Source organism: Pogona vitticeps, chromosome 2 (genome assembly GCF_051106095.1).
Source record: "Pogona vitticeps strain Pit_001003342236 chromosome 2, PviZW2.1, whole genome shotgun sequence".
NCBI lineage: Eukaryota > Metazoa > Chordata > Lepidosauria > Squamata > Agamidae > Pogona > Pogona vitticeps.
In genome coordinates this window covers 292,837,798-292,981,976 of record NC_135784.1, presented here as the reverse complement: position 1 = coordinate 292,981,976, position 144,179 = coordinate 292,837,798, and the positions used below count along the sequence as shown (strand labels likewise).

The window sequence follows — 144,179 nt, the reverse complement described above, 5'->3', positions numbered from 1 at the left end:
TGAAAGCTGGACAATTAAGAAAGCTGACGGAAGGGGGATTGATTCATTTCAAGTGTGGTGCTGGAGGAGAGCTTTCCGGATAGCCTGGACTGCCAGAAAGATGAATAGATAGACCCTAGATTAAATCAATTCTGAACTATCTCTGGAGGCAGAAACATTGAAACTGAGTCTGTCCTACTTTGGGCACACCATGGGAAGGCAGGAATCTCTGGAAAAGACAATAATGCTGAGAAAGTTGGAAGGCAGCAAGAAAAGAGGAAGGTCTAACATGAGATGGAATGACTCCCTAAAAGAACCACAGGCTTGAGTTTGCATGAGCTGAGCAGGGCAGCTGAGAATAGGGCATTTTGGAGATGGCTCATTCATAGGGTTGCTTTAAATCAGAGGCAACTTGATGGCACACATCAACAAACATTTTTTTCAGACTTCAAATGTGATACAGTTGCTTCTTGCACCATTACACACCAATACATGCACACACACACACACCCCTTAATATCTATGACCGGAGTCCCATACAGTCAATTATATCTTATTGTGTGAAGCAGTAATGTAACAATGTACTTCTCATGTGATATTCACTTTATGCTCCAATTTAGTAATTTACATTTTTCTTTAGAAAGTAGCTAAAGGAAAGGACTATAATAATGCCCTATCTGAAGGTTGTGTAGACATATTTTCATGCACACTGTTCTATCTTTGATTAAATGTTCTTGCCGAAAACAATATTATTTGCTCCTGGGTGGATGAAATGCCATAGTCTCTAATATGTAAGATCGTCATTGAATCCCCTCCTTTCCATTTTCAGTATTTTCATCTTAGCAGGGCAGTGTACGTATAGTTAGAAGGAGTGTTCTATCCAGGTGCATATCAGACTTAGATGTGCTTTACTTCAGAAAGGCAGCTGTTATCATGTACCTTCATTGCCCTGGCCTGTAGTTTGATGTAATGCAGAACAAAGAAGCTGTTCCTAACATATTTTTTAAACATTAGAAAACGCAGTCTGACTGGATTTTTCTCCCTTACATCCCGTAAATCCTCCAGAGAGATCATGTCAAGGCCTAGTCCATCAAGGCCAAAGAAGCCTTGATTACATTTTGTTACTCTGAAAGATATTTGAAGATTTGCCAGAAACTTTTGTTGTTCTGCATATGTTATAAAAACCAATTACTTAGCTTTTAGGGTATAATGTGGGCTTCATGAGATGCGTTACGGAGTCCAGAAATCTTAATTTCTACTGGTGCTAGACCTGTATGTCATGCCTGCACATTATATTCTCTCTCACTCAGATAATGACAAACCTAATTACAGTAGTTGCTTGTAGCTTTCTTCATCAGTAAGATCACTGATTCTTAACCTTGGGTTATTCAGGAGTTTTGGGCTGCAACTCCCAGAAGCCTTCACCACCAACTGTGCTGGCTGGGGTTTCTGGGAGTTGCAGTTCAAAAACATCCGAGTAACAAAGGTTAAGAACCTAGGAGTAAGATGATTATTTCTCTTGGTCTTTGGATGGGATGGAGAACCTTTCTTCTGTGTTGTTTTTCTACATATATTTCAATTAAAATGTGTAACTTTGGAATCAACTTCACTTGGTTCAACCTCAGTCCCATCTCACACTAGGCTCTGCGCAGGGGTCAAAGTTATTTCTTCTTGTTGATTTGGGTTTTGCCATGATGAGACATCATGTCAAGGAATATTAAAGCCACAGGGATTCCTTGACTCCAGCCAAGAGTAAAACAAAGAGCTCTCCATCCTTCCCAATCCTCTGAAACGTGTATAAATCATCTCAAGCATTCCTTCCCTGTCCTAAGCAGAAAGATGCAACCATCTAGCCTAGTGTTACCATCCTAAATAGGGCAGCAATCACCCCAGTTTGGGGCAATTTGCACAAAAAAGGCAATTTTGTACAAAAACTAGGTAATCTTGCATTGAATGGGCAGATTGTTGCACAAGACATGTTCTCACTAACACAAGATCTCACTAGAAAACACCAAAGATTTTTTTCACCATTCTTGCTGGTAAAGAGAACATTGCAGAAGAAGTTACAAACCTGATCAGTTCATGGGTATAGTAATACAGAGCAACTAGAAATTTTATCTTTTGGTTGTGATTGGAACATACATTCATTTGGTCGATATGCTGTTGTTGTTTTAACTTGTATATTGTCCATACTGCCAAAGCACTCTCTGGGCAGCTTACAACAGAATAATGCAAACAACATTTCCCACCCCCAATGAGCTGGGTGCTCATTTTACCAACCTTGGAAGGAGGAAAGGCTGAGTTGACCTTGAGCTACCTGAACCTATCAGGATCAAACTCAGGTGGTGAGCAGTTTAACCACTGCGCCATGGGGGCTCATGATAAAGTCATTCGCCTCTTGTTGTGGCCTCTGTGGCTCATGTGAATGGGTTCTGTATCTATTCAGAACAAAGTCTGCTGTTAGCCGCCTAGAGTGGTCTTAACCGACCAGATAGGCGGGATATACAATAAATAAATAAATAAATAAATAAATAAATAAATAAATAAATAAATAAATAAATAAATAAATAAATAAACGCCCCCTTGAGCCATTAAGGAAGCTATCATCGCCCCCCTCCCCGCAGTGGCGGCGGCGGCGCCACAGGGAGGGGGGCATGATAACTTCCTCAATGGCACCAGTGGTGTGACGGCAGCAGTGCTGGTGGCACCACATTGGCTGCCAGCACCAGCTGCCCTGGATCCAGCGGTGTGGCAGGGGCGGCGCCAACAGCATCACATCAGCTGCCAGCACCAGCTGCTCTGGATCTGGTGGTGCAGGGAGGTGGCGATGATAACTTCCTCAATGGTAAGCGCGGCGGCGGTGTAGCAGCTCCATCACCCCCCTTCTGTTCCTTCACCCCCACGACATCCCTTTTCATTCCATCGCCCCCCTGAAAAATGAAATATCCCCCCGGGGGGCAATATTGCCCAGGTTAAGAACCACTGATCTAGATGACCCCACATATTGAGTATGGAACTTTTTAATAAAGTTGCCTGGAAGGTCCTGACTTTAAATCTTCTATCCAGCAAACTGAATTTATTTTCCAAGACCTCTCAGATTACATTTCTCCATGTCTTTAGTGGCAGTGTGTACTATGACCATTGGCTCCATCCCATCACTATCAAGCTATCTAGATGACATGTGGTGGTGCACAACCCACACACCAGGCCAGCATTTTGCCATCTGGTCTCTACACTTATCAGACAGGCAAGCATTTCCTCTTCTAATTATTTGACCTCCCACAACCATAATCCCCCGGAAGTATATCTTCAGTGCAAGAATCTACGTGTTCATTCGCTGTGGGATGGGGCTCTTCTAAGGGATATTTCCCCTCTTCTTCCATCCCTGAGATGCTCATTTTCTGTAGCATCATTCTGGGGTGTGGTACTCTTGTCACAACTCTGGACATCTGGGCAGGGGAGCATCAAAGCAGAACATCTTGGAAGGGGAGGGTTGAGAATTCCCACTTTCCGTAAGTCAGAATTGACTTTCCGTAAGTCAGGCTTTCCGTAAGTCAGAATTGACTGTACAGCATGTGATTATTAGAGTATTTTGAAATGTCATATGTTATTTTAAGATGAATGTCTTTATGTGTTTTAGTTCTGACCTTGGTAATTCCTTCCTTTTGTGGGAGAGAAATAATGCCCCTCCTCTCAAGATCCAAGAGAAGGAAAATCGAAAGATTGAGTTTTGGAAGGAGTGTCTATTTTCCCGTTTGTAGCAGTGTGTACTAAAGAAATACTCTTTTTCTCACAATAGCATTTTGCCATTATTGCATGTCAAATCTTTGTTTATATTTCATAGGTGATGATACCTTAAAAACATGGGACATCAGGCAATTTAAAACACCTCTGAATTCAGTTGGTTCTCTACTTAGCTTCTTCCCCATGTAAGTAGCTTATTAATTCTCACTATATGCTTTACAGGCTGAAGTTGGTGAAAATTAGTACAGTGGAAGCACACGACCTAATCAGTAATGCTGTGAGGGTTCAACTCAAGATCTCTGTAGGTAGTGGCTCACATGAAAAGGCTTGTGCCATTTGGCAAATTGTGATTAAGTTGATTTTGAACGTTCACACCATTGGCTACAAATTAGCACCATGTCAGTAATTAAGTTGCTGGTTTTTGAGCTGTTTGCAATACGGAAAGTGTTCAGAGTTTACCTTCATAAAATGGCATACTAGCCATTTCATCCTAAAAATATGATGGACTAATACTATGTTGACGAAAATTGATAGTGTAAGCCAGATTTTGTCTAGCTATCTCTCTGACATCTCATTTTGTTGATTCTGTCAGTTTAGCTCATTTTAATACAGAGGTCATTTTAGTTGTATGCAGTGAAAAAACTAAGACAGATTTGACATAATACACACATCTGATTTCCAGAATATTCTGTTCTATACACTATTTTAAACAGGACAGACTGCTGTTTCAGCCCAGATGATAAACTACTTGTTACTGGTACTTCTGTTAAGAAAGGACATGGCAATGGAAAACTCCTTTTTTTTGAGCGGGAGACATTTAAGAAGGTGTATGAGATAGATGTCACGGATGCGGTAAGCAAGAGTTGTGTGATCAGTACATAATTTGTTTCTTGTCTCTTATTCATATATGAAAACCTCAATCTGATTGTGCTTCTTGTGTGTCTAATTATGATTGATGCAGCATATGTATATATAATTTAAGGTGTGGTTGATATTCCCAATATGGGAATGTACAGCATCAATACTGGTATTTTGTTGGTATCTTAATCCAGTTCCTATTAGAGTAAACACCCATTGAATAAATAGGATTTATTTATCTGTAGACAGAACATCTGTTCTAGGTGGAAGTACCCAGTTTACTTAGGCCTTTGTCTCTTACATTAAATACAGGACAAGAGACATACTGTATTTGGTTCAGTGCTAGACTGGACATTTTGCAAAAAGAAGGATCCAGTTGTCAGCATTTCCACATAGGGCTGGAAATAACTGTTGTCTGAAACCCAGAGAGCTGCTGGTAGTCAGTACTGACAGTACTAACTAGATAGGCCAAGGATCTGACCTGAGATAAAGCAGCGATCACGCTGGGTCCTTTCTGTTTCTCGTAAGCACTATACAGTGATGCCTCACACAACGATGTTAATTGGTTCCAAAAAAATCAACGTTGTGTGAAACATCGTTCTGTGAAACACCATTTCTCATAGGAATGCACTGAAAACCGGTTAATCTGTTCCAATTGGAACGGATTGTCATCGTTCAGTGAAAATCCCCATAGGAAACATCGTTGAGTGAAACGATGTTTCCTATATTGGAATGTATTGAAGCCGACTCATTACATTTCAATGCCTTTGCGAAGTCCTTTTTCGCTCCTGTAAAAGTGTCTTACAATGTTTGGAAGCTGTTTTAAATGATTGCAATGGTTAGTCCACCTCCTGAAACCTATGCAAACTGATTTTGGTGTTGTTCTGACATTTCGTTAATTTATGATGATTTTTTGAATTTTCTCCATTGGAAACCATTGGATGGTCTGTCTAATGGTTTCCAATGGAAAAAACAAAAAATCATCATAAATTAACGAAGTGTCAGAACAACACCAAAATCAGTTTGCGTAGGTTTCAGGAGGTGGACTAACCATTGCAATAATTTAAAACAGCTTCCAAACATTGTAAGACACTTTTACAGGAGCGAAAAGGAAGATTGTTGTGTGAAAATCCCCCATAGGAAACATCGCTGTGTGAGGCAGCAAATTTAACAGAAAAAGGCATCGTTGTGTGAATTCATCGTTGTGTGAGGCACTCGTTGTGCGAGGCACCACTGTATTTGTCATGGTTGTTCCAATACTGTTTGAGGTAAGGCTAGTCCTTTATAGCCGCAGAGATTCACCCAGCGGTCATATAGACTAATTAATGTGTATTAATTCAAATTTGGAAATATTTAATATTATTTAGCAGAAATACAGTACCTCTCAGAGGCATGGGGCTTTCAGATTCTTTTCAGTGCAGCTCTGAGAATTTTCAAGGGATTCCCCCAGCCAGAATTTTGGTAGCTCTAACAATAAAAAATCCAGTTCCTTAGAGAGGTTTCAGGGCACACACTTCAACCGATCTCTCTCTGCAGCAATGGCCATTAGGCTGAAGAAGCAGGAAATGGGTGGGAATGGCTAAGATCCCTGGGAGCTACAAGAGGTTAGGGGACTGGCTGTCTCTCTGCTCACTAGGCTTTGTACAAGATGCCTGTGTTGGGGGGGGGGGAAGCCTGTGAGATTTATATTTAGATTTATATTGAGAAAGAGAGAGAGAGAGAGAGAGGAATTCTAGATGCAGATTGCGGAATGCAGAATGGTTATTTTAGCCATTTGACATGATTGCTCGTTAAATACAATTTCCATCCTCTTCCTTGCAAATTGGACAGTGACTTAAGAGACTTCCCCTCTTTTCCAACCAATATGTTGCTTGACTCACTTCTTTGAGTAATCCAACATACCTAAACATCTTATACCTTGAACTTCTTGATTTGCGGCTCAGGTTAAAGATTAAAGGATAAAGACAGACAGATAATTAGAGAAGAAATAAAACAGAAACATTTCTTATTGGTGAAACTTTTTTTTGCTAGCCACAAGTAATGAACTTTTGTTAGATGGGATTCTGATATATATTTCACTGCTGAATAGAACAATAAGTTTGCTAGTTGAATTAACAAGCTGTGCTTCACCAAACCTGTTTTTGAGGTCCTGCTTTCTTTTGCCGCTATCATTCCTCAAAGTTAAAATGAAAATCATTGAAAAAAATATTGTTTTTTGCCACGAAATGGGGTACAGGAACTGCGGGTCTCCGACAACCACCCCAGACAAGCAAACAAAAGAATTTCAAAACATAGTAAAATTATAGAAACCCACATAGCCATTTTTCACGTTGTGGAGTCTAGTGCAATCTGTGGTGTATCCTTTATCTGGAAAAATTGATCCCCAAGCTGTCTATCCACTGAATTAAATGATAAACCATTCCTTATGGGTTCAGGGCCTGAAATGCAATGTGAGGGAACATTTGTTTTTGTCAAATTTAAACAGAAAAGGAAATACACTTTTACAGCTGTTTAATTTTATTCTATCAGGCAACAAGGGGAGGAGATTCCAGACAATATAGATAATTTTTAAACGCTTAAGTGCTGTAAACGTAATCTTTAAAACTGCTTGGTAAATAGCCAGGAGATATTTGGCCTATAAATGAACCTGATTTTTAATGGAAACTTAATGGCTACTTTTAAATACTTGAGCAAAATGACATGTAGAATTCCTTTCTGTCATACCAAGCAAGCTTTTGTTCACCTCATGTCTTTTAAATTTTTATGGGAGAGATCATTATTATTCCAGACCTTCTGTTTTTCTGTATGGACTAACGCGAGTGCTTAAAGTCTTCTCCACAAGGCATTTTGCCAGCGCAATCCAGGTTGAACTTCATGGGACATGAATAAGCAGTATATGTTAGACATAGGAGCTTCATATTCGTCTTCCAGGGGAGACGAATAAGAAGCCCACCAGCACAAGTATCCCAGCAGTTCTGTCCTTCCCCACGCTCCAGAAGTAGTCTGGTCCACTTACCAGGCTCCTTGGCGCATGTGCGGCTGGCAGCAGCAACATCTGGTCCACTTACGAGGAGCAAGTGGATCAAACGTTCTGGGGGGCAGAGAAGGACCACCAAGAACACCTGTGCTGGGACACCTTCCCTGGGAGATGAATATGAAACTCCCATATCTAGTATATATTCTTTTGCAGTTCTAGAGACAGTATATTTAGCTATTTTTTAAAAACTAATAGTTTCTGTTGTTCGGAACAGAATATATAATCTGTGGTATGAACTCATAGTGCTTACGAGAAACAGAAAGGACCCAGCGTGATCGCTGCTTTATCTCAGGTCAGATCCTTGGTCTATCTAGTTAGTACTGTCAGTACTGACCAGCAGCAGCTCTCTGGGTTTCAGACAAGAGTTATTTCCAGCCCTATGTGGAAATGCTGACAACTGGGTCCTTCTTTTTGCAAAATGTCCAGTCTAGCACTGAACCAAATACAGTATGTCTCTTGTCCTGTTGTTATGCAAAAGTATTTATTACCAAATTTGATGTACAGTGGTGCCCCGCATAGCGAGGTTAATCCGTTCCGGATTAACCTTCGCTATGGGGAAACATCGTTAAGTGGGACGGGGAAACCCATTGGAACGCATTAAATGCGTTCCAAATGGGCCCAAAACTCACCGGTCTCCGATGTTTCCCCATGTTGCGGTGGCCATTTTGGGTGTCCTGGCGGCCATTTTTAGTGTCCTGGTGGCCATTTTGGGTGTCCCGGCGGCCATTTTGGGTGTCCCAGCGGCCATTTTTAGTGTTCCAGCAGCCATTTTGGAACAGACGAACAGCTGTTCCCCCATCGCAATGCGAGGATGCCCTCGCATTAGCGATGGGGAAATCCGCATCGGTATGCGGATTCTTCGTTAAACGGTGCGCTCGTTATGCGAGGCACCACTGTATTTAATGTAAGAGACAAAGGCCTAAGTAAACTGGGTACTTCCACCTAGAACAGATGTTCTGTCTACAGATAAATAAATCCTATTGAGTTATTTCCAGCCCTATGTGGAAATGCTGACAACTGGGTCTTTCTTTTTGCAAAATGTCCAGTCTAGCACTGAACTAGGATCCTTCCCAAATCATGTGTCTGTCACTGTAATATATTTTAAAGACAATTCTAATATCAGCTCTATTTTTTAAAAAAATCAACATACTGTATTTATATCCCATTTCTCGGGCTAAGTTTCGAAGCAGTTTGCAATATAATAAAAGATGTGCAAAAGATTACTATGAAAACCACAATGAAGACTACAGCGGCAAGAAAAAAAATTGACTGCCAACAAGAACCTAAGGTGTATTTAAAGCCAGAGCTAAATATGCATTTCAGAGATTCCCAGGTCCAAAGCTTCACTAAACAACTGCATCGTAAAGATGTGAACTAGTTAATGTATACAATCAGAAGATGCTGAGGATGTGGACTAGAGAAGGGCAGGGCACAGTTCAAACACCAGAATTGAGAAAGTCCTGTCATAAACCTTACCTTGCCTTCAAACAGAGCACATTGGACATCTTCTCTGGGGAAGATGTTAACTAATCAGGGAGATAGAAGGAATATCGGTGGTCTTTATGCAAAACATACTGATAAGAAGACATTCAAATGTGTAATATTGGATTTGTAATTCCCAGTTTTACATTATGCAGCAAAAATGTTTGTTGTACCAAAATTTGTAATTTGCCTCCATTCATTTTTGGCCGGAACAATAGTGTGTGTATCACATAGTTCTGAAGTCATTTTTCCAGAGAAGCATGTTTCTTCCTAGTCTCTTGAGTGTTTTCAATTTGATGACAGTATGTTCACAGTGTTGTAGATAACTTTTCAGCTCCCAGTTTATTTATTATAGTTGGCTAATTTCATAGGATGAGCTCCAAAGGAGATTCACACTTGAGTTATTTGGTTTGTCTACTTTTAGGCAAAGCTTTAGCATAATATTTTAATGTGCAGACAGACTGTCTGTTCCAGAGGGTAACAATAGACATTCCTACTCATGTTGGTAGGCTAGTTGTGTGCATTTGGGGAATGGAGTGACTGTATATTTTTCCAGACCTTCAAGTACTTTAAGAACAATCCATTTAAAATAAATGATTTTACAATCTTGATATTTTGCATGCCAGTATTGCTTGGAAGAGCCATTTATTTTTTTAAAGATTTTCCGAGCAGGTTTAAGGACAGGAAACAGAAATATTGAAATAATTGTATAAAGTACTTTGAATGTTTTTACAAGTACATTAATTTTTCTTTTTTTAAAACAGTGTATTTATTTGAATTAAACCAATTATCAACTTCAGAATGAGTCCAAATTATTCATTAATGAGAACAAATTCAGGCCCCTTATTTAATATGTAAAAAAATCTTACACAAAAGTCATATGGCTGACTATAGATTTCATCTTGTTCATAATGCTAATGTAAAAGTTGGCTTTCATTGGCCCACATTGCTATGGGTTTGGGTCATAGTACCCAGGCAAAATATAGCCTTCTGGATATTTTAAAATAGGTGCCCTAGGCGCCATAGCCAGTGGTGAAGAATAGTGCAAATTGTAGTCTACTGGTTCCCAATAGAAATCCTGACCAGCACACATAGTGGTGAAGGCTTTTCAGAGTTTTCATCCAAGAACATCTGGGGACCTACGGTTGGGAACTACTGATTTAAAGGACCACAGTTTGGTCACTCCTGATCCAGTTTTTTAAAGATTACAGTTGAGCCCCCATATAAGTGGGGTATTGGTTCCAATCCTTTCCCACTGATGCTGAAAACCGTGAATAATAGCGAATGCTATACATAACATGGTAAAAGAAAGGGGGGAAAACCAGAAAAAAGTATTTTCATGCTGTATTTACCAGAACTGGCCCCTAGAGGGTGCAAGAGACCATGCTATGTATTCGTCAATGACAGGAATACATAGCATAGTCTCTGGTTCCCTCTAGGCGCCAGTTCTGTTAAAAACAATGTGAAAATACTTTTTTCTTGCTTTTATTCTTTTAATATTTTTAATATTTTCAGACTGTGGAAAAGTGAAATTGGATACTGATCCTACAGATACTGGTATCCTACTGTATCGTTTCATTATCCACATCTGATCTAGGGATTTAGTATATCTGCTGACTGCATCAAACTGAGCCAATGTTAAAGTGTTGGGCTAGGTTTCAAGAAACCTTAGTTCAAATCTGCGTTCATCTATGAAACTCAGTGGCTATGAAACTTGGGCTGCTCACACAGTCTCAGCCTGACCTACCTTACAGGTTAGTTTAGAGCAGGGGTCTCAAACATGCGGCCCGGGGGCCATTTGCGGCCCCCCAGATGATAGTTTGTGGCCCTCGCCTTGCCTGCCCCCCCAAAGCGCCCACACATCCTCTGCTGTCAAGAGTAAAAAAAAAGCCTTGCCTCGCTCGCCGGCTCTCTCCCAAGACAGCACCTCTTGCACCCTCCATCCAGAACTGCAGCCTGCCAGCCAGCCCACCTGTCTGCTGGCTAAGGAAACTCCTGGGTGGCTTCCTCGGGCTCTTGCTCCGCTTGGCGGAAAATCTGATGCGGCCCAGCCTCACCCTGACTCTGTCTCTAGTGGCCCCCAGGTAATCTGAGTTTAAAACCCCTGGTTTAGAGGATAAAATGGAGAGAGAACATGTTGAACTCATAGGAGGAAAAGTTAGACATAAATATGATAAATACCATTGCATAGATGTCTCCCAAGGTTCTTAGAAGCAGGGCTTCCCTGTTCTGTTTTCTAGGGAAGGGAGCCACACTGATTTCACAAAAAAATTGCTGGTGGAACCCTCTTATTCTGTATTAGAAAAATATTGATTATGTAATTACAGGTGGCAGTTGCCTTTCTGCCTTTGTAATAGCTGCTAGGAGTGCATCATAATAAGAATCTGGCTGGATACCTCACTTTGCAGGACTCAGAATATGTGGTTGTGTAAACTACTACACGGTTAAGTAAAAAGAAGAGGAGATTATGTTTAGATATTCAAATCATAGAATCATAAGGTCACAGATCAATTGAGTTGGAAGGGGCCCATAAGACCATCAAGTCCAAACCCCTGCTCAGTTCAGGAATCCCAAGTCAAAGCAGGTCTGATGGAGGGTTGTCCAATTTTCTCTTGAATGCCTTCCAGTGTTCGAGCACTCACTACCTGCCAAGGTAATTGGTTCTGTTGTCGTATTGCTCTAACAGTTAAAACATTTTTCTTCATATTTAGCCTAAATCTGGTTTCCTATCGTTTGAGCCCATATTACGTATATCAGAGGAATGTGAGAACATTTGGTTTGGGTAGGAAAATCCACGTTACTCACTACTATCATCTTGGAGTTGTAGCAAAATCTCAGAGATTTTCTTGCTTCACTATGTGAAATTTATTCATATTCGTGCTTTCCTTCTGAAGGGTACAGAGGTATTTAAATGGGCATATCTTGTTTGAACCTTATCATAATTTTGTGATTTAGAGCAGTCAGAGACCAATGATTGAGTCTACCTAAAGATATTGGAGCTTTCATTTTTCTGTTCCTCAGCCAAACTTCTTAGTTAGTACATTGCATTAGCTCAAGGTCTATGCCATTGCCAGCACCCCATTAAAAATTTATCTCTGCTTAGGCATGCACTTTCTAGGTGCAATGTTTTATTTCTTGAGTTTCGTTTGTTAACTTGCCGAGTCCAGAACCATTCAGAATTCAACCTTTGTAACCTTGGTGCATCATACTGTTACAAATAAGTGCTGAACAGATGTGTTCTGTTGTAAAACTACTATAAAATTGCAGTGTCTTTTATTTTTAATGAAAGAAATAAAAATATTTTTCTTAGACCACCACTGCTGTGTTAAATGGTGGCAAATTGGCCGGGTTTTGAGATGCCTCAGTTTCTCTCAGCAGCATGAAATTCTGTGGCTAGTATAGACAAAGGATGTGCACAATGTTCATAAGTAATTTTCAATCCTTCCATTCCCAGTTGGTGCTCCTTGCTCTTCCTGGAAGCTTTGTGTCAAAGGTTTGGCAGTTCTCTCAAGTGCAAGGAGCTGCAAGAGCAGACAAATCAGTATTCAATGCAGTAGAAGGAGATACAGTGTGCAAGAACTCATCAACTTCTTGTGCCTGAGATATTTATACACCTATATCCACACAGAGAAATAATTCTTTTGGCTTTCTGCCTCTATAGACCAGTTACAGTACAGAAGTAATGGCCATTCTCCTGGTCAACCCAAAGGCGATCAACATGTGGGTAGCTCTTCCTATTTCTTTTCTTCTCTCCCCTGCGAAGTCAGATGTCAATACAGAGTTTGATTATCCCTTTCAAAATGACCTCCTTGCCCGTTCAGAGTTCTTGGCGTTGACAGGCTGCTTATCTCACTGCACGGGCAGCCAACCATGCTCTTCAAACAGATCCGACCCCGCAGAGCTTCGCCGCCGCTGAGGCAGAAAGCAAAATTGGCTCTGGCAGAGCAAGCATGTAAAGCCAAAATGTTTTCTTAAGAACAGGGCTTGCTGACAGTTTTATGTCTTTCCAATCCATGTCAGAGTCCTAAATGAGGCCTTTTAAACCATCAGACTGATGCTAGATAAGCTGTGATGCTAATGGTTTGTTGTAGGGCTATTTGTTTGTTTGTTTTAGTGCTAGGCCTATCAAAGGTGGGAGGCCACAGCTTATTTGACCTAGACGGTTCAGTCAAATGAAACAAAATTCTGTACTCTTAACCTTTTTTAAAAGCCTATGAAATTTAGACCCAAAGAGTTCAGGGTAGGCCTTAGGTCAAAGGTCAACTGCATATCCCGGCTGCTGCCACCCTTTGGTATGGTTCCATCTGTTTGTATTTGGCCAGTGGTGACAGCTTGAATGCTAGTCTCTCAGGCAGTGGAAGGCCTGAAAGTGAACTGGTGTGCTTTTTTTCTGTCTGTTTCACAGATCTTTCCACAGTGTTGCCAGTTTTGTACTACAGCATCCGCTCCGCATGTTTCCTCTGCGCTTGAAATGCAGTTTAGGCCTCCCAGTTCTCATGCTGATTTCTGATTCTTCATTCCCTGACTTTTAAGTGCCCCATATGGGGAAGTTTTGTGGAAGGACTTAATAGCCCTTCAGGTAGCTCTGTGTATTATTTATTCCCACATCAGCACAAAGACATGGCAAGGAATGGGTTTTCCCTTGTGCTTTTCCCTCTATAGGCGGGTTCACATCTTCTGCTATTTGTCAAACACACTTGGATGCATTTCTTATGTGCTATAATAATTCCTCAACATGTAGAGGAGAACAGCAAGTAAGCGCAGCTTGTTTCTTGCATGTTCCACCCTGGAATTTTGAAACTGCCCATTTCAAAATATGCTCTTGTGTACAATCCCAAAAGCATAATTGTCTGTATTACAGTGTAACAAACCTATATGTGAGTGGGCAACTGTTACTGTCTTTCCAACTATTATTGTCAGTGTTGGAGCCCAAAATATCCAACAATTGCTGAATTTGTAAAATCTGAAAATGCAGACAAGGAAGGTTGAGGTTCTCCACTCCAAATCCAATTTTCCATCTCCACCAGGAGTAACGGACTGTGGCCACTGACCACAGTTCTCACAATGCCTTCTCATGGCCCAGGTTGGATGGGAGTAATGAGGACCATAAGACAGAACATCTGGAGAGCTAGAGATTCCTCACCCCAGCTGCACACTAGTTTTTGTACATTCCCCAGCCACCCACCCCACATTTATTCTTAAGTCATAATGCAGGTGAAAATAATAAAATGATGGAGAATATGAAATTGCTTTTAATTAGATTCTGTTTTTTGAACATGTGATGAGTATGTTATAAGGCCTAACAGCTCATGAAACGGTCAGTCACTTTCGTAAAAAAAATTATAATCTAGGCAAATCTGACATCTTTTGACTAATTGGTTTGTTTATCAGCAAGCTAGAGAGTTGAACTTGTGCTGTATTAAACGGTACTGACCAATAGCACAAAACAAAACCTTTTAGTTCAGCTTATTTTAATTAGCAGAAGCAAATTGTAAAGCTTCAGCATTCTTCAAAGGAGTGGAACTGTGTATTTTGCTCTAATCTAAGAAACTCAGCTCTTAGGCAGTGTACCAGACCTTGACAAGGGCAAAATGTAACTCCTTCAGAATGTGAGAGAGGATTAGTCTTAAAATCTGCTGTCTATAAACAGGGAGGTCTGGTAGATCTGCACCCAGTACTTAAGGAACAATGTGCACAAACTGTGGATTATGCAGTATCTGAACCAGGGCACGACCACAAGGTATTACACAGATGACCTAATGTATTAATTGAAACAACTGGCTTCCATAGAATACAATTCCTTTCGTACAATCTTCCATAATATACAGTGGGGTCTCTACTTAAGAACGTCTCTACTTAAGAACAATCCAACTTAAGAACAGCTCCATTTGCTAAATTTTGCTTCTACTTGAGAACAGAAATCCAAGATAAGAACAGGAAAAAAAAACCTTTCCTGCTCTTTTTTTAACCTTAGGTCATCTTAGGTTAAAAAAATTTTTCCCCCTAGTGGTAGAGTACGTATTAACCAGCTTTGCATTAGTTCCTATGGGAACTAACGCTTCAATGTACGAACACACCTCTACATAACAAAAAAAACAGCCAGAACGGATTAATTGGTTTTCAGTCCATTCCTATGGGAAATTCTGCTTCAACTTAAGAACGTTTCAACTTAAGAACACCATTCCAAAATGGATTAAGTTCTTAAGTAGAGGTTCCACTGTAGTTTCTATGGACGGAAAAGAGCAGATATGGATTAAATGGTTTTCAATGCATTCCTATGGGAAATGCAGATTCAACATAAGAACTTTTCAACTTGAGAACCACCTTCCAATACGGATTAAGTTTTTAAGTAGAGACCCCACTGTACACATTTTTGTCTCCAGTTCTCCTTAATACTCTTATTTTTGATCAGACACTTCAAAATTGGGAGTGGTGCAGAAACTGAAGAATTATTTTGTTCATGTATCCATTTCGGAAGTGAGATTTAGGTAGCTTCAATTAAAACAAGAATCAGAGGAACTTCTCAACCATCTCTAGTGTGTTGTCTACTCTCACAGTGGAAATCTTACAATCTCAGATGCAGAGGGGTCCTTCCCATCACCTGCTCCCTTCAGCCAGATATGCTACAGCCCAGATCTGAAACCTTCTACAGTATAGGTGCAGCTACCATTACTGAACTATGGTTTCCAACTCCCATTGGTCTGAGAGAAAGCAACATGGTCCCTCTGCAAACATGGCTGAATATAGAATACAATATCAATTTGTGTTTCAAATGGAGGGCATGAAGACTCACGAAATACTTATAATTATTCTGAAGAGATTTATGTGCATCTGGGAAGGGCTCAATGTGGTCTTAGACATTCCTTTTTCAGACCAGGGGCTGTTGCTGCTGGTTGGCAGTTTTGTCCACGTCTTAATGTATTAACCTTATTACATATACAGTATATAGGCTTTCACAAAGTTAGTACATTCAAAGTGTTGTAGCCTTTTCATTTTCTTACTGACAAAGCTTACCAGCCATCCCTGTTTCAAAGTTTTCCTCATCATCCCTGCTGTCCTCTCTTTGGCTTTGTTATCTTTCATCACGGGAACGTTTGAGCAAACACTGACAGGAGGATGGAAGAGTGAGCAAATTTCATAATCCCTTTCCATCAAATTGAGATTTTAAGGCCATCTGTAACGGAAAAGAGTCAAGTAGAACAAACACGCTTTCTCCAAAACGTGAACTACTGCGGCTGAGAAAAGCCTCAGGCTTTTGCTTCTTGGCTCATATCCTGTGGCAAGCGTGGCTGTCATATGACATCACCAGTATTGTTAGAAGAGGGTTTTTTTTTCGTGTTTAGGACTAATTTTATCCATATGTGAGAAGACACATTTTAAAAACATTAATCAGTTTAAAAGCCGGACAATCCTTTAAAATGTCTTTAAGCAGTTGACAATTCCAGGTTTTACATGTAAGGCCATAATGAATGGTGGAGGGTTTTTTTAAAAAAATTTCAGTGAGTTCTCAACTTCCATGTCATTGTTGGGATTCAGCAGATGAAATTCTTCCAAATTCTAGCTATATACTGTATTATTATCATTTAATGAGTTGTCAAATACACATTTTGTGTTTTGAGAAATGTTTCCTTTTTGGAGTAGGATTTGTCACTGGTTTTACCCAGACTGAAAAGGGAAAAAGAAAAAGAAAAAACACACAACTCAGCCTGATCTACCAGTGCACCTTATGCAGAGAAGAAGCAGCTTGTGGTTTTCTAAAGACGGGACTGATAAGGAGGGAGCTTTAGGTTTCATGACTGTGAGATGGAACACAGGCATGGGACACAGGAAGTTGTACCAAGTCAGAGGCTGTTCTTGAACTCACTCATTCCAGTCTACTTTGACTGCTTCAGCTCTCCAGGTTATCAGGAAGACATGCATAAGTGCTACAAGGGGTTCGGAGGTCTTTGTTCCTTCAGAAAAACCAGTGCAAGGACTGTACCCATTCAACTTGTAGGTGAGGACTCAGTTGATTGTGTGCTGTTCCACACCCACCACCACATAGATGAAAAGGTGGGTGGAAGATTGTGAGCCCTGTCGTTCCTTTTGAGAAGAAGGAGATTTTGAAAAGGCGTCTGTCATAAGGTTCTATGGATACATACAAGCAGAGGTGCTCTTCGACAGATTTTATTGGCTTTAGTAACTGTCCTAGGCTTGGTAGCCCCTGATGGAGGTTGGCACTCACAGGGGCTTCTTCTACGGCCTGAGCTAGCTGCTTGAGATGCAGCCTCAGCATCAATGCCGAGTGGGTTGGGTCCAAGTGGGTGAGTTTCCTCTAGTCCTTGAGTTCAGCTTCCTTGACTCTCCTCAGGAGTAAAGATGGGTGGGCCTCCTGCAAGTTCCGAGCCCTTCTCAAAGCTCACCCACTCTCCAGTCCTTGGGACTCTTGGCCTCACCTCCATTGAGATGCAAAATACAGACAGCAACTCTTCCCTAGCCTCTGCCCAGATCTCCAGCTAATCCTTCCTTCCTTGATGCCTCTTCTCACCACCCCACCTTTTATTCTGGCCTCCCCTCTTTCCTTCCCATCTGTGCCCTCATCTTGCTCCAGATTCTTCTCCTTCTTACTCTCATACAGGTGTTCTTTTACCCCACCTTCATTCCCTGCTAGCTTTGTGGTCAGAGAAGAATCAGTCCCAGTTCATTTCAGGGCCTTGGCCCAGTGACTCCAGGGCAGCTCCTGCTCTTGAGCTGGCCCATCACCGTGTCCTGAAGATGGGACGAGCAGCCCACAAGGGACGCTGAGAGCCTTCTCTCACAAAGCTTCTGCTGAAACGTTTTTCCTTAGCATGCAAAGAATTTTGGAAGAGAACCATTTAAACATACCAACCTCAGTCTGAACCGGCACTGTTCCAGCACAAGGCTTACCTTGTCCTTCGCTGACTTTGAGAACAAGGCCTGTGTTAATTAAGTTAACAGAAAGTTAAACCTTGCTAACAGGACTCAAATTACAGAAATTCTTTTGGAAGCAAAGCAGTTAATAAGTGAAATATTCCTTTTGGAGTGACCATAGTGAAGTGTGGAAGTGCCACTATTTCCAAGCCAAATAGTCTAACGAAACATATGATCAAACTTGTTCTATAAGCATATCCTTCTGTGGAAGCAACCCATTAGGATCCTTTTTACACAATGAAAAGATCCAAAGTTCAGTATTTTAACAGAGCAACCTTAGCATTCAAATGATCTTCCTCTCATTATTGAGGCAGAATGAAAAAGCAATTATAGTGAGACTGTGTAAAGAGAGTTGATTGCAGGATGGGTACAAAAGATGGAAGGTTTGCTGTTTTGCTTTTTAACCCTTCCAGTAGCCATTTTTTTCAAGTAATGCAGTGCTTCTCCAAAGCATCTTCTAACCTTTGAATAGGTTTTTGGAGGAATTAAGTGTTTTGCTGTTGGGTATAGAATGTGTAGTCCTTTAGATCAGCCATTCTCAATTTTTTTTTTTTTTTTTTTTTTTTTTTTTTTTTTTTGCCCATGGCCATAAACACAATATGAAAGAAACCGGTAAGCCCACATAATCACCACCCTCTGTGAATTTGTACTTTCACACATTTCAACTTTGACAACATAACTTACCTCCAGATCAACAGACCCGCAGTGGGCACATGGGCGCACACATGGCCCCGTGTGAGGCCCCCAAGATGGAGGCAATGATAGGAGTGCCGTCGCTCCCGAAGAATACCCATCACACCCAGACATCCCCCCACCATCCCCACCGCGTCGGGAAGAGAAAGGTGTGGAGACCCCTGATTGGGGGAAGGAGAGCACCGGACCCCTTACCCTGAACAAAGGGGTAGACACCCAAGATTTGGAGGCGGTCCTGAAGGAGTTAACCATTACCCGGGAACCGGGGAGGGTTCTGGCGGGAAACCAAGGGGTGGAGATTGAGGCTGGGGTAGGGGATAGAAGAGAAAAGTCGAGGGATATACCAGGAGGTTGGGAGTGGATATGGATGGAGGATCCCTGGACCCATAAATGGGAGCAGGTCCGGGTTCCTCGTGAAGAGGCGGAGAAGTGTCGTCAGTTGGGACTGAAACCCTGGCCTTCGTATTGGGGGGAAACGGAGGCCAAGGAGTGGAGGAGGAAGCTCCGCGAGGAACGGGAGGCAGTGGCCCGTGAGTTAGAGAGAAAGAGGCAATGGCATATCGCCGAACTGAGGAAGCTGGGGGGTTACCCGGTCCCTGGGGGGCAGAAGGAGGAGATGGGTCATCCTGGGATGGCTGGAGTGGAGATGAAGAGACACTACTGTTAATTTCGTTGGAAGAAGCATTGGACCCTGGGCTGGGATCTGTGCCGCCTATAACAGATCCCTGGAACCCAGAGACGACAAACCCATTTGTAAATAGTTTTTGGACACCGTTAAAACCAAGCCATGTTTTGCAAGAGTCTTTAAACCCCTTTGTGGGGGGAAATCCTGTTGGTGTTAATGTGGCAATAAATACAGGACCTTTTGATGTACCTCCACCGCCTCGTCCGTTTGGGGAACAGACAGCCTTACCAAACGAACCTTCACACCCCGCAATAAGCAAACATTTTTATGGCTGACCTAGAACAACACTTTCTTAACTGCTGCACCCAAAAACCACTCCTCTAATTGAGGTACATTGATGACTTTTTTCTAATATGGGCCCATGGAAAGGCATTCCTAGAAAAATTCCACAAAGGTTTCAATAACTTTTACCCAAACATCAGTCTCACCCTGGAACAATCTACTCAACAAGTGCATTTTCGAGACACCACTGTAAAGCTACAACATGAACATCTCATCAACACACTGTACCGGAAACCCATTGATTAATACACCTACTTGCATTCTTCCATCTTGAATACACAACAGAATCCATTATTTACAGTCAAGCCCTCAGATACAATTGCATCTGCTCAGATCCACAAGATACACAGTCCAAACACAAGGATTTGTAAAATGCATTCCTCAGACTACTATACCCACCCAATAAAATTAAGGAACAAATTAATAAAGTAAGAGGATACCAAGAAGCAGTCCACTACAGGATAAGGAAAACAATCAAACACCACTAGTTGCCACTTTCAGTCCACAGCTGAGACCACTCACACAACGTAAGTGATCTCCAACTCATCCTCAATAAGAACACTTCACTCTCCCAAGACCTTGGTGGCAGACCCATACTGGCTTATAGACATACCACCAACCTCAAACAACTACTAACACACAGTGGGCTTTGCAGCACTGACACAGAGATGGAAACAAAACTCTGCTACAAATCCAGATACCAGCTCTGCCCCCACATTTATTCGGGCAACACCATTACTGGACCGATCAATGTCACACACAATAAAAAAAGCACTTTTACCTGTTCCTCTAACCAATGTTATTTATGACATCTTTTGCCAACAATACCATCTTCACTCTACATAGGACAACAGGACAATCTGTATGCGAACGAGTCAATGGACATAAATCAGACATCAGGAATGACAACAGACAGAAACCCATTTCACATCATTTAATTTACCAGGACATTCCACATACAATTTGAAAGTGGCCATGCTAGAAAAAAGAAACTACCAGAATTAATATAAGCCAAGGCTTTTGGGGGCTCTACCGGATATAAACACTACAAATATTGTACTGTACTGCATCTCCCAGATATGTTCCTGCCCTTAACAGATCCACCTTAGAAATTTCTAAAGTAAAACAGATTCTACTCTGCTCCGGAGTTCATATGTTGTCTGGGTTAATTAACATACTTTACAACTGACTACAAAGAAAAGCTTATAGGGCAAAGGTTCATTGATAATTTTAAATAGCCCATCTGATTAACATCATAGTTACTCTATCATCATTATCTTACATTGTTATTTTACCATTGTTAATCTATGACAGAGGTTCTGACATTCTTTACAGCACTAATTTCTACTTAAAGCCTGTATATCAAATACACTATAACCACCCACTGATTCTGTTACCAACCAGCTACAACTTTGAGGTCATGTAGAAAAATATATGCCACGTTATATCTCCTTCTGTTATGTCTGATGAAGTGGACTTGTCCACAGAAACTCGCATTAAAAATACAGTATAAAAGTTTTTCTTTAAAGTGCCATCATGTTTTTGCCTCTTCCCCCCCCCCTTTATAAATTTTGTTTTCGCCTATAATGACTCAAAGTGGTGAAAGTGTGTAATGATTAGGACGAATCATTAGGAAATGATTTTTATAGAATATTAATATCTTTCATTTTCAATGTTAAATCCACAAGAAAACTTTTTTTAAAAATAATACATTTCAGAAACAAAACAGTAAATCACCACAGTACAATAAAAGAGCAGAAAAAACATCGTAGCACAGGATAACACAGCAATCAAACCCAGTGAAGCCCACTCTTATGTTGGCCTTAAAAGGCCTAAATTGCTTTAACATCTATAAAAATTTCAGGAAAACCTCACTGGAAAGGACGGTCTGCAAATCAGATGCCACCACACAAGAGACACCCTTCTTACTTAACCCAGCTTTACCTTGGAAGCTGGATGCATGCAGAGAAGTTTATGTATCGATCAATACCCTCATATCCACTGGGGATTTGTTCCAAGGTTCCTGCAGATACTAAAAAAATATGGATAATAGTGAACACTATATGTATATTGCATGGTGAAAGAGGAAAAAAACTAGAAAAATTATTTTCACATTCATTACCAGAACTGGCTACTAGAGAGCGCCAGAGACCATGATATATATTCTTATGATTAAAGAATACACTGCATGATCTCTGGCTCCATCTACTGGCTAGTTCTGGTAATATGTGCTGAAAATACCCTTTTCTGCTCCCCCCCCCTTTTACCATGCTGTGTATAACATTCACTATTAGTCATGGTTTTCAGCATCCATGGAAAGGCTTGGAAAGAATCTCTCACAGATATGGGGGCCCTACTGTAATCTTTAAAAACTGGATCAGCAAACCATGTTCCTCTAGATCAATGAAAATACCTTTTCTGGATTTTTTTCTTTTAATATTTTTAATATTTTCAGACTGTAGATAAGTGAAACTATGGATACAGGTCCTACTGTTTATGGGCACATCTGTACGGGAGCAGCAGTACTAACCATTATTTGTTGTTGTGTGCCTTCAAACTGGAATCAACTTATAGTGACAATAAGAGGGCTTTCAAGATCACTGAGAGGAGTGGTTTTACCAGTTCCACATCCCCAGTGCAACTCATTTGTCTCCTGGGTGCAGTTGAAATCTAAGCATCAGCTGCATCATTTGTAGTATTATCGCAAAATTGAAAAGATAAAAGGAAATAAAGCTGATGAAGAGTTATAAATTCTTCATAACACAGTCATAAACTTTAATGGGATCTACAGTCAAGCAAGATTATGGCAATCTGGAATCTTGAACACAGAGAGGTATAGGGTCTTTCTAATTGCCCCTGTTAAATTCTGTTGGTATGAGAGTCAACAGTATACATCAAACTGCATGAATAAATGGATGGTGAGAGCACTGATTTGCTCTCGAATAGGTGTCTGAGTGATAAGTTTAATTGGAAGAAAGTACAGTGGTGCCCTGCTTGATGACGAACCCCTTAGATGACGCAATCGCTTCACGATAACTTTTTTGCAATCTCTATAGCGATCACAAAACAATGTTTCTATGGGGTTTTTTTGCTTTATGTCGTTTCGGTCCCTGCTTTGGGAACCGCTTTTTCACTGGACGACGATTAAAAACAGCTGATCGGCAGTTCTCAAAATGGCTCCTCACTGTTTTCCGGACCTATTTTTGCAATACAGGGATCGTAAAATGGCCGCCCTATGGAGGATCTTTGCTGGACTATCAGGTATTTCCCCCACTGGAACGCATTAACCAGTTTTCAATGCATTTCAATGGGTTTTTTCCCCCGCTTGACGATTTTGCTTAACAGCGATTTTCCTGGAATGGATTATCGTCAAGCTGGGCACCACTGTAATAGAGCTTAAAGCAGAGGGAAAAGCAGTGATTGCCAGAGTTCTTATTCCTAATTAACCCTATGCAGCCAGTCTGATTCCTTGTGCTAGCTGTCTTAATTTCTTGAAGCTCAGTGGGAAGGTCTCTTATCTATGAACACTTCCAATGTGATTGAGAACACAAGAAAACTAGGGTCGGAGTTCTCAGTCAATATTAACTAAATAGACAGTTACCATTTCATTCTTTTGTTAATATTGGTTTTACTATTTGCCTGTTAGAGCTTTTACATCCCACCCTTTTATTCAGGAAGTTCTGCAAACTTGAAATCAAGTGTAGAGTTGAAATACCTCAGAAATACAGCAAGGTTCCCAGAACAGTCCCCTGTCTATGTCCAAAACATGGTAGAGATGGGGGGAAAAAAGCAAAAGCACATACAGGAGATGTTATTGTTGTTGAGGACAAAGCCACATGAGCGTGTTCCTACAGTTCATGTGCATAGTGGACATCCCGCAAAATAACAAAAACAGATCACAACTAAAAGTCTTGTGGCATCTTTAAGATGAACAATGTACATGTATTATGTCAGTTTTCATGGATTGCAATCCTTTTCTTCAAACAGAGGATTCTAATCCATAATGGGCTATGATCCACAATTGCTTACATTGAAATAAATTTCCTAATCTTAAGGTTGCCACAATACTTTCTTCTTGTTGTTGTTGTTGCTCAAAGGCTAACATGACTCCCTCTTCAAAAACCAATAAAAACAATGTTTCTAGGTGGCATCCCTTTTAGAATAATAAACAGGTCTTCTTGCTGAACAGGATATCACAGAGTGCCTTTAAAAGCAAAAAATAGGATCATGGAATCGGAAAAACCTAGTGGTTTGTTCACAAGAACTCTTTACCTGAACTGATAATTCATGTACTGAAGCATTCCCAGAATATTCTTGTGCGATTGTCCAAGTGTAAAAACAGATTGTAATCGTATCACTCCCATTTTGAAGAAATCTTTGATTAGGGTAGTAAAGCTTTTCTCCCTTTTCTTCTTCCCCCTTTTAAATCATGCTTTAGAAGGACCTGGTTTTGCACATAATACTTGGCAGGAGCTTGTTAATAGGTAGCTAGTTCCCTAATTGTCCATATGCTCTGACTTAATTTACTTTACAGCGGGTGCTGCCAAATGAACCATATTTAATATTCAAAGAGAGGAGAAATGTGTTCAAGACTGGTGAAAGGTAGGGTGTTTGGCTAAATCATCCAGAAACTGGTCATATGATACGCCTACAGAGCCCTTTTGGTCTACAAAGTAGGACTTTGAGAATGCAGTATTTTAAGTCTCTGAAGTCATATAAAAGTTAAATTAGGCTCCCTTGTTGCAATAAAATTGTAAGCAGTATTTCTTTTTTTAAGGTATATTGTGTAGTTTTTATGTGAATGAAATGCATTCGCCCAGCTGGCATAAGAACATGGTTGGTAATGCAAGCTCTATTTCCAAATGACATTCTGGCTTCTTATTGATGCTGTCTAAGGTTGTTAACTTGCAGGGAAACAGTAGGGTCCCAGAGAGGGCAACGGTGGTGGTTTTTCTTTCCTTTTAATCACTGTCTGATTAGCAGCTGTCAAAGAAATATTTTAAGTTGTAGCATCTTGAAATAAACACTTGCTTATATTTGTCTAATGGTTCAGATCTGTGCTGCCCAAGCGACAATTCTTTACTCTTTTTTTTCAGGGGGGAAATAAGGGAATAGGCTTATTACCAAATCAGTTATTAATAATAATTATGTGTTATTGAGTCATTTGTGACTTATGGAAACCATTTTCAGGGTTTTCCAGGTACTCAGGCTGACTCTATTCACAGGAGACACAGTGGGGAATTGAACTCCCAAGTGGTTTATGGACCAAGTGGGGAGGGTACCTCATGAACATTTCAGGGGAAGCTCCTCTTGCTGTGCTCATAAGTCATCAGAATTTGCCACAGCTAAATGATGAGATCCTGTACACATCTGGGTGCATGACTAGGCATATGACAAACATGCAATCACCATCACATCAATTAACCATAGTGGCTTCTGTGCATTTGCTTCTGTGTGCAGTAAAAAGCACTTTGTTCCTGTCTCATATATTTATATATTACAGTGGTGCCCCGCATAGCGACGTTAATCCGTTCCAGGATTAACGTCGCTATACGGAAACATCGTTAAACGGAACTAAAAAGCCCATAGAAACGCATTAAAATACGATTAATGCGTTCTTATGGGCTTAAAACTCACCGTTGAGTGAAGATCCTCCATAGGGGCAGCCATTTTCGGTGCCTCTTAAGCGAGGAATCCGTCCAGAAAACAGCCACAGCCATTTTGAAACCGCCGATCAGCTGGCTTCCCCCTACCCAGTTCCCACCCACCCCAGTCCCCGATGCTGGGAGGCGCGCACAGCCGGGGCTTGCTATCTCTCCCGGCTTGCCCCCACCCCCCTCGCCGATGCCGGGAAGAGAGTGCAGCCAGGGCTTGCTATCTTTCCCGGCTTGCCCCCACCCCCCTCGCCGATACTGGGAGGCGTGCACAGCCGGGGCTTGGTCTTCCTCCCGGTTCCCACCCACCCCCCTCGCCGATGCCGGGAAGAGAGCGCAGCGAAGGCTTGCTCTCTCTCCTGGCTTGCCCCATCCCCCTCGCCGATGCTGGGAGGCGTGCACAGCCGGGGCTTGCTCTCCCTCCCTCCTTCCCCCCACCTCAGTCCCCGATGCCTGGAGGAGAGCGCGCCCGGGGCTTGCTCTACCTCCCTCCTTCCCCCCACCTCAGTCCCCGATGCCTGGAGGAGAGCGCACCCGGGGCTTGCTCTACCTCCCTCCTTCCCCCCACCTCAGTCCCCGATGCCTGGAGGAGAGCGCACCCGGGGCTTGCTCTACCTCCCTCCTTCCCCCCACCTCAGTCCCCGATGCCTGGAGGAGAGCGCGCCCGGGGCTTGCTCTACCTCCCTCCTTCCCCCCACCTCAGTCCCCGATGCCTGGAGGAGAGCGCACCCGGGGCTTGCTCTACCTCCCTCCTTCCCCCCACCTCAGTCCCCGATGCCTGGAGGAGAGCGCGCCCGGGGCTTGCTCTCCCTCCCTCCTTCCCCCCACCTCAGTCCCCGATGCCTGGAGGAGAGCGCGCCCGGGGCTTGCTCTACCTCCCTCCTTCCCCCCACCTCAGTCCCCGATGCCTGGAGGAGAGCGCACCCGGGGCTTGCTCTACCTCCCTCCTTCCCCCCACCTCAGTCCCCGATGCCTGGAGGAGAGCGCGCCCGGGGCTTGCTCTACCTCCCTCCTTCCCCCCCACCTCAGTCCCCGATGCCTGGAGGAGCGCGCGTCCGGGGCTTGCTATCCCTCCCTCCTTCCCCCCACCTCAGTCACCGATGCCCGGAGGAGAGCGCGCCCGGGGCTTGCTCTACCTCCCTCCTTCCCCCCACCTCAGTCCCCGATGCCTGGAGGAGAGCACGCCCGGGGCTTGCTCTCTCTCCCAGCTTGCCCCCACCCCCTCGCCGATGCCGGGAAGAGAGCGCAACCAAGGCTTGCTTTCTCTCCCGACTTGCCCCCACCCCACTCGCCGATGCTGGGAGGCGTGCACAGCCGGGGCTTGCTCTCCCTCCCTCCTTCCCCCCACCCCAGATCCCGATGCCCAGAGGAGAGCGCGCCCGGGGCTTGCTCTACCTCCCTTCTTCCCCTCCACCTCAGTCCCCGATCCTGGGAATGGAGCTCAGCTGGGGCTTGCTCTCCCTCCCGGCTTCCCCCCACCCCAGTCGTCACCGCCGGTAAGCTGGGGGAAGGTATGGGGAAAAATCGCAAAGCGATTTTTCCCCATAGAGAACATCGCAATACGATCGCAAAAGCGATCACAAAAACTTCTTCGGTACGCGGATTCGTCGTTAAACGAGGCACCCGTTAAGCGAGGCACCACTGTATATGGCAGCAATCCCCAACCTCTTTAGGCCCACGGAACCGCTGGGGAAGGCAGGGCACCTCCCTGTGCTTGTGTCCATGCGCGAATGAGTGCTCTCTTGCTCTCTCACGGGCGCATGCGCAAAGGGCAGCACAGTGATCGTGTGGGTGGGTGTGCACTTGCGTGCAGGCGCAAATGGGCTGTGCGGAGGGGAGTGTATGTGGGGGCGGGGGGAGGTCTCTCTCCCCAGTTTGGCTCCGGCCATGGATCAGCACCGGGCCACGGACCAGGGGATGGGGACCTCTGTTATATGGCATATGTCAACTGCTAAGCAGCCATCAAGGGATCTGTTGAGTTGGAGGATTGCCCTGATTGCAAAATGAAAAATCACTAACCAAAAGCTAATATTACATTTCAGAGTGTTGTCCGTTGTCTCTGGCATCCAAAGTTGAACCAAATCATGGTTGGTACTGGAAATGGATTGGCCAAAGTATACTATGATCCTTTAAAGAGTCAAAGGTAATTAATGCATGGTGCTTGAATCTTATTTCTTAACGTGTAAATGGTAATTAAAATAATCAGATATTTCTTTGAATTTTGTCTACATTTACGGTTTCATTTTAAAATGATAGTAATTTGTGGCTACTTTCCCCCAAAAAACACCCACCCTTTACCATTAAAACTGAGTATGCAATGTATTGACATGTTTTGAATTTTACATCTAAAATGTTGCATAAGTCACAGATTCCATCAATATAATGATTAGGAAACAACCAACATGTCTGCTATTTTGGCCTCTCTGAATGTACACAACCTACTGTATCTCAGTGTATTAAACTGGGAGTAAATAGAATACTTGTGTGTTCCCAACCAACTCCTACCATCTTACACAGGCTCTTGAGTGCTTGTATCATGGTTATTTTTAGCCAGAGTATCCAGTTATGTCCTGTCATGTAGTTTAATCTTGAAATTAAGATTAAACTTAATTTAAACTTAAATTTAAATTAAGATTGAAATAATGAAATTAGGACATGTTACAGTTTGAGGTCCTGGGTTAAACCACAGTTTTCAGTTTTAGTTTTCAATTTCCCATGTAATAGGAAACTCACTCATAGTAACTGCTAGACAAGCAACGAAGCCAACATACAATGCTAGCAAAGAAACATTTGCTCATGGTTTAATGAACCACGATTTATTAAATTGATCATTACATCCTCTCTTAATTCTTGTGGGCTGTTAAAGAACTGCAGGGCATACAGTGGATTTAATTTGTTATTAAGTTATTGGGTTATTAAAGAACAGCAGGGCATGCAATACATTTAATTAGTGTTAGATAAGTTATAAAGCATAATTTATCTAATTTTTCTCCTGATATTTAATTAACATGAGCAAGTTTAATGTACTCAGGATCAAATTCTTAACCATTTTTGTAATCTTTTTTTATCTTTTAAAAATCCTTAGGGGAGCAAAATTATGTGTCGTTAAGACAAAAAGAAAAGAGAGACAAGCAGAGACACTTACGCAGGATTATATTATCACACGTAAGTAGCTTTTAAATGTTCATTATGTATGGAATGCTATCTCTATACAGTGGTGCCTCACTTAACGACGATAATCCGCTCCAGGAAAATCACTGTTAAGCGAAAACATCGTAAAGCGAAATTAAAAAACCCATTGAAACGCATTGAAAACCGTTCATTGCATTCCAATGGGCTAAAACCTCACCGTCCAGCGAAGATCCTCCATATGGCGGCCATTTTCGGTGCCTGTATAGCGAAGAATCCGTCCCTAAGTACATCGGGGAGCCATTTTAAGCACCTGGTGGCCATTTTGAAAACCCGACGATCAGTTGTTTTTGATCATTGTAAAGCCAAAATTAGTTCCTGAAGCAGGGAACTGATCATCACTAAGTGAAATTCCCCCATTTAGACCATTGTTTTGCGATCGTAATTGCAATCACAAAAACATCGTTGTAAAGCGAATTCATCGTAATGCGGAGTAATTGTTAAGCGGGGCACAACTGTATTGGACTCTTGAAATCTGGTAGAGAACTCATGGCTCCAAAAAATTTCAGGCCTCTATTCTTTCCAGGATGCTTTGTCACAGCATTCTGGAAAGAATGATCCTTAAGTGTCTGACCGATGGTAGTGGAACCACTCCTCATCCCACAAAAAATTGGCTTTAAATATGGAAAGACCTGTGCTGTCCAAACCCTACATTTCATGCTTCCTCTTAGAGCTTTGAAATGTTGGAGATCACAGGAGTAGCTCATTTTGACTTTTTGCCACCTGTGGCTTTTCATCTTCAACTGGAAAAATTCTGTAGTCTATCCAATCATCTGGCTTGGCAACAAAATACTTAAACCACTGAGTTATCCAGTCAGTTAAATCAGTTATCACTTCCTTGTAATTGTAGACTTTTTTGCCACCTGTGGCTTTTCATCTTCAACTGGAAAAATTCTGTAGTCTAACCAAGTATCTTAAGCCAACTAAAGTAACAGCAACCCTTTAACAAAATCATTGATTTTTTAAATTAACTTTTGAGGACAACACCGCTGATAGAGGATGCAAGGGAATTGTTTATCCTAGGGCAGTGTACTGGTTTCTACTTCCTTTAATATCTATATCAATGATCAACCCTCATGGTGCCAAAACCTTCATTTATGCTGACAGTCTCATACTCAATGCTCAGCTGGACAGTTTTCAGACAGTAGAATGTCTTTTTACAGATGTAGTAGAAGACCTTGACACGGGTTATGATAGAAACCCAACCTGAGAAAAAAGTAGATTTGTTTTGTTGTTGTTTCTGTGAATCACACACATGGGTGTTTCTGCACCTGCATAACATTTGAGAGCTCAAAGCAAGAAGGCTATTAGTTCAGCCCCCCTCCAATCCACATGTTCCTACCCATTCTTCTGTACAATCCCCATATATGCCAAACTCATATGACCCAAGCTTAACCACTAGCAAATCCTTGAGCACCTAAATTGTTAATTATAGCCCTGGGCGAAAATCGCAGCACACTTTTGCCCTTTCACACAAGTAACATGTCTTCATTTTTTCCAATAATATCTAACGGCTAATAGTGTTTAGTAGCCATATTCTAAGTGGGACTTGAAACAACCTTTTTGCTTCTCAACCAAGCTAAGCCAAAATGAGATCTTGGGTTTACATCCTCTGACTGCAGCTTTAAAATGGAATATTTCCACTTGAGCAGATTAAGTGTTATTTTTAAAAATGAGATCTATTACTTAGATGGATGTGCCTTCAAGAATATTTGCATCCACATAATGGAGTGGTGTGGGTTTTTTTAAAAGATGCCTTAGTTGTTCTATGGAAAGTCCTATAGTATGCTACTTGCCAACAAAAGTTTGGCTCTTCATGCTTCACATAATGCAGATGTACAAAATATTCATAAAGTTCTAAAGCCATCTTAACCTAGAAAGTATTTTGATTAATGATGATAAATTACACAGACACTAAATGGTAGCTTAAGCTGGATCTATATTGCAGAACTTCTGTTTTAGCTGTGCGACAACATGTAGCTGCACAGATCATAGCTTCAAGCCAAAGACTGTGTATGTCCTGTGGGTGCTCAGTTTCAGGAGTAACGTAGATAGTGGACTATCTGTTAGCAGGCTGAGTTACTTTATGGCGGAAATTCTGCCGATGTAGCTGCACCTTTGGAAAGCTGAAGATGTCACCAGCAGGAGGAGATTTTTGATAATGAAAGACTTCCTCCTCCTCTTCCATGGCTCCCACAGCTTTCACACAATGAAAAGGATGATTTCACAGTTAGGAAAGCCGTGGGAGAAAAGGAAGAATTCTTTTATTGCCAATAATCTCCTCTTGCTGGTGATGTCATCACTCTTGCTGGTGATGTCATCAGCTCATGTATCTTGTTATCGATCTTCTTACAGGAGAATGCCAAGAAAATTAAGCATAGCTGAGATGTCACTTTCTAAACGATGAGTTGGGGTGTGATGAATATCTTTTGGTCCAGTGTCTCAAGGGCCACATTTCAGTATTGGGCAATGTTAAGGGCACAAGGATAGGCCAAAGCAAACTGGACAACATCCAGTGCAATTCATACCAACATGGATATTTCCATCCCAGTATACAAAGCAAAGCTCCGCTCTATGCATAACTCTTTGGGCTGAAAATCAGAGCTATGCAACAGCTTACTGGGCTTTAAGTAGTTTCTTACCTCTGATCATTAATCAGCAAAAATAAGCCTGCAGATTGGATGATGGACCTGAACATGCTAGCATTTGCAAAATTATGTGCTCTATGTTCCCTTCTTTTGCTCTTTAATTTTCCCCTGGGTCTCACATGGTATTGTGGCACAATTGATTTTATATATGATCACTGTTATGTTATGTGCTGTCAAGTCCAAACAGACTTATAGTGACTCTAATAGGATTTTCAAGGTAAATGATATATTTAATGAGTTGCTTTACCAGTCCCACCCTGTCCTTTATGAGTTTTCATGGCCAAGTGGGTATTCGATTCCAAGTCTGCTGAGTCTTGGTCCATCACTCTATCCACACTGCTGGGTATCTGATCTTATTAATGCTAGCTGGGAGCTTTCTTTCCGAGCAAGAAGCTTGGATGGAACTAGGCTTACCCAAGCCTCAAAGCCTTCCAGTTTACGCCTTCCTCCCAGGTGCATCACATTCAGGTGCTTTTAACATGTCTCTAAAGTAAATAGAACTCCCATCATGGAGAATTATGGAAAATCTGAAAATTCCATCCCTGATAATAACATTGTTAAAGGATAGAATTCTGCATTTTGGCTTATTATCTTCTTCCCAGCCATAGATGTGCAGAGGAAGATGAAGATTATCCTAACCTATTTCCTCAGATTCATAATTTAGAGTTGGATGCAGGGAAGGGGTGGTTTGTCTGTGCTGTTGCTGATATTGTAATATTTTAAGTCTAGAACACCTTCTCAAAATATCTGCGCAGCCCAGTAAGTTCCCTTACCAAGCCATGCAAAAGTGTGGATGCAAGTATGGGACTACTGTAGATTCTAAGCCCTTTGTTGTTCTTATTGTTGTTTCACAGCACATGCACTTCCAATGTTTCGTGAACCACGCCAGCGAAGTACAAGGAAACAGCTGGAAAAGGATAGATTGGATCCTGTGAAATCCCACAAACCAGAACCTCCAGTAGCAGGACCAGGTAACCGGGTTTATTTAAAAAAAAAACTCCAGTAAACAGAAGATTGCTAAGTTTGCTATCTTATTTTGACAACCCTCAACTCAAACAAACCCTATAAAACCAAACATAAACTATACATTTAAAGTTTTAAGATGCTAGTTTAATGGGACAGTAGCTTGGTTCTTGTTGGTGTGGAAGTTTTCTTTTTTGACCTGTGTCTCTTCTTCTTGCTCTCACCACTCTGCACATCTGTTCGTTCTCTCCTGCATTAGGTCGCGGTGGTCGTGTTGGAACTCATGGTGGCACGCTGTCTTCGTACATAGTCAAGAATATTGCACTGGATAAGACTGACGATAGCAACCCTCGAGAGGCCATTTTACGGCACGCAAAGGAAGCGGAGGAGAATCCATACTGGGTTGCTCCAGCATATTCTAAGTAAGGAAACTTTCTTAAGAGGAAGTTATTGTGGCCTGGGAGGTTCCATATAAGTAGGAGACATATTTAACAACACCATACTGTGCGGTTTTTGGATAGTTGCCACTAATGTAAAAAACTGATTGTCAGTATTTTTTAATTTTTTTTAAGGAAATCAAGTTTGCCACACAAAAGAATGACACCTGAAGAAAATAGAATTAGACCTTGGAGTGGGGAGAGGCTTTCTTGGATAAAGAAAAAGGCCTAGTGCTATTGTATAAAATGCCTTTAAAGAATTTTATTTGCTTCCTACATTACTGGCAGTTATCAGGAGGATAGGGGATGGGCTGTAGATGTTCGCCTGTTCTTTTTTTTACCTCTTTAAAATAACTATACTGTACTGTCCAAACCAGGTCACAGACCTAGAGATGCTTCTTTTCTAGCAGCATGAACGAACAGTGGCACAGATTTGCGTCTTGTAAATAATTTTATGCCTGTATAAAAAGTCCAATAGTATCTTTGTCAAAACAAAGTTTTATACATTGTCAGCTTTCAGCCAGGATTTGTTTTGCTTGCTTGTGTATACTGCAGGGTGCATTGATAGTTCTGTATAAATAAATGATAGATATGAATGTTTGTTCCAAAATGTCTCCAGCTGTGGAGCCCCTTTAGGCTTTACTGCAGCTGTGACAGAATCACTTTTTCTTAGGTTCATCTCCCGGCACCGCTTTAATATTTAAATGCCCAGCACCGTAGGGCCTAAGCCAGCATCTCCAACCTGGTGCCCTCCAGATGTGCTGGACTGTAACCCCATGATTTCCTTGTGCTGGCTGGGGATTTTAGGACCTGTATTAAATAATATGTATCTGTTCAGGTATCAGCTTGAGGAACGTTAGTGGAGTAAATGACGAGATAGGCGGGGTATAAATACAATAAATAAAAAAATAAAATAAAATAAAATAATCAAATGGGCCTTACCATGTATTCTTTACACAGTTTAAATGGGAAAACTGCTGAGCAACAGGAATGCATGCACCTATCCTCACCAAAATGCAGTGAGCCTTTAAGCTGTAAAGCAGTGCCTCAGAGTCTTTCCATAATTTATTAAGGGCAGGTATGAAAAGCTGGTAAATTAGAGTTTCTCTGAAGTACCAAAAGACTTGTTGTTGTTTAGTCGTTAAGTCGTGTCCGACTCTTCATGACCCCATGAACCAGAGCACACCAGGCCACACCAAACCTTCCTGTCTTCACCAATACTTAAGTCCTACATAGAAATAGGCCACCGGGCCATACAGCTCTTCCCGCTTCATTTTCTTTGCATACTGCCCAAACGTTCCCACAAACCTATCCTAAATTATTCTCTGTCTCTCCCTAGCAGGGGGGAGGGACAAATGGGCTATTGAGCCTTTAGAGTTTTTTAATAAGAGGAAATCTCTCTTCTATTGAACCTTAAAGCTTTACTCAGTTGTTTCAAAAGCATGTGATGAGTGCACGCCATGTGAGGGGAGCATACTGGCCTATCCCCACTCTGTCATTGCTAGTATCACCTGAATCAAAAATCTGAAGAGGGTAAAGCTTTTGTATCCAAATAGACGCCAGAACCCCAGTTTCCTTCTGTTCTGGCTCACAGCAGCTTCAAATGGGTTTCCCTCTTCAGGCTGTTGCCTTCACATTTTGAAAGTGCTGATGGATCAGGCAGGGGTGGCATGCTCCCTTCATCACATGTGCTCTCCACTCATTTTCAGAATGCCTGAATAGAGTTTAATGGGCCAGAACCCATGTTCTCCTTTGCATTTGGCCCCTTAGCTTATATACCAAGCCACTCTATCATTTACTTACTCCTTCAAGATCATCATGCCTCAGGACTAGAGTGAGAAATAACTTCGACCGAAATCCTCTGCCCACTTGTCTGGAAGTAAAGCCCCTCTGAATTTATTGGAGCTTACTTCTGAGTAGGTATGTGTAAGATTACACATTGTCAGTCAAGAAGACACTGACTAGTGTCACTTATGTTTCCATCATCTGTTTTTCTGAGATGCTGTTATATTTCGAGGAATGTTTCTGAAAAGTTAGTGACCATAATCGAATTGTGGCTACTTATCCACTGGAGGAGATAAATTGGGCTCATGGCTTATTTTTCTTCTCATTAAGAAGGTAACTTCCTCTCCCCCCCCTTTCTTAAAAGCCAGCACTCCATTTCATTCCATCTCACTAATAGGGATCACTGGTGTGTATTTGACCTGGTAGCTCATTGACTGGATATTAAGTTTCATCCTTGACACCTGAGGTGTAATGAACATGGAAGTTTTAAAATGCAGTAGTAATTCAAGAGGCTCATTGTGTCCAGTGGGCAGTTCACATTACAGTTTCTTGTTAAACATGTGCCTGGATGAGAAGTCGGCAGGAGATTAGTCTATTTGTGTATACATTAGCCAACAATGTTTAGGAGGGAGAGACTGGAGCAGTAACTAGAAGCATCTAGATGGTAGCTTTGTGGCAAAGAATTCACTGTCATTGTGATTGCAATTGTCATCATCAAAGACTTTCCAGCAACAAATGTTAATACACATCTACGCTTGGGTTGCTTATAACCTACCTATAGGTTTTAATGATACTTAATAATCACCATTCAAATCTGTGCTTGTCACTTCGGAATGATTATACAGGACCTTTAATGGTCACTACAACACCACAGATAAGATAAGGCAAAGTTAGTTCTTCGTTGTTGCTTAAATTCAGTTACAATTTTTTTCTAACTATTAAGGATAGTCTCCACCCCAGATGATAGTGGTAAGTTCAGTCAACAAACGTGTCAAATTCAGCCATGACATAGCATTTTGGACTTTCCTCTAGAGCAAAGCTATGAGCCTGCTTCCCAGACAATTGCATTTTACTTTTGCATGTCCATTCAGATTTATGGTGCACAACTTCTGTTTGCATGGTCCCACTTCTTACATGGAGTAAGATATTAGTCACTGTGAATGAACCATGGTTCAGGTCTCTGGCTGTGGAGCCAGAGGTTGGGAGTTTGATTCCTTGACAGGGGCTGGACTCGATGATCTATAGCAGTGACGGCGAACCTTTTTGGGCCCGAGTGCCCAAACTGAAATGAAAAGAAAAAAACAGTGAGTGGTGGGCCATGGTGGTGGAACCGGAAGTTGCATTGGAAGGGGGACTCCCAGGCACGGAGGTGCCTCAAGACCCCATTCTGGATCTGCCACCAGCACCAGCTGCTCCAAATCCTGTCGAAGCGCCAGCACCCTGGCTGTAACCTCCTCCTGAGGTTTGGCTGCAGGGGAAGGAGTAGCGATCCGGCAACTTATGGCTCATGTGCCCACAGAAAGGGCTGTGCGTGCCAGCTGTGGCACATGTGCCATAGGTTCGCCATCGTTGATCTGTAGGATCCCTTCCAGCTCTGCAGTTCTAAGATTATTATTATTAGTAGTAGTAATAGTAGTAGTAGTAGTAGTAGTAGTAGTAGTAGTAGTAGTAGGAGGAGGAGGAGGAGGAGGAGGAGGAGGAGGAGGAGGAGGAGGAGGAGGAGGAGGAGGAGGAGGAGGAGGAGGAGGAGGAGGAGGAGGAGGAGGAGGAGGAGGAGGAGAAGAAGAAGAAGAAGAAGAAGAAGAAGAAGAAGAAGAAGAAGAAGAAGAAGAAGAAGAAGAAATTTTAGGAAGTAATTTGATGTCGTTGAAGTCATTGTCAAACCCACGTCTTTGCATTGGTATGTTCTTTGATTGTGTCCCCTGGCTGAGTGTGATGGAGCACTGCCAACACCTTCCATCTATAGCAAGGCATCATTCCTGCTGGTGGAGAAGCCCATCCAGTTTGGGCAAAAAAGTAGCTGCAACAACTAACTATTCAGGGTTGCAAATAGACCTGTAACTCAGGTTGGATGACAGGGATTTGACTCAGGGCTCAGTTGCAAAAAGCCTGTTGCTGGAAGACACAAAAACCAACCACTGTTTTTTTTTTTTTAAGCTGGAGGATGTGAACCCCCTCAATCCAAGCCTGTATATCACTTGAAGAAAGTACACTGGAAAAATCACTGATTCTAGCAAAAGTTGAAGGCAGCATGTGAGGGTTCGATATCAGGGGCCTCGGTCACACTCAATAAGGATGAGACGGTTTAAAGTCAACAACATTGTCTTCATTTATTAGCTTTTCAACATTAACTGTAACTTCCTTTTGAACAGGATTTATAGTCTCTTGCCGTCTCAACCTCGACTGCAAGGGAGTCCAAACATTACTAACAAAAGGGTTTAGTTTGTCAAAGTTCCACGGTCCAGATAAAACCTTCTCTGTAACCGGTGGTTCACCTTCTTCTTTCTCGTCTGCTAATAGCGGAAGGGTTTCTTTATCTCCACTCCAACCCCAGAATGGGGACCCCTCCACGGTCCAGGAAGACTCCCATCTTCTGGAGCTCCGCGAGATGCCATGTTTTCTTCGCCTCAAGCTCCCTCACTACTGCCTCTCGCTCCTCCCTCAGACGACGCCTCCACTCCTTTGCCTCCGTCTCTCCCCAGTAAGACAGATGCGGTTGCTGCCCTTGGCGTCTCTGGCATTCAGCCTCCTCATGAGGAACCTTGACCTGTTCCCATTTCCCGGTCCATGGATCTTGGACCCACACCATCATCCCAACCACCCCGGATGTCATCCCACCTTTCCCTTATATCTCCTGTCCCCGCCTCTATCGATCCTCCTCCCTTTCCCGCCAAATCCTCACCAGTTTGTACTGACACATTTAACCCCTTCATTTCCCGTATTAGATCCCAGGTATCCACCCCCTGATGTCTCTGACCCTTTCTTCCTCTTAGTTCCTCCAATTCTTTAGTGTCCACCTCCTTGCTCTAGGTGAAGAAGGTGGAGGGGAGGTCTGTGTTTCCTTAGATTGTGAAGGGAGTGACGGCACTCCTACATATGCCTCCTGGCCCTGTCCTGGGGTCTCACACAGCAGAAAAAGAGAAAGCTCAAATAAGAGGTGGCTCGATTCAATAAAGGAAGTTTGCTAGAGCTGAGCAATGTTGTTAATGGCAAGATCTTTTGGAGGTCACTAATTCATATGGTTGCCATGAGTTGACGGTGCAGAACAGTGACAGGCAATGCAAAACAGGCAACTCAGTGTGGAACCAATGTGGCCATCACATATTCAGAGCCAGGTGTTCCTCCTCTGTCCTCTCCTTGTTTCTGCCAATCTTACACGACCCAAGTTGAAAAAAACAGAGCTGTGAAACCTCAGGTACCAAAAGTGCTAGTTACAGTAGAAACAATCCAGCAAGAATCAAACACTCTCAGCCTTCAGTGATAGTTGTAAAAGTTTACGTTTGCACAGTTAGAATTGTGTGTGTTCAGACGGCATCATGCAGACTAACATGCACAGAGAAGGCTGCTTTCATGCCTAGTCTCCTTTTTGTATCCAGACAGAAAATGTTTATACAATGGGCTTAGAATGTGAAGCATTTCCAGTGTTTTTCCCCCTTTTTAGTGACAGGACTTAGAAGCTCGCCTCCTTGAAAGCCAGAGCTGGCAAATTCAGGTTGCAGGCCTTATCAAATTTGTATTACAAAACAATCCTTAGCAGAAGATAAAAGTGTAGTCTATTGTTTTTATAGAGATAATAGAATCTGCCAAAAGTAACTATAATCCTACATAGTACTTCATGTCCTTCTTGTGTTGCAAAACTATATCTATTCATGAGCCAAAATTATGTTGACTTGTGTTTTATAAATTATACCCGGGTTGTTGCTCAACAGTGATGCAGTTTTATAGTAGCCATTCTCTGATTTCATCAGCACTGCTTGAAATGTTTTGACTACCATTTTCTTTTGGATGAAAATTAACTAAGCATTGATTAAAAATGGAAAATGTCTCTGGAACTGAGCACAGAATTAGTTTGGTGAAGATTTTGACTTATTAGAGATAGATAGGTAGGTAGGTAGGTAGATAGGTAGATAGGTAGATAGGTAGATAGAGGGAAGGATGGAGGGAAAGATGGAGGGATGGATGGATGGGAAGGAAAGGAAAGGAAAGGAAAGGAAAGGAAAGGAAAGGAAAGGAAAGGAAGGAAGGAAGGAAGGAAGGAAGGAAGGAAGGAAGGAAGGAAGGAAGGAAGGAAGGAAGGAAGGAAGGAAGGAAGGAAGGAAGGAAGGAAGGAAGGAAGGAAGGAAGGAAGGAAGGAAGGAAGGAAGGAATGGGAATTCCATACTTGGTGTAAGGATCTGTTATATTATAGGAAGGTGATATTTTGGTCAGAGTTCCAGTGAGTGGAACTTATCTTCTTGATCCAGTGTGTGTACATATGCGAACAATTATTAGAATAATGTGCTGTTCTGTTTTTCAAAAGAAATACTTCTTCATGCATTGGCTCAACAATAGGCCATGCTTTGTTTGTTTTCATGTTCTAGCAACTGCCAAAATGCAGTGTACTAGAAGTTTACTAACCAAAGCCATGAGATGTGTGCATTTTTAAAATATGCATTTCCATCTGTCATCTTAATTATCTTCCGGCTAAAAAGGAAGCAAAGTTCAGCAGGTGAGAAGTGGTAATCTCTTGTGCAATCAGTAGTGTAGCTAGGTGAGCTGAGGGAATACTTGCTTATCTTGAGCACAACCTAGATAGGGAAGGTTTTGTGTTCTTGGTGGTGGTGATGATGTTGATAGACAGTCTTACATGAAATAGTAAAAAGTTGAAGAAAGACCAGGGGTAGCAGTGGAATTAAATAATTTGAAGAGATACAAAATTTAAAACATAGAGCCTGAACACAATGGGCCAAAGTCACAAGAACTTTGCTGGCTGCTCGTTCATTTCCAGGTTCAATTCAAGATGCTAGTGTTGGACTTTAAATCCCTAAGATGGTTGGTACTGACTATCTGAAAGCCTGGCTTCTTCCACATTTGTATTCATTCATTCAGAATAAGAAGAATTCTAACTTCTTTTTCAGGTAGATTCTAAAAGTCATGAAGATACAGTTACCTTAAAAAAGCAGTGGTTAAGGATTCTTCTGACAGTGGGAAACTTTTTAAATAGGCCTCCCACTCCTGCAAAAGTTAAGAGCTCCTTCTGTTCTAAAGCCCACAAAGCAATGGTATCACAAAGGGACCACAGTGTCCACCACTCACAGATCTTCCTCCTTCACTGAAGAACAATGGCCAAATAGCAAATTGAGAGTATGTTCTATTGGCCAAAATCCTGTTCTATAAATTAAACCTCATGTGTAATCAATCTCAGCATATGATAGCCCTGCAACCCTGGGACCAAAGCAGGAATTCTTTAATTATCAAGAATCTCCCCTGCCAGTGGTGTGGTCATATTTATGCAAGCCTAATTTATGGAACAGTACTTATTGGCCATAATCTGCTGGATGGGTGGTGGGTGGGAAGATATTTGGGACATACCACGTAGGTTATGAAGTTCAAAGTTTGTGGGCAGAATATTGGTTCTGGTAGCCTCTGTGTTATAAAAATGTGATGCAAAGGTTGTGTCATGGAGTGAGGGGCATTGCCTCTCCATTCTCCTCATGGAAGCCCCAGTGAAATCAAAGTAGCTTCTACCAGTTTGGCACAGCTTGGTGTACTGTTCATCAGCAGTTCTGATAAATCAGGAATCTACCTAGAATCCAGAATCAACAGGTATGGCACTGTGGTCAACTCTCAATTGTATTTTGTGTTACAGTTTTTCTTTATGTTTGGTCTAGATCAGTGGCCCCCAACCTTTGGTTCCCAGACGCTCTTGGACTACAATTCCCAGAAATCCTGGTCAGCACGGGTAGTGGTGAAGGCTTCTGGGAGTTTTAGTCCAAGAAGGTCTGAGGATACAAGGTTGGGAATCACTGATCTAGATGATCCTTAAGGTTTCATCCGACTCTACAGTTATGCGATTTAACTGATAAATGAAAATAACTATTCTTCTTTCTTTCTCTATTTTAATGGCAAATATGAATGTGATCACTCTTGTTTAACCATTCTTCTTCTTCAATACCTTCTTAGGACCCAGCCAAAAACAGTTTTTGCAGAAGTTGAGTCAGATGAAGATGAAACAGACGACAAGCCAGAGTGGAAAAAAAGGAAAATTTAAAGAACTTAAATTGATGGAGGCTCACAAGGGGTTTGAGAAAGTTGAACTCACGTTCTTCCTGCAAGAGAAATAAAATTCCTGCAAGCAAAATTGTTGTCCTATACAGAGCTGTTTTCACCTGTTGGAAAGAGTAGGACTGATGTAAGGTGAAGCAGAAGTATTTGTCATTCAGCCTGCATTTTGTAAAGAACAAAACTTTCTTTAAAAAACACTATTTTAAGCTGATTTTAACTGTGCTTTAAAAAAATAATTACTTAACTAGATTGGCCAAAGTCCTGTTGCAAAATATGGCACGGGCAAGGGCCGTTGATCAAGTGGCCGTTGCATTTTGCTGGGTGTCATCACATACTCAGGGGCACAATCAGTTGCACAAGGGACTTCATTGCCTAGGTATGTCTGAGAGCACAACAGGCAGCCAGCTGAATCATGCACACTGCTTGTGTGATTGCCACTTTACATTTTGTAGCTCCAACATGGTTCTGTCCATTAGGTTTGACAAAACAAAATGGTTGCAATAATTTTTTTTCTTATAGCAGTGCAGCTTCTCCGATGTAGTGAAGACATTAAAGAGATAGGATACTGGGGAATGTTGATAGCACCAGTTGGAATCATTCAAAATCCATATTGTTTTCGAATTCTTATTTCCCGCCTACTTTTACTTAACTGGCCATTTGCTAACATTTGTAATGTGCATTCTTGCTTGTACAAAACTGTGTGTCATTAGCAAATATGTTTATTTTTCTGTATCTATGACAGAAGTGACTATTTCTGAGTGTTTTCTGCTTATTTCAAAGAAAAGTGTGGTTTCTTTTTTTTTCCTAACTAGGTATAACAGATGTTTCTTCAGGCCAATTAAATTGTTACTCTGTGCCATAAGGCAGTAACATCTTGCTGTCTATGCATTTGTTAATCAGTAGGCACATGTCTTTGCCCCTGACTTTGTATATATTTGCAGATAAAATTAAGCTCTGGAGCGTGGTAGCAAGTTACTTTATGTAATGCAAAAAAAAATATATCCATTTGAACACGAGGCTTATTGTCTACAAAAAGCTAGAGATGGGGAGAGAGGCAGAAAGTTCTGAGAGTCTACTGTTTACCTCTTACTCCACGGAAGAAAGTGGATGACTCTTTGCCATGATTTTCCTGGTCAAATAGCCTGCTTTCCCCACTGCCCTGTTGTGTGGCTATGAAATCCCCTACTTCCATCCCATCAGACTCCCCCCCCCCCTGCATCCTTTCTTTTGATCAACTTCTCTTCCACTTCAGTTGCTAGTCTGGAGAATATGCAAGGTAGATGAGAGAAAAGAAAACTAGTGTTATACTGGATGGTTTGGCAAAGTAAAGAGCTGTTGGTTCTTTTTCCGTTTTAACAGTCTTGCTGTGCTTGGTAAACCTGTTTTCCGAAAGAGCATCTTTGTGATGCAAGAATTGTTAGTCTTGAACTTTGAGATACTTCCCCCCCCCTCCCCATCACAATAGTTCTGATTCAGCAAAAGCACCTGGAGGTCATTCAAAGACTAGAGTTGACATGAAAGAGTGTAATTTAAGGTCCCTAACCAGGATTCGGTTTCTTAGAACATTGATTCTCAATTCAGTTGCCACAATTAGTGTCTCCTCAATTGTACTTTACCTTCACTTCTAGATTTAGGATGGTGTTGTCTTTCCCCACAGACTACCTTCCCAGCTGGAAGGGTCTTTGATTTAAAAGGCTATATCGCTTAACCCAGCTTCTTTGTTGATCTTTGGCAAGCAGTGCTCCTTAAAACCCAGAAAACAGATTCCCTACAGCTAAAAGGACCTGGAAGATGGGTTCACAAAAAGTTCAGGTTTTCTTTTTACTTATTGATAAGATCAACTAGAGTGCGAGTGAAAAGTTGGTGCCAGCCACACTACTTCACATGCTGCCTCAGCTATCAAGTCTTTCACTTTCGAAGACCAAAGTCATTTTCAGCTATTACAGGGCATGTGTATAGCAGGGAAATAACTGCCCCTTGTCCCTCTCTGTAAGTACATTATTGACACATCTGGAATGCATGCTTGTATACACTTTCACACTTGTTTGTGTGATCGGGAACCTAGATATACAGTTTTACAATGGCATCTATTTATGTTTAAATGTACCATCATCATCACTCCTGTTGCAGAGGAGTCTCACTCCTACAGGTAGTGCTGTGCCTCAGGATACTATCTATGTTGTTGTCTTGAATCAGGATGCTGGAGTGAAAATAATAAGATGTAGAAAAATATACGAACTGTAAAATATACGGCCACTTATTAACTGAACAAAAGGGAACATCAGGGTAATGTAAAAGGTGTTGCCCAGCTTGACACTTTGTCATCATCACAGTCTCACTTCCCAGGTTGTTAAAACTGCTGAATAATGAAATTAGCAGATGAAAATTAAGCGCTGTTTTTGCCATTATGATAGGAGGAGACAGGAAATGATGTCTCTGTTATAAATATTGAGCAAGTAAATTGCTGAAAAACAGTGTAACACATACGCTCATTTCCCCTAATCTGAGGATTAGCTTTCTCAATTCAACTTCATTGGTAGACAACATTTGTTTTTCAACCATGAAGGCTTGTACACTGAAGTCATCCTACATCAGTTCTACTTTTAGTTACTGTTTTGTTACAAAATAATTTTTTGTCTCTTCTGTAGCTCAGTATACATAACATTTGTGGCACAGGAGCTTCATTAGAATAGTTTGTTCCTATACCACATTAGAATTCAGTTATTTAATATATTTACATCCTGCCTTTCCTCCATTGAACTTAAGGCAACATACATGACTCCTCCTCCTCCACATTTGACCCTCACAAGAGACCTAAGAGGTAGGTCAGGGCATGAGAATATGAGTGGTCCATGTTTACCAGTGAGCACCAAAGCTCTGTTAACAGTGAGTAATACCATCCCCAGCCACAAGGCAAAACACAGTAATTTCATAGCTTAAATGACAGCTTGTGAATATTGAGTATCTTTTTTTCAATATTTTCACAACCAGACACAGAATCCCTTTGCAAGCGAAAATCCCTGTTTGGCCAAGAAGGAGTTAAAAATTCAATTGGGTCCTCATTGACAGGTTCAAAATTTTGATTGCCCCACACCTGGAGTTGATTTCCTCTCTGAAAAATTGTGTAAGGAACCCAGTCTCAGAAATCCTGAGAGAACCTTTACTGAAAGTACTCAGGACTGAGAAAAACAATTGCTCTGTGCTCTCATAATGCAGAAACACTTTGAATGTGTCTTTTAAAATTTTGTGCTAATTCCCTGAAGAATGGCAAAATGTCCCTCTTTCTAGAGGACTGTCACTCCATTTCTTTAAAGCAAGCTTTCCCCCCTCTCTAAAGGAAATCTGTCTTTTGATTCTTTTTCTTTGACTTTTAATTGCCCTAAGCTCTTCAGCTATATTCCTTCCTTACCCATGAAATTAGAACAACACATGTATTTTGTAAAGCTCTTAATGGCAAGTTTTTGCCATGAGTGAAGAAATCAGTTTCTCCATTTTGAAAGACCTTTTTTGAGGATCAGTATTTCAGCCCTTACAGCCTGGAATCTTTCCAGATAAAAAAAGTATGTGGGGCCATTCATTCTCTTTCAAGATAAACAAGATTGGTCTTTTCACTATATATAAGCTATCTTAAATCTTGGGATTTTCTGAATCAAGTGGTAAAACAGTTCTACTTTGAAAAAAATCATAACTTGGTAACCCTTTGCCCAAGCTTTCCCAAGTATGTCACAGAGAAAGAGCAGACAACTGCTACAAGTATGCCAAATTTGGTGCTGATCTGAAGTCCAGTTTCAAATTCTTTTGTTTTGGCTGCCCCGTTTTTGGAATTGCCTAATAGAATGTTGATTTGCTCTGCCAGCACAACATCATTGCTGCACACTCGTTCTACAATCTTATACTAAAGAGGTAGTTTGATCTGGCAGTACTTGGTGAGCAAGGGAGCCCATTAACTTGCTCACGTTCTTTGCCTTCTCTTTTTTCAAAGTCATTCATCTAATCTATCCTAAAACAGGCCTGCACAAACTTCTTGCTGCCCCACCCATGCATAAACCTGTATCCTCATTTCTAGGTCAGAGCTTTTCACAATACTATACATGTGCATGTACATGTGTTATCTATTGTGGAACTTCCTATGAATGTTTTTGAAGTGTGTTTTTTTCACAGTTGGAAATGCAATATATAAACAATTTCACGGATGTTTCAAACTAAAAAATATACAGTCATTTTAAGAGATTGGTCAGATCCTTGGCTTGCCAAGGATAGTAAAACTGCAATTTTATGGGAAAATACATTTTTACACAAACAATCCAGGACTTGCAGTTTTGATTGGCTGCTTCTGATCTATGAATATTGATACTATTTGCATTGTGGGATTTATTTTTTCATTGATTCAGAACATAAAATTAGATAAATCAGGCATCTTGGTTTTTGAACACAGGAGTTTTCAAATGCAGGATCAAAGTGGTCTTTCATTGAATAATTATTCTGAATGTTCTATCCATTACACATTGATAAATATTGGCTTAGATCAAAGATAACCTTTTCAGTTCACAAAAATCTATCTTACATAGGCAACTGCTGGGTTGAAATTGAACACTCTGCAGAACAGCTCCTGTGCCTTGTGGTCTCTGCCCACCCATGCCATAATCTAATTATAGAGGTTGTGGGCAACTTTTCAGAATATATTTTGGGGGACATGTTAGGGTGCAGAGGGAGAGAGGAAGTTAATTTGTGTGATGCTGAATATGACTCAATAACATTTTAATATTTCAGTCAGAGTACTCTTTTTCTCTTGGGTCAGTATTAGAAATGGGCACGAATCAAAAAAGGTGGTTCATTTTGATTCATCAAGGTCAACGAAATACAAGTTTATGATTTTTTTAATGAATCAGTTCATCAATTTGTTTTTTACTTTAAAACCCTATGAAATGTCCCCCAAGCACCTAGAGGCACCAACTTCACAGGGAAGTTTCCCCTGATGCTCCTCTACAAACCCTGCAAGCTTGGTGAAGACTGGGTTTCAGACGTCCAATCTTCACCAATCTAACCATAAAGTGGATCTCTCCAGGAAAGTGCCCTTTGGCAGCTGGCTTCAGGAAACCAATCTTCACCAAACTTGAAGGGATCATAGAGTTAGTAGAAGTCTCTCTGTGGTTTTGGTGTCTCCAGGTGCCTGAGGGGAACTTTCTTGGGGGGCCCTCTTTGTGGGTATATAACTTGGACATCTGTGGAGGGATTGTAGAGAGGTGTCAGAGGAGGCTTCCCTGCAATTTCGGTGCATTCTCTAGGTGCATTGGGGGCCATTTTATAGCCAAACCAATGGATGAATTAAAATTGCTACAAATTTGTTGGTTTGTATTTGTACAAATTGATTCATATGAATACAGATCAACAAATTAGCAATTTCCGAACAACTGTGGTGATTCATTTTTAAATTTATTACAGTCTCTAGTCAGTATACTAAAAACCAGCATCATCTATTTGGCTCTTGTTATGCTGTGTCACATGCTAGCCATAAAAGCAGGATACAGTATCTTCAGTACATTTTGTGTTAAGAAACATAATACCTCAAATATATTGATGATATGAGGATCTTTTCTGGTTATGGTTTTGTTATGCAGTACATATACATCTCTAACTCATTCGTTTCATTTCATATCCTTTTCTAAATTAAAATTTTGTCAGTACTAAGGAACTAAATATGACAGCCCATGTACCTAAAGTGCTGATAATTATACAAGGAACCTCAGCTCAATTCCCAATTCTGTCCTAAAATGAAGTAAAGTAATCAAGTGGCCTTGAGTCTTCATAGCCCAGCTTTAGTTTCCTTGTGTATAAAATGGCAATACTGTAGTAGTGATCTATCTCACAGGACTGTTGTGAAGTTCATTGGTACTGCAGTTGGAAATATAGTTTTTCAGGTCACCGTAAGGTATCCTTTTTCCATGTTACCCCAGTGTCAGTTATCTCTGATTTAGAGTGTCAAATAATCCTTTAGGTGTTCTGATCTCTCTGTGGTTATGACTTTATATACTGCCATGAACTTTGCATCCCATGTGATGCTCTTGTTCCTGGTACTCAAGGGTTCTCTGGAATACTGTCTCCCTTCTCCTCAGGAATCAGTTTACAACTCTCTTGATCAGATTTGCTACAGTTCCTGAAAAAAGCATTTTTCAAGTCTCTGTAAGGTGTAGCCCATCCCTTGGTAGAAGTTGTCCCTCATTGAAACAAACCACAATCCGACAAGACAAGTCTTTTCCAATTACAACATTTGCCCAGCCAGCTGTTCCAGGCTGATACTCTCTCTTTATGGGATATGCCTTTAATCAGGAAGAAGTGATGAAACCACCATCTGCACATCAAGGTTGATCACCTTCCTCCCCAGAGCTTCAAAAGTCACTCAAAATATGGTGAATATGTACTATGTCTGGTAGATTAGTTCGTTTCCATATGGATCAGAAGGAAGTGCTAAAAGGTCAGTGTACCTGATGAGCCTTGATGACCTTCCTGTCATTTTCTGTATCTTTGCCCTAGAGGGACAGCACAGCACCCAATACACCTGTCAGTTCTCTGTCCACCTCAGCAGGAAGTAATCTGCCACCATCTACTGCAAATCTCTCCCTTCTCTGGGAAGTGGCAGAAATACGTCCATCCAAATGCATTCCATGAATCCTACATGGATACTTCTATGATCTGTGAAACCTATGACTATTGTCCCTGATCCAGTGCCAAGGAACTACCATGTGTGGGAAGGTCATGGAATTGGTGCAAAGATACAGCGTGCTTCCTTACTGTCCTGCTTCTTATAATCAACTGGATGGCTGTAAACACAAAGGATCCTTCCTGGTTGACCTGCTTCTGTGTATCTCACCCACCTTGCCTTCTTCATTTGGTGGTCTCCCTCCCTTCTAGAGCTATCCCCCCCCCTCTGTTCCTCTTCTACAAAAGTCTCTCTTGTTCTATACAAAAAAAAATTCATCTGTTATGTGCCAAACTGTGGGTTAGGCAGACTTCAAGTTATTGTCTCTTCCAGTGGAGCTGTCAAATTTCACTTACTGCAGGTGTAACTTCCCGGGTCCTCAGGCAATGAAAGACATAGCACAAATGCCGCAGGATGCTGCAGCATATACCCCACATTCCATGTGTTTGTTTTGTGTAGGCAATAGCACAGCAGTCCTGGCCCCCACAAACTCCACCTCTAAACACCCTGCAGATTCCTGCAGTCCACTCGTGTCAGCTCAGAAGCACACAGTCATTATCAGGGTAATACTTGAGCTGAGTAACTGCTACCCCTGACCCCGATGAAGTCTGACTCATTTCAATACCACTGTTAGTCCCCCCCGAACCATGTGATAAGACATGGCTGCAGTCAAACAAATAGCCAAATGCGCACGCACACGTGTGTGTGCACACACATGCACAATCATCTCAAAATTCACAAGCTCACTGGCTGATCTGTTCTGCTATTCCACATGTAATGTCCCAGAGACTTCTGTTTGCTTGCAGTCTGTTCACAAGCTTGCAATGACTGAGGGCAGCTATACAGCTGAGGTATTGCTGGTCCTTCTGCCCCCACCCTCAAGCCAATGAGTGCCTTCCTCAAACAGCAGTAGCTCTCCCCCCACCCCAGAACCTTGTGCCAGAACCAGAATACATGGCTTCAGTCAAACAGACAGCCTCAAAAAACTACTTTCATAAACGGATCTACAAACAGCACAAAAACACAGTCATCCCCAAAGCCACAACTTCACTCTGTCTTGTCTCTTCCCCCAGGCCCAAACACACACCAACACACAAAATATTTGTGATGCCTCCTTTTCAGTCATGCTCTGCTCACCCATTTGCAACAAAAACAACAACTTCTAAGGTTGTGTGTATAGCTCAGCCATGAATGCATGTTATGAGAAAATAAGTACCACAACTTTACAGTCACTGTATCTTTATTGTTCATATGTCAAGATGATGCACAAGTAAATTTGTACTGGATGGTGGCCACAGACAGACACATATGTCTATAATACTTCTCCCACTTCCTCTATTTTGTCTAAAAGATATGTTCAGAAAAGTATTATTAGCTGAAAGTCAAATTTAGTCTCCCACAACCGATGGAGATAGTCTGTGACTGAAAAGAGAAGGACAGCTTTTCCTGACCTTTGTGTTTAGAAAGGGCCAGGCAAAAAACCCTGTTGCTGACACACAAATGAAAATAGAGTAACGTTCCAATGGATAAACAAATAATTAGTGAACTACACTTGGTTTGTAATACTTCAGTCTATTGTATGATAACCTCTCAGAGCCTAAAATTAGTGGGTTACATAAAGGGTCTATGTTGTTCATTTGAGGAGTGGCAGTATTGAGTTGCTGATGTCACCGCTCAACACTGAGCTCTTCTTTATTGTCGGGCTTAGTCAGGGAACGGGACAGATTGAGGCGTCATGAAATCATAGCCAAATTAAGCATTGGGAAACCAAACCGAAGTCTGAGGCAGGACAGGAGTGAGTGGACAAGTGGCAAGACCATACGGGTGAGTCAGAGGTCTCCCAGCCTGCATGTTCCTGGAAGTGCTTCTCTGCCAATGTATTTTAATTTCATATTCGATATAAAGTTCAATTGGCATTGTGGACTTAATTTTTTTTAAAAAATTGATTTGCTAGCTGCAGATGATGGGAGTTGTAGTCTCACAACTGGAGGGCACCCAGTTGAGAAAGAGTATCTTAGATCCACTTCCTTTTTAAAAGGCATGGATGCCAGCCCATGAGCCATTTTTTATAGTGGAAGTGAATTGTTTTAATGGATTCATATGACCTTCATATTTCATACGCAGCATGTACATTATGTGTACTGTGGGTATTCACAGCTGACTATTAAAATGTCATAAGAAAGGGTTTTTAAGAAAGGCAACTGTAACATTATTCTGAGTGTAGAAGGGAGGGGGGGCACATCTATGGTACCAAGTAATGAACTGGGAATTAAAAATAAATAAGTCAGTTCTCCATTTCCTCTGGAATGACATTTGACAGTTTTAAAGGACCCAGCAATAAAACACATGATTGAATGAGCACCAGAGAGTGGACTTCGCCATAAAACAACACATTAGTAGTGTGTGAGTTAAACCCCAGAAGCACTCCGGGACTTATGCTAGGGGAGGAGGTGAATAAACCTAAAATGATCCCATGGGATATGGTGGGGAACTACATTTACTTTCAAGGCAGGTGTTAGTATACACACTGCATAAAAATATTGATGTGCAGTTTTCACGTTCGCCTTGGGGTTCAGCATTAAGATATCTGTAGAAACACAAGGAAAACGTCTTAAAGTTCATCTAAGGAAGTTCACAAAGAAACATTTCCTGCCTCCTCCCCCACCCACCCCCTTGCCATCACCTGCATCTCCTTCCAAGCTTCAGAAAGGGGGCTAGCCCCCCTGTGAGCATAGAACATGGAGGCTGCTGAGGAAAGAAGACTCGCTGGAAATCTAGCCTCAACTACAACATGAGCTAAAGAAGTTAGCAGAAGTACATTTTCCAGTCCCATCTGTCCCCCCCCCCCCAGAATTCCCCCAGTTCATCCCTCCATTGTCCATTTCATCATGAGTAAGCTTGCCCAAAATTTAAGATTTTTCTATAGATGTTGCCCATCCCACCACCTGGGGAGGCTCAGATAGTGAGACTGTGGGACACAACTTTTGCTGCTGCAGCACCTTGACTAGGGAACTGTAAAAGTGCTTTCAAAGCTGAATGAAGAGTTAGTCTTCTTCAGTTTTTTTAAACTGACCTTTAAAAATTATTGCTGAGTGATGCTTTGTCTCTTTTAGCTTCATTGTTTTATCAATGTTGTTTTGCCTCACCTTGAGGATAAGAAGTGACAAATTGATTACAGTGGACGGATGGAAGCCCATTCCTAGCCACTGGAGATGGGAAGAGGATACATGGAATTCCATGTATCCTCTTCCTATATAGAATACTTTTAGGATACTGTACATATATACGAGGACAAATATATATATATGTTTTCATGTTGTCCTCCTTCCTAGGAGCTCAAGGTGGTGTATATTATCCTCACAGCCTCCCTGCAATGGAATTTAGGCCACCCCATAGGTTCAGTCAATATCCCTATTAAGTAGGTTGTGCGATGTTTTTTCCCAAAATCTAAATCTTTCAAACCAAAACCGTGGTTCTATATAAGCTATGAAGGCTTACCCCACCCATTCAACACTGCTGAAGAGTTTAAAACCAAATGAACTATAAATCACTCAAAATAAAGTAGCAGTACATCAGAACCTTTAAAACTATCTTTCGGTATTAGAAATATAGATATAAAGAACTTAAGTTAGTCTTGTTTTCCATTTCTAAATAAATAAATAAATAAGTAGACGTCTAGAGGGGCGGGGTAAAAACTGAATGAATGAATGAATGAATGAATGAATAAATAAATTTATTTATTTATTTATTTATTTATTTATTTATTTATTTATTTATTTATTTATTTATTTTTCTTTTATTATTTGATTTATTTGTATTATTATTAACTGTATTCAATTTGTGTTTATTCACTTTATGTATATCATTTTTGTGCACTGCCTTACTGTATATGGTTAATTTTCTTTTTTGTTATTTGACTTAGTTGTATCAAGTTAATCTTTTTTTTTTTAAATTTTCTTTTCTCCTTTTCCCCTCCTTTCCTGCTTTTCTCCCCCCCTTTCTTTTTCCCTCCCTTCCTTCCCCCTCTGACATGGAATGGACGGCCTGCCCTCCCAGCGAGGGACCCCAAAACATTTCTGTGGTCACGGGTAGAGGGCGTTATGGCGTTGGCACGGTCCCCACTCGTGCAAGAAGAACGATGAACAGATGTCTGAAGGCTGTACATTGTTCTGAGACCGTGACCAGCCCCCAGTATCGAGGCAGCCAGACCAGTCAGCCTTCCACCCTACGCCTGGTGTTGTTGAATGCCAGGTCTGTATCCAATAAGGCCCAGGTAATCTACGACCTTATCCTGGAGGAGGATGCAGACCTGGCTTGCATAACCGAAACATGGATTGGCGGAGAGGGGGGTCCCCCTCTAGCACTCATCTGTCTGCCCGGTTATGCTGTCCAACACCAGGGTAGACTGGAGGGTCGGGGGGGGAGTAGCCATTGTCCACAAATCCAACTTGGAGGTCGCTAGGCGCTCCTCAGTGGTAAAGCCGGGTCTTGAGGCCCTCCACGTGTCGATTGGGGCCAGGGATGGTATTGGGATCTTGCTGGGTTACCGAGCTCCCCGCGACCCAGCCGTTTCCTTACCGGAGCTGGTGGACTTTGTCTCTGCGGCACTGCTGAATTCCCTGAACCTATTGGTTTTGGGGGATTTCAACGTGCATGCGGGGGCAGAGACCTCCGGGCCAGCTCTTGAGTTCTTGGAGACCATGGCCTTCTTGAACATGTCCCAACATGTTAACGGCCCCACCCACGTGGGTGGCCACACACTTGACTTGGTTTTTTCCACTAATGGGAGCGAGAGTGGTCCGATGGTGACTGACCTTGAGTTGGTACCCTTGTCATGGTCGGATCACCACCTAATAAAGTGTACCATTAAAATGGCTCTCCCCCCCCCTGCAGGGAGCAGGGATCTATTGTTATGGTCCGCCCTTGAAGGCTACTGGATCCGGTTGGATTCCAGGATGCCATGAGAGGTGTTACGGCTGACCTGGCTGGCGCTCCTGTCGAGGCTCTGGTGGATGGCTGGTTTGCTGCCGCGACTAGGGCTGCTGACATGATCGCACCTAAACGCCCTCTCCGCTGCAGAGACCGCCCGGCACCCTGGTTTAATCGGGACCTCCGGGCGAGGAAGCGGGTCAGGAGACGGCTAGAGCGCAAATGGAGAAAGGTCCCGATGGATTTCAATAGGATAGCTGTCAGGGTCGCTACTAACCTTTATCTTGCTAAGGTAAAGGCTGCTAGTAGATCATACCTCGCTAACCGGATAAGCGAGGCGTCCAACCAGCAGGCGGAGTTATTCCGTATAGTACGCAACTTCTCCGGAATTGGTCCGGGCGATGGGCCTCCCCCTAGTTTTTCGCCGGACCAATTTGCAGCATTTTTTAAATCAAAAGTGGAGGCCATCCGCCGGGACCTCTCTCCTTTTTTGAGCACAGTGAGTCGAGCTGAGATGTCCAGCGCTCCGTCTTGCCCGGGGATCCTGGACACCTTTCAGCCTGTTATGCCTGACACTGTCTCCAGGGCGCTTGATCGCTGTCGTGCCACCACCTCCTCTTTGGACCCTTGCCCGGCCTGGCTAATCAAAGCAGCCAGGCCGCTAACAACGGAGTGGGCCACAGCTATAATAAATGGGTCTCTCCTGAAGGACACACTCATTAGGCCCATTAGGAAGAAACCTAGTTTGGCGGCGGACGAAATTGGCAACTACAGGCCCGTCGCCAATGTTTCTTTCCTTAGCAAGGTAGTCGAGAGGGTGGTGGCCGACCAGCTTCAAGCGCTCCTGGATGAAACAGATGCCCTGGATCCATTCCAGTCGGGCTTCAGGCCGCGCCACGGCACAGAAACGGCTTTGGTCGCCCTGTGTGATGACCTATTGAGGGAGGCCGATAGGGGCAAAGTGTCCCTGTTGGTCCTCCTCGACATCTCAGCGGCCTTTGATACCACTGACCACGGTATCCTCCTGGGGAGGCTCTCCGAGTTGGGAATAGGTGGCCTGGCATTGTCCTGGCTCCATTCCTTCTTGGAGGACCGCCCCCAGAGAGTTCAGCTTGGGGAGAGAGTCTCGGCCCCGTGGAGCCTCAATTGTGGGGTTCCACAGGGGTCGATTATCTCCCCAATGCTATTTAACATCTATATGAGGCCGCTGGGTGGGGTCATCAGGGGGTGTGGTGCTTCGTGTCACCAGTATGCGGACGACACGCAGCTCTACATCTCCTTTTTGCCAACTGCAGGAGAAGCCATCCTGTGCCTTCAGCGCTGCCTGGGGACTATACTGGAATGGATGCAGGAGAACGGGCTTAGGCTGAACCCGGACAAGACGGAAGTACTGAGGGTGGGCCCTCCCACAGTTGGGGATTTGGGAAACTCCCTCTCTTTTGGGGGGGTGACTCTCCCTGCAAAGGATGGTGTACGCAGCTTGGGGATCCATCTGGACCCGGTGCTCTCCATGGAGTCACAGGTGGCGTCAGTGGTCCGCACCGCCTTTTTTCACCTCAGGCGGATAGCCCAGCTGCGGCCCTACCTGGATGTGGGGGCGCTCACCATCTTAGTACACGCGCTCGTAATCTCAAGATTAGACCACTGTAATGTGCTCTACGTGGGGCTTCCTTTGAGGTTGCTGCGGAAATTACAGGTGGTGCAGAATGCGGCGGCCAGATTACTCAGTGGAGTGAAAAAATTCCAACATATTTCGCCCACTCTGGCCGCATTGCATTGGCTGCCCATCAGGTTCCGCATCGACTTCAAAGTGTTAACGCTTACGTATAAAGCCCTAAACGGTTTAGGGCCTCGATACCTGGCGGAACGCCTACTCCCACCAAGTTCTACCCGGGTCACACGGGCGAGCCAGGAGGTGAGGCTGAGGAGCTTAACGCCGAGGGAGGCCCGAAAAGAGAAAACAAGAAATAGGGCCTTCTCGGCGGTGGCTCCTCGCCTTTGGAATAACTTACCTCCTGGCATTCGCGGAGCTCCCTCGCTGGGCACCTTTAAGAACCTATTAAAGACTTGGATGTTTCGGCAGGCCTTCTCTCCAGATTACTTTTGATTTTCTTCTCTCCTTTATTGTTTCCCTATTTTTAATTGTTGTTGTAATTATGCTGTTTTATGTTATTGTATTTTATCTCTGTTGTTGGCCGCCTAGAGTAGTCCACCACGACTAGATAGGCGGGATATAAATTAAATAAATAAATATTAATAAAAATAAATAAATAAATAAATAAATAAATAAATAAATAAATAAATAAATAAATAAATAAATAAATAAATAAATAAATAAATAAATAAATAAATAAATAAAATGATAGACAGACAAACAGACAGACAGGAATGAAGGAATAAATAAAAAGGATAGATCGATAGAGACAGAAAGATAAGGAACACATAGATAGATAGACAGACAGATACATAGACAGACAGAAAGGAAAGAAGGAATAAATACATAAAAAGGATAGATCAATCGATAGACAGACAGACAGACAAGAAGCAATAGACAGACAGACAGACAGACAGACAGACAGACAGACAGGCAGACAGAGAACCAAAGAACAGTCTCTGGAATGTAGAAAGTGGTCTTAGGTAGATCTCTGGTTCATTGAGCCCAGTATTGTCAACTTTGACTGGCAATATTAGGCGGAATTCTTTCCTAGCCAGACCTGGGACTTCCTTGGTCGTCTTCCATCCAGATACTCATTAGACTTCACATTTCTTAGCTTCCAAAATAAGGTAAGATCTGGCATGTTCAAGGCGGTTCAGAGATGTTCAGTGCAATCCCAGTTGCACAAACTTCAATTGGAATCCAGTCCACTGCGAAAGAGGCACTTTTTCATGCCAGTGTTAACACTTTGAAGAGGGAGCAATTTAAAAAACCAAACCAAACAGACCTTCCGCTACCATCTATCTCCAGCCTGGCAGGATAGGATGAAAGGGGAAAGAACAATAAACCGAATCGCTTGAAGTTAACTTTAAAACCTTTCATCAGGAGCCATTTATGTAATGGAAGGGCAGTTGCTGTCATCTGTCGCTAAGGACAAATGCAGATGTGTTCGACATTGACCTCATGCCATCCCCATCTTTTGAAGGACAGAACAAGGTAGCAGTCGATGAAGGTCAGTGATTTCATCATCATAATAGAACCCAAGGGCTGATATGCTTCCTTAAAAACCCTCAGCACTTTGAAGCTGGGAAAGTACTTTTTCTTCTTTTGATTTCAGACAAAAGAGGTCAGTAGTTGACTCTGCCAGACGACTCGCTTGTGTGATCCTCTTCCACCATCTCTGGAAGCCTCATCCCTTGCTCACATGGTTCATGTCCTGTCTCTGGAAAACAGCACACTTCAGAAAGCATTTCTCTTTCAAATGCCAGCCTTCTGTGAACATTAGAGGATTTAGGAGGTAGCCCATTGAACGTGACAGCACTTTATGTTCCAGAGTCCTCATCTTTCTCTCTTGCTCTCTGTTTCTTGCTTGTCACAAACACACACCACTGCTGCAGCTTGCCAAATGAAAACCAGAGCGAGGGCATATATCATGTCGGTGTTAAGAGCAGATGTAGCGTTTGAACTGACTGTTTCAGCGCTATTCGAGCTTCTGCCAACATGGGGGTTCCCATTGCTTCTTCACCTGCATTCTGCTTTAAAACTTTCCTCTTTAAGAATTGTGGCTTCAACTAGGCTGGTTTTTTGAGAGGGCATGATTAGCTGCCCTTTTAATCTGGGGGGATTTGGGGACTGATCTTCCATTTTGGAAGAGAGGTGCTGTACTAGGAGTCTGGACTTTCATAGAATCAAACATTGGAAGGGGTACCAAGGGTCATCTAGTTCAACCCACTGACAATGTAAGAATCCACAGCTAAAACAGCCCTGATTAATGATTCCTCCCCACATTTTCGTTTGAAAGTCTCCAACAGTGAGCTTGCTAAATTCTGAGTTTGTGACCTTTCTGCTTTCTAGTTGTTCTGACCTACTCTGAAATTAGGTAATAGGGCGGAATGTGGACATGAATGGCCATATACATGTCAAAATACTACAAACAAACAAAGTCTCATAAAGGGAGACTTTGCCTTCCTTTATGTGCCTGCCCAAGTGTTAAGATCACTGGGGAGGCCTTTCTCTCAGTCCTACCACCTTAATGGTTGCACTTGGTGGGGGACAAAGAAGAGGGCCTTCTCTGCTACTGGCCTCAAACTTTGGAACTCCCTGCCACAAGAGGCGAGGCTGGCCCCGTCTTTGCTGTCCTTCCACAAGCAGGCAAAGACCTTCCTCTTCAGACAAGCTTTCCCTCACAGACTGGTTGCCTGATTTGGCTTTTTTAGTTGATTCTTGTGTCTTACTGCTTTGAATGTGTTTTTATATTGCTTCTGTTTACCTTCTTTTAGTGTGGTATTTGTTTGATCCTTTTGAGTATTTTGTGTGTGTAAACAAACAGTAATATCTTGATAATGGAACCTATGGTTTACCTGCAGAAGTGCTTTAGGTGTAACATTCAGGTTTAATTTTAAGAATCAAGTTGGGCAAATCCTGCATATATTTTGTTTTCACATTCTGTCAGAGTAATAAGTTATTTTCTACATATATGGTTGGGTCATAGAGATTAGGAAACCCATTTCTGCATCATAACTCACCAAATCTGCCATCCAGCATAACCAGTGGCCATGCTGGCTGGGGACTTGTGGGAACTGCAGTCTAAAAAAAACAAAAAAGAAAAAAAGAAAACACCAAACCTGTAGTTCACAAGCTCTGTGTGTGAATCTAAGACCCCCTTTTCCTTCCTGCCTGCCTGCAGGAGATCTCAGGGCTTCCTGGTTTTTGAACAGGCCCTAAGAGCATGGTTCATGAAAATATTAGATAATTGTTCCTGTGTTCCACAGTTCTGCATGAGCAGGGTAGAGCAAAGCCATTCCACTGCTCCAGGTGAAGAATATTTGTGCCCCTGCTCCCCTGCCACTCACAGAAGCTGACCAGTATTCACCCATCCACAGAAAACAATACACCCACAACAATACACACTAATCATCCCATCTCACAGCCATAAATACTCCACGCCCTAGCCAAACTACACAAGAGCACAGTTTGCTGTCCTCTGAAGATGCCGGCCACAGAGACTGGCAAAACGTTAGGAAAAACCACCCTCAGAACATGGCCAAGAAGCCCGAAAAACCCACAACAACCAGGATTCCTTCAGTGCTGGCAATAAGAGATCTTGCACCACACCTGAGAGCAGGAAGCTAGATGAGGCAGCGAGAGAATGGACTACTGTAGGTGGTGGTGCACCATTCTGTCTTCCAACACAGGGGAAGTGGCGGAAGAAGCTCCGAAGTAATGGTGGGTGGAACTTCTGCTAGGATGTTGAATTTATGGAAGACAATTTTGTTGCATTGCTTTTTTCCCTCACTTTGGAAGGTGTATTCTGTGATGTAGCAGCTCCCAACCTTGGGGAAACCAGGTGTTCTTGGGCAGCAGTTCCCAGAAACCCCAGCCGGCACACAGCTAGTGGCGAAGGCTGAAGGGAATGAACCATCTCGACTACCCACGGTTGGGAATCATGCTGTAATGTATGCATGTCAATGTGCACATTTTGCACTGCCAGCTAGATTGCAACATTCTGAAAAGTGCGGATTTTGGTGTCCAAATACACTGGTTCCAATTCGATGAATCCAATTTGGTAATTTTGTACAAAATCTGGGACCTAACCAATTTGTTCTATATTCGTAGCTTCTGTTGCTGATGCCAGCTACTCTGCTGCCCAATGCATGGGGCACCCAGGCTCCTCTTCCACCTCCTGGTCTGATTCACTTCTTTTTGAAATGGTAAATGACTCCTTTCTTTTGGGGGGGGTGGCTCAACACATTCTCTTCCTCCATTTTCTTGGAATAGTTGCTCCCATGCCTTAGGAAAGAGTGGGTGGGAGACAGTGCCATTTGCCCCGGTGTAAAAACCACTAGTTACAGTTTTGTGCTGCTCTCCGTAGTTCAGGCACTTCTTGGCTGCCTGCACAAATACTGCCAGACTCCAAGGACTTTTGGGCCCCATCATTATTCATGCGACTGGATGAGAAACAACCATATTATGAAAAAGGAGAGGTGATGCTGAGGAGGAGGAGGAAGAGGAGGCTGGCTATCAGCAGGTGGCACTGACAGCTATGCCCCCAGCATGAGGTTGCCTGAGGCGATCCCCTCACCATGGCTAATGGTCAGACCTGTCCTGCTGCCCCCTTAAGATATCCCAGTCAAAACAACTGAACTGGATGTGCTAATCATATTACATCTTTCATATGCTATTGCTCCTTGAGGTGAATCTTGTTTGGATCACCAGCTAAGAGTTTTGTTCATAAATGATTGAGGGGAAATAGCTTTTAAAAAGAAAATACTTCCAAATAGGCTTGCAATATCTGAGCATATCGATCTCCCTGCAGTTCTGTTTGGAAAGTGTGGTATGAAGCCAGGCAGACAACAACATATGCTGATGTTGGTGCCTCAGGCTGGCTACTGAGATGGCGAAGTGAAGCTGGAATGATGTCAAAAAAGGCCCCAGTAGAAGCAGTCTGGATACTCAGTGATTTAGGTATCTGGCTGAAGAGCCAAAGGTTGGGATTTCGATTCCTTACTGTGCCTTCTAGGACAGGAAGCAGCCTGTGTGGCCTTGGCCAAGCTGCACAGCCCCAGGGCACCCCGTAGAAGAACAGATGGAGAAGCCACTTCTGAGTATTCTGTACCTGAAAAAACCCTGAAAACGGTTGTCGTAAGTCAAAGTCGACTTGACAGCACAGTATTATTATTAGAAGTAGGATGGCAGGATTAAATGGTTCAAGACTGGAGTTTGAGATCCTAAACCCGGCCTAAAATAAAGTTATGGGGAATGAGAGAGACCAAGATTAAATCAGGGAAGAAAAAATTTGGTGTGAGTGTTTCTGTTGTGAGGTTGTACGAGTTCTATTACAGCTCTCAAAATAGCCTGGCTAAAATAGGCAGGAGCCATAGTCCAATGGTGCTGTAGCAAATTGTGATCTGAGAAAGTAATATTTCTCATCTCTGGCTGAAAGAAAAAAATTTATCTAGATATTCAGCAGCAGCAGCTAATGGCATGACTAGTTTTGATGGAGGAATGCCTCCCACACAAATATAAGATTAGAGTATTGTAATTGCATATGTAGAATGAGTGTTAGGAGGTCACATTGTTCTTAATAAAAACAAATATTGGAGCAGTGAACATATGTTTTCAACCTGTACATTGCTAACTTCATCTGCGCACCTACTTATTTATCATGTTAGATAATTTACACATCTAACAAATATCTGATGATTCTACATGGTTAGCCATTTTTATACGTAACAGAACAAAGGCAGTGTCAGGATTGGTACACTTTGTCATTATTGTACTGGATGCTGGGCAACTTAATTTGGGTGGATCATGGGTGGAATCATTTGCAATTTTGCCTCTGGCAGCAAAATCTCTTGGGTTGACTGCAACACAGAACAGAATTTTTCCAGAATCAGCTATTCTGATTAGGTTTGAGGGTTTTATTTTAACGGGAGATGGGAAGCAGAGGCTTGTAAAGTTGTGCAGGAATGAAGACAGGCATCCATGTAACAATAGAAATGAGCTTTATTTCATAAAAAGTTTATAAAATGCATATTGTACAAAAATAAAGTCTGTAGAGAACTTTGGTAAGTTAACACAAACGTTTGAGACGTAAATTATAGGTGAAGTAAAAATTCCAAAAGAAAGATCCTTGTCTGTTTATTATTGTTATTATTATTAAATTGTTGTGGGGGAATCACAAACTTTACCTTTTTTGTACTTTTTGTAATGTTAGCGTTACAAGTTGAAATACTCTGAAAAATTGCTGAGGATAGACTAGCAGCCATTAATGAAGATTCACCGCAAATGTTATTTTTACTCCTTTTAAGGTGCTGAAAGCTAATCTGAGCAAACGGCGTTGCTCAAAGCTCATGTTTTGTGCAGGCAAGACTAAACTTAATGATAAGTTTACACTAAAATACAGTCTAACATAAACACAGGAACCACTGTTCTTATGCAGGGTTGCCTAAAGAACTGTTATTACTGCCACACCCAAGAATTCCAAATTTCCAGTGTTGTAATCTGGGTCACTCCGGATTACCATTTGACAAGTTCACCAACTGAGAATGAAAGCACAACGCATCCTGAAAGTGTTCAGATAGAAAACATACCAGTTGAAGATAAACTGCCCACTGATTTGCTTTAATAAGCAATAAAATAGTGAATGGCCTCAAACAGGCATGATTTAGGACGTGTGCAGACCAATAGTTTCTCATGCAATTTACTACTCCTATCTGTGCAAGGAATGGAGGGTGATCCATATTGCATGTTTATACCATATTGCATACAATCTAGATTATGTATTGTTTTGTATTCTGTTCAAAGTGTGAATCCTTTTGCATAGCCTAGAAAAATGTCCAGCTCAGTGTCCTCTTTTATGGCCTTTATACTGCTCCAAGTGTTTAATTCTTAGTCTTTGGAGGAGGGGGCAAACTGAAGCCAAATGGAGGTTCCTTGATTTTAGTGGGAGTATTAAGCAAGTAGCTGGATGGATAGTTCAGTGAGTTAAGTAACTGGCTGCGGAGTTAAATTTTCCCATTGCACATCCCAAAAGAGCCAACCTGTATGTGGCCTAGGACAAGCTGCATAGTCCCAGGATACCCTCAGCAGAAGGGTTGGTAAACCCCTTCTGTGTATTCTCTACCTAGGACACCTGAAAGTCAGAATTGACACCGTAAATCAGATGGCACCCAATGATTATTATTAAGCAAATGCTTAAATTGAAACAAGTGGTGTCACTGCCCACTTATGTCAAAGACTGTATCATTACACAGTTACAGCATTCTGAGATCACTTTAAGTGTCACGGCTCCATCCTACAGAATCATTGGGAAGATATTCAGACCTCTTTTTACTTGGGAGCTCTGGTGTACTGCCCTGTGCAATGCCCATTTTTTAAAAGTACCTAAACTAACTACAAAACCCAACGGTACAAAGGATGGGTGACAACAGTATTATACTACAAATCCCAGAACTCTGTAAGGTAGAACCAGGATACCTCAAGTGGTGTCAAAGTGCTATAACTTTCTAAAGCAACTCTTTGGCTGGAAATATCAAAAATACTAACCACAGCAAGAGAAATGAAATGGATAAAAAAATGATTGTGGATCGACTGCTGACTCTCATGTAGTCATTGGGTGAAATTCTGTACACACACTGACCTGGGAGTAAGCATCACTGAACTCAATGGATGTACATCAGTTGTATTATTCATATCTTTTTTAGTAAATAGGGGGTATAAGATCAACTGTGTGTGGTTTTGGTGTCCTCATAATACAACCCCTATGTACCATTGAATGCCGGCTGGAGTCAGCAAATCAAACTTTAATTTGTTCATTTAAAAAATTAATTTGCCTTTAATTTATATCTGGTCCAAACAAGGTGCTATACATGCTGAAAATAAATCGTGTTAAAATTAAAGGGCTGGATTTGTTAGAAAGAGAGCAGACCTACTAAAGAGCCTCGTGGCACAGTGGTTAAACTGCTGTACTGCAGCTAAAACTGTGCTCACGACCTGGGGTTCAATCCCAGGTAGCCGGCTCAAGGATGACTCAGCCTTCTATCCTTCGGAAGTCAGTAAAATGAGTACCCAGCTCGCGCGGGGGGGGGGGGGGCAATGCGTAGCCTGCATAACTAACTTGTAAACCGCCCAGAGAGTGCTTGAAGCGCTATACGGTGGTATATAAGCAGCATGCTTTAAATCAGCGAAACCTATATAATGTTGCTGTGACAGATCCTATTCACTCAACGGCTGAAAACTGAGATAGGACTAACAACTGGGCTAGGTCCCATTGGACTTGCATCCAAGTCAATATGGATGGGAAAGCATGGCCATAGAAATGCTCAGAGCACTGTGGAAAGTGATGATTAATGAGAAAAACATGTGACTAAAATGCTAGATGGGTGGGACATCCCTAGGGCAAAGCTGAAAGGTTTTTCCCTTAAGTCTTTAAAAAAAACCCACAATGTGCTGTTCCAAACACTCAACCGCCTATATATTAACTGGGAGGTAAACTACTTTTACCTTCCAGCTAAGAGCTGCCAGAATGAGGTGTTCCTGGCATGCTAATCTTACATACATGGATGGTTTACAACCAGATAAGGGGGGTGGTGTCCTCCAGTGTTGGAGCAAAGTGCTACTCATTCAGTACATGAGCACCCCAAGCTACGTTGATAAGTGCCAGTCAGTGACAAAGTACATGCAAGCCATACAATCAGTTTTAGAAGTAAATTTGCCAATTTTTTTTACACTGTGTTTATAGTAATTTTAACACCCATCCATGCACCCACAGCTTTCTGTGAATGAGTTGAATTTAAAGCCTGTTAATTTCAAGAAAAGGGGCATGCAATCCCAGGCAGCTTTACATGACAGTAAACCTTACTGAGTTCAGTGAGACTTACTCTTGAGTCAATTGTGCACAGAATCAGGTATGATCCTACAATTTATGGTTATACAAGGCAGTATTTAAAAAAAAGAGTCAAAAGGAGAAATTGCACTATTATAGTGGTACAAGCTCCCTACCAAGTTTCACCTAATTAATTGTGGACCCAGTTCTGTAGTTTTTCTGCAACGTTTACAGGAACATAAATGAGTAGCGGTGTGCTGAGTTCAGCAACATGAGTTAAGAGATAGAAATGTGTTTTTTTTAAAAAAAAATATTCTTCCCAGAAAACATTATCCAGGATGGCCCAAAGCCACATGGGCTGGGGTCGGGGGGTCGGGTCTGGTTGTTTTCATTAAAAAATGGAACATTTCCCATCTCTATGTGAGTTCTACTATACAGTACTTTACCTTAATCGCACTGTTGTGTGGTTTAAAACCAAGGGTGTGTTCACATGTATCTTTCATTATAGCCTTAATCAGCATTCAATGTGTTATTAATCTTTAGTTCTCAAAAGGATAATTTGCATCTCTGCTATCATGGTTGGCAGAATGGATGAATACTAGCTTTGTTCGCTAATGAGATTTGGCTTGTAACCTCATTAAAGTCTCAGGGAAGATCTTCAATACTTTGAATGAGATGTTTTCTCTGGAGTAATGCGATTTGCCAATAAAGAAATGGGCTAGTAAGAATGAAGAAGCACTCTTGCTCTGCCGGAGGAATAAAACGAGTTGGTGTCTCCTAAAGCCGAAGGATAAACAGCATCTAGACTTAGGAGTGTCTCAGCATCCCCACCACCACCACCTTACCGAGTATTCTGAAAATGGAGGATTTGAGAGATTTCAGATTGTATCTGCATGGAAATTTTTTTTTGGACTTATATACCGCCCCATAGCGCTACAAGCACTCTCCGGGCAGTTCACAATTTAATTATACAGGCTACACATTGCCCCCCCCCCCCAGCAAGCTGGGTACTCATTTTACCGACCTCGGAAGGATAGAAGGCTGAGTCAGCCTTGAACCGGCTACCTGGGATTTGAACCCCAGGTCGTGAGCACAGTTTTAGCTGCAGTACAGCAGTTTAACCACTGCCTTTTGAAGAGAATTTTGAAGAGGACTGTGGGGAGCTCGCATTTACGTTGCTTTCTATTAGCATTCTATGGCCAACTCACGCTGCCAAAGTCTACACATCAGTGTTTTTCTCTCCCATTAGGGCTGGATCTGCTGTGAGCCAGCAACCCCGGGCAGGACAATTTGGGGTTTAATGAAAGAGCAACAAATATTGTCAGGGAAGAGGAGAAGATTTTGTGGGATTTTTCTGCTTCCAGGGCCAGAAGGACTTGTTCAGTTCTTATTATGAAACATTTCGAGTGGGGGAAAAGGACGCTTGCTACTTTACCTCAGGCAGCAAAATATCTTGCACTGGTCCCATCTCGCCTGCCCACACGCACCAACTTTATGAGGGTGGGGAACAGCAATCGGTTACCAGCATGGCTCTAACAGGAAGGAAAGGTGCTGCTTTGTCTCACTTCCTGGTTAGTACAAAAGCTTTGAGAAGCTGCTTTGTAGGCATGCCGTAAGAGTGAAAAGAGGGCCAGGGAAGGAAAGTTTCATTAAGGAATAAATGGTTGATATGCTTAAAGAATTACCATAGCTTAATGGCGACAGAGAGCCTTGGCATGCAGAACATCTATTCAATTCCTAATGTGTCCAGTTATAGGATCCTAAATTAGAAGACTAGAGGAAAAGTTCAATTTGTATCGCTGAAACTTGCCAGTCAGAGTAGACAACACTGGGCAAGATGGGAACATCTTAGCATGTGAGAACAGACAACTTTGGGCACAATGGACTAATGATCTGACTTAGTATAAGGCAACTTCTGATGAACATGTGAGTTCAGAAGTCTGGGCTACAAAGAGAGCATGGGCAAAAAAAAAAGCAGCGTCACATCAACTTCTACAACGCCTGATATATTTTTTAAAAGTTTTGCATATGTAATCAAAATGATGAAAGATAAAAAAGGACTCTCACTAAGGTGAGAAGAGGTTAAATTAGTGTCTTAGATTTATAGCAGATAACATCATCTCTTTTTAAGGCTTAAGCTTTTTGTAGGACTGCAGAGATAATGCCAAACTTCTCAGCACAAACATAAGATGTTTAAGTATGCTGTTGTTTTTTACAGTCATATGATGCTCTTCATTGGTCTAAAATAAATATGTTTTAAAAGGGTCATCCAGTCTCAGATGACCTGATTCACCTGCAGCCCCTAAGAAAATATTTGCAGTTTCTAACCTTACAACCTCATTGCCCAAATCTAGCAACAAACCACTAAAAGCCCTTCAAAATAGGTGTTGCTTGGTTGTCTTAAAGGGGTTTTCAGAGTTTGCTACTGAAATCTGGTGACAAAGCAGAAAAAATCTTTTCAAAACATGCTTTGTGGCTTCCCTTGTTTGCTGCCAAACTACAGTGGTAGAGTGGTGATGGATTTTCTCATAGGTCTTTCTGGATTGACATAGACTCTCAGATCTCATAGTTACCAATCTCCAGGGATGGGGACTTAAGTCGTGAGACTTGCTTTTGAGGTGGACTTATAAGTCGCACTGGTAACTTGACTTGGCTTGGGTTATTTTTTTAATGACTCAGACTTAACTCGCAACCAGAACCAATTTTTCCAAATCACATCTTTGAGCCCCTGTTCTTTTAACAAAGGACACCATAAGCCTGGAAGAAGCTTTGCAATACTCATCAGAAGATGCAGAAACTGTAGGCAAATTGCAGCAAACAATGGAGGAGGCGATAGTGATGGCGAGGGAGGATTTTTGAGAGGGTGGAAGGGTGAGGGAAGGTGAGGCAGGCTCAATATTGTTTTCGTTTTAGCAACGACTGAGCATGAGGGGTGGGGGGCAGGGGGCAGGAAGGAGCAATATATACAACTTTACTAACAGAGACTTGGATTTGGGACTTGAGACTTGGGACTTGGTAACAAGGAATCAGACTTGGGACTTGGTACCAAAGACTTGGATTTGGACTTAGACCCAAAGACTTGCCAACACCCCTGTGCATCCCTAATTCATATCATAAGCAAGCACAATGGAAAGTGTTTCTATTCTATCCAAAGCAGAAAACGGTTAAAAAAAATCTATGGAGAGAATCCAGCCAAAGCTAAGAACTTCTAAAACTTGCTCGTTTCACAGGGACATGGTTGGGCACATGCTTAACTCTCCCACTGAAGTCAAAGGCCATTAAGTTTTAGCTGACAATGTCCTTGCTTCCTACTTTATTGCAGTTAATATTAAATGCAACTTTTATAATACTATTTTGTGGGGTTAAATTAAAAATATACAGCCAGCTGCAGTCATATACAAGAGTTGGTGATCCTTTATGGAGATTGACAGAAGCAAAAACATTTTGCTTAGATACTTCTGTTTGTTAGTCACTCTCATTAAGTGGAGCCGGAGAGAGTCAGAGAATGATATAACTATGCTCATCTAGGTCTTTGGGTATGTTCTTTATATGCAAATCTCCATCTACCTCCACCAGTTCTTGTAATCTGGGTATATACAGATCTAGATGTTTGTTTACAGTTACTTCATATATGTAAACCTGCACTGCCATGGACATCATTACCATTCTTAGACTGTGGATCAGTGACCTCCAGATGTGTTTTACCAAAACTCCCATCTTCAAGGCAGGCTGGGAATTAGATAGTCAAAAAAATCTGGAAGCCCCCAAGGTGAGGTTAGCGAGTCTAACTCATATCTGAAGGATTCTCATGGGGGGATGGCTGCCACTGACTTCGGTGCAACTTCAAATTGTTTACTGGAGTTAGCAGAAGTGGAAGCATAAGCCTTTCCAGAATTTTGACCCCCTGAACTCTTGCAGTGATTAGAAATCCTTGCCGTTGTTATATTTTGCTATTCCTTGGCATTATGACACATTGCTTCCCAAGCAAAGCAAGAAGATGGCATGTCCTTCTCTGACCATCATAACATTTATCCTTCCCCAGCAACATTTATCAGATGGAAGGGGACCCCTGTAATTTAACTGTAATTTAAAATGTGTATGCTCACATGTACATGTATGGTTATGTGCACACGTACAGAAATGCTACAGAACTAGGCTATTGCTTTTGAGGTCCTCTTGTGATTTTTTGTTTTTGTTTTTGTTCAAAAGGTAAAGTAAGTGATTTTCTTTTTTTTAAAAAAAATTGTATTCCTGTTACCGATTGTTAATATTTAAATACAATAACAATTATGGACCTTTGTTCCCAGCGTCACTGTCTCATTGTAACTTTGGCACCTGTTGTGAAGAAAGAAGGTTTAATAAATAAAGGAAAGGAAACTCAGAACTGAACTGTAATAAATAATAGTCATCATAATAACTTAAATCTCAATAAATATTTGCTCTAGATTTGTCTCTGACTGGATGCATTGCATCAAGTAGTCTCTGTTCATTCATGACAATCCCAGATAGAAATGTAGTTAATTAACTCATCTTAGTCCTTTTGCATACAAAATAAAATAAAACACATCCATATTTTTATGGTGTAGCTCAGGCAGGAACAAGTGATTAAAAACACAACACATCTTCAAAAAGAGCCAGAAAGGAGAACAAAACTTCCTCTCCCTCTTTTGCTCTCAGAATACCAAACACTTCATAGTTCAATTCTTGTTGCAACAAACCAACAAACCAGCTCCTTTTGTAATAGTTTGGTGAGGAATGGTTTTCAGGGCTATGTGGATCTTTCGCTAGCATATCAAAACCACTGTTTGACGTGTCCCCTGTATACTAAAAATATTTTTGCTAACATCTTATGCTGGGTACTCATGTTACTCCAGTGGGGTGAGAGCCTCTGAAGTGCCACTACTTCCTGTCCCAACAGGTAACACAAGAAGCTTGTGTACCATGTCGGAGAAGTTTACGTTTGGCCCCTCTCCAAACCAAGGTTAAACCAATTTTCTGAAGATTTTCCTTCCCGTGTGAGTTTCTTCTATATGGTCTGAGGGTTCTTTCCTTCCTCTGGCAGTGTGGGAAACAGAATTTTTCAAAATGTTATCCTTAGGGGCTCAGCGAGGGTGAGACGTTTGTAGCCCATGGGCCTCATGTGACCGCCAAGACTTTTACAGTCCCAAGCTCCCTGCTTGACTTTCTCATGTCACACATACAAACCCCAACTGGGGAAAGCAAGTGAAGGGGCAAAACCCAAACCAAACCCTGTTGCTGTTCTACTCCCGGAATCATCTGGTTTGGGCCTTATAACAACAAGCAACCCCACTTTCTCTTGTTTTGCTCAATTCTCCTCCCCAAAAAGGTCTTTTAAAAAAACTAGAAGTAGACTTCCATGTACTTCCCTTTCTGTGATGTGTGGTTAACGTAGCTTTCAATGTGTCTGCGGTCTTAAAATTGGTAAAAATCTTCTAGACTCTGCTTGCCTCTCAGGTACAGGAAGAAGTGATGCTGCAGTGGCTCTTCTGTCACTAGGGTAAGCTGAGTACTGGGCCTAAATGGTGCATTCTGACAGAAACATTTAAATCACTGGCTTTCATTCCATGGCTTCCTTAGAATTTTATCAACGGATTCCCAATTATAATAATAAAAATATAGTAATGATAGACAAGTTCACCAGGAGAGCAGTTTGCCCAGCAATATCAATTTTAAATACTCAGTATTACCGATTTTTTTTTTAAAAAATGCACAGCCATAGAAAAGTACTGAGTTTTTTCTAAAATACATGCTCAATTTTTAGGAGGTGACCCGGGCTGGCTAGTTAGCTCCATGGGTCAGAGCACCCAGAGGTTGGGGGTTTGATTCCCCATCTTGCCTGTCAGGAGAAAAGCCAACCTGGAAGGCCTAGGGCACAGTCCCAGACCACCATCAAAAAAAGGAGACTGGTAAATTATTTCTTGAGACTTTATACTGTACTTAGAAACTCCTTGGAAGGGACACCCTAAATCAGAATTGACATGATTGCATGTAATTAAATTAAATTAGAAGGCCCAACTCAAGAAGGCCCAACTCACCTATGCAGTGATTTCTGTGAACTGAGAGTGCACCCTAGACTATGCCCCATGTATTTATTTAAATGTCTCTATATTCCACATTTCCACCCCATACAGGTGCCTAAGGACAGCTCCCAGAGAAGCATCCAATGAACAAAGTTACCTGGAGAACAAATTGATACGACTCCTGAGACACTGTGGTTTAGATAACCACAACTCAGGGGAGACACTTGTATTTATTTTTGTGTCTAGAAGCTTCAATGAAGCCAACGTTTTTCCATTCTTCTCCAACAATGCATTATTCTCCTCCTTCAAAGAAGATACCTTTGTAGCTGGTGCTGCCTTTCCTGCTAGCTTGCTATTTAATTTCTTTCCATGTTCCTGCCTGCTCTGCCCCTCAGGTCTGTTACCAGCAATAAATGCCCTAGTGGTAAGTGCTAGATATTGCATCTGTTCAAATGATAGCATTCCTAAGGGTAGGTCTGGTTGGGACAAATCCACATGCCTGAGTGGAACAGATAGTCAACAAAGATGGCTCTGGTAGGAATCATAGGAAAGAAGGCAATTACACCTTCTTGTCCTTCTTCAGACCAATGCCATATTCCCTCCCAGTTTAGCCATGTTACTGACACATTGTGGTCTCCCTGCCCATAAATAACAAAAAAACCCTTAAATTACCACTGTTCATCCTCTGTGAAATGTGAAGGTCACGCTACACCTACACTTTTTGAGGTTGAGGCTAGTCACAGCTGACTGTTACTTCCAATTCTGTAACTGGGAAAACACAGAGTGAAGGAAGCGATCAAACAGAGGTTGTGCTGTTAAGCATATGCCTGGACAACCTTCACCAGCAGTGGATCACCTCACTGCAAATCGTGTAAAGTAACCTTCATTCATCCTGGATCTCTGCCCCTGAGCATCGATGTCTATTTGCTTTCCTGTAGAAACAAAAGAACTCCATCCCTCTTATCTTCTCCAACGATCCTGTGCGGGATTCGAACCAACCAGGATTCCACCACGGTCATTCTCCCATGTGCTTGGTCCTCTTCCTTCGTTTGAAGCCCTCATTCCCTCTCCTTGGGAGCCTTTGTCCCTTCTTGGCCACTGTAGCAGGAATGCAATATCACAGCAGTGTCCAAACACAAAAGGACATCATCAGACACATCCACATTTTTTAGCGGAATGTTTTCTCAGTATATGGTAAGTTGACAGGTTATCGTCCAAAAACGAAAGGTCATCGTCAAAGGCAATGGGCCTGCAACAAGGCTGTGGTCTGATTTTGTCACTGACCAACTTTCTATTTTGGGTTAAATTATTTAATATTTGGTCATACAGGGTCACGGATTTCTCACAGGATCCACTACAGTAACGAAAAATGAGTTCTTCTTTGGTTTTGTATCCCAAACCCAAGTCAGTCACATTTAGATGTATCTCACTTAAGACACAATCTTGATTTCTGCCTCTTTGACCTCTTCGTCCTTTTCTGTTGCTGGAATTATTATTTTTTGCTGCATTTTGCCGGTTTCGTTCTCGTTTGGTTAAAAATGGAGCAGGTTTGTCCGGTGACCTCTTCAGTCTTTTTACAGTGGCTTGAATAAAATCCAGCAGGTCACCAAGCTGACTGGGATAATCCCCAGGCATATTAGCTGTTTTGAAAAAAACAGACAGAAAATGTTTATTTATTTACTGATGTGATTTCTATGCAAATTCCTACTTCTAATATCTTAAAGTTGTCTAAAAATCCCCTCCCCTCAGAAATACTTCAGTATATTTAAAACAGCTTTAAATGTTTAGATAGCCCATTGTAAAGACTTAGGATGTCAATTATAACCATTTAGCACTGTCAAATTAAGTTATCCTAGTAATACTTTTAATACTTCAGGTTTATGCTTATGGAGAGTTATTTATTTATTTAAAATACTTATATTCCACTTTTCTCCTAAGAAGGACCTAAGGCTACTTGCAGTATTAAAAAGAAACAACATTAAAAGATAAAAAGCAATAAATTATTATAATATTTAAGATGATTTAAACAAATACAGTATATTAAAAATAGTAGTTAAAAAGTGCTAAAAACACATTTAAAGCAACACATTCAGATTTACCAGAATCTGCAATTATCAAAGGTTTTTTTTCCCTTTTCTCCAAAGCTTTCTTCTTTCTGTCTTTAAAAAAAGGCCACTACAAAGGTATAAAAGGTACTGCAAAGAACTGACATTTGTAGTTGAAATATGAGATCAGTTTGGTCCAACAACGTCTCCTACGTTAAAAATTTCCCTATTAAATAGTGAATATTCGCAATCCAAACTAGACTGGCCAGTTTTAGTGGCTACATGAATGATCAAACTCTGTATCACTAGTATCAATGAGTCACTGCTGAACAGTCTGGAAGGTTACTTCTTTGAACCAGAATTCCAAGGATGCCTAGACAGTCATGCTAAGAATTACAATCCAAAAAATAATTGTTCCATATTATGCTCTTGAAAAAGGGATGAACATAGCTAGTTCCAATCTGTGTCACATTCATATATTTTTGTCCATCTGTCCATTGGATTTTCCCACTTTTATAAAATTTTCAAAATCTATATTTAAAATAGATTTTTGGTATAAGTACACATTTGGTGTAAAGACTCCTTCTGTCATCCCTAAACTACAATCCCATTTAACATGTTAAATGTGAGGGTTAGCTATGCTCAAATCTGCTTCTTGGTCTAAGAGGTAAGGATCAATTCATTTCAAGCAGGACTCCTTAAAGCTCAAAATTCTTCTTCTTAATTCTGAATGCATTATCCCTGTTAACCAACATTGATTGGGAGGGTGCAGTTCCTCCACTGCTCTCAGTGTAATTGCTAAAATGATTGTGCCTCTACCACTCATTTCTACAAAGCCTGTGAAGGAGAACTCTATGATGGATTCTACCATCAATAAATACCCTTGGTCCCCCCCCTTCCCTGCTCAGGAAAATTAGATGTTTTTCAACAGCTGACCTTTGTAAACATGAGCAATCATTGCTAATTGCTTTAGCCTTTTTATAATCTTTTTCCTACGACATGGCTTGAAACAGGAAATTCAATTTATTTATTTGTTATTAAATGTATATCCTGAAATAGAAAATTTCCTAGCAAACGTGAAGGGCTTTCTTGATTTGTTTAAGGATAAAAAGTTGCCAGATTGAAGGATTTGATGGCTAAAATGAGTTCGAAGGATCAGATTATAGCTAAACTTCAAACTAATAAATTATCGTGGTACTATTATATCCAATTAGACAGATGGACTAATGAATGGTTTATGATTAATGGCAAATGTAGAGAATATGCTAAGTATGAACAATTTCTATCATCACATGAAGACATGCAGAAGGATGCTTTGAAGAAGGGAGTAGTAAGTAAAATTTATAACATAATTTTGGATCAGGAGGAAAATGAGATTGAAACAGAAGGATTAAAATCAATTTGGGAACATGATTTAAAGACAGAAATTAGAACAGAGGATTGGATAAAAATTTGGAAGATAAGAGTTCTAAGATTAATGTCGGTAAGAATAAAGGAGAATTTTTTAAAAACTAGTTTAAGGTGGTACATGACTCCGGTGAAATTGAACATAATAAATTCAGACTATTCTAAAGCCTGTTGGAAATGTGATGGAGAAACTGGCACATATTATCCTATGTGGTGGGAGTGTAAATTGATTCAGAAATTTTGGGAATTGATTTTTAAGGAAATATGTGATATATTTGGAAACGATATTGAATTTAACTCAAAAATTGCTTTGGTGTCATTTTTTTTGATAAGACAGAACCTGATGATTACTCAAAGGAATTGATTCCTAATTTTATGACAAGTGCTAGATTATTAATAACTAGATACTGGAAAGACAAACATGATATTAAATTAGAAGATTGGTATAACGAAGTATGGACATTGTGTTAGATGACAAATTGACTTCTGAACTAAAGATGAAAAGAGGGGAAATAAGTCTGAATATTTTTATGCTATTTGAGGTAGATTTATTGAATTTGTATTAGTGAAAGGAAAGGGGAAAGCCTTTAAGCAACAATCAACACAATTTGGGAAAAGAGGTTCATAATAAAGGAATTACTCCAAAGGGTCCCATGGGTATGGGGTGCACTGGGTTTTAGATTGTTAGTATTTTGTATTAGACAGATGGACTAATGAATGAAGAGCCTGAAATGAAGAGCCCGAAAAACCCACAACAACCATCAGTATTTTGTATTGTTTTGTATTGATGTACTTGTTTTGGAAAATGATAATAAAAAATAAAAATAAATGTATACCCTCACCTTGCCACAACTGAAAAAGATACACAAGGCAGCTAACAAGCTCAAAATAAAAATAAAGCTTTATTCAAATGAACTTAACAATAAAAACACAACATTAAAATAGGAAACCATCAGGGAATCACCCAAAGAGTTGATTCATCAAATACTAGCTGAAATGCCAAGGTCTTCCAACTAAAAATGGTTTGATCAGCAGCAGCAGAGCTAAAAAGGATAAAGCAACTAAACGTCTCTTGCCATAGAGTTCCAGGGGCTGGAAAGAGCCACAGAGAAGGTCCCTTCCCACATTCCATATCATACAGGACTTCACAGGCTGCGGCCAATACCTGGAATTATGATTGGGCAGTGCACAGCTGTCTTAACAAGGAAGTCACATGCTCTTTGTAACTGGTTCCAGTCCACAGACTGGCTGCAGCATGCTGGATCAGTTGACATTTCTGAAAACTAAGTAAGCTGCAAACCTGTGAGCAGATGCTTCTGTTATTATGGGCCTCCTTTCGGGAATTGAGCTTATTGGAAAGGAATTCAAGTCCACCTGTCTGCGTGCTGAAATGTGGACAGGACTTTAACAATTAAAATACCATCTCAAATTAAAATAGGGCTTTCTAACAAAATATGGGAGGCTTCCGTGAAATGGAAACCCATGAGCAGCATTCATTAACGAAATACAACAACAAAGATGCCAAGGTCAGATAATCTTAAATGATTAATGGATGCTCTAGTTCCTTACTTGTCAAACGAGAAAAGAGAGGCAGAAAAGCAATTGTTCCAAGAAACTTAGAATTTCTGGAAAATCTGCCACTGCCACTGGTGTCCTCTCTGTGTGTCTTCTCAAGGTGAAATGTCCCAATATATTTGATTCCTGAGCCACCTACTCAAGAAAGCTGCTGTGGCACAGTCGTTTTTTTCTATTGTGGTTTCAGGGACGTCCCTCTTTCATGAAATCTCAAATCAAGGTTTATCAAGTTAGAAGAGGAGCAACTAAGCAGTTGTTTGAAAATTCCAGACACAATTAATGCTGGTTGTCGTGAGTTTTTCGGGCTCTTTGGCCGTGTTCTTAAGTTTTTTCTTCCTAACGTTTCGCCAGTCTCCGGAGCACAGACAGAGCTCCGACTCCTGTCCTCTGAAGATGCCAGCTGCAGAGACTGGTGAAACGTTAGGAAGAAAAACCTTAAGAACACAACCAAACAGCCTGGAAAACTCACAACAACCATCGGATCCTGGCCATGAAAGCCTTTGAGAATACAATTAATGCTGTTATGTGTAGGGTTTATTAGTTTTATTAGGAATTTAATATGAAATTACTGATTTTACAACTTCAGATGAATTTGTAAATCAAAATATACATATCCATCAAAATTCACATTTATCCACATTTTGTAGTAGTAGTAAGTTCTCAAATAAAAAGCGTGTAAATGTTTCACATTTGGGAAGAGTGAAGACAAAATGGATGTGTTTGTTAAATGGATGGACGGATGGATAAATAAATAAATAAATAAATAAATAAATAAATAAATAAATAAATAAATAAATAAATAAATAAATAAGGCAACAATTTTGTTTGCAAAAATTGTGCATATTAAGCAAAAATACATGCACATATTTGGAGACATGTACACAAAAATCTATGTGAACGTTAATGAGAATTTTAAAAAGAATTCTTAGAGTGCAAGACAAATTGAATGTAAAATTAGAACAAAACCAAACTAAAAATGGTTGAATTTTCATTCCCTTCTCTCATGTCGTTTGTGGTTCTACCTCTTATTTCTCGTGGTCTTCTGTTGAAATGGTCAACCAGCCTAAAATCCCAGTCAGTCACCTCCCAATACATGCTGATTGTGACAAAACTTGTACACCATGTGCACTTTGAGAGCATCGCATAAGCTGAAATACTGTTGGACTTGATGAAGCACAAAGATTCACATGTGTAAGTTCACCAGGGTTTAGACCTAGGCAGTCTGTGTGTCTGACTATACTAGTTGTGCAACAAAACACAAAACTAGTCATGCAACAAACTGCATAACTGAGCATGCACTAACAGTGCAACTGATTGCACAGCAGTGCCTGCTTTCTTGATAAGACTTCTGCATTGGTGCAAATATGCAGAACTTGAAGATATGCACAGCTACACAATAGGACTCTGGCTACTAAATAATTAATTTAAAAGTTCACAATCCCGCGTGATTGATTTTTTAAAAATAGAATTATTTAAACTATTCTATTACATGAATCTAGTCCTACCCAGGTCACATATGAAATCTAATGAGTGTGGAGTATTTATGATTGATGGGGGAAAGTCAAGAAAAGTGAGATAGACCAGAGTTTTCCTATTGTTCCTATTTACCTGCAAATATCAGAGCTTAAACAAGTACAAAGTGGAACCACAGAACATGAGGCTGTAAGGTGGAAGGGGGAGCCTGGCATGCTTGACCTTCTTTTTCTCTAAAAACTGAACCCCATACTGTGCTTCACATGTAATTGGGGTAAACCTCAGTTTAGGCAAAAGTACATGTCACGTTCTGAATGTGGATATAGGAAACCGAAACTTAAATCCTTATCCCACCATGAAGTGTACTACTCTAAACATAAGCAGTATCTCACTCAGGAAGTGACAGGGTATTTATATCTCCCCAATCAAACTGCGGGGCATGCACATGTGGACATATATCCCTACTTGGATGAGGAATCACGGGGCAAACGGGTGCTAGGTATTCAGTTCCTTCCCTTGATCCAGCTGCGTGCACGGAGCCCTGTTAGGAAATTGCCGTGTGTGCCAGTTAGTTATTTGGAGGAGTGGAAGCACTGGATTTAGTTCTGCTCCTCCTTGATGAACAGCTGATCACTGTTAGCTCTTTACCAGAGCTTGGGAAATTAGGTCATTGTACTACAGATCCCAGGATCCTCCAACTACCAGTGCAGCCACTGAACAAACATGCCGTCTTTACCTATACAGTGGTGCCTCACTAGACGATGATAATCCATTCCACTGAAATCACTGTTCAGCGAAATCATTGTCTAGCGAAAAGCATTTCCCTATTGGAATGCATTGAAATCTGTTTAATGCGTTCCAATGCGGAAGAATCATTGTTGTCTAGCGAAGATCGGCCACAGGAAAGCCACTTAGCGAACCGCTGATCAGCTGTTTAAATAGCTGTCTTGCGAGGCTTAGGTCCCGAAAACACCTGTTTTGTGAGTGCGGAGGGAGCTGTCAAAATCATTGTCTAGCGAAAATCGGTTTGTGAAGCAGGGACCAAACACTGTCCAGCGAAATTCCCCCATAGGAATCACTGTTTTGTGAATTACTATAGCGATAGCAAAAAGTGAATGTCTAGCGAAAAAACTGTCATGCGGGGTAACTGTCTAGCGAGGCACCACTGTAGTACTTGCAACACCATGAGTAGGCATTACCCCCCACCCTACCCCTCCCAGATCTGCATCCTCAGTTGGCAGCAGCTACGTTTGAGCCACAGGTGTATTCCCCATCAGCACGCCAGCACTGGGTTGTGTGTTGTTTTGCATGTCAAGAAGCACTGAAGGAAATGCTGCCCTCTGTCTGTTTCTTCTCCTAGCAAGTCATAGGTAAAAGTAAAGGTAAAGGTTCCCCTTGACAATTTTTGTCCAGTCGTGTCCGACTCTAGGGGGTGGCGCTCATCCCGCTCTTCAAGCCATAGAGCCAGCATTTGTCCGAAGACAATCTTTCGTGGTCACATGGCCAGTGTGATTTAGTCACGGAACGAATGTTCCAGGGTAAGAGTGGCTCCTCCAGATTTGTTGGTACGCTTTGCTACAAAGAAATAACCTTGTTTTGCAATATAACCTTAGTCTGTACTCAAAATTAATTACGCAAACTCATAAAAGCAAAGTGTTCTGCTTATATACCGCCCCATAGCACTTAAAGCACTCTCTGGGCAGATTACAATTTAATTATGTAGATAACAAATCCCCACCCCACCCTAGGAGCTGGGTACTCAATTTTCCATCCTCAGAAGAGTGGAAGGCTGAGTGAATCTAGCGCCAGCTAATGGGATTGAAACACAGATTGTGAGTAGAGTTTTTGCTGCAGTACTGCATTTAACCACTGCATCATGAGGCCCCTGCATAAATGCTATGTAGATGTGTCTAGGTTCCATCTGCCAATAGTTTTAATGCATACACATGCACACATCCCTTTAATTCATTTCAGTGGCAGAAGGTACTCTATAAAGGGCCCAAGGCAACCTTTGTGGGAAAACAACACTAGATTCTACTGGTCTAGTGGATCCTATGTCTGCAGAACCCATTAGAGCAGTGGTTCCCAACTTTGAGTCCCCTGATGTTCTTGGACTACAGCTCCACAACATCCTGGCCAGCACAGGTAGTGGTACAGATTTCTGAGAATTTTACTCAAAGAACATTTGGGGACCCAAGGTTGGGAACTGTTTCACTAGAGCATTTTCCAGCAATTGATGGGGCTAAGATAGTTAAGAATGCACAATCAAGGTTGCTATAATGCAATGTCCAGGGAGTCTCAAGCCCCCTTACTTTAACAGGGTGAAGCTATCATGATCATTGAGGTCCAACTTGGAGGGCACTGGAAACCGACTTTAAAGGTCATGCCATGCTAAAATATTATTCTCTTCTGATTGAAAAACATTTGACATGTTGATTAGGGAGAAGATGAAATGTCAGATATCTGTTTGTTAAGAGGAAGCGGCAGAGTAAGAACAAGTGACCAGCTAAAATTTCCCTGCTGTCATGGGATTGGAGTTTCACTGGGAATACACTGTAATATGGTACATTGACAAGCTTGTAGGGGGAGCAGACAAATGGGGAATCATAGAATAATTGAGTTGGAAAGGGCCTATAAGGCCATCAAGTCCAATCTCCTGTCCAATACAAGCATCCAAATCAAAGCAGATCTGTCAGATGGTTGTCCAATTTTCTCTTGAATGCATCTAGTGTTGAAGCACCCACCACCTGCTGAGGAAATTAATTCCATTGTTGCACTGTTCTAACAGGAGGTTTTTTCCTGATATTCAGCCTAAATTTGACTTGAGCCCATTATTACATGTCCAGCACTCTGGGACGATTGAGAACTGATCCTGCCCTCTCCTCTGTATTACTACATTTCAAATATTTGGAAAGTGCTATCATATCTCCTCTCAGTCTTCTTTTCTCAAGGCAAGACTAAATATGCCCAGTTCTTTCAGTCTTTCCTCATACGGTTTGGCTTCCAGCCCCTTGATCATCCTTGTTGCCCTCCTCTGAACTTGCTCCAATTTGTTGGCATCTTTCTTAAACTACGATACAGACTATGAGATCTAACCAGTGCCAAATAGAGGGGGACTAGAACCTCACAGAATTTGGAAATTATATCTCTGTTAATGCATTCTAAAATCACATTTGCCTTTTTTGTAGCTGTATTGCACTGCTGGCTCATATTCAGCTTTTGATCTACAGCAACTTGTGACTACAGGTAGTTATCACTGAGTAAACAATAGCAGCCAACATTTTATACATTGGAAGCTCACTCCATGTAGAATACCATGCAAAAGCCACACTTTTTGCTGATGAAGGAAAACATGGGAATTTCCACGGAAGTATCCTTCAATCTGGCAAATTTATTTTTACTTTTTTGAAAAAATGTATCCTTATTTATTTTTCTGACACGGTGCAGGCGTATGTGGGCATTATATTCATATTGCTACAGTCTTCTGGAAAGTCTAGATTACTTGAAACCTCCTTTGGTGTTAGAGGGTCTTCAGAACCAGAATGTGGTCTTCTGGACCACAACATGGCCATGCAAGGAGTTGTGGCCTAAAAGAAACCAAAACTCATATTTACTTGAAACTAAATCACATCCATCAGTCTTCTTAACTGTGGGGAAGAGTGACTGGGTAGAGGAGCAGTGAATGGTGAAAGTTCAGCCTTTTGGCCAATTTGCATCATTCCTGAGAGGAAATGTGGCTTCTTTCCAAAATGTGAAGAAGGAAGTCCCAGGAAAGATTCCAGAGAGAGAAAGAAAAGCAGACAAGGCAGAAAAGGGGGAAAAATGCAGATGTGGTTTTTGCATCTGCTGGGAAGATGATGAAAAGGCAAAAGTGGCCTGAGAATCCTTCTCTCCCAGGAAAGCAACAGTGGAGAAAACCTCTGTGCAGGATGTGCAACTATGATAACAACAACAATCCGCCCTGGGAGTGCGATGTTGTATGTATGAAAAAACATGGGTGGGCTAGGGAAGAAGGATTTGGCATGTGAGATACATCATTCTAGACGACACAGGAAGACCTTGGAGATGATGATGAGAAGCAAAGGTCAGAGGTAGCTTACATTTAGAGCTGAAAGCATGGTCACATTGCACAGAAGTGACTGAGGCAATCTTTCCATGTTTGCAAACTCAAATGTCAAGGGAATCTCATGCTTAAATCCTGAAGACCCGTATGCATACAAAGGAGGCTAACCTGCATACTCCCAGAGGACACAGATACGGACTTTAGTTAAGGACTGTCTTCCAGTCATGGGCTATCTCTGATGTCTCTTTTTCGCCTGTGTTTTCGTAAGAGTTTTACTCCTGGCCACTTCCTTCGCTTCTTTATGTTGTGTATAAACCCTCTACCTGGCTCCACTGGCTTGAAGCCAAACCTCTCTGGATTACAACAGTCTCTGTCTGTGTCCACATGAGAGGGGCATATTTTGACCTTAACTGTGAACAGAGCTGGGGGGAGGGGGAAACATTCCACTTTAGAATGATAATTCCTAGAATCCTTAAGCCATTCATTTCATGAATCAATTCATTCTATTTATACCTTGCCTTTCTTTTTCAAGTTGGCTGGATAGATTGGTGAGTTGGGTATATGGCTGTGGAACTAGAGGTCAGGTGTTGAATACCTCATTGTGCCTCCTGGAGAAGAGTCAGCCCGTGTGGCCTCTGGCAAAATGCAGAGTCCCAGAAGAAGAGAATGCTAAACCACTTCTGAATATTCTACACCCAGAAAACCCTCAAAAGCATCTCTGTAAGTCAACATTGACTTGCCAGCATATGACTTCCCAACAAAAGAAGTCAAACAAGCTTATAGAATGAGCTACTGGCCGTCGGTCTTGAGTGTTGAGGGACTTCAGGAGCTGTAGTCCAGAAATGTTACATCTCTCAAGTTCTGCTTTTGATTTCACTGCCCCTCACAAGCAAAAAAAGACACTTGGACCATCAAATGATTCACCTTCATATATTCAGTGACCATTTGGATGGGGAGCATATAGGACTACAGCTAGGGCTGTAAAGAATTAGTTGCCAAATTCTTCATTCTCATTGATTTACACTTTATTTAAAAAAAAAATACTCCATTGAGGAATATTCATGCTGTTCAAGATTTTTTTTTTAATCCCAGCAAGAGTGGGACAAGGACTGAAATCTTGTTGCACAATTATGCAAACAGTGTAAGTTAAGAAATCTCTGTCAACATTATTTGTTGCATACTGACTCATGTAACTCAGTGTGCAACAAATAAGGTCTACAGGAATTTCTTACCTTCCAACACCTCACCTCTAAAAGTTACGTTGTTTTTATAACTGCTCAACAAGGATTCAGTCAAAGTGTACTATGTTTCCCATCAAGATTGCCACCATTTCCACAAAGTGCAAAGTGCATCAAGCTAGTGTTCGTTCCCTTCAAGAAAGAAAGCGAGCACACAGCAAGCACAGAGCAATTGGCTGATTGATTGAAAAAAAATAGATATGCAAACAACTCCTCTGGTCTAGTCGCTATACCAGAAGGTCACCTGCTATCATTTTGCACAACTTGTGCGATCTACATCACTTCACTTAGCTGGTGTAAAAAAAAAAATTGCTCCGGTTCTTGTTCTGTTGTCCAAAGAACACCACGAAAGACCTTGCCTTCTTTGGTCCCATTCCTGAAATATGCAATCACACCCCCATCTCTATGCATTCACTCCCCCATCTCTATGCATTCAACAGAACATGTAAAGGGCATATACATACATACCACTATGTAAGTGTTAAGTCTCTTCCAGCTGATCGGAAGCTCCAGCATGACCTTCACTGAGAGACTGGGGTAGAGCTAGCAGGTGCAGTAAAAATTACGTCTCATAGAGGTATAGCTAGCAATTTGGCACCAGGTACAAATGGCACCACCTCCTACCCATGAGCCCCTGCTCCTTGACAAAGAAGGGGGAGAGTGTAATATCCTCTAAATGAAGATAATATTTATGCTTTCAAGTGGGTAGCATCATTGTCATTTATTTTCGTAACATTCACCGGTAGGTTCACCTCTAGGTTTTGATGCCTCTAAATTTTGGTGCCTGAGGCAAAGCCCCAGCTGTGTCACCTTTTTTTTTTACAGCCCTGAGGTGTTCACATATTTGAGGGAGGTGAAGAGGGAATCAAGGAATAACCCTATTGTATTCCAAAGCAGAAAAATGAAAAGAACCCATGCAAACACATACTTCCATCACAAAAATCTGAAGAAAATTAATAGTGAAGTTCCCCTTGACAATTAAGTCCAGTTGTGTCTGACTCTAATGGCCAGTGCTCATCCCATTTTGTAAGCCAAAGAGCCAGTGTTTGTCCATAGACACTTTCCATGGTCACGTGGCCAGCATGACTAGACATGAAATGCTAGACATGAAACTATTCATCTACTCACATCTGCACACTTTCGAACTGCTAGGTTGGCAGGAGCTGGGACAAGCGATGGGAGCTCATCCTGTTGTGTAGATTCCAACTGTTGACCATTCAGTAGCTCGGCGGTTTAACCCGCAGCATCCCCTATGTCCCTAAAAGTGATTTAGTTTCAAGTAAATATGAATTGGACTGTACTCTCAGGCTGTGATCCTATGCACAGTTCCTCGAGAGTAAGTCAACAGGATTTACTTCTGAAAACACATGGCCAGGATTGGAATTTGTGGCAATAATAGAATATGTAAGCCTTTTAATTTGAAAAGGTCCCACTGAAAGCTTTGGCTGATCTCTGCAGTAGGGGCCCGTGGGTTGAAAATTCCATCCAACAATTAGAGGATTGCAGACAAGAATATTTTGCTGCAACATTAATGGACAGCCAATCTGTTGCTCTCAGGCATCAGAAATTTGTTGAAAGTCCAATTTATAAAACTGCACCTTTAAAAATTATCAGTTTACAAAATTTTTTTAAAGTAATTGGCATTATGGCTAAAATCCACAGACTACTTAAACCATCTGTCAGCTTAAATAACAGCCCTGTTAAAACTATTTCAGCCCAGGTAGGTCTAGCAAAGTCAGAAGGCCTAAACTCTATTCAATCCAAAGCACATCAGAATAATACAGGGGTGACAACTCTGATCAGTACATGTATCACTTCATTCCTTATTGTTTCAGCATATGTGAACGTTGCTGCTGCTTTATTTACTTTGCAAAGTGGGTGGATTTGGGGGGCACTGTGGCCACTTTGTGGTCACTGCACTTGTACCCTTTTAAAAAATAAAAATTTAAAGGGAAATTGCTAGTAACAGCTCTCACCACCACAAAAACAACATGAACACATTGCTGGGAGGGAGACAGCCTTCCTTCCTTCCCTTGTGAGTGGAAAGAAGGCAACAGCAAATAGGGCTTGAGCAAAGAAAGGGACATTTCCTGCTTTGAAAGAAAGGCGTTTTACATTAATGTCTTCTCTCTCTCTCTCTTTTTTTAACCCTGCTCTTTGCAATACTTTGTAAGTCTTCAAAAATCTGCTTGCTCCTCCTAATGCTGTTCAAAAGGGAAAATGAAAGCCAAGAACTGAGAGGGAGAGATATGAAGGGGAATAAGGAAAAGGGGATGAATGAATAAAGGAGGGAAGAGAAAAGGGGAGGAGGAGAGAAGGAAAAGGGGGGAAGAAAAACGAAAAATGGAGAAAGGAATCGGGAAGTGAAAATTGAAAAGGGAAAGTAGGAAGGACTGAAGTGATATATACCACCAGGTTGTACATTGATTAATAGTTGGAAGTGACAGGAAAATAGTAATATATCACTTACAACATTTTTAAAGAGAAAATTTTAAGACCGTGGGGACCCCCAGAAAAAGGATGGCAAATTAATCAATTTATATGAGATAGCATGTGTAGCCTTCAGAACCAGTACAAATAACAAGAAATGTACTTACTGAACAGACAGCTATGTGAATGGACTCAGTGGTATAAATACCATGTGACCATATGCAAATATGTATTGATTCAAGAAAGGCATGAAAAGATTTGGTATAGCTAGGGTTCTTTGGGTATGTATGATTGAACTGTTAGATCGCCTTACATCTGCACTGTAGACATGCCCCTTAACTTTATTGATGTATACTTTAATATTGCACTCCTCAAGTCCTCAGGTTTCAACAAGGCTAATGAATCATGAGAATGAATGCCTGCACTCCAATCAAACACACAAGTCCTATTCATGTGTTCAGAAAAAGAGCAATTTGAATCCACGAGGAAGGGGGAGAAGGCGATCCCTTCCAACTTTTGTTGTTGTTCTCTGCATGGAGACATTGACATTGTGGAAAATAAATAGTTTGTGAAATGTAGAGTCTCTCCACACAGTTGGAGACCTCGGAAAAACCAAGGCAAAGCTCCACATGCAGAGGAGGTTTCCCTAGTCAGATCTGTTGTTCTCCACACCCAGAGAACAAAAAGAAAGTGGGAGGCATAAGCCTTCTCTTCCTCCTCATGCATTCAGATTAAATTAGTATGGTCAGATGTTCTGCATGCCTGAATGAGGTTACGGTCGTAACAGTACGTATTAAGAGGCCCTTGGTCTGATAGGACGGCAACTGCATGATGAATGAATCCAGCCAATCTTCCTGCTCCTGCTGGTCCTAGACACGTGGGCCTGTGGACTGAGCCAATGTTGAGGCTTACTCAAGATCAGCTTTTGTGTTAGCCTTCCCTTTGCTGTGGGCTGGAAAAACTGGAAACCTTGCAGCTGAGCTGATTATCGGGGCTTAATATTAAGACGACAGAAAGCATTCTTACTAGGAAGACAAGGAGTGAGCGGCAGTGAAGAAAGGGGAGATTTTCTTACAGTTCATTTGGCCAGCGTAGGAAGTCAGCAGCCTGTTGGAGTTGCGTTCCTCTTCTGTCTCCTCTAGAACAGAGCGGGCCCTCTGAGGGGGCGTCTTACCAGCGGGAAGAGGAAAGGTCGAGATTGTGTTGAGTAGCACCATGCAGACAGCCACCACATCCCATAACTTCATCTTAGATTCCCTTCCAGCACAGGACCCTGGCAAAGGGGAAACATGGCATTAGTTTTCACCTCTTCCCGCTTAACTTTGTCTCTACTATTTGCATTCCAATCCATTTCACATCTATGTCTCTTCTCAGCAGCCCTGTTGTAAACAGCCAAGCCCTCTATTCGACAGCTCTGCCATTTGGATGTCCAGTGCAATAACAAACACACTGCCTGGACTGTGTTTATTAGCAGCAAGCAATAACTTGTCTTGCTGGCTGTCTCTCTGTGACTCACAGGCTGGCTAGCGAAGAATGAAGAGGGCCGGCTGGTTTCCTTCTATAAGATCTGGAGGAGAGAAGCAAAGATGTAACATTGAAGCAATGACTGTGCCTGCATCCTTAGGCAACGGCTGAGGCCTCAGAGACCAAGAAGGACTCACGACTGATGTATAGCGCTCATGGACTGACTGGGAGTACTCTTTCCCTCTCTATTTTATTGGGCTGAGGCACTCACCTGTTCCAATTGTGAGCCACCTATGGTGGCTGAGTACCTGGTGATCCAATAAAGCAAGAACCTGACTTTGGAAAAAGAAATTTGTTTTACTACAATTCCCAGAACCTCCCAGTTAGACTGGCCATGATATCTGGGGGATTCTGTGAACTGCCTGGAAAGCATTTCTTTCCTAGACATTTAAGATGGAACCTCAATCAAATGTTCACACTTGAGCAGCTAACTAATCAGGTCCACACATCACCTGACTACATTATTCTCCAGTAGAGTTAGTTTTATCACTATAGGCAAATGTTATACATATAAAACCAGATGCTCTCAGGCCAGGCTCCTCCCTTTAGCCACACTGAGGGAGGCCCCAAAATCATCTACTAGAGCAGTGGTCTCCAACCTTGGGCCTCCAGATGTTCTTGGACTGCAACTCCCAGAAGCCTTCACCACCACCTCTGCTGGCCAGGGCTTCTGGGAGTTGAAGTCCAATAACATTTGGAGGCCCAAGGTTGGGGACTACTGTACTAGAGGTAGGGCCTTCTCGGCTATGGTGCCTACATTATGGAATCAATTCCCAGAGGAGCTACATTTGGTCCCCTCCCTATATTCATTCAGGAGACAGTTAAAAATACTACTATTCAGGCTGTTCACATCAACTCTGGATGAATGCTTCAGCTCCAGTCTTGCTTCTCCTTGAAAACTGTTTTTGTCATTGTTTCAGTTTTTAGACCCTGTTTCTGCTATTTATGTTATATTTACTTTTCTGTACTGTCGTTTGTTTTAATTGTCTTTGAACTGCCCAGAGAAGTACTTCAGCACTAATGGGATGGTATATAAATCAAAGTAATAAATAAACAAACAAATAAAATAAAGCAATGTGAGCAAGTGGCCGCCACAGGAACATCATTCTGGTGCAGTGGTTTTCATCCTTTCATTCTGCACATGTTCTGAAGTTCTAAATCCTAGAAAGCCCAACTTGCATTGTTAATAGTCAGCAATTAATTGGCCACTGCAGTCCAAAACATGTGAAGGATCAAAAGCTGAGAATCACTGTGTCAGGCCCAGAAACTAGGTGCATAAATAATCTGGGCCTCCTGGCTGGCTTGCCAAAAATGTCAGGTGAAGGAGTCTGACATCTGAATATTTCTCTAACAGCTCTACAGAACCTTTTAGATTTCTGAGGTGGGTGGGAATCAGAAGCCTGTGTTTGCCACATCTAGCATTTATCCCAGCTGGGGTTAATTCAGGAATGAAATCAGATAATCATTTCCAATCATATCAAAATTCATCTATCAAGGTTCATTGTTGCAATGATGCCAGGCAACATCAGCTTGTCTAATTCTACAAGCTTTATTTTTCTACATTTCCTCTATGTTCCATAAGCACAAAAATAATTCAAAAGTTGCAAACATCCATAAATTATTACAGCTATGGAAAACTGTTGGCACAAGTGCACAGCCATAAATTTATCCTTGCAATTTATATGGTTTTATATGTATAAAAGGTGCAGGTGTGATTGCCACCCAAAATTCTCACAACTATGAAAGGTTGCAAGCAAAAGCACATTCAAAAATGAAACTTGAGATGTAGGCAGAACTTAAATCATGTTAAAATTATTTTTTAAAATTGCAGTAGCTTTCATTCTATAAATGCAAAAGCTTGTACCCTGAAAAGGCACAGTGGAATACATCTCTAAAAATATCAAAATTGTTAAGATTTAAAATCTATGAAAGTAGAGTATCTTACTCAGCCTTTTAGCACACACATGAAAATTATTCTTGCTCACCCAGTCAAGTTTAAATTTATGGAGGAAAATCTATGTTGCCCCCATTTGCTGCTGTTATTGCTGCTACTGCTACATGATAGTTGTTGATATCTACTATGCATATTGTGTTGTATTGCCTTCTTGTGCAGGTGAGTCAAATGTTGCTGTGTGTGTACCTTCCTATATTTATATTTCTCTCGGATGTCCACACTTCCCCACAATCTGTCAACAATCTTTTTTCCAGAGTCTTGAAATTACAGGCTACCGCTATGATGATAAACAATCTTGTTGTGACTAAAATTTGCGAAGCCTCAAGGAATAAAAGGTGTAAAACAAAGGATCTGGTACACCAAGGTACTGTAAAACCAGAGTACTGTATAGAAGTCAGAGAAAGTCCAAGTTATAGGCATTGCAAACGGCATCTCTAGTCATAGGAACACATCAAAACATAAATACATCCTACTTATTTCAATATGCTTTCAATTCTTCCCACAGCCATTAAAGTAAGTCCTTTTGTTAGGCAGTGTTATCATACAATGACCTTGCTTTCAGACTTGGCTGGAGAGCTGGCTGATAGTCCTCCAGCTACTAAATAAATTGCTGTTCAAATCTTAAAGTACAATTTACATTTCCAGGGCTGCTTTTTCTACCCTTCCCTTTTCTCATTTACTCTATACACACAAAGTTTCACATTGTGACAACTGCTGTGGGCATTGTGAGCAAAATAAGTAGCTGTGAGACCCAGGGTTGGTGCCATCATTGGGCCGAACAAAAGTCCTGGTGGGGGTTTGCGGTGTAGGAGAAAATACAAAAGAAATAGACATATATTATACTCAATAATACAGTGGTGCCTCGCAAGACGAATGCCTTGCGCAACAAAAAACTCGCAAGACGAAAGCATTTTGCGATTTGTTTGCGACTCGCAAGACAAATTTTTCTATGGCCATGCTTTGTAAGACAAATGGGAATGCATTAATTAAATTTCAATGCATTCCTATAGGAAACCATGCTTCGCAAGATGAAAATTTCACAATACTAAACAACTCGCAGAACGAATTATTTTCATCTTGCGAGGCATCACTGTAATTTGTGGCATTAGGATAGAAAGTCAACACAACCCCAAAGCTTGGAGAGAGAAAAATGTTGTCGTTGTCATTGTTGTCGTCATCATCATCATACATAACATAAATCAGATTAGACTGCTATCAAGCCTAATCTGATTTATGTTAAGCTTTCCCAAGGTTTTTAGACATAGAATACTCAGAAACGGTTCACCATTTCCTTCTGGGGATGCCCTGGGACTCTGCAGCTTGCTCATGGCTACATAGGCTGGCTTTTGTCCTGGGACACACACCAAGGTGAAAAATTTGCTGTTCTTCCTGTGCAGAGAGGGCAGCTACAGCCCCCTGTTCTACAGCTATGCCAGGTTAGGGTCCCAACCTAAGCCGAGAAAGAAAAGAAATATAGGAAGCACTAGAATAATTTTCATGAAACAAATTCTGGACTTTGACAGCTGTAGCCCTTTCCTCTCATTGATGTGTGCACGTGCCCCAATGGCTGTGTTTGTTCTCACCACACCCTTGGTTTTGAAGTAGGATGGGGGAAAGGCACTACTATTAAAAGAAAAAAAAAAAGATTTCAGTCACCCCAGATGACTCAGATCTCCTGTGGTTTTGGAAAGACGGTCATAATATTGTCTGTGCTATAAGGCACAGAGTGATGAGGGAAAGCTGCTTTTGTTCTTTGGTGTAGATAGAAAAAGGATAACATGACCTAAACTAAGGTGGAAGCAGACACTGAAATGGGGTGCTTTATTTACTTCATTTTAACCCCAATCTTCAGTTCAAAGAAAAGTGGGGACATCTAATGAGAAAAAAATTAAATTCAAAGCAGCTCAGCAGGGGCTGTCACCCCCTTGCAGCTCCCTCCCAAAATGTCATCCTATCCTGTCCCCCACCCACCCAACCCGCATATATTTCCTTCCTTCCTTCTTAAGGGAAAAAGAGGAGCCCGCTCCAGTCTAAGATCCAACCAGATTCAGGCAGAGGGGACCCTATGGTAGTCGGCACTTCCCCCCTTTGGCGTGGCTGTAGGGAAGTGCACCTGGTTGACATGGGACTCAGCCTGACCCATATGCCACAGGAGTAGCGGTGGCTCAGAATCAAGACCATTGCTGGTTTCTCCTCTTTCCCCCAATTAGGAGGCGGTGGCGGCAGCACTGCTACTGCTTCTTCCTTCAGATGGTATGTGTGGGGGTAATGGGTGCTACCACCATGTGCAATGGGGGGGGGAATGGCACTTTGCTTCCTGCCCCTAGAAGGAGGACGGATTGGCCGAACATTCATTACAGTTACTGCCTGTTGACTCTGCCTGTTAAACCCACCAGGACTCCTCCCACAGGGGGCGCTTTGCCCTTCACACCCAGGGACCACATTCTTCCAAGCGACCTGCCTCGAGCCAATACACATGGAAAGCTTTGCCTCAAAAGAAATGGCTTCACCAAGAGCATGCGGGCATTTCACATTCCAGCTTGCGTTGCCAGCGGCATTTTCACAAGGAATGCTGAAGCTACATGCAAAGTGTTTGCATGGCTGATTGTTATTTTAGCCTATGCCTGGGAGTGCCCAAGAGCCCTTTTTAAACTGACTGTGCATTTTAGTAAGAGTTGTGCACTTGCATTATACCTATAAAAATGCAAAATAAATAAATAAATAAATAACTTCATTTGGAAAAAAAGGTGTGGTGGGGTCACATCAGTGATGGAGACTTGAGTAATGGGATTCATTGTCAAGTCAGACTTAAGTTGCACCAGTGAATCAATTCAGACTCGATTCAATTTTTTTCAATGACTTGGACTTCGAACCCACCCTCTCTCTTTTTTCTAAGAGCTTCTTTTCATAGGGACTTGGACTTGGGACTCAGTACCTCAGACTCAGTCTTGGGATTCCAATCCAAAGACTTGCCAACATCCCTGGAAAACACCACTACAGGCATTTCTTTGCAAGCCTTTAGCCTGAATATGAGCTCAGCTTGTGAAATAATAACAATAAAAAATTTAAATGACTAGTAACACGTGCATTGTAACCTTCTCTCACAGCTAGCAAATATAGACTTTATTTAAGTTGACTAACTTGGCTTTCCAAAGGTGAGAGCAAGAAGACCAAACCTATGCTTCAATCGATCGATCAATCAATCAATCAATCAACAAACCAACCAACCAACCAACCCAGTATCTATGCTATCATTTGGCTCATGAATATCAATATGGCATAAATTCCTGGTTTAGCTAATGGTTAACACAATGAAACTAAATGGTCTGGAAGAACCAGTGTGGTGTTGTGGATGGAGTGTTGGGTGAGGACTCAGGAGAACTGGGCTCAAATCCTTACTTGACCATGGAAATTCACTGACAGCAAGGGGCTAGTGGCAAACTCCTCCTTGAAAATCCTATTAGGGTCACCATGCGTTAGCAGCGTGGTCTGGAGCTAGACTACTCAAAGGGAGTTCTTCTCCCACATGAATCAGCCCACTTCTATATGTTAGGTATCTGGCTGCAGTGTTAGAGATTGAGAGTTCAATTCCTCAGGGTGTGTCCCAGGACAAAAGCCAGCCTATATACAGTAGCTGTAAGCAAGCTGCACAGTCCCAGGACATCCTTAGAAGGAAATGGTAAACCATTTCTGAGTATTCTATGTCTTTAAAACCCTTGGAAAGGGTTAACATAAATCAGATTAGACTTGGTAGCACACATGATGATGATGATGATGATGATGATGATGATGATGATGATGATGATGATGATGATGATGATGATGATGATGATGATGATGATGATGACGACGACGACGACGATGATGACTACGACAATGACAATGACGACAACGACAACGACAACAACAACAACAACAACAACAACAACAACAACAACATTTTTTTCTCCAAGCTTTGGGGTTGTGTTGCTAATGCCACAAATTATTATTGAGTATAATATATGTCCAGTTCATTTGTATTTTCTCCTACACCACAACCCCCCACCAGGGCTTCTCTAACCAAATGTTCTAATTTTAGAAGAGGTAGCTGTGTTTAGAAGAGGCAAGAAGAGAAAGGGACGAGAGAGGACGAGATGGTTGAACAGTGTCACCGAAGCGACCAACATGAATTCGATCAAACTCCGGGAGGCAGTAAAAGACAGGAAGGCCTGGCATGCTCTGGTCCATGGGGTCACAAAGAGTTGGACATGACTAAAGGACTAAACAACAACAACAGCTGTGTTCATCTGGATTGGTATGTCGGGCAAAACCCAAACAAAAATAATAATTAGAGAAGAGAAAAATGTTGTTGCAACTTAAATATTAATTCCTATATTTTAATGCCCTAAATAAGCCACAGTGTGGATTTTCAGCTAATAGATCTACCATTGACATAGTATTTTCCCTCAGACAGTAGCAGGAGAAATGTAGAGAACAATGACAGCCACTCTTTGTGGCCTTCATAGATCTTACAAAAGCTTTTTATTTAGTTAGCAGGGACGGCCTTTTTAAAATATTTCCCAAGATTGGATGTCCACCTCGACTCCTTAACATCATCAGGTCCTTTCATGAGGAAATGAAGGGCACTGTAGTTTTTGATGGCTCAACATTAGATCCCTTTGACATTCAAAGTGGAGTGAAACAGGGCTGTGTCCTCAGGCTGAGTCTGTTTGGGATCTTTTTTGCAGTCATGCCGAAGCACGCTTTTGGAACTGCAACTGAAGGCATCTATCTCTGGACTAGATCAGATGGAAGGCTTTTTAATCTCTCTAGATAGAGAGCAAAGACCAAAGTCCAGCTGAAATGCATGTGGGACTTCCTCTTCACTGATGATGCAGCTGTTGTTGCCCACTCTGCCGAAGACCTCCAACAACTTACGAATCGTTTGAGCAAGGCCTGCCAAATTTTGGATTAACCATCACCCCGAAGAAAACAGAAGTCATGGGCCAGGGCATGGACTCACCTCTCTTTATTACCATCTCTACACAAGAATTGGAGGGTGTTCATGATTTTGTGTACCTTGGCTCAACAATCTCTGACACACTCTATCTAGTAGTCGAGCTGGATAAATACATTGGCAAAGCAGCTACCATGTTCTCTAGACTCACAAAGAGAGTATGGCTTAACAAGAAGCTGATGGCATATACCAAGATCCAGGTCTACGGAGCTTGTGTCCTGATTACACTCCTGTACTGCAGTGAATCCTTGAATCTTTGTGCACAGCAGGAGAGGAAGCTGAACACGTTCTGTATGTATTGTCTCCGATGCATTTTTGGCATCACCTGGCAGGACAAAGTTCCAAATAAACTAGTCCTGGAATGAGCTGGAATTTTTAGCATGTATACATTACTGAAACAGCGACGTCTATGTTGGCTTGGGTATGTTGTGAGAATGGCTGACAGATTCCAAAAGATGTCCTGTATGGAGAATTAGTGCAGGGAAATCATCCGAGAGGGAGACCACAGCTTCGATACAAGGATATCTGCAAGCGGAATCTGAAGGCCTTAGGAATGGACCTCAACAGATGGGAAACCTTGACATCTGAGCATTCAGCCTGGAGGCAGGCGATGCATCATGGCCTCTCCCATTTTGAAGAGACCCTTGTCCAGCAGGCCAAGGCAAAGAGGCAGTCCCGAAACCAGCAAAATCAGGGAGCTGGACAGGGGACAGATTGTATTTGCCTTCAGTGTGGAAGGGATTGCCACTCTCGAATTGGCCTTCTCAGCCACACTAGACGTTGTTCCAAGACCTCTATTCAGAGCATGTTACCATAATCTCTTGAGACTGAAAGATGCCTAATGGTGTAAATAAGCCAATAATATTTTGGGAGCTGTGTATCTAATAAGGAAAATGATTTTAAAGTACCTGGAGTCCGCTTTTCTAAATTCCATGCATGCCAAATACAAGTTGTTATTGGTTGGTGTGGGTTTTTCGGGCTCTTTGGTCGTGTTCTGAAGGTTGTTTCTTCCTAACGTTTCACCAGTCTCTGTGGCTGGCATCTTCAGAGGTCAGCCTTCGCGAATACAAGTTGTTATTCTTTACAATATCACCAGATTCTTTATTGTTTTTGCTGTGACAGTCTACAGACTAATCTAGTTATCTACTGGAAAACATTCCTGGTGCTAACTTGGGATTTGTTTGTCCTTAATGAGAAGCAATCTGCAGTCTAGAAGACAAGCAGGATCCCTTTAAATTAGTCCATTTTCTATCCAGTTTAATCAACAAATTAATTAAAAATGGTTTTTGTTGATGGATCAGTGGGGGCCAATTTTAACGGAGGAGACAACTTTTTAAGTAGCAGCATGAAACATGTGCTAAAGGCACACATTTGATTTTATAAACATTGCTTTTGGAACTAAGAATTCAAAAGGAAATATTAACAACAACCATTGCTTCCATTAATCAATGCTACATTTTATTTATTGAGTTACAACTTGCCTCCATCCTTATAACTTTCAGGAGTCACTATTTCAAACTGCCTGTTGTGAGGGTGGGGGAATATTGGCCTGCCAGATGTTTTGGATTCCAAGTTTCAGAAGGTCCAGCCAACATGGCAGATGGTAAAAGTTTGTAGAAGTTGTGATCCAAAACATCTGGAAGGCCATAGCTTCTCCGGCCCAGGCCTCAGTCCCAAACTGAGGTTTCGACATTATGCAAATAGATTTAAAACTAATCAAACTTTTATTTAAAAAAATTAAGCTGCTAAAACTTCTTTAGCTATACAGCAGCTCTGCTCCACAGCCCTTTCAGTCTGCATCCTGCAAGAGGAGATTTGCAATGGGTATAAGACTGACATCCTTGGCTCCTAACCTGTACAAACCAGATGGCACTGTGTACAGTGGTGCCTCGCTAGATGATGATAATCCGTTCCACTGAAATCGCTGTTTAGCGAAATCATCATCTAGCGAAAAGCATTTCCCCATTGGAATGCATTGAAACCTGTTTAATGTGTTCCAACGGGGAAGAATCGTCATTGTCTAGCGAAGATCGACCATAGGAAAGCCGCCGATCAGCTGTTTAAATGGCTGTCTTGCAAAGCTTAGGTCCCGAAAACACCCATTTTGTGAGCACGGAGGGAGCTGTCAAAATCGTTGTCTAGCGAAAATTGGTTTGCGAAGCAGGGCCCAAACATTGTCCAGTGAAATTCCCCCATAGGCATCATTGTTTTGCGAATCCTTATAGCGATCGCAAAAAGCCAATGTCTAGCGAAAAAACTATCATGCGGGGGACCACTAGCGAGGCACCACTGCATTAGGAGAAAGAGAGTCCATGTGTTTAAGGAAGGGCTGTAGATCACAGGTAGAGCATACACATTGCATTCTAAAGGTCTCAAGTTCAATTTCTGACATCCCCAGGTAGAGCTGGGAAAGACCCTTGCCTAGAGATGGGAATGTTTACTTTTTTGGCTTATAGCTCCCATAATACTCTAGCCACTATGGCCATTTCCAGCCCTGCCTAAAACCTTGTATGGTTGCTTCAAATCAGACATTCTTGAGCTATCTAAATCAACGGTTGGACTCAATATATGGCACTTCCTTATCTTGATAAGGGGGGACAGCCACAAGCAGATCCATACTACTGAGCCTCCCATATTGTGTTCGGGTGCATGTCTGAATGTGATTAGAAGCAGAACAAGCCCATTTGCAAATTTAACCTACATCTGGAGGGTCTTTGCAGCAAAGGAGGTGAAATTAAAAACAAAGCTTCATAAGCATTATGGGTTCCAAAATTCAATATCTTGTTTCGGTTCCATTGACAAATCACAGTGCTTGGACTTAACCTCCCTCCTCTATGGCTAAATAGACAGAGCTGTAGGTCACTCAGAAGCCTATAGTCAAGTCTATTGCAACATATGCATAAAGCTGTCACATGTGGTTTCAGGACTTTGGCCAAAAGCTTCTGCTTTGGTGATGAACAAGAAAAAGGGAGAGCAAAGAATGGTTAACAGGAAAGTATTTGTGAAAGACCTGTGAACTGGGTCTCCATGTTTTTCCCAAGGAGAAGGAAATCTATTCTGAGCATGACAACTGTTTCAGACAAACGAGGGCCGAACAACATCCCCTTGACTTGCATAATTAAACAATAGCTAGGTAGGGTGTTCTAGGAACTGTAGTTCAACCCTGATGGAGAACTGGCAGAAATGGACATTTTGACAGACGCACTAAATGGCAGAACAACAGGACTGGATAAAAACAAATGGGAACTGCTTTACACCTGGGTTGAATCTACATTGACTTAATTAGAAAAGGTTAGATCAGTATTGTGTTAGTTAGAATAGGATGAGATGAAACAAATTGTATATATTGTAATAAACCTCTGATTGGAACAACACATAGAGAAGTAGGAAAAAATACAACAATGTTTTTAAAAAAACAACAACAATAAAGCAAAGTGAAACATGCTGCTTCTATAACACCCCATAGCACTTAAAGCACTCTCTGGGTGATTTATAATTTAATTATGCATGCTACACATTGCCTCCCCACCATCCTCCTTTTCCGACTTCAGAAAGATTGAAGGTTGAATCAACCTTGAGCTGGCTACCTGGGCCTGGGATCGTACTCAGGCCATGAGCAGTCTATTACTGCAGTACTGCAGTTTAACCACTGCACCGTGAAGCTCCTATTCAGGGACTATGAAATGCAAAGAAAGATATTAGTTTTCATATTATCCATCATCAACATGAAGGGAGAGTGCAGACAGACAAAATATTCCCAACTGTTAAAATAGGGGTGGGCATTCGGCCTCCCAGAGCTGTTTTTAGGGCATCTCCTTCATTTCCTTTTTTGAAATGGTGAATGTCAGCTCGTGGAAGTTCCCAGAAGTGGTGCTTCACTTTCCACATAAGTTGCAAAACTTAATTAACACACCTAAAACACTCTTTTTTCCAAAACTGTGTGTGGACAAACTACTTCCGGTTTCAATTTTTGGCATTTTCTTGGGATTTGGTTGGTCTTTGTGCCACCAAGAGGGCACAATTTCTCATAAAAGGGAGGTTTGAGGGCTCAAACATACCTGGAATATGCCCAAACCCTGATCTGAAAACTGGATGTTTGATTACTCAGTGGATAAGGAATAGTCCCTTTGCACATGCTCAGAGGGGCACACGTGGTTAGTACGCTCTGTGTATTAAGCATTCAAAACAGATTCCACAGCTGAGATCTAAATCTCAGGCTTTGTACTTAAAAAAAAAAAAGTAAGAGGAATTCAGATTGTGCTATAGCTAAAGGGCCTTGATACATTTATATATATAAAAAGGATATTTTGGCTTTCACATCAAAGCAGCAGCGATTTGGCAACTTTCAGCCGTAAAACTTTATACGGGCACCAGTCGTGCCTGGTAAAATAAGGATTTAAGGAGTGAGGAGGGGAGACAGTCATCTGCAAAGCTGGAGGAACATGTTAACTCCCCTTCGGCTGGATTTTCCTATCCCCGTTGAAACTATTATCTGCCCTGAAAACAGGCAATCTGGGACCAATCAGGCATTTACCATCCTTTTTCAGCTTGTTCACCAGAAAAGGCTGGTGTGCAGCCTGCATCAAATTCCACTGCAAATATTTCAAAGTGGAACTCTGCCGGGGATGACCGCTTTCTGGGAAAGTTTTGCCTGTTGGATACCCCAAGCTGATCAGAGGTCACGGACAAAGGAACCAGGACTGCTTGCAGGTGCTTAATTAGTACCAGGACATAGCCCTCGGATCTGTTTCTGCAGCCAAGGCTCAGCTCTGCAAGGATGCCAGAGCACCTCCGTGTTTGTGCGGTGTGACTTTCCTTAACCACAGGACCATGCTTGGACAAGTTACTTTTCTGGACTTGAATCAATCTCCCAGCCGACTTGGCGATTCCAAGCTCTGCCACGGAATGACCACCAACATTCTCTCCCTAGCTTCTGTTAGGGCTTCTAAGGCAAAGGACAGGCATTCCAAGCGACCCGGAGACCCAACACCTCTTGTGGTGCTTGGATTTCAAACGGATTACAGCCTCATCCGCCACCCATTGAAGATGAGAAGTTTGGATTTAACCTGACTGGCAGCACATCCTGAACCAATTAGATCGGCTTAAACTACACACAACACGTACAGGCAGCTCCCCCCCCCCCAGTGGGGTTTCAAATGCCTGTTTACTCTCATTAATGTTGGCCAAGGATTGCTTCCAAACATGACGTGAAGACCTGTTATTTGCCCTGGAATCCTAAAACACATTGCCAGAAATACATGTTTTCAAACCCTTGGGAGGTACATTTCAGCATTTATTTATTTTAATTTATAATTAATAACAGTAGACCACACTTTTTTCTCTTGATAAGCCACCAAAGTACAGTAAAGACACCCAAAGCCCCTGAAAACCAATTAAAACAATACCACGCTCAAAATAAGTGAATGAAGAGTTGCATCTTGATGGCCTTTTCTGAAAGCCGGGAAAATGGACTGTGCATTCCACAGTGTGGAAACAAGGCAGGAGAAAATGCTTTCCTGCATTCCTGATAGACAGAGCCAGGCTGAGCTGTATGAAAGACACGTAAGAGAGAAGACATGGCTCTGGAACTTTAATAGTGCTATAGAAGATGGGATATCAGCAGGTGTAGCTTATCACACAAGCTGCATTCATGGAAATCCCCTCTTCACCACCACTATTGAAGGTGCAGGAGTCCCCTCCCCCTTTTGATGTGGCCACCCTAGTCCATGGTCTTTCCATGCAGGCCTGATCTGCAGATTTTAACAATGGGAGAGTTTGTTACAAGACAGGTGGTGCTTTGCATGGCACATGGATGCAAGAAGTAAGCCGAGTCTTGCATGCACAGGCAGATCTACTATATAACTAATGAAGCTTAAGCTTCAGGGCCACAAACCCTAGAGCGACATTTGTCCACATTAAAGAAAGTAACAGTGGTTACCCAGACCTCATGGCTAACTGTGAAGAGACCCCATAACAGTTGAAGTTTCAGGGCCCCCAAATTGTAAGTCTGCCACTGCTTGCATGCAGGACTTCATTAGCTAACTTGCATAGCCAACACCAGAAACCCATGGAATGGATGTTCCCATCAGCTTAGCTAACAATGAGATTCAACAGGAAGAGCTAGTTGGAGGGATCTGGGCACTGTAGTCCCAAAGTTATTTTTCTGAGCACTGTGAAGGGACAGGCAACATGGAAAGAGGCATCATCTGCGTACTTCTTTTCAAAAATAGATCCCACCTCCCTAGTTAATGGAACCATTGTGACCTGGGATGTAGCCATGCTGTGGAAAGGGTGCTTCCTGTCAAAACAAGACCACAACCATAAGACTCCACCTCAACAGTTTCCAATCCTACTTCAGAAGATCTGCACTATATTGTAAATTCTCCAGCAAAGCAAGACATGAAGCAGCTACAACTCTGCTCATCCATTCCTTCCCCTGGTACTTCCAGCCACTGCCAGATGTAATGAGCAAGATAACAGAGTGCTGTGTTGCAGGTGAAGAAAATTGTGTCTTCTTTGTTTTCTTTTTCATGAAAGCACATCAAACACCACTAGGGCTCTCCGTGTGGCAAGTTGACATCCCTCAAAGAGCCTCGTGGTGCAGTGGTTAAACTGCAGTTTTGCAGAGAAGGCTTTGCTCACGACCTGAGGTTGATCAAGGGCTCGGGTAGCCAGCTCGAGGTTGACTCAACCCTCCATCCTTCTGAAGTTGCTAAACTGAGCACCCAGCTTGCTGGGAGGCAGGGGTGGCAATGTGTAGCCTGGAGAATTAAATTGTAAACTGCCTAGAGAGTGCTTTAAATCCTACAGGGCAGCATATAAGCAGCACACTTTGCTTTAAGAGATCTTGCAAAGGAGCTAGAATTGACGAAGCTCTAAATGACTGATGGGAAATCTTTGGGACTTTTGATGCTTTGGCCTACGAGTTCGATCAGCCCCATTCCACATGACCAGTGATAAAGAGTTGTGAGGATTATAGGCAAAAAAAGTGGAAGTGGCAACGAATTTCTGTCCCTGGCCCTGCAGTAGGCCAGTGGTTCTCAAGTTTGGGTCTGCCAGTTGTTCTCGATGCCCTCTCAGACCGACATTTTTTTAAGCAATGTGGACAAAAGTCGCTCTAGGATTAGTGGCCCTGAAGCTTAAGCTTCATTAGTTACATAGTAGCATGAGGTCCAGGATGGTATGACGTTTCCTGCCTTGGGCAGGGGGTTGGACTAGATTAGAAGACGTCCAAGGTCCCTTCCAACCCTATGATGATTCTAAGATTCTATGATTCCCAAAAGCACTAGCCGGTAAGGCCAACAGCCAGAGATTCTTGGAGTTGACATCTAAAGATTGATCATGGCAGTGTCTAGACCCTTCTTCATCTTCTCACCTGGCAGTCAGGCTGAATTTTTGCTGAACTGTCGGTCAAGTAAAATAGACATGGTGTTTCTCATCACTTACAAGCCATTTTCCTAACATACCCTGGGCAGATTCCCAAATCAGCACTGTGTTCAGCTAGTATTTCTGCTACAAGCTAATAAAAGCCTCCCTCCGCCAAGAAAACACAGTACCTCTGCTTCTCTGCTCACAGAATTCTGTACTAGCATGTCAGGAAAAACAGTCTGCACCTGATATGGTGAGTTTTATGGGCAGGGCTTTAGGTTTTTCTCTAGACAAGCACTTCAAGTCCCTTCCAGCTTCCAATGCCAAGTCAGTTCCAGTTTTCAATGGAATCGTTGAACCTTTTGGAGAATCTCAACTTCTGACTCGTTTGCAGAATTTGGAAAAAATTGGACCACAATGCCCAGTATCCCCATCTGATTGGAGAACTGTGGAATCTGTAATCTCCAACTACACACACACACACACAGAGCGAGAGCAAGAGAGAGAGCATTCCTCCATATATCTCAGTAAAGACAGACAGATACACTTCCCACGTACTTTACCCTACTTCTACTAATTACTCAGTATTTTAAATGAGAAAACATCTTGAATAGTTTAAAGTTTTGCAGTCCAAATAATTTGTCATTTATACTTCTTATTAGTTATCAAGCACAAATTCATTAACAAGAACAGGGCTAAAAGCAAAAGCTAGATTAAATTAAGTCTGAATTCTAGAAGCAAAAACAGCTTAACTGAGGCTACTATACTTTGGGTATACAGAAGGCAAGTCTCACTGGGAAAGACAATAATGCTGGGAAAAGTTGAAGGCAGCAGGAGAAAAGGAAGAGCAGACATGAGATGGTTTGATTTAATAAAGGAAGCCAAAGGCATGAGTTGGCAAGACTTGCCAATAATAGGACTTTCTGGGGGTCACCAAATTATGGAGACTCAGAAGCCTTCAAGAATATTCAGAAGCAACCTGATAGGACACAACAATTCATTATCACACTGCAATCCTTGGCTCAGGGATGGCATACAAATATTCTACATACAATCCATAAATGATATGCTAGGCATGGAACTCGGGGCATTTTATGCACAAGGAAATATGGCTCTTTGCTTTATTGAGTTCTCACAATTTCCCCTATCAATTGCAGATGGTTGTAATCCCATGGATTGTAATGAAGGATGGCCTGATAGCTAAAGAAACCGTACAGTTTCATCTGAGGCATCTAGGGTTCAAAAAACAAAAAACAAACCCAGCCATCTTCAAATCTTTTACACGAGAACTTTTATTGCAATAAAAATATTTGCTTCGGTGTAAACAACTCTAAGAATTCTCTTGCGTGGTATGTGTAAAGTCACAACTTTGCCTTCTTTGTCAATTAATCTGGAACAAGGGCCATTTTCCATGGCGTTGTATTTACCTTAGGGGATTAGAAGAGACTCTTTTAGAATGAAAAAGCTATAGACTTGGAGTGGGTAACGCAGGGCCCTCCAAATGTTATTGGAGTGTAACCTCAACATCCCTAGGCAGTGTTCAGAGAAGATAACAGATACAGTCCAGCAATATCTGCAAACCCACAAACTCCCCAGTCATGTGTTAAGGGCTGGCATTTAGGGCTGCCAGTGAAAAACAGAAGAAGCTTAATATATAATGTGCCATCAACTTGATTCCAACCTATGGTGATCCTTGCTAGATTTTCCTTGGATATACTCAGAACTGGTTTACTATTTCCTTCTTCTGGAGGTGCTCTGGGGCATTGTGGCTTGCCCAAGGCTTCCCAAGCTGGCTTTTCTCCCAGGAGACACAGTGGGAAACTGAGCTCCCAATTCTTTGGTTCAGATACTCTAACTCACTGAGCTGTCCACCCACTCTGAAGTTGTTGCAGTTTCTTTGGCTTATACAGTATACTGTACCATAGTGATTAAGCACTCTCGGGGTGGTGGTGGTGGTGGTTTACAACATAATTATGCAAACAACACTTTGCCCCCCTGTGTGAGTTGGGTACTTATTTTATCAACTTCAGAAGGAGGGAAGGCTGAGTCAACCCTGAGCTGGCTACCTGACTCTGTTGGTTGTGAGCAGAGGTTTGACTGCAGCACTGCTGTTTAAAACCACTGTGCCACAGGGCTCTCTAGTTTTTTAAAAGGCACATTCACTATACAGAAACATGTTAACTCCAAAATAATGTTAGGAAATAAGCACTGAGGACAAGAGCATATCAAGATGCTCTAATACATGGGTTCATGTATTAGAGCTCTATACATACAACCATTTGGACTCTAAGAGATATGGAAAGTGAGCAAACACCTGATACAACAATGTAGGATTCCCCCCCCCATATTGTACAAAAGTATCTTAGCTTAAAATGTCAGCTGAATGGACTTTCATAACTTTCTAGGTAAACACTCCATTATTTAATAGTTGGCATGATTAGAATGCAACTGTGGAGTCTATGGATGAGGGTTGACATGGCTTATGTTTAACCGGCTCTCTGTGCCATAGTCTTCCATTGGAAAACTGCCTATCAGAGTCTGTATTTTATTTTTCATCATACACTTTTTAGGATGAAAATGATCTTGATGTGTCTCTAATTTGATTCAAGAAACTGACCTAAGAGCCATCTGAAAATAAATGCATTTCAGAATAACAAAGCTATCAACGGATATTGAACGTGCAAATAGCCTAGAAATAATGATATTTCATACTTCTCTTCTGTGTCTTTGTTGTCAAGTCAATTCTGACTTATGTTGACCCCTTTCAGAGTATTTTGGTAGAGAGTACTCAGAAGTCTCATGAGAATAGAAGACTCCTTGGAAAAGATCTTGATGTTGGGAAAGTGTGATGGCAAGAGGAGAAGGGGATGACAGAGAACGAGATGGCTGGACAGTGTCACCGAAGTGACCAACATGAATTTGACCCAACTCCGGGAGGCAGTGGAAGATAGAAGGACCTGGCGTGCTCTGGTCCATGGGGTCACGAAGAGTTGGACATGACTAAACGACTAAATGAACGAAATGACTCAGAAATGGTTTGGTATTTCCTTATTCTGGGGGCATCCTGAAACTCTGCAGCTTGCCCAAGGCTACACAGGCTGGCTCTTCTGGAATGTACAGCGGGGAACTGAATTCCCAGCCTCTGCTTCTGTGGCCAGATACCTAACTCAATGAGCTATCCAGTCAGCTTCTGTGGCTGCAACAAAGGCTTATCAACTGTGAACCGGGTTTCACAGTTGATACACTACTTCTTTACACTTTCTGTTTCTAAGAGAGCCACTTGAAAATGTGCCATGTGGATGACACAGGGTATGTTTGGTCATAAACATGAAATATGTGACTCTTACGATGTGTTCATTTGTTGTGTGTCTGCGATCACACCCAACCACACCCAGTGGCTTCTAGTACATGTCATGTAAATTATCTTTTGGTTCAACAGTGACTTGCTACAAGGAACAACAGAGGCAGCAGCCAATATTTTGGTAAAGACATTTATAAAAGGACTCAGTGGCAGCTTCTACAAAGCAGCATTTCTCTACCACCAGCACATGTTACCATCCATATCTGCAACAAACTAGCTAGGTGCTGACATCATGGGAAGAAGATTTCTTCACCATTACCGTAGGCAATGCACAACTTCTCAATGGAAAAATACTGTGTTGTCTGCCTGGAAAACATTCTTTCTCGTGACCTAACTTTATGTATATCCCATTAAAAAAAGCAGGATGGATCTCATCTGGGGGTGAGATGCTCCTGCAATTGGATGAAACGTGTTTGATTCCTGAGGATGGAATGTTGGTTGAGCTTCTTCAGTGACAAGAGAGGCACTCTTGCAACTACTGTATTTTGTCCCAGTTTTCCATTTTATGACCAAGCCAGCACTGGGACCCACCTCATCTTAAACTCCTGCCATTGCATGTGCAAAGAATAGGGTGGACTAATAAAAGCCTCCCAAAACATGTTGTTTCTCCTGTCTCCTCAACAGAGCTACTTGAAGCAAATGGGTCCAGCACGCAGCATGAAACAGCAGGTCTAGTGCCTTAAAGTTGGGCTTTAAGTCATCTCCTGCCATACACCTGATGAGCTACCACATCTGGCTGGATTCTCCTTGGCAGGTCACACATTCTGCCCTCCCGCTTTCGACTTCAGGTTATCTCCCTCTTATGAAAGGACTGTTTTGAATCTGCCACTAGAGGTCGGCAGAAACCCAGCACATGCTTCGTTCACGCCGCTTCCGGTTCTTCCCCTTCTCTATTAATTTTTAAAGGGGATGTCCCAGCCGTGTATCCTTCCAGACGTCAAACCGCCTTATGTTTAGGAATGCTTTTTCAAATCGTAACCAAATTATTACCAGGCTGTCTTGCGCATGCAAATCGTTCAAGAGGGAAGGGCGAGGCAGGTGCCCTTGGAGGGTTCCTGACTCAAAAGCATCGAGTAGGTGAGAACTCCTAAAAATCCCTCTCCCCCCCCACACCCTGCCAAAAAGGCTCTTTTCCCACCCAAAACATCGCTCGTAGATATATGCAATCGCTCGCAAACGCGGATGTTGGAGGGAAGGGAGGGGCACTTCCCTTTTCATCCTAAATTTATTTGCGATTTTAATGTCCACTTGACTGCGTTATAGGTCACGCCAATTATGCGGACATAATCGTGCAGATGGTTCTCCTAGGGAGTCCCTTTCACCGAATTATGGCCCGTGTGACTTGTTAGTCACGGGTAAACATGAGCGTCTGTTCCACCCTTGCTCATAGAGGATGAGCCGGCCACGAAAGACCCGCCCGTCTCTTTTACAGCCCCCTGAAAGGATTGTAAAACCCCAGGGTTTAAACCTCTGTGGATTGACGATAGCGGCCTATTCCGCTATGCCTGTAGGTAGGTAGGAGCCCCTCATATAGTTACCACTTGCAGGGCGTTCCGCACCCAACTACTTGGAGGATGGCAGGCGCTCTTCCCTCTATCCCAAATCGACTCGGAGCACGGGTTTTGTCCCTTCTTCCTTCCCCCTGAACCAAGATCAGCTGCACGCGGACCCAGTCTCCCCAAAAATGGCCCAACTTTTATCGAGGTCTCTTTCTCTTGGAAAGATTCTAGCGAAGGTTGATGACAACTGACTCTTACGAGGCAGGAAGGGTGGTCAATTGCGAGGGTCAGCTGCAGTCAGTTTCCTTCCCTTCGGCTTCTGATGATCGCCGGAGCGATCTCCTACGTATTTGCGAAGGGCACCCTTGGCCCCCAGCGTTGCTCCAGGGGTATCTGACCGAGTCCCTGGGCTATTTTGAGGCGGTGGTGATTATGTTCCCCATCATGGCCTGTGCGGCGGGGCACACTTCTTGCAAGGAATGTGCCCCCCCCACTGTCTAAGATCTCTCTCTCTCCCCCCCCCCCTTTTGGATGGCAATCTTTCCACCTGGCAGGACGGGCGTGATCGCGGTCCCAGGCTGGGTATAGGAACGCGAGGAAGCTCCGGGACTTGACAGGGCAGAAGCGATTTGGGCTCTTTCGGTTCCCACCAGGATGGATTATCTCGCGCCTCGGGACAGCCCGTCAAGCGACGGGCGGACCGACACTCGCGGGAAAGGCTGGCAGCGAGAGCGGAAAGCCTCCGCGCAGCTCTAACCAACCGCTCAAGCTCCCCGGACTTCCACGAGGCTGAACTAGTTTGAGATCTCACCGCTTTCGTGGACCGCACGGCGTCTTGGTTCTTCAACTCTTATGGGCCGGGGCCGTGACTTCTAAAAAGTCCGTGCGATTTGGTTCTAGACTGAATTAAAATCCCTTCTTCCTGAACACTAGATGGTGCGGACAAGACCCTTGGGCTACTCAGAGTTATTTCATACCCGTCCCCTGGGTCACCATTGCCGCCAAGGGAAGTTCCGAAGACATAAAGGATCAGGCCCGTTTTTTTAAAAAAGGTTGCAATCCTGTACACGTATTTACCTGGAAGCAAGTCAATGGGCCTTGTTGTTGAGTAGGGAGAGTGTTTCCCCAGACACATTCCAGAAACCCCAGATAAACCCTGGTAAAGTGATTAAAAGTGTGAGACTAGGGGTGGGGAGCGTGTAATGTGCGGCCAAGCCACATCCGACTATGTGAGAGTTTTAAGAAATAGTTTTGCCAGCAAAATACCCCCCCCCCCCCAGTGAGTTACCTTGCTGGAGAGAGGATTTGAACCCAGGTCTCCTGAGTCTCTCACTCTACCCACAACCCCAGATCTCCACGATCTGGAAATTTAGCCTTAAAATCCCAATTACCCCCAAAAATAAATTTGACGATCTTTGCTCTCTCAACTATCCTAACAAGACAGTTGTCAAGATAAAGTGCGAAAAACCCCACATGCTCCACAAGGGAAGGTTATGCCGAATTAATTAATTAATTAATTAATTATCACGCGTAATCTTTCCTCTTTTAAACGTTGTGTGGCTTCCCAAGGCCAGGAAGACCAAATGGCCAGCCTTTTGAGCGGGGAGAGAGAAAAAGATTCGAATTAACTCAGCCACAGTAATTAGGAACTGGAGAAGGACTAATTTGCTATGATTAAGAAATTAATATATTTCTCCACAATTTCAACAAATCGCGCCATACCGCCGGAGAAACCCCGAGACGGACAAGCCGCGGGTCAGAAGCCGCCCTCAGCTAGAGGCGAATTCAGGGTCAGGGTATCCAAGTCCTTTGTCTCTAGGCGATTCCTGGATCCTAAATAATCATCTCCCCGCTTAGCGCCGCGGATCAGCGTTGCCGTTTAAACTCATCCCGGCGTTGCTTTGCGCAATTCGCGAGAAAGAAAACCCAAGGCGCAAAAGCTCGGGGTCTGGGAGAACCAGCGTGACTCCAGCCTTGGTTGATTGCCCAAATCTGCGGGGAGATCGCCTCCCCTCCTCAAGACAGAAGGGTCCGCTCGGGATCCACGTTCGAGCGGGTGGCCAGAAAGAGAGAGAGAAGAAATAACCCTTGCTTTTCCGCAGCTTCTCCCCACGATTGTCCGACTGGCCAGCCCAGCGGTCTCCTAGGCCCAGTCCGCTACGGTGCGTGGGAACATTTGCCACCCGGCTCCGTGGCTCGTGCCAGACGCTCCAACTGCGCCAGATCCAAAATACTCAAGAGAGGAGTTTTTGGAAGAGGGAGAAAAAAAATAAGGAAGCGGAATTTGCTTCCCATTAAAACCCCCTGCATCAAAAGGAGAGTCTGGGAAAGTTAGTTTTGGGGGAACCTAGGGAGTTGTCCGACACCCCTAACTTTCTCCAGCTCTGCCTAGAAAAGTCCTCCCAGTCTCGGTCCTTCCTCCCCACTCCCCCCCCCCCCCGCCAGTCTCTCCTGTATTCAGTCCGCGAAAGCTGGCCCAAGGAGCACCTCTTCCCTCCGCGGGCGAGGCGTCTCGCTTACCTTTGAGCTGGTCTCTTGCGACCCAAGGGGGACATGAACGCCGCGCCGCCGCCGCCGCCGCCGATGCTCCAGCTCCGAGGCGCGCGCGGAATCCTCCGAGCGGGTGCGCGCCCGCCCGCCAGCCAGCGAGCGATCAAGCAGCCGAGCGATCCAGGGAGGGAGAGGTTGGCTTTGGCAGCCGCGGGAGTTCACCAGCCAGGCGGGGGAGGGAGCTGCTGCTGCTGCTGCTGCTGCTGCTCCTCCGCGCCCTCCCTCCCCCCAAGCGGTGGCCCCGCCGGTGGAGCCGGAGGGGGGGGAGGGCTTGGCCGCTCCTGTCGGGCCCCCTCCGCCCCGATCCTCCCGGGGGAGCCGAGCCACGCTCCACGGAGCTCAGGGCAGAAAGCGACGGGCCGAGCAGCCGCAGCCGCCTGCCTGGCCGCCACACGGGGCGCCGCCGGTTGACAGTCCGCCCTGCCTCGGGAGCCTACCGTTGCGGAGACGCGCGTTGCCCAGCCGAGGGAGACACCCCATCAACGACGGCGGCGGGGAGGCCGATGAAGACATCGGGGGGGTCCTGCGACGACGCCAGCGGGGCCACCGAGCCGGACCGGGCAAGAGGAGGCAGGAGGCAGGTGGGGGGCGCTGGAGGAAGGGAGATGGAGCGGAGGGAGGGGGGTCCCGGGAGCTCCGACGCCGGCGGCACCAGCCGGGCTGCCTCCACCGTCTCTGCGCCCCGAGGACCGCGCTTCAGGTTCAGATAGATCCACGTGGAAGGACGACGCCCGGCGCCCAAGAAGCCACCGGCCACTCGTGCAAATCCACCGCGCACGCCTGGATGGGGCGGGGGTCAGCGGTAGAGGGTCTTTCGATTGGCGAGCGATCGGTTTAATTAAAGCTGCCCTCCTCGTCTCTCTCGTTGCCTGCCCCCCCACCAGCTCTCTGTAAAATCGGCAGGAATCAACAGGAGAAGGGGAGGAAAAGGGAAAAAAAATCGAGAGCGAAAAGGCAAGCAGGCAGGCAGGCAGAGCTTCCTGCTTCAGGAGGAGTCTAGCCCAAAGATCGCACGACGGGGAGGAGGATGTGGGCAGTGCGTGCGAGCCGTCCGGAACATCCCCGCCTAGCGGTCTCTTTGCCGGGCCGAAGCGGTGCCGGAGGGGGCTTTATAGGGTTCGCCCTCGGTGACGCGCCCTCCCGCGCGCCCTCTGATTCGCCCGCGGACCCAAACAGAGAGAGAGAGACAGACAGACACACACACACACACACGCACACGCACAGAGCCACGAGCGGCTCTCTCTCTCTCTCTCTTCGCTCCCCCCCTCCGCCGCCCATCAAACAACACGCGGAGATCCAGCGAATAGCTCTCGCCTGAAGTCAGCGGCTCGACATAGCCTGTCTTCCCCGGCCAAGCAACGGAGAAGGCTTCCGAAGTTGGCCCGGCATCTCTAGCCTCGCATTTTCTTGCTGATGTAACCTAACGCCGCACTTTGGTGGAAGCCGCCCGCGGGACTTTCTGAAGCGCGCCCCCGCCCGCCCTCCCCGTCTCCCCGCCCCGCATCGCGCCTCTGCCGCCCTCCTCTCCCTCCCCCCCCCGTGCCACAGCGCTCGCATCATCGCCGGCGGGGCAGGTTACAGGAGGCCGCGGGAGCACAGCTGCCGGAGCATCGGCGGCGGGCGAGGCGGTGGAAAGAACTGGGCAGGCAGGTGAAGGAACGGGAGGCCACGAGGGACGCCCCCTCGCGCACCTTCTCGGTCGAGCCACGCCTACGGCCAGGTAGTCCCGCCTCCTGATCTCAGGTGCGTCTCGATCTTGGCCCAGGAGCGGGCCGCGTGGGGGCCCAGCTGGCCAGCTGTTGAACTTTAGCACCCATCAACCCCACGTCTCTGGTGCTGCTGGAAAGGGAGGGTGGAGGCATAACAGATCCGAAAGGGGGGCCCTCTGGCCACCTCTGTGCCCATCCATCAACCAGAGATGAGAAAAGTTTCTTTCTTGGACTGTAGCTCCCAAAATTCCCCACCCAGCATGGGCAGTGGATGGGAGGGGGAAGAGAAATGAAATCCCCTTCAAAGGGAAACAAAGCTCGAGCTAACAATTGCAGGGATGCTTAAAAAGCACCTTGGGGGTGTCTTTCGCTCCGTTCTGGGTGCCTACGGGTGTGTCAGTTGAAAGGGAAAGAGAGAGAATTTGAGATGAAAGGTAAAAGTTCACCAAGGAGCAGTTATATTTGTAGGAGGACTGGATAGGGAGAACAAGCTTCACTAAATCCAAAAACCCTTGGTCCTGTCTTGTAGTGAAAGGCTCACTTGGACCACCACCTTTTGTGAATGGAAATCTATCTATCTATCTATCTATCTATCTATCTATCTATCTATCTATCTATCTATCTATCTATCTATCTATCTATCTATCTATCTATCTATCGATAGATCGATCGATCGATCGATCGATAGATCGATCGATAGATCGATAGATAGATAGATACGTCTGATATAGAGTATTGTAAGCCCCCCTGGATCCTGTTAAAGGAGAAAGGCATAAACAAGCAAGCAAGCAAACAAATAAATACATCCATCCATCCATCCAACCATCCATCCTTCCTTCCATCCATCCATCCATCCTACTTATAGCTAGAAGGTGGAAACCTTTCTTTTTCCCAGAACCCACATTCAGGAGTTACACACTAGTTTCCTTCCCAGGAACACTTCTAAACTCTGACTTTTGTTCCCAAAGAGTTCATTGCCTACACCATCACCACTAGGGTGGCAAGACCCTCTCAGGGATTAGGAATTGGAAGGTGGCACCTATACGGGCATACTTTCCAAAAAAAGTACAGTAACCTGTTTTTAATATATATAAGTACCTTCATGCAGCCATTCTCAACCTTCCTTTGGCCATGGCCATAAGCACAATATGAAAGAAACACAGGCCCAATCAGGACTGTGTTAAGTCGCATAATGAACTTCATAGGGTGGTAAGTGAAGAAGTGCATCCAGGTTGTGGCCCCCTTCAAATGTGCGGGGGGGGGGTCCCTAGGGGGCCATATGCCCTCCGTTGAAAATGGCTGCTCTAAGAAAACTAAGGAGAATCACCTTGTTTAGCAATCAAGGCTTATAAATCATTGAAACAATGAAACGGTGTTCTGGATATCAAACTTAGCCCACTACAAGTCTTAAGAACACTACAGCCAGTTTTTGAAATGTGAACAGTCACTATACTTAGTGTATATATAATAAGAGTAACTTTCCTGGCAAAATCCATCTTGCCATGAACTTTTGGACTTTAATTTCTTCACAGTGGGACAAGTCCGATGAAGGGGTGTTTTTATCCCCCAAAGTTCGCATATTGTATGATGTTTTTTAGTGGTCTGTAAAGGTATTGCCTGTTCTTCCATTTGTGTTTTATTTTGTTTGGACTACATTTATTTCAGTACAATAAATGTGTTACAGTGAGGTGCTATCATTACTTAGAAGTGTCGTAGTATAATTCTTGCGCGGTCTGATGGCCTTAATTTTGTGCATGTCTGGCATGTATTTACAGCCTCATCTGTATACAAGTTTCTGTCTGAAAGTACACTTCATGTAACTGCTGAAATGGGGTCTAATCCGTAAGAGATTATGCTCCAATAAATCTGCCAGCCTTCATGGTATCTCAAGACTCCCCCCCCCTTACCAATTTTTGGTACAATCCTGAAACCACTGAAAATTGTCCTATTAATTTGGTAGGCTCACCTGAGTTTGAATATGCATGCTTGTATTTCTAATGGAGGCAGGTGATGCATCATGGCCTCTCCCATTTTGAAGAGAAACTTGTCCAGCAGGTCGAGGCAAAGAGGCAGTCCCGAAACCAGCTAAATCAGGGTGCTGGACAGGGGACAGATTGGATTTGTCTTCAGTGTGGAAGGTATTGTCACTCTCGAATTAGCCTTCTGAGCCAAACTAGACACTGTTCCAAGTCCTCTATTCAAAGCATGTTACCATAGTCTCTCGAGACTGAAATTGTTGAAAACAATACAGTAGGACTGTGGTATCTACATGGGATCAGATCCAAGCCTCAGCATGGTGCACATCAAAATATGTAGTGAATATTATACATAGCATTTTCTCTGTCTCTCTCTAGAGGCTAGTTCTGGTAAATACACTGTGGAATTACATATTTTTGTGTTTTTTTAATTTAATATTTTCAGGCAGTGGATAAATGAATTCACAGATGGTGATCTAACAGATAGGGGTGGTGGTTCTGTATTATAAATTATGATGGCAATGGATGCTAATGAATGGTCAAAAAATGGCACATCAGAGCAATTAGTCCAATAAGAAAACAATACTGTACATTGATCCACTATGAGACCTCACATGGAAAACTTGGTCTGTTGTTGGTGTCTGCAATTTAAGAAGGATGTAGACAAGCTGAAATATGTCCAGAGGAGGACAAACAATATGGCAAATGCCTGGAAACCAAGCTCTGTGATGAATACTTGGGAGAACTGGGCCTATTTAACACAGAGGTGGAAATATTTTATGATGTGATAGATAGCTGCACATATTTAAAGCATTGTCACATAGAAGACCTCTTCTTAGATGCAGACCTTAACATGGTGAGGGTGTTTGAGTGTGTCAGAGAAGCTGAGAGCAGTGTCATCAGGAGGTATGTTTCAGTTACATGCCTCAGCTCCTGGCAGGGTGTCACCCGAGATGAAATGTTCACAGCCGAGGCACCAGACTAAGATACTCGGACCCTCTTCAGGAGTAATGGCTGTACAGTATCAGCAGAAGAGATAGTTCCAATGATGACGAGGACAGGGAAACCTCTGGGAGGCCGCAGTAATAGAGGAAAGTGACATTGATGGAGGATCTTTCACAAATAGCAGTGACACTTAAGCTAACGTTTGTTGGTCCTATGCAGCAGAATGCAACAGTAAACCACTTCTGAATATTCCTTATTTTGAAGACCCTCTGCCGAAACAAAAAAATAAAATAAAATTAAAAAAAGCAAGAGATAGTGCTGGGAAATGAGGATTTTTCGCAACTGTCTTTTACATCATTTTCATCATTTACCTGAATATACTTAGGGGGGAAGCAAGTAGGGCACTGCTTTCGGCAGAAGTTTGCACAGGTCATTTTGACATATGATTCATCAACACATATTTTCAGCACATTATTCTACTCATTTCAATAATGTTGCATTTCCACATTCTATGTGACTGTGCTGTAGCTCGTGTTGTTATAGCATTGTGTGAGATGTGATGCTTCCTTCATTGTTTTTTAATTAATTAAGCCACAAAGGTGTTATGTGAACAGTCACTAAGATTCAGTACAGATGAACCACCTCTACTCCATCAATGTCATCATTTTTCTACTCTGAACACTTCAATAACTACTGAATTCAGTGGTGTTCTGGGCCTAGTACGAGCAGATAAAAATTTCATTCTATGCAGAAGGAAGTTTCTCTACTGACTGAAGTCATTCAGCACGCTGGGAGTAGATGTTTACAGACCCTTGCAGCCCTTTATGGCCGCATACTTCAAAGAATGTTCTATTGAAAGAGCATTTAAAAATGGCTAATTGTGAACAGCTGCCATGTGTCCCTACTGTTCTAATTGACATTTGCTTCTGCTACATTTTCGCCTTTTCTGCTGCCACAAACTTCAGTGGGATATCAATACATTTATTGTAATCTCTGAATGTATCTGCCCTGTCTCCTCCCAGGCAGGATAGCTGTTCTAACACAAGGTTTAAGGATATTATTAGTATCTGTTGTCACCTTTCTGGAACTCTAGAGCCCCTAAAATGATTTACAACAGATTAAAAAAATGAGAACAGATTAAACCAATTCAAAACAAATGTAAAACATAGAAAAACAGATCTAAAAGCTGAAAGAAAAGACCTAAACATTATCCAAAATCTAGTTTTAGGAAATGAATCTTAGGGATTGTGACAGCCTCCTCACACGTCACACAGGAGCTGCCACGTCACTCTCACACACACACTATATTCACGCTGCCATCAACCATACACTCAACTGACTCCTCAGGCAATTGTATGGATTTTAAAATAAAAACTTGTCTTTATTGGTAATAACAAAAGAAATGGTAAATCACTATAATAATTAAAATAAAAGGCAATCAGTATAATAAAGTACCCCCACACACACTCTCTCAGACCTTCACTCTCTATATAGCACAGTACTACACAACATGTACAAGCCCTAACTCTCTAAGTCCCTAACAAGACCCTATCAAGTCCCTATCTGACTCACACCTCATTCACTCCCCCCTTAAATACCTTAGCTCCACCCTCTGAAGTCCCACCTCCCGTCACGCTATAGGCAGATGACCTTACAGCCACAGCAATGACGGGCAGATGACCTCACCGCTACCGTAAAAGGGATCAATGGCCTTTTGGAACAATGCAGTTTTAGCTGCTTGTCAGAAGCTCAGCAAAGATGGAGGCCATCCAACCTCTCTTAAGTTCTACAACTGGGGTGCTGCTCAAAATATATTACATTCTTTACATGATAGTTTTCAGGGACAGACTGAGATCTATACAACAAGATAACAAAAGACTGTGGAACGGTATAAAAATAATTCCCGAGATTTCATATGAATGCATGGTTCAGGTGATTACCTTTAAAAAGGGGAGAGTGCTTGTCAGCCTTTTCCATAGCTCTGAGGCTATGAGAGAGAGACCCCTGAAACAGGGTGGGCATACTAAGGGGGTCCTCAGAGTGAGCTGCTGAACCTTCTTTCTATTGTTTAAAAAAGGATTGATTTTAATTAGTTAATTTAGGCAATTGAAATAATTTAATTAATTAAGAATGGCAGCACATTTCTTAGGTGTCACTGAGGGGCAGAAATGAGTTTCTTCAAAAGCAAAATTCTTCTTAAAATGAGGAGAACTCGAGCTTTATTCTAATTATCTACAGATGATTTGGGGCATGGTTTGAACCCATTCAAGCTTTCATTTCTGGCCTCCTGGCACCACCTCACTTCTGTTGGAGCTACAGAGATCCTGTTTGAGCAAGGTGTCTGATCAATCTTGCCTATTCCTTACTCTAAATGTGTGCATGTATGTATCTGTATCCATCTAGAACATTGAGGAGGAAGGGGGGGGAGAAGGGGAGAAAGAGAAAAGAATGGAAGATATACAGTAGCTACCATATTGACCAGGTGTCTGAATTTTACTTAAATTCTAGCTGACATCTGGTACCTGCTCAGCTGGCCTGGATTCCCAGCTTTCATCTGAAAAAGAGAGTAAATGTTTATTAGCACTACAGAATTACTGGTATCTCATTTCCATATCCTTTAATTGTTATAGTTCTACCTCAGGAATCCTGGGATTTGTAATTTGGTGAATACCAAATACAGATTTTACTTTCTTGGGCTCCATGATCACTGCAGAGGGAGACAGCAGCGACGAAATTAAAAGACGCCTGCTTCTGGGGAGGAGAGCAATGACAAACCTTGATAGCATCTTAAAAAGCAGAGACATCACCTTGCCAACAAAAGTCCGAATAGTCAAAGCTATGGTTTTTCCTGTCATGATGTAGGGATGTGAGAACTGGACCATAAAGAAAGCAGACCGCCGAAGAATTGATGCCTTTGAATTGTGGTGCTGGAGGAGGCTCTTGAGAATCCCCTGGACTGCAAGGAGAACAAACCTATCCATTCTAAAGGAAATCAACCCTGAGTGCTCACTGGAAGGACAGATCCTGAAGCTGAGGCTCCAGTACTTTGGCCATCTGATGAGAAGAGAAGACTCCTTGGAAAAGACCTTGATGTTAGGAAAGTGTGACGGCAAGAGGAGAAAGGGACGACCGAGGATGAGATGGCTGGACAGTGTCTGCGAAGCAACCAACATGAATTTGACAGAACTCCGGGAGGCAGTGGAAGACAGGAGGGCCTGGCGTGCTCTGGTCCATGGGGTCACGAAGAGTCGGACATGACTAAACGACTAAACGAATACCAAGATATACTGAGAAGAGAGGGTGTGAAATTATATCAGTTTAATTTTGTAGTGTAGATCAGCACCCAAGGAAACAATGATTCAGGGCAATGAGCTAGACAGAGCTTTCTAACACAGCATTCTAAGCAGTTCACAAAACGCTAGATTCCTGGATTCCGAAGGAAACAGACACGGCAATTAATGGAGTACGAAGGTGGGGGCACAACTAGACAGACATTTTCGCCACGGTGTGTGTTGGAGTTCTCACTGTTAATTTTGATAGCATTTTACAATGATTGCATAATGCAATCCTAATAGCAAGCACCACCAATTTTCCCCCATGACTATTTAGTACATTTTGTTAGGCTGGAAGAACTTGTTTGCTCATTTGGTAGTGTTTCTACCAAACCATCATTGTTTATGTTCCTCTCAGGCTTTTATGCTTGCCTATTGGGGCAATGGCAGGATGTGTCCTGATCATATTGGGAGTGACGTCTGCAGTGGGATAGGTTGTGAGGATTTAGCATTATTTCTTTCAGACTTGTACCCCAAGGGTAGATACTTCTTTTTAAAATATCTCTTTTATTTTTTAAAAAAATCTAGTTTAGCGCTATGCTAGTTGCACAATTCAGAGCCAGTTGTGTCTCATCAATTCAGTTCAATGCACTTTGTAACTGAACAAAAAAAGAGGTCTGGTGGGGAAGAAGGCAGAATAATGGCAGAAGAGTTTGTGATACATTAGGGATATAATGTAGCTAATTTGACCCTCTGTTATTTGAACCTTTGTTCAATGTGTTTTGTAAGGCAACCTTTTGCAGTCAGAAGTAAGCTCCACTGAATTTAGTGGAGTCTCTGGGATATATGAGGATATTTATTTATTTATTTATTTATTTATTTATTTATTTATTTATTTATTTATTTATTTATTTATTTAACTAACTAACTAACTAACTAACTAACTAACTAACTAACTAACTAACTAACTAACTAACTAACTAACTAACTAACTAACTAACTAACTAATATGCTGCCCACTCTACCCATAGGTCTCTGGGCGGCTTACAACAATTAAAATTCAATTAAATAATTAAAATTCAGTATTTATTTGTTTGTTTGTTTTTGTTTTGATCTGTAGCTCCTAGAACATGCCAGCTACTATCACCAGTGGCTATGCTGGCTGGAGTCTTTGGGGAACTTTAATCTAAAACAGTGCATTTATTTACTGTATATTTGGCTTTTGTGTAGGATTGCAGTTATTTTTGGTTTCTTTATTTTTTTATGATGGAATTTTTAATAACAGAAAATCAGGATACAAATGTGGATAAATATGGACTGTGTGTGTTTAGTCGTTTAGTCGTGTCCGACTCTTCGTGACCCCATGGACCAGAGCACGCCAGGCCCTCCTGTCTTCTACTGCCTCCCGGAGTTGTGTCAGGTTCATGTTGGTTGCTTCCCAGACACTGTCCAGCCATCTCATCCTCGGTCGTCCCCTTCTCCTCTTGCCATCACACCTTCCTAACATCAAGGTTTTTTCCAAGGACTCTTTTCTTCTCATGAGATGGCCAAAGTACTGGAGCCTCAGCTTCAGGATCTGTCCTTCAAGTGAGCATTCAGGGTTGATTTCCTTTAGAACTGATAGGTTTGTTCTCCTTGCAGTCCAGGGGATTCTCAAGAGCCTCCTCCAGCACCACAATTCAAAGGCATCAATTCTTAGGCGGTCTGCTTTCTTTATGGTCCAGCTCTCACTTCCATACATCATGACAGGAAAAACCATAGCTTTGACTATTCGGACTTTTGTTGGCAAGGTGATGTCTCTGCTTTTCAAGATGCTGTCAAGATTTGTCATCGCTTTCCTCCCAAGAAGAAGGCGCCTTTTAATTTCAGGGCTGCTGTCTCCATCTGCAGTGATCATGGAGCCCAGGAAGATAAAATTTGACACTGCCTCCATATCTTCCCCTTTTATTTCCCAGGAGGTGATGGGACCAGTGGCCATGATCTTAGTTTTTTTGATGTTGATGGACTGTAGATTCTCCTAAATCAATGGTTCCCAAGACCACACTCATTGAACATTGCTCACAGGATTGATTGAGGTGCATGCAATATATGTACTACAGTACCAGTGTGACAGCACTCGTATGTTCATGAAGTGGAGCAGAGTGAAAGCTCAACCTGTGGGGGGTGTGCTGCTGAGTATGTGTGGTGTTGTGGCGTGCTTGCAACACATTGTTTAGGGAGGGACTTCCCACTAGTCACCAAAATAACAAAGCGAGTAAATTGGACTTCTCTCGAGGCTAAATAATGAAGAAAACCCGCTTCCCTACTTGTCATAGCATTCAATTAATTTCACATCTTTTGACTTGTATCTTGTCTTACACTGTTGACGCACGTGCCTTTTCCTGCCGTTATTCAGTTTTTTTTCACATACCCCTAAATGTCCTGGTTTGTACCCCTGGTTGGGAATCACTATCCTAAATGCACGGAGAGCAGCTTTTCACGATGTGTTCCTACACTTTCCCACTAAACTGCTGGGGATAAACTCAGCAAAAACCTGCAACTAACGTACATCACATGGGAATGAGTTCAGATGGAGGCTGCTTCCATATAGAATGTATGGAGGGGGTGTCTTCACCAGATTATGGGACTAGAAATCTTTTAATTCAAAAAAAAAATTCTCTAATGTGGGCAGCCTTCTTTAGGGTGTCACTACAGGTAGACCCCAAATCCCAGAAGTTTATAATTGCCTGATAAGCCTGCGCTCTTTTAACTATTTTAAATTCTCCATAGTGATCGGGAAGATGGGGAAAGCAGAGTTCAAATTACGTAATCAAGTTGTTAATGGACTGCAGATATTGTGATTGCCATATTGTTATTGTTGATGTTTTGTGTTGTCAAATCACTTCCTACTTATAGCAACCCCAGCATTTCTGAGGGCAGTTCTCACATCGGCCTCGTTGGAGGGGAAAGAACCTAAAGAAGTGCAGGAGTGGATCGCCTGTGTGAGTCTAGATATTAAATCTATGGTTTCTGCTTGCTAAAGTGTTTGTATCTAATGGTTCTATACATATTTCTTTAGTTCTAGTGTTATTTGCTGCCTCAGCAGTTCTGGTTTCTTCTGTGAACACCAGATGTCCAGATGTCACTCAGTTACTTGAGATTTTTTTAAAAATATATTTTATTTATCTAAATATGGGACAATCTCCTGCCCTTCTGGCCAGATCTTTCAAAAGTCCTTGGTCAGGATGCAATATTGGGGTAGATGAGGGAGAAAATAAGCTGCAATGCCATCTGGGAAAAACAGGTGGTGGGAAACCATGCTGAATATGGAGGAGTCATTCTCCTGAGGACTAAGTGTTCACCTCAGAGATGTTCCTGGTCTCGACACTTTTTAGAAGAGGTACCAGCACTGGCCAGGAGTACTTACGACCTTCAGGATCGATATCAGCGGCAGCATTGATTGTCATAGCTGGGGCCATGCAATGGTGGTTTCTTAGAAGGGGACTTCTGCAATGCTGGACACCATGAGGTGGACTCCAAAGACACTCTGGCAGCTGGAGCTGGAAGGAAATTGCAATTCCCTGGATACTTACGAGGCAGCAAGTCTGAACACGTATTTCAGATTTTGTTCCAGTTACACAGATTTCTGGCCCTAATGCAAAATACTGGTCTACACTTTTAATGTGCCCAAAGGCTTGGGACCAGGATAGCCAAACGAGTAACTCATCCTATGGTCCTGTCCTGAAAATGTGCTTCAGGGATCCTACTATTGTGTCTGCTATTATGATAAGACATGGTAGCATGAAGGAGAGACAAGGCCTTCTCAGTGTTGGTTCCTAAACTGTGGGACTCCCTTCAGAGATACTGATGCTGTGCCTCATCAGTTCAGGTGTTACGTCAAAATCAAAGTCCTTCCTTTTTTCCACAAAACAGCCAGCAAGCCAGTTCCACTTTCTCCAAGTTTTGGGTCCGATTTTCCACCCAACATTGTCTATAATATTGATTGTACTATGTCTCATTGCTTTTATTCATCTTGCAACTAAAAATACTGCTGCTGCTGCTCTTACTAGCCATCATCATCATCGATCATCATCACCCTCTCTGGCTTCTCCTTCTAACCTTGGCAAAAGGGCTTCAACTCTTTAACTGCAAATTGGTTTCTCCTGCTTTCTAAGAGGACAGTAAAGAGCATGTAATATATTGAAACTCTGGAATAACAAGCATTCTAACAGTTAGTTATGCAAGTATCAACCACAGTAATGCAAGAAATGGCATTTAGGAGTTCATACAAATTCCAATTATGCCTACATACAATTTTTTTTAAAAAAAAGAGACATGTCCCAGTAGTATTTCCACAGCCTTTTGCCAGCATAACTCTGCTACTGATTATTGTTAAAAGACTCTCAGTGGGCCATTAGCTTGTGAGCTTCCAAACTCTTCCCCTCCCCCCTTGTCAGCTTTAACCACAGTTGAAAGTGTCAAAACAACTTCAGACCCTGTTTTCAAAGCCTGTTTATAAGGGGAGCATTGGTCAACCTAGGTCAGCTTTTTGTAATCTGATGTCCTTCAGATGTCATGAATTAGAGGTCCCAACATCTTAGCTAGCATGGTATTAGGTTAATCAGTTTCACTGCTGTTTTGAGATGTCTATATAGACCAGCTGCATGCATGGAGCTCCTTCGTAGGATTGGGATCTATAGGGGGTTCTTTTAGTCAAAAGAACAGCCCAAGTTCAAACTCAGGACTGTGCAAATTCCAAGGGTCTGACTGCCTACCCATGGACCCACCTTGGACCTTGGAGGCCCATACCTGCTTCTCTGCCACCCCCACCCAAAAAATAGTTTTCCTATTTTTCCTTTGAAAAGCCTTCAAAAAAAAAAAAAAAAAATCAGAAGAAGCTCCCTTATGCCCTCTAGCAGTTACAAAACTACAATATATTGGGAATCCCCAAATACTGAAAATGTTGTTCTTATTTCTCAGAAAGTCTTGTTGTGCCCTCTAGGGGCTGCGTGGAACAGTTCTGCCGCCTCTTGAGCTTACATGGCTTAATAGCACTCCATGGGCTCCATGGGGACCCCAGGTCTGCAAAAAAACCCACAACTTTTCTAAAAACTGTAACAATTGCCTTGCACATACCCTATAAGGTACAAGGAGACTTTCTGAGGACAAAAATGTTAAAGCTTTTTGGGAATCTTTTTTTTGGAGGGGCTGGAGCTATCTGAACCATAATTAGGCTATCTCTGGTCAAACTGGGCACTAGCTGAAATCCTGTTGCTTAGTACAGCATGTTGCACTAGAGCAGTGGTTCTTAACGTGGGCGATAATGCCCCCCAGGGGGCAATTTCATTTTTCAGGGGGGCGGTAGAACGAAAAGGGGCGGCATGGGGGCGCTGGAGCAGAAGGGGGCGGTAGGGGGGCGCTGGAGCAAGCCAAACCTGTGAAGATGGCTGAAGCCTTTTTACATTGTGCATGAATATATATTTTCCTCCAATTTTAATTTAGTTTCAGACTTTTTGTCTTGAAATTTTTAGTTCCTGAATTTGTTTTTATGCCCTTTTTATATTTCTTTTTGCGTCTTAAAATTCACTTGCAACTAAACCATTAAATGTTACTTTTGGGGGGGCATTTCATTTTCTTGGAATTAAATTTTGTTTTCAGGAGTCATTGGATTTAAATGTCTTAAATAAATAAATAAATAAATAAATAAATAAATAAATAAATAAATAAATAAATAAATAAATAAATAAATAAATAAATAAACAAACAAACAAACAAACAAACAAACAAGATATCATCACCACGGGGAGGGGGGTGATGATAACTTCCTCAATGGCTCAAGGGGGCGTTTCTTTCAAAAAGGTTAAGAACCACTGCACTAGAGTACGCCCATTATATCAGTGGAGATATCATAAGTCAACTCCTCCATAAATTCTACTAATTCAAATTGGCCCATTCTATTTGTGGTTTATTTTAATATAGTAAGTTGCAACTACTCAATATGAATCCAAGGCAGACCTTTCAACATCACAGTAATCCAAGTTTACGCATCAACCACCGATGCTGAAGAGACTGAAATTGACCAATTCTATGAAGACTTACAACACCTTCTAGAAGTGACACCAAGGAAAGATGTTTTGTCATTATAGGGGACTGGAATGCTAAAGTAGGGAGTCAAGAGATAAAAGGAACAACAGGTAAGCTTGCCCTTGGAGTTCAAAACGAAGCAGGGCAAAGGCTAATAGAGTTTTGTCAAGAGAACAAGTTGGTCATCAAAAACAGTCTTTTCCAACAACAAAAGAGGCGACTCTGCACATGGACATCACCAGATGGGCAATACCAAAACCAGATTGATTATGTTCTCTGCAGCCAAAGATGGAGAAGCTCTATACAGTCTGCAAAAACAAGACCTGGAGCTGACTGTGGCTCTGATCATCAGCTTCTTATAGCAAAACTCAAACTTAAACTGAAGAAAGTAGGAAAAACCACTGGGCTAGTCAGGTATAATCTAAACCAAATCCCTTATGAATACACAGTGGAAGTGAAGAACAGATTTAATGGAACTAGATTGGTGGACAGAGTGCCGGAAGAACTTTGGATGGTGGCTCGTAATATTGTATAGGAGGCAGCAACAAAAACTATCCAAAAGAAAAGGAAATGCAAGAAAGCAAAGTGGCTGTGCAACGAGGCCTTAGAAATAGCAGAGAGGAGAAGGGAAACAAAATGCAAGGGAGATAGGGAAAGTTACAGAAAATTGAATGCAGACTTCCAAAGAATAGCAAGGAGAGACAAGAGGGCCTTCTTAAATGAACAGTGCAAAGAAGAAAAGAATAGAAAAGGAAAAACCAGAGATATATTCAAGAAAATTGGAGATATTAAAGGAACATTTTGTGCAAAGATGGACATGATAAAGGACAAAAAGGTAGGGACTTCACAGAAGGAGAAGAAATCAAGAAGAGGTGCCAAGAATACACAGAGGAATTAACCCAGAAAAATCTGGATGTCCTGGACAACCCAGACAGTGTGGTTGCTGACCTTGAGCCAGACATCCTGGAGAATGAAGTCAAGTGGGCCTTAGAAAGCATGGCTAACAAAAAGGGCAGTGAAGGTGATGACATTCCTGTTGAACTATTTAAAACCTTAAGAGATGATGCAGGTTTTTTTAAAAAAAATTATTTTTAAAAACTAGGGTAAGGAGTACAAAAGGTAAAGTGGGACACGGGGGGAAAAGAGGAGGAAGGAGAACATAAAATGTACTGTCATCCAATCTGTTTGTTCATGTGATATCAAGTTGACTTTTCGCTTTTCTACAATTTGATTGCCCTCCAGGTTTCAACTTACAGTGACATCTTAGTTTAATTCTATGTTATTCAAGCACTATCTGGTGACTCTATATAATAAATCCCATCCTTCAGTTGCCTTTTGTATTGGGCAGTCTTCCAACACTTCTGATAGAATATCCATTTCTGCCACTTCCCATATCTTCTCAATGAGTTCCTTTTGTTTTGGTATCTCCGATTTCTTCCAGTTCTTAACATAAAGAATTCTGGCTGCAGTGACTATATATAAAAACTATGTAGTTCTTTGTCTTATCTATACGTATTATCTGGTATAATGGTCAGTAAAAACAATTCTGGGGTTAACCAACGGAACATTACAAAGCAGTATTTTTTGTAACAGAGTATCTACTGCTATGCAATACTGTTTTGCTACTCTACAAGTCCACCACATATGTTAAAAACTTCCCTCTGATGGCAGAAAGTGATGAAGAATTAAGGAACTTCTTAATGAGGATGAAAGAGGAGGGCGCAAAAAATGGTCTGAAGCTCAACATCAAAAATACTAAGATCATGGCCACTGGTCCCATCAGCTCCTGGCAAATAGAAGGGGAAGATATGGAGGCAGTGACAGATTTTACTTTCTTGAGCTCCATGATCACTGCAGATGGTGACAGCAGCCATGAAATTAAAAGACGCCTGCTTCTTGGGAGGAAAGTGATGACAAACGTAAACAGCATCTTAAAAGGTAGAGACATGACCTTGCTAACAAAGGTCTGCACAGTCAAAGCTATGGTTTTTCCAATAGTGATGTGTGGAAGTGAGAACTGAACCATAAAGAGGGCTGACCAACGAAGAATTGATGCTTTTGAATTATGGTGCTGGAGAGTCCCCTGGACTTTAAAGAGAACAAACCTATCCATTTTGAAGGAAATCAACCCTGAGCGCTCACGGGAAGGACAGATCCTGAAACTGAGGCTCCAATACTTTGGCCATTTCATGAGAAGAGAAAATTCCCTGGAAAAGACCCTGTTGTTGGGAAAGTGTGAGGACAAGAGGAGAAGGGGATGAAAGAGGACGAGATGGTTGGACAGTGTAATCAAAGCTACCAACATAAATTTGACCCAACTCCGGGAGGCAGTGGAAGACAGGAGGGCCTGGTGTGCTCTGGTCCATGGGGTCACGAAGAGTCAGACACAACTTAACGACTAAACAACAAAAGTTGCAACTAGAGTAGGCCCATTTGAATAACTGGAACTCATGGAGAAGTTGACTCACCAACTCCCTACTCTTTCAGTGGGCCTCCTGTACTATGACTTCCTATACGAAGCAATAGGATTTCAGCCAATATGTTTATTATTATGTGTTTTTTTGCAGAGATGTCCCCAAAAGTTGAAATGAATGTTTGTCATCACATCTTATTTCCCTGTCCGAAGTTATATGACATTCAACACAATTTATTTTATGATTACTCAGGAGAAAGGAAGCACAGGTTTAATTGTACCTCATTGCTGGCGAACACTCCTCTGAGGAGATTCTCTTGTGGGAGAGCAAACATATTAATCTTAGGATGTGCATTGATCTTAGAGTGTAGTTTGACTCTTAATATTCTATCTGTGAATATGGATGTGCCCAAAAGGGTCACAGTTTCAGATTTCAGTGACCAGGAAGGATTTGGGGAAGAATCAAGAGATTTTCAGCCATTTAAAGGAATGCTTTGGAGCATAATTCAGTACTAACCTGTAAATAAACAATATGCCTTGGAATGTATCTTGTGGTTATCTTTTTATAACTCACAGTAACAACAGCAAGTAAAAGGATATGTATTTCTGGAATGCATAAAGCCCCCCCCCCTGCAAATTATATAAAACAACATGCTATATAAAATGGCTGAAAACATAGAGTCGAATCTACTCAAATCTTTCCACCAGTGGGGCCATTCACTTCCAATCCCCTATGCATTCAAAATTTACTCTAAAGAGTTATGCATTCAAAATTTACTCCAAAGAATTGGGCAACCATATATGGCAGGTTTGGAGATAACACAAAGAGAGAGAAAATCCCATTGCGCAAGATGAAGCCCACTCATTAAAAATCAACTGTTCAGAAGAAATAATGACATGGGGATTGCCTCATGGGACTTAAGAGTGGATGGACTTAATAATGGCCATGGCATCTCCTTCTGTCCCCTGCGGAGTGACCAGCATTTAGACTGATGTATGGGAAACATTCCCGATAAATATAGAGCCTTAAAAACCCACAACCAATAGTGTTTATTTGTCCTTGCCTACGAGAAATTACCAATTCTGACTATGCAGAGTTAATTGTGTGAGGGATCAGGTTAAGTCCAAATCTCCAACTGTGTGAACTATTGGAGATGAGACTGAAGCATCCTTGCTGACCAGCTTGTGGTGTAACAGTCCTGGACTTAATATCCGTGCATCAATGCTGTACCATCTTGGAATGAAATGTTTTCCTGTAGGCATGGTCAGAGAACTTGTGATGTGCTCACATTATTCAGTCTTAAGTTAATATGGATCTACACAATACCCGAGGGGTACATCTCCTTGAAACCCATGGGTAGCTCCCTTCTGGTTATGTGCTTTGCCTGTTTCCATGTTGGTTGCTTATAGTTTTTAAATGCCTGCAAACAAATGTTTATATCTTAACACAGTGGTCTGGGAACAGGGGTAAATGACTCCAAATGGGGTAAAAGTGAAAATCCTGGGGGTAATGAGCAGAGCGCTACCCCTCCCTCCCACCCCTACCCCCTTTTACCAAACCTCAAATTGTAAGCCACCTCTCCCAGTTACTTCCTTGGTTGCAGGAGGGCACTTGTAAATCCATTCTTTTAGAGATCGGAGATAAGCCTGCTTGATTGGTTACAGCTGTGGAATAGCCCCGGGCAGTCAACCAATCCGGGGCTTGTGAATGATTGCTTTTCCACTGGAGATGACTGCAAGCAAGCAGGAGGAGGGAAAGGATCCAGTTAACGAGGGAAGGAAGGGGAGGAAGGTGTGAGAGACCGAGGACTTCATCAAGCTTATTTAAATGTATGTAGAAAATGTATGGATGGAGGGTGGGTGGATGTTTCTCCCTCTCTCTCTCTGTCTCTCTCTCTGTGTGTGTATGAGAGGGAGAGAGAGAGAGAGAGAGAGAGAGAGAGAGAGACTCAAAACCATGAAAAAAGGAACAGGCAAGGCTTGAATTAAGGTGGGAAAAAGGGTGGCTTCATCAAGCTTGTTTAAATATTTGGAGAAAAATCAAGGGGGTAATGTCGACTTATATAAATTTTTTGAGGGGTAAAAGGTAAAAAAGTTCCCTGACCCCTGTCTTAACATATGTATAAAAAGTTTATTATCATCCTAAGCCTCATTTCCAATGCACTGTGCATGGTTGTTTACAGAGTGCAAGAAGTGTCCAAGCTACAGAATGAAACAGATGCAAGAGCGAAAGGTGGCAGGTGCTAGCAGGGAAGCAGTGTACAGTAGTGGCATATTTAGAGGTTAAACAGGCCAAACTATATATTTTAGAGATAACCTGTGATTAGAGTTAAAATCAGATTAGTGGTCCAGACACATAATTCAGGCAGACCTTCATATTTGAAAAATCAGACCAGCAAAGAAAGCTATACTTAGCAACCAAAGACCAAACACAAAACAAAAGAGGGGAGGTGACAAAAGGTCATGTAGTGACATTCATATGCTTTCCACAGTTAAGGAATTCTCTCTCCTAACGATAGACCATCTGTAATGTATAGTTTTACAGTTGGGCATTGCAACATTTGTCTAACTAAAGCCTTCTTTTATTGCTTTAACAAGAAGATAAAGTAGTTTGTTACCACCACATTCTAAGATGTCTACTCCTAGTAAAGGCATACCTATATAGCAGTGGTTCCCAATCTTGGGTCCCCAGTCATTCTTGGACTACAGCTCTCAGAAGCCTTCACACTAGTTGTGCCAGCAAGGGCTTCTGGGAGTTGCAGTCCAAGAACCCAAGGTTGGGAACCACTGCAATATAGGCTCTCTTGGCATTTATACCATTGTTTTGAGTAGTTTTGTTTTTTAGCATCATGGAGTAGGACAGAGAAGGGACGTGGTGGCGCTGTGGGCTAAACCGCAGAAGCCTTTATGTGCTGCAGGGTCAGAAGACCAGCAGTTGTAAGATTGAATTCACGCAACGGAGTGAGCTCCCGTCGCTTTGTCCCAGCTCCTCGCCAACCTAGCAGTTCGAAAGCATGTAAATGCGAGTAGATAAATAGGTACCACCTTGGTGGGAAGGTAAACAGCATTCTGTGTATAGCCACACTGGCCACGTGACCACGGAAACTGTCTTTGGACAAAGGCTGGCTCTGCGGCTTGGAAACGAGGATGAGCACCATCCCCTAGAGTCAGACACAACTGACCAAAATGTCAAGGGGAACCTTTACCTAGTGGGACAGAACAGCAGGCAGGCATATTGGATAAAGATTCCGAGAAGCCGTGGCTCTTGGTGTAAACCAGAAAACAGTGAAACAACCGTTCACTGCACAATAGGGGCCAATGATGAAAGAAATAGACTATTTCCTTCCAAAATGTAGGGGGAATATTTGAAAGTGGTTAGTTATAGGCTGGAAATCATTTTGAGAATGTGAGCTAGGAAAACCACCCTCTCAGATCCACGTTTTGAATATGCTTTACAGAGTCAGCCTCTTACTTCCTCCTTCCCCTTGCACTGGACTTAACAAAGTACAAGAGGACAGGTCCCTGCCCCAAGGAAAAACATTTTTACAGAAATGAAACAAGGGAGAGAAATGGAGGTCGGGATCAAAAGGGAAGCTATATATGACTGGCTCAGTGGTACACCTCTAAGCTTAGTGATAAAATTGGATGTACATATTATCTGAGAGCAAGCCCCACTGAACTCAGGGTGCCTGGCTCCTAGCTAGATTTACACTGGATTGTGTTATAAATGATAACCGGGCATAATTTATCCACTTATCTGCTGATCTGTGTGCAAATGTAATCTGAGACACATTCTAGAGCTGAATTGGAAGTTTATTTTTCCAGCTCTCAGTGAATGATGAAGCTTGGTGATTACTGCACTTAAAGGCACATAGGATTTCAACCAAAGAACTGCTCATTAAAAAGTTCGTCATTCCTAGAAATCTACCTGTTTCTATTAACACTTTCAAAAGCAATCTTCTAGCACCATTTCTTCAGCTGAGGAAAATGCAGAGTTTTGCCCAACCAATCCTTTCTTGAGCTGCAACCTAAACTTTTCCTAGCCAAGCCCTATCTGGCTTTTCCCAAAAAGTGCCCTATCTGTCAGCTTTGCTAACCAAGACTGATTTAAATCCTGGAAGCTGACTGGTCAATCCTTTCATTCTAAATCTCTGCACTCCCACCTGATTAAAGGTAAAGGTAAAGGTTCCCCTTGACAATTTTTGTCCAGTCGTGTTCGACTCTAGGGAGCGGTGCTCATCCCTGTTTCCAAGCCATAGAGCCAGCGTTTGTCCGAAGACAATCTTTCGGTGGTCACATGGCCAGTGCGACTTAGACACGGAACGCTGTTACCTTCCCACCGAGGTGGTCCCTATTTATCTACTTGCATTTGCATGCTTACGAACTGCTAGGTTGGCGAGGAGCTGGGACAAAGCGACGGGAGCTCACTCCGTCGCGTGGATTCGATCTTACGACTGCTTGGTCTTCTGACCCTGCAGCACAGGCTTCTCCGGTTTAGCCCGCAGCGCCACCACGTCCCCCCACCTGATTGGTTATGGTTTTACCTGATATAATTGCCTAAGAAGCGTTTTGGAGGTTGTTTCAGTTTCCTGTCTGTCACAGATGGGAGCAAGGGGGCTGAGCCAAAGTCTTCAAGGAAAAGGTAGCTTTTGAGGAGGGAGCTGGTTGCAAAAGAAGGATTTTGTGAGCCAGTTGCAGCCAAAAGAGAAATCACAGGAGAAAGGATGGGGGGGAGAAAGTGAAATTTAAAGGGCTCTGATTGGTCAAGGAAGATGAATAAAAATCATGGGATTTCACAGGGTTGTGATGAAATATAACAGAGAATTTGCAATAGAGAAGAGCTTCAATTGGGAAGTGAATGTGTGAGAGTTAGTTATACGTTTTATATAAGACTTTAAAACCAATGGGAAAGTTTAAGTCTGCCAGAGCATTCAACCCCTGACTTTCATCTAACCATTTTTGAACAAAAAAAAAAATCCTTTATTAACTTTCTCCTCCTCAGACAGGGGAATCTTATTCTCATAACTTGTAAAAGTAATGAATTACACCTGCTCTCGAGTTCTTTCCAAAATAACCATGTTCTGCCTTGCTGTTCGTAAACGTAATGTGTTACAAGCAAAGTCATTTTCGTTGGTTACTTTGAAGCTTTGAGACTGACTGAGAGTTGTGCATTATAAGCCCCATTCTGCCATAATGCACCTCCTCTTAAGTGGGATTATTGTGCAAGCAAAAGGGTATAACTCACATGTAAACTGTCCAAAAATTTTGGAGAAAAAGATGGGACATTAGTGGGAGAATATTAGTTTTCACATCTGTATGCGGAGATTGGGAACGCTGGAATGGCTGAACAGATATCCAGAATGGACTCTAGAAAGTGACTTAAAAAGTAATTAGTTACCATTACAATTAAAAGGGAGGGTCATTAGTGATCATTATAACTATAATTTTAAAAGTAGGTTTTTAAATTCCTGTTTCCAAACTGTGTTTAAAATAATTGATTTGTAGTAGGGCTGGGTTACAGGTTCTTTGATATAGTCTGGAGGCCAATTCAGAATGTCTCCCAGTTCATTCTGGAACAATTTGTGCTCTGTTTGATTTTATTTGTGCCCTTGATTGGAGATGATTTGTAAACATGTGTCACCAACTGCCTGTTGACTTCTACAGGAGAACCCAAATGCCTGTCCATGTTTTGATTTTGTCCTGATGCACATGATGCTTGGCAACATGATAGACTCTAAATAGTGGAGTAAACATTCCAGATTTCAGTGGTTTGTGTACTGAACACTTAATTGCTTTAAAAATTTTTTTCTAAAAAGCCAGAATGATTTGTGCCCTGGAAGCAAATTGATTTGTAAAGTTGCTTCACTTGCATCCAGAGCTGAATCTAGCCATTCCCCTGCGATCTGGGCCACATCTAAACTGGTCCAATATAAGACAGATTCTGTTAGTAGTTTGGGCTTGGGTTAAAGCTAGTACACATCTTTCCTTTTTAGGTACTTTAAAGAGAAAGCTATATGCATACTACAAGCTTCTGACACAAAACATGGCATCCCATGTTTTGATACCCTGAATTACCTACAGGGCAACAGGAGATAAAGCAGCAACAATCAGCATTTCAGCCATGTGATATTTCTCATATTACATGGCAATAGGAGAAATCCCTAGAACTATACAAATACAGTAGTGCCTTGAGTTGCGAACTTAATCTGTTCCGGAATGATGGTCGTAACTCAAGTTGGTCGTAACTCAATGCACTATTTCCCATAGGAATACATTGATGCTTGGCAATGTAATCCGTTCCAGGTGAGAAAAAAAAAACAATTCCAGCAGGGACTAAAAAAACACACTGCATGTCCCATTATACCCCCCCCCCGTCCCGAACCAAACTCTAGGAGCCACAGAATCAAACAAACCCGTTCCAGCAGGGACTAAAAAACACACTGCAAGACCCATCACAGTACAGAAACATAACCCCATCCACCCAGCCCAAACCCACACTGCAAACCCCTGTATAGTATTCATCCAGAACAGGCAATTTAAAAATTTTTAAAAAGCAAAAACCTGTACTAGTCCGAAGTCCGAAGGGTCTCTGAGAACACACACTCTCTAACCGCTGGGGCGAAGGAACTACAGAGAAGCAGCCTCTTCGCTGACCAATGGTTAGCAGTTCAAATTTCCCTGCCTTTTGCTGGTTGTATCTCAAAGCGCCAGTTGCAAGTCAAAGGAAAATGTTGCGACCGCAGCTGGTTGTGACTTAAATTGATTGCAAGTCAAGACGGCCATACGTTGAGGCATTGGTGAAGGAATGAAATTATTTCTTCTTAAAATACCATTGTAGTGTAATTGAAATACACCTTTTTATTAGGAAAAGGAAGAAAGTGAAATTATTCCTTATTAAGTTACTATTATAATGTAACTTAACTACTGTATACTGTTGTTATTGGGGGAAAAAATTAATACCCGTGGCCTGTAATTTTAATTCGTAGCCTCCAGTCTGATCCAAAATGAGCATTGCCTGGACACAGCCCTGTTACTGCATGTGGTGCTACTGAGATGCTGTAATGCAATAATAATGATTAATGTCTAGTCCTGGGGGAAGGTTAAATGGCACTGAATCAAGGAAGCTGAAATAAAACTTAAGCTGTTTTGGAGAGTGTTGTGGCTGCATGCAGTTAAGCCAAACAGAAGACACTAGCAAGAAATGAAATAAGCTGTTATTCGTGGCAGCCTCGTTCTCATCTTAAGCAAATGGCTCAGAAATTTATTTAGCAGATAAAGCAAAGTCAAAGAAAAACACAACTGATTTCTATACCGCACAATGAAGGGTAACGTCTCCTAGAAAGTTGAGGGGCAGAGCCTGGCTAAACCTGGGAACTTCCTGTAAATTCTTCTCTACCACCTATGGAACTATACCTTTTTTAAAAAAAAGTCATTTGTTAAAGGCAACTGCTGTGCTGCTGTCTCTGAGGATATCATTCAGGTTTGCATCGTTAGCTACCCGGCTACACCAATACGTACCAGCAACAAATATTCAGAAGTGCAAGCCAGGCCTCTGACAAAACATCACCATGTACAGCGTACATGTCAGTATTTTTGCCCGTTTCCTTTGTCGTCTTCCCAAATATTTCATTCTATGGCCCCTCTAGGATGGCCACCAAGTGACCTTCTTCACAGGGAAGAGTTCTTGATTTTTTTGTCCTAGTCTGGTTTCAAAATAAAGAGTCAAAACTAACAAACAAACAAACAAACAAACAAAAAAAAAACAGAAGACCAGGGACCTTGATATTGATAATTTGTGGTTGATACCAGGATAGCAAACTGGGCAGCTGCACTGGTCACTCTGTTGCAGCATTCCCCACAATGGTGAATCTTTTTCATATTTTGTTTAATTGTTTGGCCATACATCTATATGTATAAATTGATTCTGTGTGTATTCTGTGCCATCAAGTCAGAAGTGACTTGTTTTGTCTAGTCATGTCTGACTCTTCGTGATCCCATGGACAAGAGAATGCCAGACCCTCCTGTCTTTCACTGCCTCCCGGAGTTGGGTCAAATTCATGTTGGTCGTTTCGATGACACTGCCCAACCATCTCGTCCTCTTTTGTCCCCTTCTCCTCTTGCCTTCATACTTCCCCAACATCAGGGTCTTTTCCAGGGAGTCTTCTCTTCTCATGAGATGGTCAAAGTACTGGAGCCTCAGCTTCAGGATCTGTCCTTCCAGTGAGCACTCAGGCTTGATTTAGCCTTCTAAGTCCGAAGTGACTTAGAGTGACCCTAATATTTATCTGTATTTATTTAAAATTCTTTGTCACTGCTCCCAGACTCAGGAACTCGCTCCCATGGGAACCCAGGCTGGCCCCATCTTTGCTGTCGTTCCGCAAGCAGGCAATGGCCTTTCTCTTCAGGCAGGCTTTTCCTTATTCACTGGTGGTCTGATAGAGATTTTTTAAATGGATGGTTGTGCTCTGTTGTTTCAAATGTGTTTTAATATTGATCTTAGTTACCTTTTTAATATGATACTTGTTTAATTCTTTCTAAATATTTGTATACTTACCGTTTTGGCTTTTAAATACTGTTTCAATGATGTAAGCTGCCTTAGATCCTTTTCGGATCTAAATATTTTAAATAAATATATAAATATGAAAGGAACTAAGGCTTATATAATAGGGCTTTCAAGCTAAGTGGGATATTTAAGAAGTGGTTTCGCTCCCTCATTGAGTATCCATGGCCAAGTGGGGATTTGAACCCCGTTCTCTATAGTCCCAATCTGTCACTGTATCCACCACACTGCAGTGGGAATCCTCATAAATTAGTTGGTTCAACTTTTGTGGAAATCTATGCTTTGCCTTCAATTTTTGGCAATGCTTTTCCTCAATTTTTCATAATGTGTACTAGCTCATTCTAAATAAGAAGTTAAATATTATAACTTTGAAATTTATCATAACTGCTGGCTAGCTCAGTGGTTTAGGCATTTAGTGGTGGAGCCAGAACTGGGAGTTCGATTCCGCACTTGTGCCCCCTTGACAAGGGCTGGACTCGAAGATCCGTAGCATCCCTTTCAACTCTGTAGTTCTAAGAATTTTATTATCAAATTTGGCAATATGAGAGAAGCACCGGACAATTTGTATGTCTTTATACATAGTTATGTAACTCTGGCTGAACAGGAAGGCATAATAAGAATAGATTCTTATGTAACAAAAGAAAATTTGGAAAACCATGTGTACAATCATGTGATTGAAGCACATGTACCGCAGCAATGTGTCATCTGTGTCATGTGTCTGTACATAGGAGTGACTTCGCAAACCCCCAATGCATGTGGCCCCAGTGAGTCTTTAAGGACTTATCGCGCCATAACATGCGACTGCTTGGCCTTAGGAGCATCTCCTCACTTACAATCTTTAAGCCAGAATGAGGTGATGCTGGTTAAACAGAAATAGCAGGTTCTAAATAGCTGGCCGATTAAAGCATCTTCATTCAGAATAGGCAGGGATAGGATTTGTTATACGATCGTCCCCTGGCTTTAAAACACAGGTGTGAAAAATGACCTTCAGTATTATCTTCATGAACCCCGATTTAGACCTGTCATATATCAAAACAGAAGCTATGGACAAATGATTACTCATATAGAGACCTATCATATAGAAAAGGCATAGTACAGTCTGAAGGCAGAGCCATTTGTTTGGGTAAACACAATTAATGTTTGTTTGTTTTCCAAATTGTTAAAACAACCATGTGCATTTGTTTAGTGGGATTGGGAAAGTTGTATATCATATTAATTAGGAATATGCCCTGTCATACTGATACAATCCATGCCTTAAAAACGGCCACAGATTTATTTATTTATCTATTTATATAATTTCTACTGCACCATCTAGTGCAGTATTTCCCAACGTTGGGGCCATTTTTTGGACAAACAGGTGTTTCCCAGCTATGCCTCCTCCAGTGGGCACCCACTCAGAGACAGCACCCCTGCTTCCCTGCTCACCTCCTCTGGGCATTGCCTCTGAGTGGGTGCCCACCAAATGAGCTGGAGCTGGGAAGCTCCGAACAACTGTTCATCCAAAGTAGTGGTCCCCAACCTTGAGCCTCCAGATGTTCTTGGACTTCAGCTCCCAGAAATCCTGGCCAGCAGAGGTTGTGGTGAAGGCTTCTGGGAGTTGTAGTCCAAGAACATCTGGAGGCCCAAGGTTGAGGACCACTGATCCAAAGGATGAAGTGGCAGGAACCGCTGAACTGGCAGCTTCTACCCATCTCTAGTCGTGCTCCCCAAGGGGTCACAAAGTGTTTTCTACAGGATTGCAGGCCACCTTATATGTGTTGTAGCCCGTGTTAAGTAATTCCTTCCTTGACCTTTCAGAGCAGAGATTAAAGTTAGCATGCATGCGTATGCATGAGAAACAGCCTCCCTTTGGGAGGGGGAGAAAGAAGTCTGTACTTTCTGAGAAGGGATGGTTTTGACCCCATTAAAATTCCTTTTTATGCAAACATGGTGGTGGTGGGTTACTGGTTACTTGGCCATTATGAAAGGGGCTCACGACTCAAAAAAGTTTGAGATGCCTCTACTCTGGGTGGTTTCCAATAGTGATGTAAATGTAAAAGAAAACAACCACCCTCCACCCAAGCTATAGAAGTATAAAAAGGAGGACAACACTCCTGAAAAACCAAGATGGTGGCAACAGACACAAATACAGTGGTACCTCGACTTACGAACTTAATCCGTATTGGAACATCATTTATACGTTGGAAAGTTCATAAGTTGAGGCAAACTTTTCCATAGGACTGCACTGAAAACTATTTAATCCGTACCTGCTGTATTTTGTTCGTATGTTGAGGCGCTGTTCATAGGTAGAGGCATTAGTTCCCATAGGAACTAATGCAAAGCTAATTAATCCGTATCTACCACCAGGGGGTGATTTTTTAAAAATCTTTTCTTCTTTTGATCAAAGATGAACTTAGATTAAAAAAAAAGGGCAGGAAAGGGTTTTTTGTTTTTCGTTCTTTTTGGTTCATAAGTTGAGGCTCCATTCACAAGTCAAAGCAACTTTCTGCGAACGGAGCCATTCGTAAGTCGAATTGTTCGCAAGTGGAGACGTTCGTAAGTTGAGGTACCACTGTACAAGCTATAAACCCCACACCATGCCCTTTCGGAGATACTCTGGCCCAGTCCTTGTCTGAATCTGTACCATTATTTTTGTCCAGCTGGATCCCCAAGAATAGCATCACTGTCTTTGTGGTGCTAATGTAGAGTTACTTATATTTGTAATTACAAGAGCATCTCTGTATTCAGCTGTGAGAGGAATATCACGTGGTTCAAATCCTGGCTTGTGGTGTCACCTCATGCGTTATTTTAGGAGTTGAGGTGATGATGAGGTGGATGGGAAAAGGGCGTGTTTTGTAGCATAGGCGAGAGGCCCCTAACTTTCAGATTTATTTCCCCTTAGGTAATTATTTTGGTGCTCCTTTTGTGAGATTACAAAGCTTAGAATTTTACAGTTTGGAGTACTGTATAATGATATCTGTATCTAATAATTATATCTGTAAGAATTGCTTTCCAGAAGTAACTTCTCATTTGGGTGCAGTTCCCAGATTATTTATACGTTATAGAGAAAATGGGCACACAGTGAAAAATTTTGTCCTATTAGACTAGACTCTAGAATCATCTAGCAATGCTGGATGTTCGGAAATATGAAGAAGAAGAAAAACAAGAAGTGCCTCATCACAAAATATATAATTGAACTATGGAATTCGCTACCACAAGACAGAATGATTACTGCCAGCATGGATCACTCTGAAAGTGAATTAAACAAATTCATGGAGAATAAGGCACCAAAGGCGGTTGATTGTGTTGGTTTTGTACTATGCTTTTGTATGATATTACTATCGTACTATGGCTTTTGTATGATATTATTATTTTGTATTATTTTGGATCAATATACCTCTAAATACAGAACTTAAGGCGTATAAGTTGGGGGTTGCTAATGTCCTGGGGGCTCCTTATAGGCACCTGGTTGGTCGCCGTGGAGACAAAAGGCCAGACTAGCTTGTTGACTGATCCAGTGTTGCTCTTATGTTCTTATTTCTCAAATTACAAATATCATTTACCAATAGCAATATTTATCTGAAAAGAGATCAGTGGATATCCTGTTACTCACTGCTGCGTTTGACAATTAAGATTCTCTCATGCGCCACTAGACCGTTACAGAATTCTTGTCACCACCCAGTCATGCGCTTCTGCCACATACCTTAGCTGCTCATTCATGCTCTTTAGACATTCTTCCAATAATCACCAGGCATGAGTTTACTCCAGTATTCAACAACCATTGCACTCCATGGCAAAGTTCCTGATCTTTTACTACCCTCCATGATTACTCTTTCTTTGTTTTTCTGTCTGCTGTTATGGCAGCCACGATCGGCAGACTTCTTGTCTCCTTTGCTAAAACACCAAGATCCACCTTGTGTTTCCACATCTATGAAAACTTTCAGCAATTTGCTGGGCTGCTTGGTTCATCTAACACAGCAGGCTGAGTGCAAACATTGGATGATCTGGTGCTTTTCGTTTCCTTTTGTGTATTTGAAATCTGTGGGTTGCAGCAGGCTCGGTCCCTCACATTAAGAACAGTCAAAATGGCCACTGGTCCAACGGTTCATCCACTGTTATATACTCTGGGCCCATTTTTGTTGGAAGCAGGTGTTGAAAAGGAAACATTTAAGAATCATGAGTATTAATTCACTACCTACTACACATTTTAGCTGATAAACTCTGTAGCTTTATACGACAACAGAGTGTGGAGGGCATAGTTCAACAACAAAGCACAGGGAAGAGGTCCTAAAATTGACCTTTGGCAAAAAGGATCAGTTAGCAAGTGATGGAAAACATCTCAACTTGAAACAAGGGTGGATGATCCTTTTATTATACCATTAGAATCTCACAAGCAGAAGTGGGGTTGAACATGGTGAGAATTTCATATTTGTCTTGTTTCTAGTTCTTGTGGCAGCAGCAAAATAATCCAAGAAAGGAAAGGGGGTGAGGAACAGGAAAAAAAAATCTCTGGAAAAAAAATGACTGGGTGGAATCCATAACATAATCCTAAGGAGTCAAACATAGACTGCCTGTTAGCAGCAGCAAAAATAATCTACAGAAATGTGGGATGGCGTGAGAATTTCCTAAAAACAACTTTCAAAGCAAAGGAACCTGTCCTATACCTTTGACCATGGTTTTTTGAACTTCTATGTTTCTTCTGCACTACCCATAGTTCTGTAATGCCCTGTCTCATGAAAGGTCCCGCAGGACACAAAAACTGGTTTCTCTCTGGGAGATTTTAGTGGTCCAATAAAAGTATCAACCACTTGTTTTTAGATTGTGTATGACCATATATTTTTTCATTTTTGTTGATCTCTATCTGAGATGTTGGAGAGCTGTTGCTGTCTAGTAAGATCAGGAGTATGTAGCAGATTAGACAAACATCTTACTTCCAGTGTAACATTTGCTAATGCATTTCTCCCTTCAACAGTGCTGGGGTTGGGGGTCCTTGACCCCCGTGTAGTTAAAAACTGGTGTATAACTGTTATACCCCCCCCAATGCAACGATGTGGAGAACACTACTAATTAAAATGCCAAAGAGGTGTATTGTGAGATTTCTGCCAGGAAAGCATTTATTTGGCTTTCTAGTGGTGATGTTTTCAAACATACGTACGCTATAACAAACATGTCAGGAAAAGTCAGAGGCAACACAGAATACAGAATAAATATAGAGAACATACATGAAGAGTCATAAATTTAAATTTAAATTGAAATTCCTTTGAACTTCTCTTCCCATGGCTGTCCCTTTGGTATTCCTTTTCTCAGGATATCTCTTTTGATGTTTCTTCAGGAAAGAGCCTGGGCATTTTATTGTTTTTATTGTACCCTGGCTAAAAGATGGGGAAGGTATGTGTTCTTATGCTCTCCAGCAAATGGCAGTTTTCCCACACTTCTCTGAGGATACCACACTGGCTATTTTTGTATAGCTTTAAAATCCTAACATACATAGTTATCTTAAAGGAATAAGGAGAAGAATTCTCCACAATTACAGAGCATTACCAGTTGATTAACACATGCAGATACACATCTCAACTGACCCACCTCAGCCTTCTAGCATGTCCTAGCACATGGAGCTGCCATGACAGGAATAGGGGTCCAGCCAGACCATCATTATCAGACCAGGGGCTGTTGCACTGCCAATAGTAGGGCCCTAGGTAAGCCTGAGACCACCTCCTGGAGACAAATGGCAGCACCCTATTTACTGAATATTTTTATTGATTGAGTGAAATAGATATACTGTACCATATTTTTCCTTGTATAAGACCATACTTTTGTCTAAAATCTTTAGACCAAAAATTGAGGGTCATCTTATACACGGATGTAAGGTTAGGATAGAGAAAAAAACAAGTGGAGGGGAAAGCAGGGATCAAAGTGATCCTGCAGGGCTTTGATCCCTGTTTTCCAATCCACTTGCTAAGCCCCACTTAGATTTCTTAATTTTGGGTTAAAAATGGGGGGGTCTTATACATGGGGGCATCTTATACACGGAAAAATATGGTACATGTTGTATATATGTGTCTGTGTATATCTATGTGCATATATATGTGTACAGTGTGTGTGTGTGTGTTTTTATATACACACGTATACACATGCAGAGTATATATCAATATCAAATATCTATATATATCAAATATCTATCTATATATATCTATATCGTGGCGCAGTGGTTAAACCGCTGTACTGGAGCCAAAACTGTGCTCACGACCTGGGGTTCAATCCCAGGTAGCCGGCTCAAGGTTGACTCAGCCTTCTATCCTTCCGGATGGGGGGGGGGAGGAATTTGTATCCTGCATAACTAACTTGTAAACTGTCCAGAGAGTGCTTGAAGCACTATGGGGCGGTATATATGCAGGACGCTTTGCTTTGCTTTATATCAATATCTATATCTATATATCCTCTCCGCTCCTGCATATAAGCAAAACTATCTTGCTCCAATTCATGCAATTCAAGAAAGAAGTGTACATGGAACTTGCTCTTTTGCAAACCCTTCTCTCCCAATCTCTTGTGGCTCTTTATCTTTAGCAAGACTGCCCTACAAGCAGAGGAAAACTCTGAAAATAGGAACAGTCCTTATATTGCATTAGACTCCTCCTCCTTGATGATGCTTGATGGTGTGGCCAGCTTTGCCAATGCTTTTGCAGTCCATCTGGTCTAGTATATTAGTCCGCCTTATAAACAACTGTGTTTGGCTAAAGAAAAAAACTAACTTGTCACTGCTGTTAAACAAGGATATACAAACAGACTTATTTACTGCTTTACTAGTACAAGAAGCTTTGAGCCCAAAATCTGAGTGTCCTTGGCAATGAATGGGGATTTGCATTTGGCACAAAAAGGCCTGACCACCTATGAGGGTAATAGACTGTGTTGTTCTTTTGCTTGTGTTAAATTTTCCAGAGTATGAACAGAATTTGCACTTTTCTTCTAAACACAGAACTGGATCCCAATCCTGCAAATAACAGCCATCCCCAAATCCCAAAGCTACAGATTTCGGTTCAAACGGCTGAGCCTTTCTTAAATAAAATTGCCTTACATGCCAACCATTTAACCTCAAACTGACCTTAATGTAGACAAAAAGGGATACTTATATACAAGATTCGGCAAGCGTAAACAAAGTGCATAGTTTTGAACAATGAGAGAGAGAGAGAGCGAAAAGAAGCACTCTCTCCCCTGACATTTAGAAACCCTATATTTAACTAGTTAAAAGTAAACTGCTGCCGACCAACTATAATGTGGAAATTGAATCGTGGGAAGCTCTGATGATAGTGTCCTCCACATGATGACCACTCATGATTAGGGTCAGTATTACATCTGTACTGCAAAGCATGAGAAATAAGGAGTGCAGTAAGTGTCAAAGAATAGTCTAACTTTGTAAATATACAGTGGATTGATGTATATGAATGGGGGTGATTTTTGTTTGGCCTGCATCTTTCAGCGAACCACCTTAATTATGCACTTCCTCAACCAATATATGCCTTGTTATTTGGCCTTGAATTTTCCAGTGCAGTTTCTCTGCTCAAAAATTGGTACAAAATACAAGGATAGAGAAAGTTGCATAGAAAACTATTTTAGAAGAAAGTACACATTACGGGATGGTATATATGAAAATGTGTACATTTTGAAAAGGTTCATATGGAATCATAGAATAATTGAGTTGAAAGGGACTTATAAGGCCATCGAGTCCAACCCCCTGTTCAGTGAAGGAAACCAAGTCAAAGCAGATCCAACAGATGGTTGTCAATTTTCTCTTGAATGCCTCCAGTGTTGGAGTGCTCACCACCCCCAGAGGTAATTGGTTCCATTGTTGTATTGCTCCATAAATATGCAGTGAATACATTAGGGGAAGTTGCCAAAAATGCAAATTTTCTTGTGGCCAAAAAAATAATAATGCAAACTGAAATGGAAATGTGAGGAAGGTGGAGATCAGGAGTTAACTCTGAATTCAAGGGAAAAAAATAACCAGAAGGGTGAAGCAGAAAGGACCAGATTCCTGAAGGGTTAGAAGATGGACCACTTCAAAATCTTTTAATTTTTTTACTTTTCCTTTTCTTCTCTCTTTCCTTCATTCATTTATATCAATTGTTTACTTTATTTCTTTCTAGTGTTTAGAAACTATACTGATTATATTAATAATAGCAACCATAATAATAAAACTAAAATTATTAATAATTCTGGATTTTAATTGTTTATTTACTTACAATTACAAGGGAGAAAGAAACACAATATTGAGTGAAAAGGTAAAAAATAATCACTTGAAAGATATTTGGAGGGTAATGAAAGGTGATGAAATATGATGTACAGTACTTATTTTTCAGCAATATATCATAGTTATTCCAGTATTACTCTTTACACCCATGTAACTTGGTGTTTACTTGTTATAACTAAAGGGAACCTTGTGACATTAATTACTTGATGCCCAAGATGTGTTTAATGACATGTAATTATAATACATGTAATTGATTACTTTCAAGCTCTACCTAGCCCCAAATTGAAGGAATGCTTTCATACCGAAGCAGTTCACACATTCATCTTCCAGGCCTAGAATCCATAGTAACCTATCCATGTACATATATGTGTGTGAACCAGTCACTGTGCAAACCACTAAATGAGCAAGGAGCATGAGAATCTTCCACAAACATAGGCTGGCTGGCTGGAGAATGTTCTGGAATGCTGCTGGAGCTGTGGAGAGGCGATGGCTACAGTTGTTCAGTTTCCTTTGGAGAATGGAAGACTCTTCACAGAGCAGCAGCAGAAGACATAAGGCTTCTATTGTGGCCTCAATTGGCCTCATTATGGAGTGAGGCCTGTACTTAATTTTTAGTCAACATGAGCACACCCGGATAATAAGGCACTTTAAATGTCTACAAGCAGCTTCTTTTGTAATCTATTGGCCCCTTCTGCCTGTGGTTTAAACTTTGGCATATGCTGTTGTACAATACCCTATGTAACCAAATGTCAGTTATGTGCCCTGAGGCAAAAAGTGAAGGGGGAAAAAAATTAAACTTGATACCCGTCATCATCCTTGCAATGATTGATCTGGCTGCAGACAAACCCATCTGCTGGGGTAAATTATGATGTTCCAGGAAGAACATTTTGCTTCTTTCCCACATTTAATGGCAGGCATAGTTAATTTCTCACCCAATCAAAACGGATTAGCTGTAAAAGGCACGAGAAGTGGAAACAAAAGACAAAATATGTATCTATGACTTGTAAAAGTTATTCCTTTAATTGGCAATCTCAGGACAAAAGTGATAATTTAATGAGTTAGTTTTTTAAAAAATGAAGAGAGAGAAGGCACAATCCAAGATAATTTGGTTGTAACCAAGAGCTCAGTCTGATAAAAGGACTTTTCTAAACAACGGTAGCTGCTCTCCCTGCTCCTCTCCCAGTTCAGGAGAAGTTCCTTCATACTGAAGTCTTGCACTGCTGTCTTTTTAAAGAAATGGAATGGATTTAGGCATATTTTCTTGCTGCTAATTGAACATCCCTTGTGCTAGTTATAGTGGTGTCTGATTTGTTAATCATGTGGAAGATAATGTAGAAGAGTAATATTTGGAGTGCAAACAGCCATTCTGATTTATATAGGCTTTAATTTTACATCAAGAGACTTTGTTTAATGAAGCAATAATTTCTTCAAGCATTTTGGGTGAAAAAGCTTTCCATGACAATTAATCTATTTCTTGCAAAACTTTCTGTATTACCCTTCAGCTAGGTTTTTAGTGTGGTTTTAGTGGAATAAGAATACATAGCATAAAGCACAACTAACAAGAATGAGAAAGGCCTAGTGGTTCAGGTGTCTATGAATACAAGCCTTGATTTCTCTCAGTTTGAGACAGAGCCATAGTTGTGTTCTTTCGCTTTCATTGGCCAGTCCATAAGGGAAAGTGCACCTGAAGACGAACGTCTTCGCCGGCTTGTGGAAGGACAGCAAAGATGGGGCAAATTTGCTTTCCAGTAGGAGGGAGTTCCAAAGGCTGGGAGAGTCTTTGAAACACAGCTGCATCTTTGATAATGAAGGGATGGTGTTAAAATACTTGTATGTGTTTCAAACACATGGGTTTTTTTTTCTTAACAGACTCCTTATAATATCTTTTTCATGGAAAGGGCAAGAAAAAAAATGTCCAAAAAGAGGCAAAAAAACAAAAAACAAAAACAAACAAAACCCAAAACCCAAAAGGGTCAAAAGCTGCATTGTGTGACTGTGTCCATTTTTATTCATTTATTAATTTCATTTTTTTCCTCCTAGCTCAGGGAGAGGGACAGTTGACATCATCTTCAGGACTCAGCCAATCTCAGGATGCTGCCGCCTTGGGAACCCAACCCTATTCACCTGGGTCTTTGTGACCTCACAGGGGCCCCACCTCTCTGCTGGCAGATAAAAGGGGCTTGCTGGGCAGGGCAGGAGACCAGAAGGGAGGCCAGTGGCCAGAGGGCAGTCTGGCAGAGAGAGCTGCCCTTAAGCCCTTCTGCCCAAGGCAAGTTCTCTCGCGAAAGCAGCTGAACTTGCTAAGTGGGCTTGCAAGTTAACAGCTCAAGGCTGGGAAAGATGCGTGGCTTGAAGCTGGCTGATGTCAGCGATGGACTGGGAGGAAGTCGGTCGACGTTGGCTGACAGAGGCTGGTGTAATCTCCCTGCAAAAGCTGGCTGAGGCCGCAAAGCAGAGGCCGGCAGAGGTTGGCGGATGAAGCCGGGGGACGTTAGCCTCCTGAAACCAGCTGACAGATGCTTGGTGGATATCGGTGGATGGAAGCCTGGCCGTATGTATGAATTGCTGGTGGAGTGAAGGTGTATTTGTTTGGGGGGGGGGTGCCAGGTCTCTCTCTCTCTCTCTCTCTCTCTCTCTCTCTCTCTCTCTGTGTGTGTGTGTGTGTGTGTGTGTGTGTGTGTGTGTGTGTGTGTGTGTGAATGGGCTGGCTGGCGTTCCGTGGGGCTGTCGCCAAGGCGTGTGTGTGACCCAAGCATTTGGGAGCTGGGGGAGGCTGGCTTTAGAAGCGGAGTGGAAGAGATGAATGGGTGGATATTCCTGGTGGAAGCCAATGGATGCTGTCAGGTGGAACTTTGGGATGAAGTTGCCAGAACACTGGTTGGTGGATATGCCTGGTTTGAAGCCGGTTGACGGCAGTGGGCGAGCTCGCCCCTTAGTTGTTTTTTTCTCTCTCTTTCTCTTGCAGGGCCCGAAGTGTCCTCTTCCCCAGGGGGATGGAAGGGACTAGAAGGCAGGAGTCCTGCTGGAGCTGAACCAGGCCCTTCTCTTCGCTGAGGATACCCATTTAGCCTCTTTTCCAAAATAAATAAAAGAATTTTTCCAGAATGGTTATGAAGTGTTGTCTTATTTGTTAGGGGCTGCCACGGGATGATCTTCCCCATCCCATCATTATATTTGGGCCCCAATGCCTGGGGTGGGTCTTTGTGAAGACATGGTGTGGGGCCTTGTGATGTCACCGGAATTGGAAACATGATATGTCTCCATGGATGTGTGAGGGAGTGAGCTAGGCATTGTGGGTTCCCTGTCTGAGCTCCCAAGCAAGTATATTATGTCTCGTGTTGGAAAGACACAGGAAGCCAGTGAGCCCTGGTGCCATTCGGAGAGGGTTGGAGTTGGGCACCCAAACACTATGACCACCCCGTAACAATAAACGAGACTCGCTCCTTCCCTTCCACCACCACTCCTCACATTGGTTTGCCTGGCCTGGAGATTCAGGGGAGCCCAGCCATTTCCTGGCACAGCAGCTCATTCTCTGAGACCTGGCAAGCCTCATCATCATCAACACCATGAGCACTCCTTGGACAGCTCCTTGCAGAGTACAAGTGAGGAGCAAATATGCCACTTCAAAGCAGCTTCTAGTCCAACCTCTCACGCCAGTGCCACAACTGAGGAAATGGAGATGAGCAATGATTTGGAGATGAGCATACATTAAAATTCATGTGGATCCATGCTATGGATAGGTGGCAAAAATACACGGGTACTGCAAAATCTGCTGCTTGAGGGCAGCGGTTGCCTCTGAGCACCTAGTCACTGGGGGAAAACATGGCATCAGCAAAACCAATATTAGAATGTCAAAAAAAAAAAAACAACCTGGGAAAATAAAACACTTTTGGCAGACTAAAGGAATTGTGAATGTTGGTGCCATGAAGACTCCCTGGCCAAGTTCCACAATTAAGAGACAACTACTGAGTCTGCGTTATTTTGATTCAGAAATTAGGAACATGGTAGATGTGGGATTCTGGAAGTTGTAGTCCAAAAGAGTGATGTTTTCCCTGCTTCCTCATCTTACATGGTGGCAGCAACTGTTTCAGAAGTTCCAAACATAGCTTCTGTACACAGGCTGCTAGATATGGGTATAGGCATTCTTTCAGGTATGATTAATTTAGGTTTTATTAGCTGAAATCCTTTTGAGTAGATTTTGCAAGAGCAACAGGAATTATGTTATTGTAAGTGGCAGATTGCTGGTGCTTAAAGACTTCCTTTTTTCAATTTTGGAAGTCATGTGTGAATTTGCCTCATTGCATGTGAGCTGTGCACACCCTGAAATCAAAAAAGCTAGTCTTTAAGCAGCAGCGACCAGCTGTTGTTCTCTTAGGTATACAAAATAAAGGCATAAAAAGGACAGTGTGGGTGCCACAATGAGGGCATCCCTGCAGAAAGCACCTCCAGAACCAAATCTGAAGTATTCAGATCTTCTGGAACAAGGGATCCTTTCAGATCTATTCAGATCTTCAGGAAGATCTGAATAGGTCTTTCAGTAAAAGTGTTATTAAGCCTCTGTGCAACCAGAAATCCCACATCACTAGGGTTTCTGAGCTCAAGAGGGCTTCATAGCATTTTTCTGCTGAAAATATTTAGAAACCATCTTCAGGCTTTTGTGCTGAACAAGCAAGGACTGAAGCTTCTGCTATGGGAATGAGCATCATGGGTGGGTCTAACATGCAGAAGACAATGCCTTTCCTGTCCATTTCCATT

The 144,179-nt window shown here is 42.3% G+C and overlaps 2 protein-coding genes and 1 long non-coding RNA gene across 3 annotated transcripts in view; 2 read left to right on the top strand and 1 right to left on the bottom strand.

Moving 5' to 3' along the window:
- Positions 1-41,501, top strand: part of WDR70 (WD repeat domain 70) — a 150,171-nt gene extending 108,670 nt beyond the window's left edge. Inside the window, exons 12-18 of the mRNA XM_072992826.2 lie at positions 3,824-3,908; positions 4,437-4,575; positions 27,388-27,488; positions 28,431-28,510; positions 32,037-32,153; positions 32,405-32,567; positions 40,530-41,501. Coding sequence (XP_072848927.2) covers positions 3,824-3,908; positions 4,437-4,575; positions 27,388-27,488; positions 28,431-28,510; positions 32,037-32,153; positions 32,405-32,567; positions 40,530-40,617 — 773 coding nt within the window. The 3' untranslated portion in view covers positions 40,618-41,501. The remainder of the gene's footprint in view (positions 1-3,823; positions 3,909-4,436; positions 4,576-27,387; positions 27,489-28,430; positions 28,511-32,036; positions 32,154-32,404; positions 32,568-40,529) is intronic.
- A 25,478-nt stretch (positions 41,502-66,979) lies between these two features.
- GDNF (glial cell derived neurotrophic factor) lies at positions 66,980-106,383 on the bottom strand. The gene is made up of 3 exons (XM_020795714.3): positions 106,233-106,383; positions 84,086-84,283; positions 66,980-70,419 (listed from the first exon to the last, which is right to left on the bottom strand). Exons 2-3 carry the CDS (start codon positions 84,255-84,257, stop codon positions 69,929-69,931), a joined length of 663 nt encoding a protein of 220 aa, XP_020651373.2. The 5' UTR covers positions 84,258-84,283; positions 106,233-106,383; the 3' UTR covers positions 66,980-69,928.
- A 68-nt stretch (positions 106,384-106,451) lies between these two features.
- LOC144586364 (uncharacterized) lies at positions 106,452-143,284 on the top strand. Its single transcript, XR_013541148.1, has 3 exons — positions 106,452-107,982; positions 141,465-141,975; positions 142,390-143,284. It is a non-coding gene; the product is annotated as an uncharacterized LOC144586364 (long non-coding RNA).
- The last annotated feature ends 895 nt before the right edge of the window (positions 143,285-144,179 follow it).

Bases quoted from the DNA above. Each gene is read 5' to 3' on its own strand.
- GDNF (XM_020795714.3), bottom strand. From the start codon at position 84,257: ATGAAGTTATGGGATGTGGTGGCTGTCTGCATGGTGCTACTCAACACA. The intron at 70,420-84,085 runs GTAAGAAAATCT...TTTTCAAAACAG, and splicing joins CTACGCTGGCCAAATGAACT to CTAATATGCCTGGGGATTAT.